Below are 125,471 nucleotides of genomic sequence, written 5' to 3' on the forward strand. Positions count from 1 at the left end.
TGTTATAATTTATTAAACTCCAATATCGCTATAAAAAACTACAACAACTATACATCTCTATAAAAATCCCTATAAAAAGCTAAAACTGGCATGAATCATAGAAATTATTGTGTGATACAACATAAAGATTAGCATAGGAATACTAACTTTCAATAAACAACTAAGCTGATTTTACAGGAAACATATATTCAATAAAGCATTTTATACTAAGCTATTCTTAATATTATGAAATGGAGACAAGGAAAAATAAAAGAATCCTAGAAGAGATGTGTTTTTTTCTATAAATTCATTTCCCACATTAGGCTTTTCCAGGGCATTTTACTGCACATCCCAGAGTTATCAGGATTGCTGGAGCCAGCAGTGCTCACCTCTCATGCCAGGGTGAAAATACAAAATACAAAATGCAAAATGTAAAATGTGAAATGCAAAATGTAAAATGTGAAATACAAAATACAAAATGTAAAATGCAAAATACAAAATCCAGTGCAGCCTGCATGAGTGCGTTGATGTTGGAGTGTCTGCCTGCCTCTTCTTGAAGTAAAATGAGGGAAACAGTTTTTAGTTCAAATTACTGAACTGAGCCTTCTGCTAATTTTTCTGTTACGTGAGAAACTCAAGGAGAATTTCACGTTGCAGATCCTTCTCGGGGCTCACAGGCTGGAGTGTACAAATATAGTCCACAGGGAGGAAAAGCTCCAGGGAAAAGCTGTCAAAGGCAGTGTCAGTGCCCTGCTCCAGCAGAGCCAGGCACAGGGAATGCCCAGGGCATTGCTGGCCTCCATGTGCTGCAAGGGGGTTTTATCTGGGGCAATTAAAGCCAGGAAGAAAAGGGATGAAGCTCAGGAAGCAGCCAGCAAATCTTGCTGCCTAACCACGTTCCTGATTGTACAGAAATATCTCCTGGCTGTGCTCGTGAAGCTCACCTTTCTCTGGTTTGAAATGGGGGCTCTGGGCAGAGCAGCACAAATCCAGGCACACCAAATGGATTCTTTCTTTGTAGGTGACAGAGCAAGAACAGGAATCATCAGTTTAGCAGAGCTGGTGACAGGACACAGGGCTGGATCTGCTCCATTAGCACTCTGACAAGCACAGCCTTACAGCCCCTGGAAGGATTCTTGTTTATTCCTTCTGAAGCAAATGCAACGAAGACTTTGAGGCTGAGGGAGATGGGATGGCTGCAGGCTGCTGTAACAAAGCTTGGGGCTGGTTTCTGACATGTTCCCTGCAACTGAACCTTCCCTCCTCCCAAGGATATCCAGAGTTCCACTCTGACTCAGTCTGGAGCAATCCCACATTCTCCTGGGATGGCTGGTGGCACTCTCATTAAAGACCCCCAGGAGCAAGCTGGCCATGGAGCTGTGCCACAGCCCCCTGGCCAAGCCAGGCCAGGCTCTCTGCAGCCCTCACTCTAAAGAGAGGGCAAAGAGAGCACCAGGTGTTCCTGCTGCTCTCCTGCAAAAGGAATGGAGTCAAAAATCACCTTTAATTCATTCTGTGCTGTTTGAGAGGGGGCTCTGTGCCCAGCCCTGCAGGGACTTGGGGTCCATGGATTGCCAGGCAGGGAATGATGCCTCAGGTTTTAGATTTTATATTTTCCACATTCTGTGCTGCTTTAGTGTGTGGGTCTGAGCTTCACATCAGGGGATGGTGAGCTCTCTGCACAGAGCAGGGAGACAAAACAATTCCTGCTCCAGCTGGGCACCAAGGACAAATGATCCAAATCTCAGCCCCAAGAGCACAAACCCCGTGGGCTGCAGAGAGAAAAACAAGCAGGATGGGACTGCAGGGGCTGCAGCTGGAACTGGACACTGAACTGCAATGTGCACATGGAGCAGAGCTGATCCCAGGGAGAGACCCCGGGAGCGCTCGTGCATTTTGGGACCATTTGGGTTCATCTTGGGTGCAGCCCTGGCTGGGCTCTTGTGCTGCCCAAGGGGCATCCATGGAGGAGATTCTTTGAATAAATCCCTGCTTCATTCAGTAACTCTGTCCAGCCTCTGTTCCAGGTCAGCCTTCTCAAGGCATCAGGAACAACAGGTTCATTATTCCACCAGGGAAAGCTCTGTCTCTGCAGAGGAAGAGATTGCAGCTCCTCTTCACTGAAGCAATGATTTCCAATCTCATTTCAAAGACCTGGAGTTAAAGGGATGAAGAAGAAAATATCTCAAGTATTCCCACGTGCTCTTTCTTGTCACCTATAACTGAAATCCTCAGTCCTGCCCGTGGGTCCCAGACCACACCACAGGTACCCAGAGGCTGGCACACAATCTTCTTCTCTGTATTGCAGCAGGGCTTTTATTACTCTTCCAAGCAAGACTTCCCAGAGCTTTCCTAACTAGCTGAGAATGACATTTTTATGGGATTAACAGTTGCAATAAAATGCACTCCTGTCTCTAAAACTCAGTTAAGAGCACAGTATAAACGAGGTGTGACAGAAGAAAAGATGAGATATTAAAAAGATGAAGAAACTTCATCTGGCTTCAACTTCAGCCTCTCCTAGCTCCATTAAACACTGAGAGCCATGTAATACTCAGTCTCCTGTCCCACAAAACACCAACAAACCTGTCTGGCAGAGGTTTTTTACCACATCACCTCTGATTTCTATCCCAGTCCTGTCCTTTGAGGGCCTCAAAGCCAACATCAAGGGTTGCCTAGCGACAGCACTGAGCCTGGTGGGATCATCCTGCTACTGATTTCTGTACTGATAGTTTGGTTCCAAAGGATGCTTTGGAACAATAAAATACACTAATAACTCTGTTTTCTTAATTAATGCTTTTGCTGGTGTGAAAGTCATTGCTTTCTAAATATCTAACTATTTGTCATCTCTCTCAGGGAACTTGGGAGCAGCACATGGCACGGGGTCCAGCAAAAGAACCACAGGTTTCAAACAAACAGCATCTGGAGATCTCTAAATCCACACAAAAGTCACCATTTGCCATGAATTATTTCTGGGTATGACTTCTGAGGCCTCAAGAAAAAAGCATTTCAGGTTGAAGAGATGACTCCAACACCACTTTAACTCACTGAAGGTCTTTTTAATGAATTCTATTTCACTCTTGCAATCAGTGTAAGGCCTGGGAGCTGTTTCTTACATACAAATGGATTACTTTAAATCCAGACCAAAGGCAGCAGTGATTTGTGTCTTTAAGAAAACACAATAATACTCTTGGGCCAAGTGGCGAATTCCTGTTCCATCCTGCCCCAGCCCTAAGGCATCACCAGCTCAAAGATACAAACAAAAAGCCTCCAATGACTGAGGACAGGACTTTATTCCCCTTTGTTTCTACTGATCTGGACAGAGAAGTCATAGCTGTTGCTACAATAAATATTTTTCTTCTATTAATATTAAAATGCAAAATTTGGGCAGGAAAATCCTGGGGCTCTTAAGTCCCATGGCTGGCACAGTAAGAATCAAGGAGACGGAGAATTTATAGACCTGCAAATAAATCATCAAGGTGTGAAGTACATCCTAGAAATGAGTCCTAATTTGTGTTTGGGGAAAGTTTTAGGATATTCCTACTCCTTCATCCTCTGGTGGCTGCTCAGGTAAGAGGCACTTTCAGTTCAGAAGCTGGAGGATTCTTCTTCCAGAAAGTTGAAATCTGCTGATGTGAAGCTCACACCAAACAGGATTTTTAAGCCCCTGGTTTGTGAAGCCTCTGTACCTGAGCAGGCACTTGGACACAAGGACAGAGGGGGGCTGGGAGCTGGGTGTGGGATCTGAGGACAGTGGCAGGGACAGGATGGCTCCGTCCAGCACAGCAGACCAGAGGTCAGTCCTGTTCACAGTATTTGTGCTCCAGCCATGTGCAGTTCCTGGTGAATACCACACTCCTGACCCCAGACTAAAGCCCAGACTAAAGGCTAAACCTCGCCCAGATGCTCTTGTACAAGCTGGTGTCAGACTGTAGCATTTCAAGGGTACTCCATACCAAAACCCCCCAAAGATCCAGCCCAGACTGGATGGAAGCATCCCAAGTGTGATGGGAAGCTGAATTCTACTAATTCCACATGGGAATGGATTAATTCCACATGGGAATGGATTAATTCCCACTGAAGATTGCCAGTTCTCAGCTTCTTTTCTGCCTCTGTCCAGGTTGGGATTGAAGCACTTGAGATGGTATTTGGTGTTTGGTCAGACTCAGGTGTTTATTAGTTTTCATTTGTGTCACAGTCTCACAAACCCTGAGTTCTCCAGCATTCTACTAACAAGCTACAAAATGGCTCACTATCTATCTCTACAAGGCCTTTTTAGGATAAACAGTCCAATTAAGAAATGGCACCTGAATTATTTCACTTTTAACCCAATAACCAACCACCCATAACCACAACGGGGACTTTTTTATCCAATGACACAAAACAACCCAAGCCCATGGAGAAAAAGAAGAAGGTGAGGAAGAAGGACCAACCTCCACCTTAAAACCTCCATCTTGCTTTAGATATATATCACGATATTCTAAACCCTTAAACTCTAAGTATTCCACCCTGGGACATCACACACTTCTATTCAAACTCCACACCCACAATCCCAGTTCTGCCATTCCATTTTGGAAGCTTCTCCACAGCCTCAGGTCAATGCAGTGTTCTCCTGGGGGTCAGTGCCTGCAGCACAGAACGTCTGGAATTCTCAGTAACCAGGGTTCCAACAGAAAATGACTGTCCATCCATGCCCTCAAACCTGAATTTCAGCCATCAAGCTCTGCAGAGCTCTCCACACACAGATTTCTGCCGCCTCTCCTCAAATTCAACTTTTCCTCTCTGCTTCTGCTCTGGCTGCCAGGAAACTGCAATGGGACCTCAACTGGCTTTGGGGAAGGTTTCAACCTTCATCCCAAAGAAATCAGCTGGCACCATTCCCTCTATTTTCATGGCAGAGGCAGCTCTCTTTAACAAGTGAATCCCAAACAGAACGAGCACTTTGACAATTATCATTTTGAACAAATATTTCCAGCTCCACGCAAAACACCGTGGCACAAAAAAAAGCAAACTTTCAATAAACAGAAAATAGATGATTGTTCTCAAATGACAGCTTTCATGCTGTTTATCCCAAAGGATCCTCAGAGCTTATGGAGTATGAAATAAATTTGCCACTGGTTAAAAATGTAAATTCTTTAAATACATAAAACCCTAATGAAAAGGCTTGTAACATTTCCCTTTTCCTGATTCCCACATTTCTCTTTTTATCTTCCTAGAAGAAGATGTTGATTATAATTACAGTGGAAACTAAAATGTAGGCTTGATTTTGTGTTTAAAAAAATTGGGGAAGTAAAAGGAGCTCTTGGTGTGATTGGGTGTGTGCGTGTGCTTCCACACATGCATGTGTGGCTGAATAGTGTCATGCCATTAAAAAATACATAAAAGACCTGATAAATTCCATATTTAAATGCACATAATTTGTGGAGAGCACACAGAAGAGAGGCTCTGCTGATGGAGATGAGAGAGAAAAGCTGCTCTGAGCTTCCAGCCCTTCTTTAGTGCTTGCAGAATGCACAGGGATGCAGAAGGCAGGGGCTGACACTGCTGTCCTTGGGCAGAGCGAGGATGGAGGGATCAGATCCCTTTATTATGGAAAAGCTCTGGAGTTTGCAACCCAGATCCTCCTCTGCTTCTTTGACTTTTAGTGAGAAGAGTACAGACACAAGAACCCCCACAACAGTGGGTTGTTTTTTATTTTTAGTGAAATGCCTCACAAACACTTTCTGCCTTTTTCCTAAAAAATACTATTTTTACAGTCAAATAAACAAACAAACAGTGGGGAAAAAATGTACCATCACCTTCCTTTAGTTGTGACAGAAGTACAAAAGGAGCTGTAATGTTCACGTGGGCTTGAGTTCAGATTCACATTGTGCTTTATATAAAATTTAGGCATTCTTCACATTTTATGAGTTCTTCACAAGGGAACTTTGACTTACTGGGTTGTCTAAATTTGCTCTGAGCATGAAGCTCACGCTGACTCTGGGACTAAATCAGGCAGCCCAAGCAAAGCCTCAGTCAGGTCTCTCCCCAGGGTCGTGCAGGGGAAACCAAAGTGCTTGAAAATGCAAACCCACAGTCACGTTTCTGTGCTAGAGGGGGCATTTTTCACAGCACCGTTCAATGATATGAAATTCATTCCATTTTCCATTGCATTAATGACAAAGGAGTTGGGAAAAGTTTAAAATACTCTGAAGCAAACTAAAATATTGATCGTCCACTTCACATTTTTATGTGTCCCTTTTTTATTAGGATTGGAGATGCTGAAAAGTTTTTTGTTTTTTTCCCTAAGTGATTTATTTATGTGAAGAATAAGAGAGAAAGGTTCTTCAGATATTCCAAATCTCCTGCTAATACTATTTCACAGATTGAAACCAGTGGGAAATTGTTATAGAAGATCTATTACAGAGATTACAGCAATTCTAGGGCTGTGATTTCCAAAGGCCTTGTTCCAGCTTTGACTACTTTGAGACCACAAAGGGATTCCAAGAGTTTCCCCTGACTGGAAGTTTCCAAGACTTTCCTTCCATGTCAATTTTCTCCTGTCAAAACACAACAGTGCAGCTTTTCCTTCTGAGAGAAAAGAATTCCTGTAAATGCGGCACCTTTCATAGGCTGGCTCTCTCTCCTTGGCCACGTGTTTCCAGAAACCTTTCAGTAATTCATTGTCTCAAGCCCTCTGTTCCCTTCTCTTACCCACTTGAGCTTTACCAAGAACAGAGATGCCTGAGGGCATGAGGAGAAAGGAGTGTCAAAACCTCCCAGGATGCGTTTCCTCAGGAACCCATGATGAAGATAAATCAGCTCTGAGATATTTTCAGATGAACCCCTGGCTGGAGAATTTGGGAGGATGCGACTTTCCAGCCTTGCCTCTGAGCTCTGCTGGGAGCAGTGCATGTGGAGTTTCTCAGGCTCCTTCTCTTCCCACATCTCATTGTTCTTGTGCCAAAAGAAAAGAACCAGAACTCTATTTTTAGAGTAGGTTGTTCCAGCTAAATGCATCCATCATCCTCTGAAGTTATTGTACGTGGGTGAACCTTCTCTTCTCATTCCAAACCCGGCTAAATTTTACAAATACAAGCTGCAATTCAGGCAGGGAGCAGCAGATCTGACTGTTCAGAGAGGGATCTGCACAGGCTGGATCCATGGGCTGAGTTCTTTGTGAGAGTCCTGCCCTTGGGTCTGCTGCAGCCTGGGGGTGAGGAGGTGGGAGAGGCCCTGGGGGTGCTGGGGACCGCTGCTGGACACGAGCCCAGGGGTGCCCAGGTGTTGCATTTGCAGGGTGCCCTCGTGGCAGGAAGGAATGATGAATCTGACTCCATGTTCTCAGAAAGTTAATTTATTATTTTATGATACTATATTATATGAAAGAATACTAAACTGAACTATACCAAATAATACAGAAAGGATACTTAGAGAATGCCCAGGACAGTGGTGGAATCACAATCCCTGGAAATGTTCAAAAGACACTGGATGTGGCACTTGTGGCCACGGTTTGGCGGTGCTGGATTCATGACTGGATTCAGCCCTGGAGCCTGCCCCACCCTTCCCCATTCCATGATTCCATCCCCCAGCACGCCCCTGGAGCTGCACACAGGATCCCTCACAGGTCCTCAATTACCTGATTTGCCCTTCCAGTTTCTGTTGTGGATTCACAGAAAAGAAGCAATGGGAATTTTGCACCCTGCTGCTGCTGCTGCTTGGAAGTCTCTGCACGATGGATTTGTCCAAGTTATTTCTGTTAAAGGCAGCTATAAATAACCTGCATAATGCCTCAAGAGTGTTACAGAATTATTGGGAGTTTTGCCTGATTAGAAGAAGTAAAAATCTCTGAAGAAGGAGCTCAGGATTTTACACAGCAATAAAGAACACAAAGTGAAGGGCCATATATCTATTTGTGGGCTTAAAAATTAAGAATACACTCAAGTGTTTTGCTCAGCTGGAGATAATTTGGGAAATAATATTGGTCCTTTTTTAGCCAATACAAAAATGGCCACAAGATGTCTTGTGTCACACCATGTGTGAGCTTCATCTGAACTTTTAATTGCCATAAAATAATTAATTCAGTGTTCTCACCAAAACCTTGTTTATTCCCTGTGTTTGGGTTTCATTTTTCATGCCTGTGATCCAGAAGCAATTTCTCAGGAGCTGTCTAGAGGGAAAAAAGGGCAGTTTTAAGGTGGAGAATAAACTGCCAAAGATTGGCCTTGGACACTGCCAGGGATCCAGGGGCAGCCTCAGCTTCTCTGGCACCTGTGCCAGGGCCTCAGCACCCTCCCAGGGAAGAGTTTTGTCCTGATATTTAATCTAAAGCCACTCTCAGTCAGATTGAAGCCATTCCCCCTCATCCTGTCCCTACAGACTCCTGTAAATATTATAAAAATGCACTAAGGAAAGCTGTCTGTTTTTCATGGAGACATCATTTTGCTTGAGTTGGTTGTCTCCATCCTTCCCAATGCTTTTTTGTAGATTCATTGAAAGATGTGTTTGTCCATGTCCTCACTCTTTATCTATAAATAAAGGATAAATAAGTATAAATAAACTATAAATAAATTATCTAATTTTTATTATACTGGGTTTTGGAAGGTGGCTACCTACTGGAATAGTTTCTAAAGAGAGTTTTGTATTCCTGTGCCAGAAACCAAGGAATTTTCCTCAGCTGAGAAGAATCCTGCAGAGACCCAGGCTTCCATTACCTGCTGTAAATGGGGATTCTGGGGAAGAGCTGACCTGGTGCCCTCTGGAGACACTGAGCTGGACCTGTGCCTTCAGTGGATATTTGATGAGATTCAACCACCCAGGTGTCCTGCAGAGACCCAGATTCCAGCTCAGGCACTGACGCAGAAAGATTCCCCATTATCATGAATAACACAGTGGTTTTAATATGGCCAAAAATGTTAAAATTTATAGTTCATCTAAGCCAACCAACAGCACCAATGGCAGAAAAGATGATGATCTCTAAATTTATTCAGTTTTCTGAGGTAACCATTGCTCAACCACAGCCTGGTGAACATTCTTCTGTCTAAATTTGAACAGTTTAATCACCTACCAACACTACAAGTAAAAATTCTCCTGTTTTGTCTGAATCAAGAGAAAAGCTCAGGAGCTGAGGGACAAGTGAGCACCAAGTTCACATTCTCAGCCTTCAGAATTGCCCAGGAAATGCCTAGAAAGTGATGCCTCAGGTTTTGGCTTTTCTATTTTCACATTCTGTGCTGCTTTAGTGTGTGGGTCTGAGCTTCACATCAGGGGATGGTGAGCTCTCTGCACAGAGCAGGGAGACAAAACAATTCCTGCTCCAGCTGGGCACCAAGGACAAATGATCCAAATCTCAGCCCAGGAGCACAAACCCCGTGGGCTGCAGAGAGAAAAACAAGCAGGATGGGACTGCAGGGGCTGCAGCTGGAACTGGACACTGAACTGCAATGTGCACATGGAGCAGAGCTGAGCCCAGGGAGAGACCCCGGCAGCGCTCGTGCATTTTGGGGCCATTTGGGTTCATCTTGGGTGCAGCCCTGGCTGGGCTCTTGTGCTGCCCGAGGGGCATCCATGGAGGAGATCCTTTGAATAAATCCCTGCTTTATTCAGTAACTGTCCAGCCTCTGTTCCAGGTCAGCCCTCCCAAGGCATCAAGAGAACAAACTCCACAAGCACCAGCATCCCCTGAACCCAAAACTTGGAATATTGAGGAATATATAAAATATCTCATTTCCAGAGAAGAGGGGTTTGGTTTCCTCGCTCTGGAAGCCTCCATAAAGGCTGCCCAAGGACACAGCCACACAATCCCAGTGCTCCCAGTCCCTTGGGAGCTCAGCATCTGTTACCAAGCAACTGGGGAGGCAATTTGGGAGCAGGCAGCACCCTCAGCACTCTCTCCTTGCAAACCTGTCCCAGCCCCAGCCACTCAGTGCAAATAATCCTCTGCACAAAGGCCCGAGGTTGATGTAAGAAGATTATACATTTCCAGAAATAAAACTGCTTCAACACTTCTCTAATCTATAGTTAGGGGATGTTCAGTGTATAATTTTCCTCACAACCACTGGATACTTAATGCAACAACTGATCAGGCCAGAGCTGTTTCTAGGTCAGAGACACAGTTTTGGGGAAAACTTTTCAGTGCATTCATCTCTTGGTCAGCAGTTGTTGTTCTTGCTGCCACAGCTCAGACTTGGCTGCAGGAGGGCTTTGTCCTACTTCTCAATAGTTATTCCTAAACATACATTATGTGCATCTCCATGCTAGATATTGATGGATTTAATTTAAGAATTGGCTTATCTTGCGTCAGTCTTTGAAGATATAATTCAACTTACTGTGGGAAATAGCTGGTTTGTGGTGGGTAGAGGCCACAGGTTTTTATGGGAAGCTACTGGAATATTTACTATGAGAAGGGAAGAAACCCGTCAAGTATTGAAAGTGAAAACTTACTCAAGTATTGCCAGTGAAAACTGCATAAAACAGCTGGAATTCAGGCACCAACACAAATAAAATGATGTTAAAGATCTGATGGCGCTCTGGTCAATACACTGGCTGAGACAAGTGAAAAACCAAAAGACTTTGGGTCATTAGACAAGTGACCTTTCACTGCTCAAACACCCTTTTACCTGAGCAAAATTTACCTCTCTTCTGAAAGGACACTGGCTAAGCATCTTTTGCTATCTCTTTACTATTAATTTATTATTTTTCACTATTTGTTGCTAATTTTCAATGGTTGGGTGTGCTCAGACATGCAGACATTTAACCAGGTCAGCACTCAGGCAGTGAGAAGAGCTTAAAGGAACAATTGCCAGCAGGAAAAATTCAAATTACAGCATGGTAGGGGCTTCAGACAGCAAGCAGAAATCAGCTGAGCATCTCAATTTTACCACCATGCACCATCAGTCAAGGATTTGGAGGCTTTCACTTAAGAAGTGCTAGAAGAGGACAAGAGGTGGCTCCAATCTGCTTCCTTCTCTCTCGAGAAGCTGCAGTAATTGGAAGTGTTCAACAGGATCCCAACACCACCAATCGCTCTCCCAAAACCAATATTTGTGCTCTGCAAGAGCTCCCTGTGCTGCCTGTCACTGCCAGCCTCTGGCTGATAAGAGCGGCAGGAAATCTTTATCTAAACCCACAGATAAAGCACACTTGTCATGCAGAAATGAAACAATCAGGCAGACAAGGCCTAATCTTGCCTGGCTCTGAGTTTAGGCTGAAAACCCCTCTCATTTACTGAGCTGTGTCTCCCATCAGTGACAGCACAATTAGATGTGAGCAAACCACAAAAGAAAAAACCAACCCAAACCTTCCACCTGTGCCAAGGCTTTGAGTGATGTTCAGGAAGATTTTAAAAGGATGATGTGTTTTCCATACAGACCTAAAAATAGGATATCTCTGCTCCTAATGCTGGTAATTTTCTACTTTTAACTGGAAATGGGACATCCAAACACAACAGGGCTGTCCTGGGGTGGGTTGGAGCTAACTCAGAAGTGTTCCAGGATTTTTCTTTTCTTGAGGGTGCTGTAACACCAGATTGCCCAGAGGCTCAAGAGGCTTTGGTTGCTGGGAACATCCCAGAGCAGGCTGGATGAGCTCTGGGGAAGCTGTCCCTGCCCATGGCAGAAATGACCTTTGGAGCCCCCAGGGCTCCTTGTGCACAACAGGCTCTGGGGCTGTGGATCTGCCCAGATTTCTGACATTATAATGCAAATTTAATGATGAAAAAAATGTCAATCCTCATGAGTTTAAATAGGCACAAGAATTCAAAAATCTTTTGACCACATCAGGTTGAGGGCAAAATTTGCGGCTCCAGGAGAGCATCCAGGAGAGCTCTTACAAACCCCCCCCAATCCACTGCAGATACAAAATTAAACTTAGCCCACAAGCACCATCTCCCCGCTTTAAGAGCTCTGCTGAATTAAGCAGGAATATTCCCATGAAATCTCTTAAGCAGATTTTCCTGAAGTCACCAGAAACTTTTCCCAGAAAGCCTTTTCCAGGCAAAATTCCTTTTTTTAAAATTTCTGCAAATTTCCTTTTTGGACGTGTTCATCTGGATTTCTGGGGGTTATGAAAGTCCCCAGGTGCAGCAGGACAGTCCTTACCTGGGAACCTCGCCTCAGTGCTGGTTTTGTTTGGAATCCCAGCTCAGGGCTGTTTAGGTGGAGCTGGGATTTAAGATTTTGGGAACCTTGCCCCAATGCTGATTTTGTTTGGAATCCCAGCTCAGGGCTGTTTAGGTGGAGCTGGGGGGGATTTAAGATTTGGTGTGACATTCACAGAGGAGACTTGAGGAGGCCAAGCTTTAGATAAAGCCTCTCATGTTCCTGCAGCAGGTCCAATGAAGAAACACCCCACACCCTGTAAGGTTTTTGCATGGCAAGAATGCCAAAATAATGCAAGGATTGATCCTAAAAGGACTTCCAGCAAGGGCTTTCATTGCTGCTTCAGGCATGTAAATGATGTTTAGGGCCACGGAGCCAGCTGTGCTTGGTAAAACTTGCAGTAAAGTGCACCAACAATCAGCCACTGTAATCAAGCTCCTAATCAACCAAAATAGCTTGAAATGCACCACAGCTACTTGCTAGGAATCAGATTTTATTTTATTTTTATTGCTGTTTTACTCAAACCTTGGGGAGGTGCAGTAAAAACAGGGAGTTGCCAAAGCAAGGCCAGGTATAAATGTGTTTATGGCTAATGCGGCCAGCATTGCCTGGTGAATAAAACAAGACACATGAATAAACAATCGGTGTTAAAACAACCAACAATCCAATGCAAAAAAAAAAAAAAAAAAAACAAAAAAAAATGGTGTTAAAACAACCAATAATCCAATGCAAAAAAACAAAACAAAACAAAACAAAACAAAAAAAAAAAAAAAAAAACAAACCAAAAAACATTCACTGTGTCACCATTGCCTCACAAGGATTTTTATTTCCCCCCCACCTCCCCAGCAGTTAAGTACTGATAAATAATTGATCAATTTAATAAATGAAAGAGTATCAGAGAACCCCAAAAAAGTATCACTGCTGTTGGGCTCCTTTCAGAGGAGTTTGCAGCAGCCTTTCATCTGTGCAGGTTCAATTTTGGGGCAGAAGGTGGAAGCACATCAAAGCCCCCAGCCCCATTTCCTCTCTGGCTCTGCAGAGTTGTGGAGCTGGCTCTGCTCTCTGCAGCCTTTTCTCCCCACAAACCTGGGTTTGAAACTGAGCTGAGCACATCCAGCCCTCCTAAAAGGGTGCAAATGGGGTTCTGGCTGTGGCCACACCAACCCACAGAGCCTCGTAAGGGGCACCTCATGGCCATGAGCTGGCACAACCTCAAAAATAAGAAATCAACTCAGTGGGAATATTTTCAGAATAACAGGCACGTCCCCTCTTTGATGACAGCCCTCATACATGAACAGAAAGAGAGAAGATTTGTTGGTTTTTTTTTTCTGGGAAGGAGGTCTGTGCATCTTGCATTTTGTATTAATGAGCCTTTGGAAACTTCCAAGGGCTGCATTTTTCTGCCCATTTAAATGAACGATAAAGAGGCACACGGGGGAAATGAAGGCCCTTTCCTGACACTTGTTTAAAGGGCTGAGCTATTTATGTGTCACTGGGGAGGCATTCATTGATTTCCCAGAGATGAGCTGGGTAATGGAATTCAGAGATTCTCACTTGGAGTCCCTGAGTCAACTGCAGGTCATTACGGCCTCAAAAGCATCAGCCCTTTGCAGCAGGAGCTGTCTGACATCTCTGATCTCACCTCATCTTGTTTCTCCACTCCCAGAAGAGCCCCAGATTACAATTCCTAGGATGGCCCCTTTGAGATTTCTACTGTCATCAAAATTCCAGAGGAACCTCCACCAGGGAACATCTTCCTGCTTGCCAAACCCATCTAGAGCAGGGCTCCAGTTAAAAGACAAACTTGTGTGACTCAGTCAACTCATTACGTAATTCAAATTTTGTACAGTGCCCTGACATTCCATTCTGTTGTAATAGATGGGGAAATTATCCAGTTTGCCACAGAACTTATATTTTGAACAGCATTTACTGGATTTTCCAGCTATCTGTATCTGGTATTAAACATGTTTTAGGAGTAATTAGTGAGTCTATTTAGACTTTAAGCACTGTCTGGAGCGTCTGTGCAAGTATTTCAGCACCTTTTCTCACACTGGGAGTAAAATGATGTGGAAAAGGGAGGGAGAAACCAGCCCAGGCTGTGTGACAGTGAATGTGACCAGTGGTTTATAAAAGTTAATCAAGGTGGGAAGGGCAGGAGAATCACAGCAACTCTGCTCAGCAAAGGTCAAAATGTCACACCTGGATAATTTAAAATGCATTGTCCAAGTTATTCCTGCAGTAGTCCATGAATGGAGAGGCTCCTCTGGTGCCCTTAATCCTTCTCCACCCTCCCAAGCACCTGAAAGGATGATTCGATATCTTTTTTAAAAGCACCCACTCTCAATCTATAATTTTTGGCTGATTTGTGGCTCAGGTTCTCTGTGCAGCAGCTCAACCCCATGACTTGTTGCTTGTCCTCAGGAAAGTCACTTCTCTACAGAGACGTTTTGTACTTGAATTTTGTAATGGCACCATTCATGGTGTCTGAGCTAAATTAACTTCTGCCTTCTTGTCACTCTTTGAAAATGGGAAGTCGAGGACAGGGTTAGATCTTATTGATTTTTGATTTGATTTGAACACCCGACTTCCACACTGTTCAGAAACTCTCAAACATTTAAGGAAATGGGAAAGAAAAACAGTCAGAGCTGACATTTTCCTTCTTTCTACACCGCAAACAACCCCTGCAGCTCTATGAGGCTCTAGAAAGAAATCCTGAAAGGTCCAAGATGATACAAAAATCCAAAATGAAACCTGGAATACTTTAGCCTGATATAATGTTTGAGTTATCCAAAGGTTCTACATGGGAACTTCTGGATTTTTTCATCCTCCTTTTGCTGAGGAGCCCGGATTTACGATGGAAATTTAAAGATTTGTCTTGCCAAAGCACTTTAAGCTTTGTTAGAGTGACATCCAGTGGCATTGAAAGTTTCCTTGCTTGTGGCAGCACAAAGCAGAGGAATCTTTATTTGAGCAGTAGCAGCTGTGCAAACAGTTCTGCTCAGGATCAGGTCAGTGACCAGGACAGGAGAAGCAAATGCATCAGCTGAACTCTCCAGATTAAAGTAGGGCATGGAAATTTATATAAATTACCTGCTGGTGCTGAGAAAAGCAGAACTCTCAGCTTGATTATGGAATTTATGGAAATTCCTGAAGAGCAGGATCTGCAAATCCCAGCTTATTGAGTTCAAAGGCACCTGTAAAACATCACCTCAGCAAACCCCACTAATGCAATAACCACTCACTCTGCTGGGACCTGCAGCTAACCTGGGAAAACCTTCTCTCTCCTGTCACAGCTTTTTAATACAGCTGTGCTGCCAGATGCCAGAAAAGGCATCAGCACCACAGAACCAGATCCTGTGCACATCTGGGCCCTAAGCCCTGCAGAAATTAATTAATTATTCATTCCTCAATTAATTCTTAAATGGTCAAAAGACCAACAGGAGGATGAAACACTTCTCCACACAGGACATGCTAAAAGCAGGAAAGGCTCCAATCTGAGGCAGAAAGGAGGTATTGGAACAACTTGGACAAGTTTTGCCATTCCAATATAAATTCTAACCTGTTATACTGCTTGCTGCTTCTGCAAGGTTCCAGATTAATTCACTGTTTCATTTATTTTATGTGATCATGCAAGTCTATACCTAGTCCAGGCAGGATGGCAGAACCAAGCTGTATCCAAAAAATATTTTTATATAAAACAAATTTTGCGTGGATGTGGAGAATCCACTCCCATCTGAGTCCAGCTCCTTGGTGCAATCTGAGGCTCCAAAGAGCAGCACAGAAGGAAAAAGGGGAGGATGTGGCTCAGTTAAAGCCTGGCAGAGGGGAGCCCACGCTCAGGTTTCAGACATTGGCTCCTTCCCTGATCTTGGTAGCTGAGCTCCCACTGAGGAGGTGCTCAGTCAGATCCCACCCTGCCCAGGCTGATGGGCTGGACTTCCTGCACAGCCTGGTCCCCAAATCCTCCAAAAGCATCTTCAGCAGCAGCCAGAGGAGCCAAAGTGAGCCCCAGCCTGGGAGGAAGGGGTTGGTTTGGAGGTGAGGGTGGGAGGTGAGGTGGAGCCAGTGCAGGGGCCCTTGGCAGCAGCTGGAGGCACAGCTGGGGCTGAGCCAGATGTGGGGCTGACAGAGCCAGCACTGAGGGGACAATTCCTGAGGCAATTCCTGCTGTGGAGGGGAGAAGAGGGGTCACACCAAGCCAGAGGAAATTCAGTGTTTTGAGCACCAGCTTTTCCAAGAAAGGAGCCACTGGAGTGGAGAACCAGAGCTGGGGTCAAAAAATGGGTGAGACAAAGCCTGGAAAGGAGCAGCAGAAGAGGCCAATGGATTTCCCTCTGCCCCCCTCCTTCCTTTCCCACACAGTTCCTGGCAAAACAGGGAGAAAAACCTAGAAAATGTATTGAGGGATGGCAGAATTATCACAGAGTCACTTAGGTTGGAAATGCCCCCTAAGACTGAGCCCAGCCACTAAGCCAGCACTGTTGGTACATCCAGGTACAAGTGACAGCAGAATTTAGGCTCAGCCTCCATCAGTCAGCTGGGATGCACAAGAACAGAAAATGTTTCTGGTTTAACAGATGCAGGACACTGTCCTCCAGCTGGTGCCTTAGACACTCTTTGTCCTGCAAGTTTAATGGTGCTGAAGAGCCAAAAGTACAACACAAACACAGCTTAACCAACGCAAAATCTGCTTCAAAAGACAAAATTGCTGAAGCAATTTCCAACATTTTTCTGAAGCAAATGTTGCTCAGACAGACAAATCTGGTTCTGACATGCTCCCCAAAAATAGCCATGTCAGACTCAGAATTTACATCTACATAAAGAAGGTTAATGAACCAGGCAAATTGTACTGCACAGGAAGCAAATGCCAAATATTGCTCTTAGCTTTTTCTTGTGAGTCAGTGGCTGCTCTGGGAATGGGGGCACTGAAATAAATAGTACCACAAAATCCTCAGTGCAGTTGGAACATTCCAAAATGCCATGGAGCTGTCAGTCTGCATGTCAGAATCGATGTGCAAGCTTGTCAGGAGGAAAGCAAGGGGGAATGTGGGGCTTGAAATAGTCACCAGCTTCTAGGGTTTAGTTTAAAAGTTATAATAGTTTAAAAGTTGAAATAGAAATATAAATAAATATATATAAATATATATATATATATATATAAACAAACAAAAAAAAGTAAAAATATCCACAATATTACAAAATTAAGTAAAGGTAATAAATACAAAAAAACCCAAAAAAACAACAAAAAACCCAATAAAGCAGCTACAGAACTATTAGTTTAGGAAGTTATATTTTACCCTTTATCAAAGAAACCTGTAACTACTCTTAACCTATAGTCAATTACTTACTCCTTTAAAATCTCACAATCTCTAAAACTAATATTTATCTAAATAATAAATCATTCTTAACATAAAAGTAATCCCATCCCTTCATTAAAACCAACATCAATAATAGGTTTATTAGTAGTAATAGAAGCAAGGCCACCTCAGGATTGTAAATCAGGCTTTTTGTTCAGAACTGTGCTGTAGGAATTAACTTTTCATGTGAAATAGTAAGAGATACATATTTATTCCTGTATGAAAAAGAAGTATTCCAGTCAGAGGTGACAAGACAATTCAGATTATTGGAGGATGTTCAGGGCTCCAATCCAAGATTGGACTTGGAAGCATTAACAAGGTTTGGGAAAAGAAGGGCTCTGAGAAAGCAGAATTTCCACTGCTATTGACAGAAACTCAGCAAGGCAGATCCTTTGCAGCATCCCAGAATTCCCAGGGCAAACCCTGAGGGTCCAACCTGGGATTTCAAAGAATTCCCAGAAATTAGAGCTGAAGGGGCTCAAGAATGAGAAACCTGCCAGTAACCATGCTGCTCTCCCAGTTGAAGCCTCAATGTGAATTATTCCTCATTTTCTCCCTTTCAGCCCTGTCCTGGCCCATCTTTGGTGGTTTTTTCCTCTCACACAGCTCTGGTCACAAAGAACACATAGAGATAGGAAAGGGTTTGTTTAAAATGCAAGCACCAACACAAATAAATACAAATTGCACTTTTTTCCCATTTTCCTTTGCCTTTTCTGGTTTTCCTCTGCCTTTTCTATGCTGGTTTTCACCTGCACCTCATTACCTCACACCTGGATACAAAACTGTCTGTGGGTGCTAATTACAGCTGCTGCTAATTAAATAGGAGGTTTGCTTTACCTGTTAATACTGTGATTGCCAGATGTTCAGTGAGGAACCTCAGAACTGTGGCTGAGGATGGGCTGACAGTGGGGACACTTTAGGTGTGCAGACTGGATGTTCTGAGATGTTCTTCAGAAATACTGAGCAGGGTTCAGACAGAGCAAGAATAAAGTGAGGAGCAAAAAAAAAAGTCAAATTTGAATTTGACTTTCCAGGTTCAGGTAACCTGACCTGAGCAACAAACCCAGATGTGACATTTATGGGAGTGGCTTTTCCCACAGGATGTCTTGTCATCATTTTCCCTCACACCACATGTTATTCCCCATAATTTAAACATCTATACTACTCTCAGTGGCAGCTCAGGGCAGCTTCAGCCTGAAGTTTGAAAGAAAAAAGTTTCCTTTTATCTTCTTGTAAAGACTAACCACATAGTTTGCATTATGATTCAGATCCAAGGAAACCTCTCCTGACCCTCTGGGGACAAACAGATTTTGTGTTGGCATGTGCTGCCACCTAATGATATGGAAACCAAGACTTTGGAAGGAAAAACCTCAGAACTGCATAAAAAAAAAAATAAAGCAGCTACAGAAGGGATTTGTAAGTTTTATCACCTGGAACAGGGAAGGGCAAGTCCATGTATGAAAAGCTGAGGGTAGAAATGGGTGTGAGGTAGGGATTGGCTCCAAACCCAGATTCAGACTGCTTCTAACCAAAAGGTGTCCCCACAGCACCACAGAAATCCTCTCCAAGGTTCTCTGTGGAGCACCTGCAGCCTGGGGTGAGGTTATCCTGCCCCCCAGAGCAGCACAGGAACCTTCCCCAGGGAGCTGCTGCCTCCTGCCCTGCACAGGGCAAGCAGCACAAGCAGCTTCCTACAATTCCTGTTCTGAAATGGGACTTTCAGCTAGGAGAAATCTGATTTCTGAGTCCAATTTCACTCACCATGTCCTTGATAAGAAGAAATAATCTGTCTCGGATAATTCCACGTAAATGCAGAGTGGTGGCTGCTGCAGGAAGCAGAATTCCAGTGTGCAGAGTTCCCTGAGTTTCAGGGTTCCTCAGACAGTTCTATCAGCCCATGAAATAACCACATTTATTTAATAACAAGCCCAGAAAAGCAGAACCACATTTCCTGCCCTCAGTGCTGCCTGTAGATTCCTCCCCAAAACAGAGCTAACAACACAGCTTCCCACAGATTGGATCATTTCAAGTAAAATCCCCAAGCTCTATAAAAATACAGGTAAATTGAACTCCTGCAGCTGAATAGATAAAAATTAATTTAACCTTGCTGCAACAACTCAAAGGACACTTAGGATGCGCAAGAGGATTATTCCAGACTATGTGTTATATTTCCCAAAAACACCACACTTGGCTTTCCAATATCTGCTGAAAAAAAACTCTTTAATTCCAACAGTTCTAAACCACTCCACTTGAATTAGCCAAATCATTAGGATTTCTAAATTAGCAGCAGCACTGTACTAGACAGAGCAGGGTAACAATTCAACCTGCAGGGGTGGGGTGGATAAAATAGGGATTTGAGGAGGCTGAGCTTACCAAGGGTAGGAATAATTGAGGAAAAACTTGCACATTCAGTGAATCTAAAACCTGAAAAAAAAGTCAATTTGAATCACAAAAAGGCCTCTGAAAACACCCAGAAACACATGAAAAAAACCCCACAAATTCCAGAAGTAACAACACTAGAAAACTAGTTGAAAAATAAAGCTGCCACCCCTCCTTGCTGTGCGCTCAAGGAAAAGGGAGACCACAGCTTCATCCCAAAAATCCAAATTCTTCCTGCTGTCTCTCCCTATTACTTCACTTTCCTTCCCCAGTCATGGTCATCATGTGCAGCCAAATTCTTTTAATTAATCCAATTAGCTAATAGCCTCTAATAGGCTCCAACAGCCCTCCCCCTTTTGCTCCAGGAGCAGAGGCTGCACTGGCAGCTGAAGGTGTAGAGAAGGGGAAGGACAAAAGTGGTACCTACAGGAGGTGGGAGAGGAGGAATTTGTCCCCAAGAACCCAAAAAGTTTCCTGCGAAGTCTCAGGAAAGAGCTTGGCAAACACACAGAGACTTTTAAGCATAACGTGTCCTGGTTTGCTGGAAATAATATCTAAGGATAAGCAGGAAAAATGAAAAGCTGATTTCAGTGTCACTTGTAGCACATCATGCACAGAGGTTCCCTGTTCCTGTTTTATCTCAATGGCCTATTCTGCTCTGATTTCTGTTTTCTGAGCTGGTTTTTCTGTTTTTCTGAGCTGAGTTTTAGGTTCCAAGGTCTTTAGCCTGTGATTTTTGCCTGCATTTCAACCCAGACAAAAAAGCTGATTTCACTGGGAAAGGAAAGCAAAACCAGGCAAGGTGCTAGAGCACAAAAAAGTTCCTGGTCAGGTTTATGTTGGAGTTTACACATTTCTTCTTCAAAGATGATGTAGGGGTAGGCTGGGGGAAGACCTGATTGTCTCCAGAGCAGGGAGAGCTCAGCTCCTGCTGCTCCAGCCAGGCTCGGCTGCCCCACAGAGGGCTGTGAGCACAAGCACAGCCCTGAACCCCCCATAACCAGTGAATAACCCGCAGAAAGACTGTTCTGGTCAGGAACATTAATGCTTAAACACCAAACGTTTGTGTCCAAAAAGGAGGCAGAGGAGTCCTGAAGCTTTATTCAAATAAAGGCAGAGGCCATGGGGCATTCCCCTGGGGTGTCTCAAATTGTTAGAGGACACAACCTCCTTTTTATCCAAATTTCCTGGCTGCATTTCCCTCTCTCTTTCCCCATTGGCTGAGATACATGAGAGGTACAGATTTCCTAAATCACCTAAGACAGACCCCTTCTAATGTATACCCCCCTCCTTTTTATTTTCCTAAGGAATTTCTGGTTCCTCCCATTGCTTCTTTCACCTCTCAGCATCCAGCTTGACCCACAGTTTGTAAAGACAGATCTCCCTCATTCCTTTAATGGATCAGTGGAATCTTTCCCATCGTTTCTTTCACCTCAGTACCTGGTTTTATTCACCAGACCCCCAGTTTGTTTGAACAGACAGATCTCTCTCATTCCCTCCATTCTGGGTGCTGGGGAAGGCACAAGGGGCCATGGCTTGGCTGTGCCCCTGTCCCCTGCCCCGCCAGGCTCCAGCCCTGCCCTCCCCCTGCGTGTGGGTGCCAGGGCTGTGACAGCAGTGCTGAGCAGTCCCACGTCACTGCTGCTGCCAAACTTAGCCCTGGCCCTGGAGGGGTCTGCCCAAATAGCTGCTGTTTGCTCCTGTGAGCATGGCATGCCTCACTGCAGACAGCTTCCAGCCCTTTGGGGAGAGGGCAGGGATGATTCATCCTGAGGAGCAGGGAAGGAAGGGGACGGTGTCAGCCCCGGCTCTCAGTGCTCCTCAGAAGATGTTTTACAGCACTGTCGAAGAAAAGCTGCTGTGCCTCTTCCAGAGTGGAACAGAAGGGGGATTGAGGGGCTGGATTAACCGGAACACTCCAATATTTTGTCATTCACCACTGCTAGCAAGGAATTGTTGACTATTCTTAGGCTTCTCTTCTTGTTTAATTGGAATACCACAAGGACTCCCTAATTCTAAAAGCCATGGATCTCATCACAGTGTGGAAGGAGCCTCTCCAACAGCTGATAGCAGCATCCTGGGAGAAACAGGAGCCTGGCTGTGCCTTCTGGCACAGAGTAAAACAGCACAGAAGCACCCAGGAGTGGCAGTCAGAGAGGAGTGGAAAGGTTTTGTCAAAATCCATAGCATGCTTTTTATTATTAGAGCCAGGCTTGGGTAGTCAAGACGAGAAAGAGTCTTTAAGAAAAGAATTTCATTTCCTGTGTTGCAGGCTGCTGTATAAGAGGGTGCCTCAGGCGCAAGAGCATGAGTGTGTTGTGTATTTAAAGCAAGAATTTCTCCCTGTATGTAGGCCAGCGATATAAGAAAGGATCATAGAAAAATTTGGGTTGGAAGGGACCTTAAAACTCACCCAGCTCCACCTCTGCCATGGGCAGGACACCTTCGACTGTCCCAGGGGCTCCAAGCCCCAGTGTCCAAGCTGGCCTTGGGCACTGCCAGGGAGCCAGGGGCAGCCACAGCTGTTCTGGGAATTCCAGCCCAGGCAGGAATTCCTAATTCCCCAAACTCCCATCTATGCCTACCCTCTGGCACTGGGAGCCATTCCCTGTGTCCTGTCCCTCCATCCTTGTCCCCAGTCCCTCTCCAGCTCTCCTGGAGCCCCTTCAGGCCCTGGCAGGGCTCTGAGCTCTCCCTGGAGCCTTCTCCTCTCAGGTGAGCACCCCCAGCTCTCCCAGCCTGGCTCCAGAGCAGAGGGGTCCATCCCTCTCATCACATTTGTGGCCTCCTTTTGACCTATTCCAACAGCTCCCCATCCTTTTGATGCTGGAGGCCCCAGGGCTGAACACTCCAGGCACCCAGCAGAGCACAAAAGATAAAATCACAGCCCTGGCTGGGAGTGAGGCTGTGGCTGGGAGGTTATTTAACTTCCCTTCCGCAATTCCTCTCCCTGTGGCATCTCCCTTCAGCCTCTGGCTGGGCAGGGAACTGGAGGCACTGGGGGCTCGGCTCAGGCCCAGGTTTTTTTTGTTTTGATCCCCAGCAGCTCCTGAAGCCATTCCCTGCATGGCTCTGACTGTGCCAGTGACACAGGGGGCACAGCAAACCAGCCAGGAGTGCAAGGGAACGGCCAGCAGCAGGGAAGTGCTGGCTGGTCAGCAATTATAGTTATAGTTATAGTTATAGTTATAGTTATAGTTATAGTTATAGTTATAGTTATAGTTATATCTATATTTAATATTTAAATTTTAGAGCCCCAGCTGCTCTGGGAATTCCAACCCAGCCAGGAATTCCTAATTCCCAATATCCCATCCAGCCCTGCCCTCTGGCACTGGGAGCCATTCCCTGTGTCCTGTCCCTCCATCCTTGTCCCCAGTCCCTCTCCAGCTCTCCTGGAGCCCCTTCAGGCCCTGGCAGGGCTCTGAGCTCTCCCTGGAGCCTTCTCCTCTCAGGTGAGCACCCCCAGCTCTCCCAGCCTGGCTCCAGAGCAGAGGGGTCCATCCCTCTCATCACATTTGTGGCCTCCTTTTGACCTATTCCAACAGCTCCCCATCCTTTTGATGCTGGAGGCCCCAGGGCTGAACACTCCAGGCACCCAGCAGAGCACAAAAACATAAAATCACAGCCCTGGCTGGGAGTGAGGCTGTGGCTGGGAGGTTATTTAACTTCCCTTCTGCAATTCCTCTCCCTGTGGCGTCTCCCTTCAGCCTCTGGCTGGGCAGGGAACTGGAGGCACTGGGGGCTCGGCTCAGGCCCAGGTTTTTTTTGTTTTGATCCCCAGCAGCTCCTGAAGCCATTCCCTGCATGGCTCTGACTGTGCCAGTGACACAGGGGGCACAGCAAACCAGCCAGGAGTGCAAGGGAACGGCCAGCAGCAGGGAAGTGCTGGCTGGTCAGCAATTATAGTTATAGTTATAGTTATAGTTATAGTTATAGTTATAGTTATAGTTATAGTTACAGTTATATCTATATTTAATATTTAAATTTATAATTGATAATTTACATTGTAATTTTTTACTATTTTAAACATTTCTAAAATATTTAAATTTTTTTTTCTATTTAAATTTATATTTCATTTTATCATTTATATGTATAATCTTTATAATTACTTTTGCTTTATATTTATATCTATATGTATTTATATCTACATTTTATATAGATATTTAGATATAAATCGCTATAGATATGTTTATATAGTAAGATTTATTAATATAATATAATATAATATAATATAATATAATATAATATAATATAATATAATATAATTAATATATTATATATGGCTGAGAAAAACCGCAGTTCCCTGGGGTCTATATCTATATTTATTTTTATCTATATTTTATATAGAAATTTAGCTATTTATATATCTCTATATAAATAGATATATCTATTTATATCTAAAGATAGATATCTAGTTATACCTAAATACATATATATCAAATATAGATATAAATAAATATGGATATAGACCCCAGGGAACTTCAGTTTTGCTCAGCCACAGATTTCCTGCATGACCTCAAACAAGTTGCTGAACCTCCTCTTGTTTCTCAGTTCCACACTTCCCATCCCAGGGGACATTTGTTTGCTCTGCCAGGGCAGCTGGGATTATTTAATTCATTAGGGGAGTGTCATGTCAAGTACATCGATATAAATTAAAATACACAGAATGGGGTTTGCCCATTTCCTTTAATTTTTGAGAACAAAGTCAGTAAATGAAATCTTGTGCCCTTCAAAACCAAACATAATCTTTCTTTGTGCAAAATGTTACATAAACCATAGTGGTTGTTCATTTTTATTGTATTATTTTTAATAATTCTGCAAATATTTCAGAAAAGGGCAGTTGGCTCCTACTGCATTAAAAAATCATCACCACAGAGCTGGGTTTTTTACATCTCCCCTCATATAATTTCAAAAAAATCCCCAACCACAATTAGGAAATTTACCCTCCCACTTCCCTCCCCACAAAAAGAAAAAAAAATATTTTTTTTAATCAATAAAGTGTTAAACAAATCAGCAATCAGCACACAGAGCAGAGCTCAGCAGTAAGACGGGGGATGCTTTAGAGCACAGGTGAAATGTTCATAGCAGCACGGGAGCAGCTCCTGGGCACAGCACAGCCTTCCTGCAGGCCTGGGGCCAGGACCACGGGACTCACACAAAGCACAGGGAGCCCTTTTTGTCCTACAGCAGCGTTTATCCCCATCCCAGTGATGCTTTAGGGTTTTAGCTTTTCTATTTTTCAATTCCTGTGCTGCATTAATGCATAATCTAAACTCCATACAGAGTGCTGGGTACTGTCTCCACATTTTGGGCAGACACAACAATTCCTCTCCAGGCCTGGAACTCAAGGACACCTCACTGCCTCAGGCCCCAAAAAGGAAAACCTAAAGTGAGCTGGGAGAGCAAACTGGGGTAAATGACTTCATTACCTGCAGCTGGAATTGGAGCATTAACCCATTAACTGATAATTGTGTGAAAACCTCGTGCCCATCGCCCACCTTGGGTGCAGCCTCTGGAGGCTGTGGCTGCCCAAGCTGTGCCTGCTGAAGGCTTTAATAAATCCCCACTTTATTCCCTTAACCTTGCCTGGCCTCTGCTCTGGGGGCCCCTCCAAAGCATCAGTTTCCTGCCCCATCTGGGGTGCCAAAACCACCAAGACATCACCTCAGCCCGTGTGGGGTCACTTTGTGCCCATGGATGGCCCCAGGAGCAGGGGCTGCACCTCTTGGCACTTCCTCAGAATCCTGACTGCCGAGGGAATGACTCTGAAATCCAGGCCAAGCACAACCTAAAGGTTCTCAGGAGTCCCAAAATCCAGACCCAGCACAACCTAAAGGTTCTCAGGAGTTCTGAAACCACGGCTAAGCACAGCCTAAAGGTTCTCAGGAGTCCCAAAATCCAGACCCAGGACAAACTAAAGATTCTCAGGAGTTCTGAAACCATGGCTAAGCACAGCCTAAAGGTTCTCAGGAGTCTGAAATCCAGGCCAAATACAACCTAAAGATTCTCAGGAGTCCCAAAATCCAGGTCCAGGACAAACTAAAGATTCTCAAGAGTCCTGAAACCAAGGCCCAGCACAACCTAAAGGTTCTCAGGAGTCCTGAAATCCAGGCCCAGCACAACCTAAGGTGCATCTCCCTTCAGTGATCAGAAAATATCTTCACATTCTCCATGCGAGGGACCATAACCCACCCCAAGGCCCACGTGCAGCTCTGGGGCCTTGGTTCTGCAGCCTGGGTGGTTGGGGAGAAAGCCAAGGAAGGGAGACTGGGGTCACAAATATTCCTGGCTTGTTGGGACTTCCAAAACTGAGAATTCCTAGATTTTGGAGTGTTGATGTCAATTCAGTTTCTTCACTGTATATAAATCAATCTGTGGTTTCAATTCTGGGAACATTCCTCTCCCAGTTTTCCCATGGGACTGAGTTTTGGCTCCCTCTGAGGGAGGCACAAAATGATGGTTTTGTGCCTTCCTAAATCCAGGTTTCTTCCAAATGTTCTGCCCCAGGCACCTCACAATGGAGACATGAAAACGGGACTTACAGGATCTGAAGTCCTCTGCTAGGCTTCCACCTTGCCACATACAAAATAAACCCCTACAAATAAGATAAAGTAAAAATTAAATGACTCTATTAGATTTAATGAAGTGACTCGAGACAAAGCAGTTCCATAAAAATGCTTTTTTAAAGAAGTAACAGCAAGAGCTCAGAGAAGTGCTGACTGCAGGTACAGTTCTAGCCAATATTAAGATATATTTAGTGATTTCTAGGAAAATATTTCCTTGGGAGAAGGTCAGGAGCCATTTCTGTTGCTTACAACTCCAGGTGCTGTTTCTGAGCTCCAGTGGGTTGGAGTTGCAGAGAAGGCAGCAGGTTTTATGACATTTCTTCTGGGCTGTCTCTTGTCTCTGCTCCTGAATCCTGTGCAGTGCAGGATGCTGTTCCTCCACAGGTTTCTCACACAACCATCAAATAAAAAAAAACAGGCCAAGAAAAAAAATGTCCAGAACAAATAACAGTGCTTGGAGTATGATCAGGTAAAAAAACCCACATCCTAAGACAGAGTGTAGGAGTTTCCATACTGGGCCATCTGCACACCTCCTGGAACAACCATCCAGCAGCTGGATCCACGTACAAAACCAGCTTTAAACCCAGGATTTTAACCCTAACCAGTCCAGAGCAAGGCCTGACTGAGAAAGCCAGCACTGCTCCCTTTGTGCCAGCGAGGGGTCACAAGAGCCCTGTGAGAATCCCCTCCCTGCACCACCCAAAAATGACCTCCTGGGGCTCCTGCACGGATAAAGGACATCACCCCAACCTTCTGCTAAAGAAATCCCTGCTCTGACTTCAGACTCCATCCCATCCAGGGCAGAGGAATCTGTGCCTGATCTGAGGGGACCTGGGAAGGGCCCTGAAGAGGAATCAGAACCCCCTGAATTGCAAGGATCATCCAGGCCAGCTCCTGGCCCTGCAAAGAACACCCCAAACCCCACCCTGTGCCAGCAGAGGAGCTGTGTAGGGATCCACACTGGCACTGTAGGATTCTGGATTCCTTTGGAAGGGAATGAGTTGTACAGACAGAGAGCCCTAAACCTGGCCCTAAACCTGCTCTTTTCCCTTCAGGACATCTCCAGCTCAGTGAAATAACTTTGATCTCCTGCTGGACAAGCACACACAAACTCAGGTCAGTCCAGGGAGCGGGAAGTGCTGGCCAAAATTCAGGAGCAGCCACCCACGGAGGAAAATGGAAAGGTTTGGGAGCACATCCTGACAGAGACCAGGAACTTACAGCAGCAAAATTCAGAGCCCTTCAGAACCAGCCTCTATCCAATCTCCAGGAAAACTGCGGCTCAGGATGGGCCCATTCCACATTTCCAGCCCTGCTGAAGCCAGTGGAGGGTGGAGGGAAGGAGGTGGGAGCAGCTGAGGTGCTGTTGGCATCACCAAACTCACCCTGAAAGGAGATTTCTTCCCAAGCAAACCACAGGACAGGCTGGTCCCCTTTATATACACACATGGACAGCTGAAATGGGCTGAAATGCTTACAGGTTAGAAGGTCTATACAACATTACACCTGCCACAAATCAAAGTAGAAAAGTTTTACAGCACATTATACAGGTCCCTCTAAAGTCTAAAAAAAAAACCAAAAAACATTGACTGGAATCACCATATTACAAGAAGTCATCACTAACAGACCATATAATACTATTTCTTTTTCTTTTACAGAATCATTACAGATAGAGTAATTTAAAAAAATCACTTTTTAAACAAGTATACAATTTTCACTTTAAAATTAACTGGTTAATAAAATTCTGTGCAAAACAAGCCAGCCTCTATAATTAAGTGAATTTATTTATTTCTTTATACAAAAAAAATAAAACAAGAAAAAAAAGTTCTTTCAGAAATGTGTCTCCTTTTCTGTGATGGTGGAAATGGCGCCATCTCCTTTCAGTTTGGCATCGCAGTCATTTATTGCTGCAATGTAGGCTCCTCCTCCGAGCTTGCCCCGCATTTTCAGGTCTGAGCTAGGTGTAATCAGCTTCCTGAATTTCTAGAAAATTGGAGAAATTGGAAATCATTACGTTTTTCTTGGCCACAGACACACCTCTCTTTAACAGATCCATTATAAAAGGCTTTACTCCTGCACGTCTGCCTCTCATTTATTTCCCTGTTTGGGCACACCCTCAGACCTGCAGGCTGCACAATTCTGGGTAAATCCTTCCAGACCAAAGAAGGCAAAGCTCAAACCAAAGCGAATTTTTATGCTGATTTAATCATCCCTTTTCATGAAGACTCTCAGCACTCTGTCTGTTCTACAGGTGCATTTTGTTTCTCATTTTATCATCAATGATGTCCGCTGGAAAAAGCAAATAAACCAGAGACAGCCAAGGTGTGTTGAGCTGTGATAAAGCAAAATCTACTTTCTCTTTTCTAGCAATGACATCCACAGCAAGGCTGCTGCTCACAGCAGGAAGTTGGCTCCTCAAGAAGCTCCCAGCTGTGATTCAAAGAATCTCTTGTCATCCTGGCAGGGAAAAGATAACAACCTGTCTGCAGTGCTGCAGCTCCAGCAAACTCTGCTCACCTGCAGGACAGCTGGGGCTGGTGCACTGAGAAAATATTTAATGTTTAGATTTGTGCAGACTTCCTTTTTTAACTCTCTGAGACAATGGACAATCCACTTTTAGTTTATATACCCAGCAAGGATTTCCTAGGCAGTCTCCAGGCTGTGTTTAATCAGCTGAACAGAGTCTTTGCAATATGGACAAATTGAGGCTTTTCTGCAATGTTGGAATCCCAAATGGCTGAAAAAGGTTTGTGTTTTTGTTTCTTCCACTATTGCTTCCTTCACTGCCTTTCTCTGGAGCTCCCACAGAAACAAGCAATCTTCCAAGCCTAAATTTGATAATATAAGCCCAGCCTAGACCTGGGCTAACCTGAAACCAAATGTCAGAAAATTCCACTGAATCTCTTTATTTGCTTGAGTTTCTCATTTAGAGAACTGAAATTAGGAAAACTGCCCAGAAAATGGGAATGTGGGCAACCCAGCTCCTGGAGAAAATCCTGGCAACACAATGAAAATTATGGAAAAAGGGAATGGCTGGTACAAACCTTGAGGGATTTGGGTGATGTTACAGACATTTTAAGCTGCAAATTGTGCTGGAACAGAGCACCTTCAATTGGTTAATTTACCACTGGCAGCAAAAAACCCCACAGGAATTCAGAACAAAGCAGGGAAAGTTCAGAATTCTCTTTCCAGCAGCGGCTGAGAACCCTAAAGCAGGGAAGAGGGATGTGGCACTGCTGTTGTGGTGAAAGGACGCTGGTGAGGAGTCCCACCCCCTTCCCAGCTCTTTTTCCAGCATCACTGCACTGCAGCTCTCTCTCACCTCCATGAAGGTGCCTTCTGTCTTCCAGAGCTTGATGCAGATCCACAGCGGGATGCAGACCATGGAGGACAGTGCCATCATCCAGCCGATGCCGTAGCCCCAGTCAGGGTAGATGTACACATTGTTGTACTTCAGGGGCTTGTATTTCACCAGGAAAAAGATGAAGATTCCCTGAAATGAGCAGAGATATTTTCAGAGGTATTTGGGCAAGCTCTGTGTGTATAACAAAGATGTGGTTGAGTGTTTAGGCCAGGCCAGGCTCCCTGAGGAGGGAGAGCAGAGGGAAGCTCTTCACTCAGAGCAAAAAACCCACCAGCAGCATCTTCTTTTCTGTACAGCTTAAATAACACATCTCAGAGGCTCCTGCAGAAACGAGCAACCTTTCAAGTTTAATCCTATTTACCTCTTGATGACAATAAACCCTGCACTTTGATGGCAAACAGCACCTGGGCAGGAAAGATTAAGTTTTGCTACAGTGAACCAGCTGTGATTAAATAATATGAGCTGAGTTCTCTCCAACTTGTCAGGATGAAAAATGAAAGCCAAAATTTTTGAAGTTGCTTTAATCCACTGAGTGTATCTGCAGTTCCAATGCTTTCATCCTGCCAAAACCCCTAAAAAATCTCTCTAAATTTCTAATCAAGCAGCTTGGACCATTTCAGTGTATGAAATAGAGAAAAGCTACCATGTAATTTTCTCCAAAGTGGTGGAACGAGTGTATAAGAGCCAATGGTATAGAGGTCATTTCAAATTTGGTGCAAATGGGTCAGAAATTTTCCTAAGTTTGCAAATGGGAGCCTGGATCTCGAGATACCCCAGCTGCTGTGGTTTGCAGTTGCCATCACTGGAGTGTTACACAGCTGGAAGGGGTTTTGGCACCTCATCCTCAATTTTAAGGGCAATCAGATCATGCTGCTTTTGGAACTTTGTCCCTGTGATGTTGCTACAGCTCTGCAGAGCTGGCACCAGCTTCCTTCCCCTCCTTCATGCCTGTGGGATGGGCTTTTGGCCTCTCCTACTACTTTTAAAAGTACAAAATGTCTTGTCTCCTTTGGAAAATGTCCACTCCCCCCAAAGAGAGAGGAGAAGGAGGAGAAAGCAGCAAAGGACCCAGCACAAGTCTGGAGGAGCTCAGGCTGTGTATTGGCACACAAAGTGCACCAACTACAAGGAAAAACATCTCTCTTGTTCTGGCAAATGTTCATTTAGGGCTCTGGCATTATTTTTGTTCCTATGATTGTACATACTAAGATTTTTCACAGAATATTTAACAATTGTACTGATCCTACAGTGTTTTTTATTTGAAATACATGCTACAAATCAATAGGCATTTCTCTCAAATATTAGCAGCAGCAAAAATAGAAAAAACAGGTACTGAACCCCCTCTTTATATCTAAAACAAGTGTTTTGGACATTCTGTACTTACTGCACAAATACCTGGAGTTAGGACCATCCAGCACCACTTAATCAACGACACAGGTTTGTACCCAATCATGTCTTCAATGTTCTCATAAAAGCGATTGCTGCCTGCCCAAAACCAAAGGAAAAGCAGATGTAGAGTACACATGGAAGGGGTTGTCCAGGTCAGGATTTAAAGCAGTAAAAGACAGACAGGGGAAGGATGAAGCTGCTCCTCTTTCCCTGGAAAATTCCTCCCTGCCATCTGCCCTGTGCTCATGGTGGGGTTGATCTACAATTCCTGCTGCTATGAAACTTCTGGTGCTATAAAACTTTTATTTCATACAGATCATTTTATCTCCTATCAGAGAGGGAGATTTCATTAGTGCAGCACAAGCTGTCACAAAAATATGAACATTTCATGTAGTCCTACTCTCCTTTTTCCTCCACACCTTGAGTTTTGCTTTCCTTCAAAGCAAGTACAAACCTAATATATTCTGCTTAGTTAGTTTATTCTCTTTGTTGTGGGATGAGGCTGTAAACAACCCAAGTCAAAGTGTATCTATTTTTTATATAAATATATTTAGATGCTATGTTTAGATGCTACAAGCTCATGTGTGAACCCAAGGATAGCTGGGCACAGGTGACCTGCAGTTCTATGGCTCTTTACAAAGTGAAATTATCCATAGTGTGCATCTTTGTGGAGAAAAAGGCATTTATGACTTTTTTGGGGCATGACTATGGGGAAGATCCCATTCCATAAAGGCAAAAGTTTCTCACTTTGCTTTTATGCAAACAGAAAGCTTTGATAAGAAAAACAGAGCAATTTTCATCACTCACCATACACCCAGCCTATGCAGACACACTCAAATATGGCCACAAAGAGCAGGCACATCCCACTGGCTGCATAGGAGTCAAAGAGCTGGAAGACATACATCCCACCCTGGAAAAGAAATTAGGAAAGGGGGAAAAAAATTGGGTTGGCACCAGTGGGAATATTTCATAGCAAACTCTTAATTACACTGTCGAGCTGTTGGCTCCCTGGCAAGCTTCCTACTGAAGTTGGTTCCTTCTTGAACAAAGAATATTAATTTCTTGGATTTTTTTTTTTAATTTTCCGCACTTTTTTAAGGGGGATAAATTTGGAGTGGAAAGAAGTAAATTTGATTTTTTTCCAAAAATACTCTCCTTCCTCCCTGCTTTTGCCTCTGTTTTTTATCACATCAAGCTGTGGATATTCCCAGGTGGTTCTGACCTCCAGATCCTGGTTCTGTGTCTGTGTTATTAATATGTAAAATAATTAATTAAAATGTGGGGAAAGAAGGTAAAATCTGTAGCTACCAAAATCCCTCTCTGATGGTGTAGGGACTAGAAAATGAGTGAAGTGACCTAAAAAGTGTGAATGCAGCTCACAGACTTGAAGCCACATAACTGAAACAAGCCTTTATTATTTGTCACAAAGAGAAAGAAATAAGAATCATCCAATCAATAACATTATGGTTAAAATAATTAAAATTATATGGATAATATTACACTGCTTTATATGTGAGATACTTAATTGTTTATCACATCTGTATTATTAATATTGAAATAATGAGGAGGAGGAGTTCACAAGAGAGCATTTCAATGAAAAGGAATTCTAAGGAAGGAAAGAAGGGCTTGAGATGAACTCCTCAGTTGGAATGTAATGGTTTTTGGGGAGCTCATGTGACCCAGTACATCTCAGACAACTTTCTGCAGATGGAAGAGAATCCTAAAAATAGGAAGAAAATGAAATTTCTGCTGCAAAGTCATCATGGTGAGGCTCAGCAAATGCCTGAGCAAAATGCAAATTTAGAAATCAACTGACTAAGACAATACAAGGTGAGGAGAACAAAACCCCTGCATGGATATTCCTGCAGTGTGGAGAACTTGCTTCCCTTTTACTCTTCAAGTTTATATTTCTGTTAGTCTATATATCTTAATATGTCTCAGTGCTCTGCTCAACACATGCCCATGGAAGGGTTATTCCAAGATTTCCCATTTTGCACAGCAAAGATGATTTATTTCACTAAGAATAAGAATGATTTACAGGTAAATATAAAGTCAATAAGTATATAAAATTTCTTTTCATTGTCTTATTCCACACAGATCATCATATCTCTTATTAGAGATGGAGATTAGATTAGTGTAATTAAATATTAATGTTCCAAATTCCAGATTATTCTAAGTTGGAAGGGACATAAAATTTCTGCTCAGAGATTGGCTGCACTGATTGACATGGCTGATGATCTGGAAACCAAAAATGGTTTAATTTTCTCTTTTCACTTAATCTTGATTCTTCTTTCCATTCAAAATGTGGTTGTTCCTGCCCAGGGTAAGCAAGCAGAGACCATGATCAGTGTGTCAATCAGCTGCACTGATTGACATGGCCGGGGGATATGGAAACCAAAGATGGTTTGATTTTCTCGTTTCACTTTATTTTCTTTTTTGTTCTTTCCATTCAAAATGTAGTTGTTCCTACCCAGGGTAAGCAAGCAGAGACCATGATCAGTGTGTCAATCAGCTGTACTGATTGATACGGCTGGGTGATCTGGAAACCAAAGATGGTTTGATTTTCTCTTTTCACTTTACTTAATTTTCTTTATTGTTCTTTCCATCCAAAATGTGGTTGTACCTACCCAGGGTAAGCAAGCAGAGACCATGATCAGTGTGTGTGGCTGGCTGGTGCAAAGCAGATGGAATTTCCTTGGCTGGGCTGTGTATTTTTGATTAAAACATCTCCTGAGCTCAGCTGATAAAACAAGGCCACTTTTCCCATTTCAGTTGTTACACAGGAACTGAGAACAGTCTCTCAAGTATTTTGTTGCCACATCCCTGACAGGGAAATGTGTCTGTGGCAAAGGTTCTTGTGCTTTATCTGTGGTGGTTATAACCACAAGTTGTTTCTCTCTGAGCAGTATGGGAAAAGCAGTGCATCCCCAATGGTGGGGAGGAAGTGATGCATCTGACTCCATTGACATCAGAAGGCTAATTAATTACTTTATTATACCATATTATTCTATATTATATTACATTACATTACACTACATCTAAACTGAATCTGCACAAGCACCCAACTCAACTCAGCTGCCCAGAATCTTGTGACTGTATGCTGACCAACAGTCTGGACACGTGCTTGGCCCTGATAGCCAAGGAAACAAAACCCCATCACTTGGGATAAACAATCTCCATACTGCATTCTGCTTTGGCACAACACGGGCACAGCAAATGGGATAAGAATTGTTTTGATCATTCTTTTCTCCGCTTCTCTCAGGTTCAGAGTGTGAATCCCACAGAGCAGGGCAGCTCTCACCTCAGTTAACATGATGAGGCCGAGGAAGTAGGACACGACGGAGAGGCCGAGGATGAGCAGCTCCCTCCTGTAGCCCCTGCGGAACACCTTGGGGTACATGTCCACCACGGCTGTCACAATGCTTTCCACACACACAAACTGCAACAAATGACAGCAAAGATCCAGTCAAATCTGTCTCCTCTGCTGCTGGCATTGGGATTTGCTACCTAACACTTTAAATATCCTCCTGTGTTTTCATCACTGAGGGCGGGTGATCCCTGGGGATGCTCCATAAGCAGAAGCTTAAACTGAGAGGAACATCTCCCAGTGAAAAGTTCCAAAGTTATGGATTTCCACCAAATACAAACAGTTGGATTCTCTAATCACAGAATCCACAAGGCTGGAAGAGACCTTAAAGACCACTGAGTCCAACCTGTTCCCTGACGACACCTCAACTAAACCCTGGCACCCAGTGCCACATCCAGGCTTTGTTAAACACACCCAGGGATGGTGACTGCACCACCTCCCCGGGCAGCCATTCCAGAACTTTATCACTCTGTAAAAAACTTTTTCCTGATGTCCAACCTACATTTCCCTTGGCACAGTTTGAGGCTGTGTCCTCTGGTTCTGTCAGTGCTGCCTGGAGAGGGAGCCCAGCCCCAGCTGAGCACAGGCACCTTTCAGGAGCTGTGGAGTGATAAGGTCACCCCTGAGCCTCCTTTTCTCCAGGGTAAACACCCCCAGCTCCCTCAGTCGTTCCTCACAGTGTTTGTGTTCCCAATCCCTCTCCAGCCTCATTGCCCCCTCTGGATGTGCTCAAGTGTCTCATCTTATCTCTAATATTATCCCAGACTGCATTTGTCCTGTAGCAGGTGGATAAATGAAAATTAAACCTTGCAAATGTGGCTTGAATGAGAATTAAATAATGTCCAAACCCTTCATGGGGTCATGTTACTCCAGGCACTTTTGTCAATTTTGCCATGCATCCTCCAACCTGCAAAAGGAGCAGCAGTGTTTGGGGGAAGTTCTCTCCATTTTCCAGAAGAGAGAAGTTCCCCAGAGCTGTGGAGTGCCCAAGCCAGGTACCTCTAACAAAGGAGGGCAGGAACACGTTCAGTATCTTTAAACAAAAAAAGCAAAAGGCCTGAGCTTTTGACTCAGGGCTCTGGAGCAAGGTTTCAAAATAGGCCCCAAATTAATGCCCCAGAATAGACACTGGAATAGTCAAGAGCAGAATCCAGGAACTGCTCACTTAAAAAAAAAAAAAAAAAAAAGACTTTTAAGAACCTGTTAGATCATTAAAAAGAGCAGTTATTAAAACATTAAATTTAAGAATTTAAGGATTGGAAATGTCATGCAGAATAAGCACTGCTGAGCTCTAGAATCATAAGCTTTCTGCACCCAGTCATGCCAAAGGCTGAGCTGAATGCTAAAAATCCCAGGCACTTCACGTTTCTCTCCAAGCAGCTTTTGTAATTTTTGCAGTTACACAGAGACTACGACTTCTGTGCTGCCCCTTTGCTGCAGGGTATGACTACACATTCCTTGCTATGGTATCTTGCAGTAAAAATACACCATAGAAAATTACATTATCCCTATCTGATATTCAGCTTCCAAATTCATTGCCAAGTGCTTTAAGAACAGGCTGGTATTTTATTGAAGCGTGAATTTTAATCAGCCCTGTTGAAGTTCAGACTGATTTCCATGTTAATAATGAAAGCTGGAGTCAGGCTGAACCAGCCTTTGCAGTGAATCATGAAGGAATAGCCAGCATCACAACTAAGATTTAAAATAGCAAAGAATCAAGTTAGGGTTCAGTCTTGATTTCCACCTGTTGGGAGACTAAAAGATCATTGCAATGGGGTTTGTTTCATACCTGACTGTCCAAGCCCAGGAAGATGAGCATCATGAAGAACAGAGCTGCCCACAGAGGAGACAGAGGCATCATGGTGACAGCTTTAGGGTAAGCAATGAATGCAAGCCCTGGTCCTGGAAAGGAGTAAAGAAATGAAAAGTTTATACTTGTGTGGGAGATTGAGATGGAGTTCAGCTCCTCCAGAGCAGCCTGAGATGTGGGAGTACAGCATTGCTGACACTAAAAGTGTGGCTCTGGCTGAGCAGGGCTCTCAGCATCACTTTTCAGACTGTTTTATCTGGACACAGCCATTTTGTCACTTCTCCTCTTCCTGCTCCCTTCCCCATCCCCTGTGCAAGCTGAGAGAGTGAACAGCAGTGAGGATGCCCAGCTGCTGCTCAGGGTCAGCCCACCACAACCTGAGCCTTCTGCAGATAAGAGGAACTAAACCCAAGACTGAACTCCTTGACAAACTCTACATCTCTCACAGTCTAAACAACTGGTGATGAGGCTTATCAGAAATGGCACAACCCTGCCTGCATCCTGGCCAAAGGATGCTCAGCTTCTCTTCAGACATCCCAGTGCTTTCTGTTCCCCTTTTTTGTGTGGATGTGCAGCTCTACAGACATCCCTGAATAAATCATAGCGTGTGCTCCTGTGATTGCCTTATGTAACTTAGGAACATATCCTGGAGTCTTTATTTAGGAATATATCTTCATTTCTCTCCTAACCTGGTGCAAGGCAAAGGTTGTTTCCCATCCTGCTTTCTGTTTTGTGGTGCTGCTGCAGTGTGACATGGGCTACATATTTAGAGAAATCTCCAAAATAGAACATTTTTGTAACAACACTAATTACTTCTCAGAGCTGCTAAGATACCTTCTCACCTTGCTCATGTTTTTCTGTTTTTCATGTTGTTTTTTTTTATTCATCAGCTGCATTTTATGAAGCCAGCCAGCTTTCAATGCAGGGGCACAAAAGCCCTCTCCCAGCCACTAAAGGAGAACTCTGCTCCTGCTGCAGTAACTTCAGTGCAGATCTGTCACACTCTGCTGCTTCTTCGTTTAAAGCAGCATTTATAAGCTCCTATAATGAAGTGCAAGCCAGTTGTATGGAATTTAGGAAAAGATAAATATTTTCCATGAGATCATCAGTGAAACCCTGCTTGTTTTGCAGTTTTTCTGGGATTAACTCCATGACAGTAATTCTTCCTCCTCAACAGCTCAGCATTACATTGTTTTGGGGTGGTTTTTTTGGGGTTTTTTTGGGGGGGTGTGCAGCTTCCTGTTCTTTTTCTTCTGCTTGTGGATGTTACAGCCACAAAGGTGTGGAGTAACTTCCACTGGCTTCCCAGCTCCAAAGGTGGTTGTGGATGGTTAATTTTTCATAAATCAGGGCCTGTGTCCCAGTCTTATTTCTCACTTTAACAGCTGCAGCTTTTCTTCTTTAATATCCTTTTAATATTTTTTTTTTCCAGAAGGAATAAATATTTGTGGATTTCAGTCAGTCTCATTGAAAGAAGGTGGAATGCAGATGAGGATTAACACTCACAACTGAGTTTAGCTCTGCTAAACAACATTCTGGATGCTCAGCTGGAGTAAGTTTGTGTAACAGGGACCCCTTGAATTCATGAATTTGATTCTGTGTACAGCAACATTCATCTTTTTCCCACACAAATGTATGGCCACAAAAATAGTTCAGAACTCTTCCTGCAGCAGTTATTCCATTGAGTCATCTCATCCTCAGGCCATGGCACAGACTGTGAACTCTGGCCTCACCCTCTGGGCATTTCTTGTTAACTCAGAAATCTGCTTTTGGAACTCACCTGATTCTGCAACTTCTGCAATGGGCACGCCTTGTTCATAAGCCATAAATCCAAGAACTGAAAAGATAGCAAAACCAGCAACAAAGCTTGTGCCACTGTTCAAGCAGCAGAGCATGATGCAGTCTCTGAAAATATAAATAAAAAACACTGCAGTTGATCTCCAGAGCTGGGGTTTCTTCCATCCGCTGAGCCAGAGGACTGACAGAACCCTGGGCTGCAGGAATGGAAAGCAAGTTGTTCATTAACAGTGAGGTCCCAACTCAGATTATTCCTGAGAGCAACCAGGAATTAGCAGGTGCAGGAGGACACCACCAGAATATCCTTGCTTGTGTTTTAACTGCTGGAGTTGACTTATTGCAAGTCACTTACTGTTTTCCAGTAAAATCTTTAAAAAACATGTAAAACTATGTCAAACATGTAATAATTGTTAAAAACAATTTCTCCATAATAATTACACTAATAGATTCCAGAGCGTGTGAACTCATTAATAAACTATAAAATGGTAATGTTTGTTTGCTGGGAAAAAAACACCCTGTGGTCAGGGATAGCTCATTCTATCCTTGTTAAAAAACATTGGCAAAATATATGCATGCAAAATACAGCTGCAGTTTGGTTTCTAGACGTATTTAAGAGGCTGTGGGAATGAAAAGCACTGCACATTAGCTGGAAGCGTGTGCATGCCTAAAAAGGTGTCTAAAAAGAGGCAAAGGCAGTGCAGGGACAGAGACGTCTCAGAAGAACACATCCCACACTTCAAACCATGACAAGGACAAGGCCAAGGTGAAGGAGGATTTCTTTGCCCAGGCTGGAAACGTCACAAGAGTAAATCACTTTAAAGAAAAGGAAGATCCTCTTGCAGAAGGGTGTGATTTCCCCCAGAGGCCAGGGAAATATTGCTGTCCCTGCTGCTCTGACAGCTCTCCAGGCGTGACAGATGATTGATGCTGACAGTCACTCCTTGGAGACTGTTTGCAGAGACAGCTGTGTGCTCAAGAAAGTAACAATCTAACCTGGATGTCTGAGGTAAATGAGGGTTCTAACCCACCAAAACACAAGGCAAGCCTGGAGCTGAGTCAAGCCCATCCTTCAATCTGCTTTATCCCCCTCCCACTGCAGCTCTGAAGCAAAGTTTTGTGCAAGTTATCAATAAGGAGAAAGGACCCTGTAAAACCCAGCAGATTCCTAATTCACAGCTTCAATAATTCAGTAAAGGATCATATCTTTGTCACAGATTTGCTGTTGAGAATCAGAGACAATTCCTACTTCAAAGTCCTGGCAATTATTCCCTCCAAATTTCTCTGCTGATGTCCCTGCTTTGCTGTTTGTCTCATTTAGTATTTTTATCCTGCAACATCTCATCAGTTTTTGGAGCTCAAAGTGAGGTGAGCAGTTCCAGCATCTTGTTCCTTCTCTGAAGAGCCCTGCAGTGTTTCCCAGATCTGCCCAAAGCTCTTCTGGGACTCACCTGGGACTCACCTGAGCACCAGGCACACACATTTCCCTGGCAGGGAGCACCTGGACATTCCTGAGCTGCAAAGCCAAGGACCAGCTCAGCCTCTGGGCCATGGGAGGCTTTGGCTCCCTCTCATCACCTCAGCTACACTTAATTTTAACTATTATTTTTGGAAGGTTTTATGTTTTCACAACAATTTCAGAGTAAAAGTAATCTCTGTGGATAACACCTACAAATTGCAAAAATGTGCCCAGCAATGAGAAAAAAATGAATATTCCCATTTGTACTGGAGACTCAGACATGGACAAGTGCGGCGATGTTCACACTTCTTTCATGTCAGGACTCTCTCTAACACTGTTCATTTGCAGTGAAATACTTGCTGAAAATACAATTCTAAACTTTATCCATTTGCTTTCCATATGAAATTCTCCCCTAGTTATGCCCAGCCAGGCCAGTTCTACACTTTGGATGTTTTAAAGCAAAACAGCAATCCAAAATAAAGGACTGAGGAGCACAGAGGCCGTTGTGCTTAGCAAAGATACAAAAAAAATGAAAAATCAGCCCCTTCATGACCTTCTCAGTGAAATTCAGTTCTGAAGAGCTCTGGAGGGACTCTCACCCCACCTCTCTCACCTCAGGAACTGGTGAGTTCAACACCGAGAAATTGAAACTGAGTGTGATGAAACCTTGTTGATAAGAGAGGCCAGAAAGATAAATTCTATAATCCTCTGGGGGAAAAAGAGAGCTCCTGCTCTGGGGGGATGCAGCCAGATGATGACCCCACCGGGCATGGGCTGTTTTCTTCAGATAAGATTTGGTTTAGATAATTCCCTGCTTCAAATGCTGTCTGAACAAGGTATTTCCTTCTGAGGAATGCTGTGGCACAGGGTATTTGAGAGCTGCTGGTTCCTGAGTGGGAGATAAAGGCTGAAGCCCCTGGCAGTGATGCCTCAGGTTTTAGCTTTTATGCAGCATCCCAGGTGAGTGGGGGGGAAACTGGAATGCCATGGGAGGACATCGTTGTTGGAGTGACACCCTGAGACTCTTCCCCACAGTCCTGTAGTTTCTTCTGATTCTGTATGTTAATGACCTCAGTGACATCATCCCTGTTCTCCTCCCCAGTTCTGGGAAGTTCGCTGCTTCTGATTTCCCCATTGCCTTACCTTTGTACACTCCTCCCCTGTACCCCTGTTGGATGTTTCCCCCCAACCTCACCTTCATTACACCTCAGGCTGTGACACCCCATCCACTCCAGACTGTTTATAACCCCTGGATCCTGCCCTGTTTGAGGCCCTTCTGTCTCTGAATCCTTTCAGTGTGTTTGTTATTAAACTGCCATTGGAAATTCATCCAAAGAGTCTCTCCTGCCTTTCTCTGTTGGCCTGTATTTATCAGCTGGCTGTGTAAGTGTCTGGTGCCTGCCTGAGCTATCCACCTTCTCCAGAGAAAGGCCCTCTTGGGAGGGTGGCTGTCTCAGCATCATCTGCTGTGTGGTTACACTTTTATATTTCCAGATTCTGTGCTGCTTTAGTGTGTGGGTCTGAGCTTCACATCAGGGGATGGTGAGCTCTGTGCACAGAGCAGGGAGACAAAACAATTCCTGCTCCAGCTGGGCACCAAGGACAAATGATCCAAATCTCAGCCCCAAGAGCACAAACCCCGTGGGCTGCAGAGAGAAAAACAAGCAGGATGGGACTGCAGGGGCTGCAGCTGGAACTGGACACTGAACTGCAATGTGCACATGGAGCAGAGCTGAGCCCAGGGAGAGACCCCGGCAGCGCTCGTGCATTTTGGGACCATTTGGGTTCATCCTGGGGGCAGCCCTGGCTGGGCTCTTGTGCTGCCCAAGGGGCATCCATGGAGGAGATCCTTCTAATAAATCCCTGCTTCATTCTGTGACTCCATCCAGCCTCTGTTCCAGGGCAGCCTTCTCAAGGCATCAACCCCTTAAAGTGGGGCAGAGCCCAGCTGGACAATCCCACAGAACAAGAGCATCCCAGGGATCTCCTGTCTCAGGAAACTCTGGCAAACCACAGCACCGTGGTACAAATTACCTGCAGGATAAGTACACATTTCTCCTAGGAAATGGGAAAAAGGGGATTTTCAACCCCCACAGCCAGTGAGGTTCCTGTTCATTTCAGATAACACCACCCCAGCTGAATGGCTTCATCCCAGGGAGGCAGTCACAGACTGAACACAGCTCCTCTGGGGAGCCTCATAAAAATATAACCTCCAGTTTTCCTTCCCTTGCCTTTGTAGGAGTTCTACCAACCCCTCAGTTCCTGGTTTTTATCCCACAGGCAGAAGTACCCTGTAGTTCAGGTATTTTTTTCTGCTATGGGAAGAAAAACCAGAAGGGGGATCTGAATCCATTGATTGTGAAACCAATGAGTTTTAAAACAAAAATGCTCAGGAGCCATGGGAAGGGCAACATGAATTTCTCATGTGCACCCTTGGCAGGAGGACATCAGAGCCTGACTGAAGCCCAGACTGATTTCAAGTGAAAGGAAAACTTCAAATTTTTATGAAATCTTCACATTCTTCCAAACTAAACTCCTGCCAATCACCTGAATAATTCAAGATGTGCATCACTTCTCCTCTTCCTGCCAGACAGGCAGGACATTTCTGCAAATTCATCCTGCCTTCCTTAAGGAGCCTCTCTGAGCCCACAGAGCCCCTGGCATCCCTCCAGTCCCTTCCTTGATTTTATGGATTCCTCAAGACCCAGTTGAGAAATTCCCATCTCTCTTTTCCTCCTGCACTAGAAACTTGACAAAGGACAAATCTTCAGGTCTTAAAAGTTTTGTCCATGTGTGTAATCACTCCTTTATCTCCTGTTCCCTGCAGTAACAGGGAAACTGACCCTGGACTTGTACCTGGGAATGGATTTGGGATTCTGAGCTGGATAAAAGTCAGAGGAAATATCAGTACACCTGTCTGTGATCCCTGTGGGGAAACACTGTCAGGGTTTCACCTTCTCACAGGAATCACTTGGGATCCAAACTCTGGGGCATCCAGGGAGGAGCAGTTTTTATGTTTTTCAATGAAAGATATGTAAGGATGGTAAAAATTTATTTCCCATTCAAAGACATGAAGTGACTTTTGCAATCCATTTACTACATTAATGAATTAAATTAGGTTTAAATCTTTAAATTCTTTAAATTAAAAGCTTTAAATTCACAAGGCCCATGTGCAGTTCTGACTTTCCCATTTCCCACTGAAATACCTCTTGCCATTATTTTCTTCTGCAATTTTCCCTTAGAAAAGGGAAGTAAATGGAGTAAAAAAGAGCAGAAAACATTGATGTTACAATCAGACTGTGGGATTTTCAGGAGCAAAAAACCTCAGCTTGATTTTATTAATTTAAAGTGCTGGTTAGAATACAAAATTGTGGTTCTCACATCAGAGTTATGTTTATGTCTTGCTCTGCCCAGCTTGGGCACGTTCTGCTCTTCCCTGCTGTCCTACCCCCTCCCTCAGACTCGTTAAAATCACATATCAGGACACATTAACATCTATTTCCCAGCTGGGAAATTTGGGAAATGTTTTGTGAGGGGAATTGTGGAGCTTGGATGGAGTAAAAGGTGTTTGGCTGCAGCATCCTGCTCTGGAGCTTCAGAGCAGAGTTTTTACCAGCTGAGCCCCAGGGTCAGGGGGAAGGAAGGAAAATTCTTAAATACAAATTCCTGCTTTTTGTAAAAAAAAGAAAAAGAAACCTCAGGAAAAGCCTTTTGAGAGGGGAATTGTGGAGCTTGGATGTTTGACTGCTGTAAAACACTGTAAAAGGTGTTTGACTGCAGCATCCTGCTCTGGAGCTTCAGAGCAGAGTTTTTACCAGCTGAGCCCCAGGGTCAGGGGGAAGGAAGGAAAATTCTTAAATACAAATTCCTGCTTTTTGTAAAAAAAAGAAAAAGAAACCTCAGGAAAAGCATTCCTGCACTCCTTGAGGCACTGACAGTTTCTAGCTGGGATACAGCTGGAAAGCATATAAATAAAACTGAGTAAGAGAGGAGAGGAGTGGTGCTTTTGCTAAAGCTTGTGCTAATTAGGGAAAAGGTTCATTAGCAGCAGCTCTAGAGGTTGTAGAGGACTCACACCACCTTCTGCAGCAAAACATTTTGTCTTGCTAAGACATGGAAAGAAGGAGCATTTCCTAAAACTGCCCCCTGAGGTCTCCAAGTAAAACTGTAATTTAGAATTTGAGTAAATTTGGGGGGTTGGGGGTGGTTTGTTTAGGATGTGTGTTATTTCCTTTACAGAAAAATGAAATACTAATTCTCAGTCTGGAGATCTTAATGGAGTCACTACAACCAAACTGTCTTTGTAGGAATTTCAGGAGAACTAATTCAATAACCATGAGTTCCAGAAGAAAAGATTAGTGCTCATATTGCTGCCCATGCCAGTAACATGGAACAGGGATTTTGTGCAAATCAGTCCTTTGGGCATTGACTCAGGAGAGATGAAAACCTCCTGAAGTCATTGACAATTCCCTCATTGGGAATACAGAGATAAGCCATGAAATGCTCCCCATTCCCTCTGGGTTAGGGACTGCAAACTTCCCAAAAAATGGGGAAAAGTGGCAGTCAGAGCATAGACCAAACTGAGGTGATTTTTAAAGACAATTTCTGGTAGTACTTTTCAAAAAAACAGCTAAAGTAATGCATACACATTCAATGATACCTGTCTGAAATCCTGCATTTTTACATGAAATTTCCATCTCTGTGTGTGCTGAGGGGTTGTGGAAGGCTCAGGTTTGACCAAAAGGAATGAAAACACCAAATTCTGGATCAGAATTCCTCTGGAGCAGTTCCAAGAAACATTACAGATCTCTGTCCTACAAAACCACGTGTGTGTGCTTATGGTTATCCATGGAAAAAGGGGATGGGAAGTGATTCCAAATGTCACCCCAAGAGCAGAATTCCAGCCTGGAGGGCGTTACCTGTAGCAGTTGTTGTTGTAGTTGTTGTAACTCCCCAGGGCTGTCAGGCACCCCAAGCAGATGGCGTAGGAGAAAAAGATCTGTGTGCCAGCATCCACCCACACCTGGAGACAGAGAGCAGGGAGAGCTTCAGAGAGCAGCCAGGAGACATCACCCTCCTGCCAAATACGGGCTGCAAACCTGCACAGATGGCTCTGCGGGTTAGGAGGGTCTGGCAAAGCTTTTACAAATCATAACCTTAAAAAAAATCATGTGCTGAGAGGGAAATTCCCCTCCCCATCCCAGCTGGTCTTTACAGGCTCAGCCTAAAGTGAGACAGAATTCCTAGAATGAAAAGGGAGACAGAATTTCTATTTCTAGAATGGAAAGAGAGACAGAATTCCTAGAGAAGAACCTCACCTATTGCATTCATTAATTGCTTTTAGACAGTTTTAGTAATTGCAGCCTAAATAGAATCACCTGCATTTATCTCACTCCCGTTGGACAGTTATTTATTCAAATTTAAAAATATGGTGTGGATAAATGCTCTAAAGACAAAATGTGCTATTCATAGATAATACATAAATTAAGCTGGGGAAAGAAGGGATAACTTATCCAGGGAAAGGATATTTTCAGCAAAATTTAATGGATCCAACAGGCACAAAGTTACAGTTCTGGTCACTGTACAATCAACAAATAAAAGTCCTGTAGAGCTTAATGAGTCAGTAGCTTTGTAATGCCATTTTGGGAACATTTGTATCCTGAAGTGATGCAAACAATTTTAAATCAGAGAAAAGGAAGCGTGAGTTGACACAGTGAGATTCTTCTCCTCAGAGCAGCCTCAGAACAATAATGAGCAGGTTCATTTTACTTTAAAAGTATTGCAACAAAGCCATTTATTTCACTTGACCACTGGAGCTGAAGGTACCCTTTGAAGTCCTGGATATGGAGATATGGAGAACCCAAACCCACAGAGCTGCCATCCAATAAAATCCTGTTCCTATTTTCCTGGGATAAATTATCTCTTTAAGTCTTTTGTTAAAGCAGAACAACCAAAACACCAAACCCTGGGTGATGATCAGAGGCAGTGGCTGTGCAGCCATTCCCTGCTGAAATTGGAGCCAGGGAAGAGGGAGCACAGCAATGATTTCAGTACTAATAACAGCCATCAAATCCTCCTAAACACACAAAGGGGATGTGTTTGTTTTACAGCTGATCAAGTGAGACCTTGCTCTCTGGAGCTGTTGAGTGTTTCTGTTTAGAAATAACATTAAGATCACATTTGATTTACATCAGAGGCTTAAAGGGTTTCGTTGCTGTCACCCTGAATAAGACACAGCTGGTTACATCCCAGAGCTTCACCAGGAAAAGCTGCACACAGAGAGGCTTTTGACAGACAGGCTCTTTAACAAGACTGGAAGCTCCCAAAAAGCTGTGAGGAGCATGGGTCAGCTGAAAATGCTCCTGAAAATGTCTGCTGGGGCCCAGACAAAAGCTGGGAAACTGGATCAGCACAGGGATCCTTCCCTTCCCTCCCTGCCCTCCCACAGCTGCAGGGCAGGGCACTGGGAGGAGCAGCAGCCCTTGTGCTGGCACAGCCCCACAGGGGTCATTGTCCCTGCTGGACCTGGGGCCAAAGCAGAGCTGTGCTGGAAGGGAGCAGCTCCAGAGCTGCTGGGGCACAGGAGCAGAGAGCACGTCCCTCTGGACCCCCTGTGCCAGACAGAACAGCAGATCAAACTCTGGCATCGCTCTCTGAGCATCACTCATCACAAGGGATGCTGTGTCCTTCTAAGGAAACAAAGAATGTCACATCCCACAGAGAGTCAGCCTAAAAAGTGGCAAACGCTCTGAGAAACCTCTTCTGCAAGGAAACAGTCACATATTCTCAAAAACTGGAATCAGACTGAAGAGAGGTTTTGTTGCACTCTATGACATCAGTCTAGAAATTACCTCAGAACTTAGGGCTGATGTTTAAATAGGAATAGAGAAGAAATTTTATTTGCTGAATGGAATAATACAATCTGTATAGCTTCTTTTGGGTGGTATGCTCAGAGAACAAGTGACATTTAATCCATTCAGGTTTCTAAAATGGCAAGAAGTGATCAGCAAAGTGGCAAAGAGGAGCATAAATTTAGAAACCACAGGTAAATTTTCTGTGGCTGAAAAACCCAAGAGCAGGAGTAACCCTGGTGTAAACTGCCAGATACACCAACACTTTCAAGCCCTGAAGGTGACATTTCAGATCAGTTCTCCACCTCCTTCCCCAGCAGCCAGGGGCCATCTGACATTTAGCCTCAGACTGCAGCGCTCAGTTCATGGCAGGAGGAGTTGGGGAGGTCTCAAATTGTTCATTAGTCTGATTGTTCATTAGTCTGTGTCACCCCAGTCTGCTCATTCCCAAAGGACACCTCAGGGGAAGTTTTTGTCATTCCAGCTTGATGGGCTCTTGTAGACACCAATCCCAAATCCAGGTGCCATCCAGGTGCCACCCACCCGGCTCATGGTCACAAAACTGTTTTGGGATATTTCTGGGAGTGCTGAGTCTGCCTTAAATCAGAAGTTGTTCCCCTTTCCATGCAGAGCAATGGCATTCTGAAGGGCAGGGACACAGAGGAGGAGCTGGGACCAGAGAGGCAGCAGCTGGGACCAAAGAGGACATTTGTCTGAAAGGTGACACAGCTCTGTACTCCTCTGCCATGAGGAAAGGACCTGAGAACACCAGAGAACACCCTGTGGGTGCTTCATGAACTTTGGGCCCTGAATACCCTTAGGTCAGTGATAATAAATTCAATTTAGCACTCACAAACTTGGGATTGGAACTGTTTTCTAGTTTCTATCAGCTCCTACCTTAAAGAATGGAAATAGACTTTTTTAGCTTTATTCATCTCATATTAAAAGTTTCCATGCTGAAACAAGACTAAAATTAAAGCTCAAAAACTTTGATAACTAACCCTAATATTTGAAAAATCTCAACTTCAAAGGACAGAACCTTACAAAACAATAAACAGGAGCATTTTCTACTAAAAATGGAAAGTGCTGCTCTGCAACATCCAGCTCTCAAGTCTGGCAACGCCTCCTTTTAAGTCTGTCGGGGTAACCTCAATTTGGCCTTCTTGTGGCAGCTCTAGGACACAATCTCCATTTCCATGGGTGTTTTCTCTGCCCAGGGAGATGAATTGAGCTGGCCAAACACAGGATGCTGCTGTCTGGAGGATGCCCTGCCTCCTTTGTAGCTCATGCAATGAAAGCAGGATAAGGAAGAAAGAAGGGGGATGTGCTGTAGTGCAGACAACAGAGCCCTGCTCTGGGGAATTAGGATCTTTTCATGTCCCTGCCATAAAGATTCTATGGGATGTTATGTCCATAAATCACTTCAAGCAACCTTTTCTCACATGCTCCTTGACTTGGCTGTCCCCCAATGGGTGTCCAAAGCAAAGGAGAAAGTTACTGCTGCAGATAAAGTGAATTAAAGTCACTTTTTGAACAACTAAAAAACCCCACAGTTCAACAAACCAACTTCAAATGAAAAATCCCCAGAAGAGTGACAGCCCCTCGTTGTAGTCCCAGTATAAATGTCTTTCTGTCAGTAAGATGGGGTCATGCCACAACACTGAAAATAAAATAAATGAGGTGTCTGAAGCACACAGCCAGTACAGAAATAAGTCACTTTGCAAGGCTGAGCCAGTTTTTTTTGTGATGATGAAGCCTTGTACAGTGAATTTAGAAGGCCAAGCAAGGGCTGAGAGGGATAAAACAAAATATTGCATAACTGTCCTGAGAAGAGTTCAGTGCCTGAGCAAAGCAGAGACTTCAGGGACAACCTGGGATGTGTTGATGCTGATTATTTCCATCAGGTATGGAATAAAAAGCAATTCATGGAATTGTTGTTTCTTTTTGGAAAAAAAACCCAAAAATCATGGAATAAAAAGCAATTCCTTTAGGTGGAATAAAAAAAACAATTAATGAAATTGTTGTTTCTTTTGGAAAAAAACAAAATCATGGAATAAAAACCAATTCCTTCAGGTGCTCACCTGAAGGAATATCTCAGATTCCAGGGGTTTCTCTAACTTTGTACTTTCCCTTTGCTTTCTGTGTTCTCTGGATATATTTTGAACAGTGAGGATGTTATAAAGTCTTTCTGTGCTTGCAGGAAGCATCTCCCAGGACACTCTGACTTTAATGGGCATTTCCTCCATGACAAACAGCTGAATAACTCAACAATTTTTTGTAGTTGTGTAAAAAAAAAATTCAGTGCCTGAGCAAAGCAGAGACTTCAGGGACAACCTGGGATGTGTTGATGCTGATTATTTCCATCAGGTATGGAATTAAAAGCAATTCATGGAATTGTTGTTTCCCAAAAATCATGGAACAAAAAGCAATTCCTTTAGGTGGAATAAAAAAAACAATTAATGAAATTGTTGTTTCTTTTGGAAAAAAACAAAATCATGGAATAAAAACCAATTCCTTCAGGTCCTCACCTGAAGGAATATCTCAGATTCCAGGGGTTTCTCTAACTTTGTACTTTCCCTTTGCTTTCTGTGTTCTCTGGATATATTTTGAACAGTGAAGATGTTATAAAGTCTTTCTGTGCTTGCAGGAAGCATCTCCCAGGACACTCTGACTTTAATGGGCATTTCCTCCATGACAAACAGCTGAATAACTCAACAATTTTTTGTAGTTGTGTAAAAAAAAAATTGTGTAAAATTGTTCCACGTCTGGGCAACATAGGAAAATCAGGCAGCTCTTTTCAGTCTGATCCTCCCAAAAGATAGGCAGGGCTTTTTTAAAAATGAAAATATATTCTGTTGTCACCTGAGAAGGTTCATTTTACAGCCCAGGGGCTGATGTGCAGCTTCTGTCGTGTGGGTAAAGCAGCAGCACACACATCCCCCCTTCTCTTCTGGCAGCATTCTGACCCTGAGAAGGTTCATTTTACAGCCCAGGGGCTGATGTGCAGCTTCTGTCATGTGGGTAAACCAGCACACACATCCCCCCTTCTCTTCTGGCAGCATTCTGAATTCCATCTCACAGGTTTGTGTGCAATTCCATTTCACAGATCCCCGTGACACTGCCCAGGTGACAGTCTGGGGTTCCAGTGTCACGCTGAGCTGAGGGAGCTGCCACATCCAAGGGTCTCCATGTGAACAGGAACAAGAGCACCAGGAGGGTTCTCACAGTAAATAAAATCAATATATTGGTTTTCTGTCAGTCCCTGGCCTTTCCTACAGCCCGCACAGCTCTGTTTGCTCCCTTGAGAATTCCTGTCAAAATCAAAGGCATTAACTTCACATTGAAGCCCAAGCACTGGCTGGGATCTGCATAAATATCCACTTTTTTCTTTTTCCCCATCATTCTTTACAGTGAGGTTCAACACCACAGCTGAAAGCATCCTTAATTCCAGAGTTAAGTGACAATCCCATCATGAAGCACTGCCTGAGAATATGGGAGAGCTCACAGAACAGTTAAAAGCTCTGCTTGCTCTTTAAAACATGATGTTCCAAATGTTGACAGTCATTTATTTCCCATTTTGTTATCAGAGAACAAGCAATCACTCCAGGTTTTCTTTTAATTTAAATTATTCATTACTTTTTGATGAACCTCAGCAGTGTTTGTATTTTAAAAAGCAGTCTGCCTTCAGTTTCAAATGAGAATTTCAAAAATAAAGCCGTGGCTGTCAGGAGATAATAAATGAAATTTCAAGGTTAGGGCAATAGAATAACTGCAGAATTTTATCACAAATGCCTGAATAAAACAACCTGTTGCCAGATAGGTTTAGAACAGGTTTAGGTTTTATGACAGGACTGCAAAAAACCATCAAAATGTGAAGTCTGGACCTTGAGGTAACATCTGCACTTAAAGAGTGACCCCAGCAGATATGGGCCAATTAGCAACGGGTTTAATTAAGAGCACTAACAGAAGCTTTTGGAGAATCAAAGCACTTCAAAAGTACCTGCCAGAGCTCTCCCTAGCAAAGGCTTCCTTCCTCTCCTGTGGAATGAGGTGGGAGAGGTTCAGCTCCAAGCACTGCTGGAAGAGCTCAGAATAATTTCTGACATAAACTATAGGAAACCCCCAAAAGAAATGCTTAAAAAAATAGGATTAAAAAATGCAGTTTCTTATAGCTTTGGGAAGAAGGCAAAGTCCCAATTCCACCCTGTGCTTCCATCTGCAGCATCCTGGGAAGCTCTTTCCCATCAGTGGGTCCCTGAAGCTGCTTTCAGTGCCCAGCTGGAGGAGCTGGGGAATTGCTGTTTGCACCCCACAGGAAACAGGGGCTGCTTGTGCTGTGAACCTCCCCAGAAATTCAGGGTTCACTCACACAGAGAAACAGTTCCACCAGGGTGTTCTGACCTGGCTGAAGTTGCCCACACAGCAAGTTTAATATTTGCTATTTACAGCACTCCTTTTTCCCGTATTACATCCAATAAAGGACAGTTTTATCCCCAAGCTGAACTTTTGGTGACACCAGCGAACTAAGAATCATTCTGCTGTAATGTGCAATGAAAAGAACCATTCCCTCATTTGCATTTTATTACACTCCTCTGCTACAAGGCCCATCTTTATGTATATATAGAAATATATTTCCAGGAATAATACTAAAATAGATAGCAGTGGAGGACTGAGAATTTTACCTCTGTTCTTATTCCAATAAAGTGATTTTTTTTTCTGGCTTTTTCATTGTAAAGAACATCCAACCACATCACAGCCTCCACTGTTGGGCCTGGTGTGGCAGCAGGGGGGAGAGAGGGAGCTGCACACTCTGGGAGGGAGGCAACAGATCTACAAGATCTACACCTGGCTGCTTCCTTTAACACTTCCCATGTTCCTCAAGGTGAAAAATGTTCTATATTCCCATGACACCCCCGGGAAGGCAGGCAAAGATGCAGTTTGGGTGTTTTCAGTGCAGGGTGCTTTGTGAAAGGGATGGAGCAGAGGCTGAGCAGGAAGGTGCAGCACCTTTGCATTCTGCACAAAGAACAAAGCACAATTCACTGCCAGCAACCCAAATCCCTGTGCAAAGGCAGGAAAATAAAACCAACCAGTTTGCATTTACTCTCCAGTCACTCTCCTGCAATCAAGAGAATTTTTTTCTTAAATAGCAGCAAACAGAAATCAGCTGAGTGTCTGGGCTGTGCAGCTGCCAAAATACAGAACACAGAGGTCAAGGTTCTGTTCTATTCACAAAACAACCCAAACACTTGGGGGATGCAGACGTTCAGAGGGAATAAATCCATTCCTTGCAGGCATCCTGCTGCTCCCTGACTAGCAGCACACTGATTATATCTCATTCCTATCAATCCTGCAGGCAAAATCAAACAGGGAAGAAAAAACTTTATTATCTTCATTTTCCCACATTGTCAACACAGTTGTTGTACCTGTATAGTTTATCATATTTGACTAAAAAGTAGTCAAATATGAAAATTTATTTGACTATGAAATAGTCTTGGTATATGTTCAATTAAAAAAAATACTACAAATCTTCTGAACAGAGTTAATTTAAGAGACATTTTGTGTTTAAAAATCAGACAAAAGAAGTTATTCCATGAAATTAAACCAGTTAATCTCTGGGGTCCCAATGAAAACCTTTTTGCTGAGTATGAAAATACAGTTTTCCAATTAGAACTAAAATCTTGAAACACCCAGTCAGTAAAACAGACTGTTATAATACAATTGCAAAGCAGAATATTACTTTAGCTACAGACACAGGTTAAAGCCCTGAGAATTTTTAGAATGCTCTTCACAGTAAACGACTCTGAATGACGCTGCCTCAACAAACACAATCTCTGATACCACTTACTTCTGATATATTTATTTTCCACTAAATATAGGCCTTTAAAAGACACCTTTCAACATCTTTTATCCTCTCTGCATTTATTGAACCTCTGCTAGGAGTGTGAATGTAGAAAAATGAGGATATAAACCAGACTATCCACTGAAGATGTGCCTCGGGCTGCTTGAAGTGGCAGCACTGTGACAGCCATCGATGTCGAAGTGTTTGGTGTGATGTTGGCCAAGTGAAGCTCAGCTCCTCCAGGCTCCTCCAGATGGCAAGAACAGCACAAAAATATCCCTCAGTTATCTCCAAGCAGCCTCAGCTCCAAGGAGTTGTGGCTGAGGGCAAAGCTGGGGTGCCTGGCTGAAGAAAGTAAGGGAAAAAAACCCCGCTGGATCCAAGCAGCCTGGCACCAACCACGTTACCTAAAATAAATTCAGCTCTTTAGCCCCTGCCAATGCCTTCTTAGAGGAAAAAAAAATTAATTTATCTCTCCCAGCTCAGTGGGAAATGCCATTAAGTGGGGAACGAAACCCAAACAAAATATGAGCTGTGCATTGTGGGGAAGCAGCAACAGAAATGGTGAGTTTTGGATGCAGGAGTGAGTTTGTGGCTGAAGTTTACTACCCAGGGCTTTCTAAACAACGCAGCTTCTGAAAGCAGAGCCTTCATTAGAGCAGGAAAACAGCACTTAAACGGCCAGGCAGAAAATGGCTGAATTAAGCCCTTTTTCCCTCTCTTTAATGGTAGTGATTCTCAAAAGATTCAAAGTAGGTTAGGGGAAGAATAAAACAGCTATGTTTCTAGTGTCTACCTGACAACAGCTTTTGTAGGGGTGAATAATTACATGAAAATCACTTCCTTTCCACCTCTCTTTGGGGTTTCTGTGGGTTGCTAGGCAGTCTCTCTGCTACCTTCTGCTAATGTCACTTCCAGAGGGCTGAATACAGTAAATTCATTGGGAGAGTGGAAACTCGGGAGAAGAAGGACCTAAATACTCGGAGTTTTGTTTATTCATTGCTGCCTTTGGAGGCCAGCACTATAGCTGGGATCACTTTACAGGTATTGAAATGCTAATTTCCCAGGGAGTTTGCCAGCCAAGTACCACCCAGTTAAAATGGGACAGGACCTTCCTCCATACTGGAGCCACACCAGTTGCATGTTCCTGTGGCAGCATCCAAGTGCTGGAGCAAAGCAGGCTTTGAGGATCCTTCAGGGACTCACAGGAGCAATTCTTTTCCTTCCTCTCATTGCTTTTCATGAGTAAAATATTCCTACACTCCTCAATCCAAAGTTTAGGGGTGTCTTGGTTGTCTTGGTGTGATTCCAGGAGGAGAAACCACAAGGTGCAGTTGTACTTCCCTGAGTAAATCATGAAGGTGTTCATCACTGAAGGGGTATCAGGGACAGCTAAATGTGATACAGGGCCTCCATCATCAGAAGGCATGAAAAGATACTTTATTATCAGAAATTTACAGGTCTTATAGAAACTTATAGAAATGGTGGACTTAAGACTTGATTGGCTTTTAGGAATTTTCTCTCCCATTGTTGGTGAACTATGAATAGTACACTTTAGAGAACCATATCTATAAACAATGATTACAGAAAAAGAGATAATAATTGTTACAGAAAGGGAGATAATAATTGTTAGAATTCTTTTGTCCCAGTTTCTTACAGCTTCCCAGGATTTTCCTCGGAGAACTAGGTCTCTCTCTGTTCAGGGGATATGTAATTACTACAGATGTTCACAGAGAGAAGGGGGAAGAAAATCCTGGAACAGATTCCCAGAGCAGCTGTGGCTGCCCCTGGATCCCTGGAAGTGCCCAAGGAGTGGCTGGATGGAGTTTTGGAGCATCCTGGGACAGTGGAAAGTGTCCTGCCCACAAACAGGGGGTGGCACTGGATGATCTGTAAGATCCTTTCCAACCCAAACCACTCTGTGATTGCCCCTAGGTTAAAATAAGAAATAAACTTTATCCAAAGATCCCTCTCCAGTGCAGAGAGCTGGCTGAGCAAAGAGGGGCTGGAATCTCCCTCCAGAGAGCAGGGATGAGTGCCTGTGGGAAGGGCAGCAGCCAAAGCCAGAGCAGGGTCCTGAGGGGTCTGAAAGTGCCTTTGATTTCCAGTTTCACTCTCCTGAGCCTGGGATTCTCTTTGATTCATTTTCATCCTCAAAGTTACCTCACTCAGCCTGGCACAACAGGAGACAGGGAAATCCAGAGGCTTTGAATTCGCTTCCCTGTCAGCATTTTCTCAGGGCAGGATTCAAATCCCTTGAAATATGTATCAGCTTTTGTTTAATTTAGTCTGGAGCATGTGGAAGGAGATACCTGGCAGTATAAAGTACACTGAATATTCCAGAGATGTTATTAATATAAAATCATTTATATCCTTATGATAACATGATTTTTTGGGGGGGAAAGCAGTATCTGGAACAATTTTGTGTCTGAATGAAAGGAAACAAAAATTGTCTTCAATGGCTTGATAGCTTGACTTTGGGAAATGGGCAAGTTGGAATCATTTGTAGTATTGATATTTAATTACAATATCTCCTTTTAAAAGAGGCCAAGTATCATTAAATCCCAATACCTCTTGGCAGCAGCACCTTTTTCTTCACTTCTTCATTTCTCTTAAGTGCAGAAGTTCAGGGCAGGAGGATGCTTTGTGTTATTGTTCTGGGGTGTTTTGGGTATGGAAAACCATCTCTCCCTCTGGGAAGGTAAAATCCCTGACTGCTGAGCATGCCCATTGCCCAGTTTTCTGGGGAGCCCTCTCACCTTAAAAGCTTCAAAAGTTCTGCCTTCTCCTACACTTTCACTATATAAAGCTTCAGGCATTTGGAAATAAAAGAATTTTTTTTCATTCTATGTATGATATGGAAAAAGCATATTGCCTTTTTTATCTTTTCATATTTCATATATTTCCATGTGTATTTCATATATTTTCAGTCCCAGAGACACCAGATTTTACCAGGTCTTTTAGGCAGCCTGTTAATGTCATTTCCTATAAATGATAAATAAAGATGCTCAATTTTTTAAAATAAATGCAGGAAGTGCAGTCAACTAATTTTTAAAATGAGGCTGTTGATTAGAGTTCCACTTTACTGAAAAAATACCAACAAGTGCTCTCAGGATGAGAGATCTGACAGCTCCCACATCCACCAGAATGCACTCACAGGGCTTTCAAAATATTTACACTTAATTCAGCTGAGGCATTGATGGGAGAGGTGACCCTGAGTAATTTCTGCTCTGAATCCAAACCAAGATGGTTTTAAGGTGTTTTTTATTCGGATATTCTATTTGTGTTACATTTACCAGAAAGCAGGGCTCTGGGGTGGGTTTGGTTTTTAGGTTTTCAGGGGGATGGAGGAGATTAGCAAAGGCAGTGGAGCTCCACCTCCTCTCACCAAGATGATCACTTCAAAATATCCAATTTTTATTACAAATCTGCTCAATTGTAATACCCCAGTGACAAAACCCCTTCTCCAGTGGCTTTTTTATTAACTCCTCTTACTCTCTTTGGTTTTTTCACCACCCTTGAAGCCTGAGGAACACTGGAGATGCCAAACACAGCATCCAGCCCTGATATTTGAAGTATTTGCAAAGGGGAAATGTTTTGGTTGTGATCATTATTCACAGACATCATTCAGTAATGAAGAGGAAGCTGAAATTGGGTTATATAACATCAGGTGAAATATTATTTAATCTAACTTATTTAAAAAAATTCTCAAGGATTCCTTTTAAGCCACCTGAAGAATACTTATCTATAAACTGAACTCCTAACAAAGGATCTAAAAAACCTGTTCAAAACAGAAGAAAATACAGTTACAAAAGCTGAGGATAGTTTGATCTTAAATTCTTCCTTTTCTTGAAAGCAGCCTAAGCCTTGTATAAATATGTGACACCAAAAGATCCTCCCAGAGTGGGTTCAGTTTCTGTTGGGAAAACAGAACTGCTGCCTGTAGAACAAAGCCTTTGCACCACCACAGAAGGTCACACATCAAAAGCATTGTTTTTTCCCCAAAACTCTGCACTTCCCTCCTTCAGAGGAGCCTGTTTTCTCTGTTTCTTATATGAGGAATAAAAGCCACTCCACTGAGGTTTTCCTGCTCTTCAGGAATCCCCAGGGATTTTCAGTGAGCCCTAAAGATCCCAGACCACTTCAAGTTCTGAAGGTTCTACTCAAGCTCCATATTTCACCTGTTTCTATAATTCATCACATGCAAATGTATCTGTGTGAGGTAAACTTATATTTAACAAGGTGCAGTTTTAAAAAAATAGAGAAAAGGGTGACAGAAAATAAAGAATCTGCTGCCTCACTACTGAATGCTTGAAAATTTTGCATTTTTTCATTTCAAATAGGTGAAGCTTCTGCCATGTTAGGGCACAAAATTCAAAGGAAATTTTCCCATCAATTTCCAGGAGCCTGGATTTTACCTTGCAATATTTTGGAGAATGAGAATTCATGAAAACAAGAAATGCAACTAAAAGTCCGATTTATCAGCTTATTTTGCTTGCAGAAATATTTTTTAAGCTAATTAAATATGTGAAGAGTTAATATATAAATATATTCTACTGCTCCAATGCAGCATTTGGCAAATGATGGGCTTAAGGACACAATATGCAGAGTAAAAATTAAAAAACCAAAACTAATCCCCTACATTATAAAGACCTTAAAATTGAGCTGGGTTGGAGTAATCAAATGTATGCTATAAATACTCATCTCAATAAAAAAAAAAAACCAGCCTGCAGGAACATATTTTAATTTTCTAAGCAGTAAATCAGAGTTTGTCTCACCTAAGTTTAACTGTGTTCATTAGAGCTTTGTTCCCTCAGAAATCCCTTAGAGGACAAAACAGCCAAAGGAATCCTGAAGGTGGCAGTGGGGTATTAGGCCAGTTGGAGAAAATAGGGAAAAATAAACTTATCCAGAGTCTGTCCCATTGGATAAACTGTCCCAAAGACAGAGAAGTTCATTGTTAAGATCCCTGCATGACTTTAGGTCGCCCGAGTTAACTGTGACTTCGGGTATGCAACAAACACCTCATAACTCCTGATCAAAACAATTTTCTTCAACTAGACAGTTTTGTCAAGGGATAGCTGAGAGTGGTTTGGTTTTGTATACCAATTGCACAGGATTTTTCCCCCCGGGTTGCATCCTGCAGTGAGCTCTAACAACTCTGCTTAATTCCTCGAATGAGGATGAGACAGGCACCAGCAATCCAGGGTGAGACCAGCCCTGGTGGAAACAGCTCTCCTGAAATGTGCCCTTGATGCCTTGAGAAGGCTGCCCTAGAACAGAGAGAAGGCACAGCTAAAGAATAAAACAGGGATTGATTAAATCTGCCAATGGATCCACCTTGGGCCACACAAGAGCCCAGCCAGGGCTGCACCCAGGATGAACCCAAATGGTCCCAAAATGCACGAGCGCTCCCGGGGTCTCTCCCTGGGCTCAGCTCTGCTCCATGTGCACATTGCAGTTCAGTGTCCAGTTCCAGCTGCAGCCCCTGCAGTCCCATCCTGCTTGTTTTTCTCTCTCCAGCCCACGGGGTTTGTGCTCTTGGGGCTGAGATTTGGATCATTTGTCCTTGGTGCCCAGCTGGAGCAGGAATTGTTTTGTCTCCCTGCTCTGTGCACAGAGCTCACCATCCCCTGATGTGAAGCTCAGACCCACACACTAAAGCAGCACAGAATGTGAAAATTATAAAAGCTAAAACCTGAGGCATCACCTTTCATGGTTTTACATTTTTTTTCTTGTTTGTTCTCGCATTTTCTACAGCAGCAGCTGCAGCACTAAAGGCTGTCTGGGGCAGTAAAACTCCATTCCCACTTTCTCAGATCAGATCAAATCCCTCCTCAGTAGTTCCTCATAGGGAGCTGGGGGTGTTTACCCTGGAGAAAAGGAGACTCAGGGGTGACCTTATCGCTCCACATCTCCTGAAAGGTGCCTGTGATCAGCTGGGGCTGGGCTCTTTCTCCAGCAGCACTGACAGAACCAGAGGACAGAGCCTCAAGTTGTGCCAAGGGAAATACAGGTTGGATATTAGGAAAAAGTTTTTCACAGAAAGACTGATAAAGTTCTGGAATGGCTGCCTGGGGAGGTGGTGGAGTCACCATCCCTGGGTGTATTTAACAAAGCCTGGATGTGGCACTGGGTGCCAGGGTTTAGTTGAGGTGTTGGGGCTGGGTTGGAGTAGATGATCTTTAAGGTCTCTTCCAGCCTGGTCATTCTGTGATTTCTCCATGTTGGGGAAGATGTCATTGATGCTGAGTTACGTTTTTCCTGCCTGCAGTTTCTGCTCACACACCTCTGCTGTCAGAGCCTGCAGCCAGCAGGTGATGGTGAGGAAATCTCTGTCTCCTGCCTCCATGGAAAGCAGAGGAGCCCTCCCCAGAGCACAGCTCCCAACTCCAGCTGCCACCAAAAGCAACCCAAGCCCAAAGGCAAACAGAGCTGGATTTGGCAGTGTGGCCCTGCCCAGAGGGCAAGAACAGACTTCCATTCTCAGCTACCTTGGCACAGTGCCCTGGGTGGGCACCTCCACGCTGGAGCCTGGCCAGCTGCTGGAATGGTGCCACTGGCAGCTGCATTCCGAAAAAGAAAAAAACCAATGGAGCTTCTATAGCACTACCAGTGCAGAATTCACCTCACTCTCTCTGCACAGCCTGCACCTTCTGTGCCTTCTATACTTGACATTGGAACCAGCACAGAAGCTGGTAAAGCTTAGAAACTGCAAACAAAAAAAGATAAACTCCCCCCAAGAGAGATTATTGTTCCTAAAGGGTTCTTTAAGTGGTCAGCAACCACATGGTTGAAGGTGAAGGAAGCCTGGGTTTATATTCAAAAACACTTCGGAAAAAAATCTGTCACTAAAAGCTCTTTAGAGACTTGAGCAATTGTGGTTTAAGAAAGTCACTGCTGGAAAAATCTCTGGGGAACAACCTCCTGGAAGGTCCCAGGGGTCTGGCTGACCATGAGCCAGCAGTGTGCCCTGGAGCAAAGGCCAGCACCTCCTGGGCTGAGGATGAGGAGGAGTTACCAGCACCCTGAGGGAGGTGGGTGATCCCTTTCCTCTGCCAAACACCACAAATTCAGTGCTGGGATCCCAGTTCATGAGAAACAGGGTCTTCCTGGAGCCCAGTGACAAATGTGGTTGAGGAACTGCTGCATCTTGAAAAACATGAAAGGTTTGAGAGGCTGAGAGACCTGGGACTGCACAGGTTAGAGGAGAGAACGCGGGATTCTTGAGTACAAATAAATGTGTATAAATAAATGCCTGGGAGGGAGTAAAGGACAGGGAATCAGTGCCTTCTCAGAGGCACAAACTGAAACAGAGCAAATCCCATTTAAATTTAAGAGAAACTTGTGAAGAGTGTAGTAAAACCCTGGAACAAGGTGCCCAGAGAGAGCTTGTGGAGAGTGACCACCCTTGGAGAGCTCAGAACCTGACTGCACTTTGGTGGGGTTTGCAGTGCTGGGTTTAGGGTTGGACTGGAGGGTTTTAAAAGTCTTTTCCAACCCAAGTGATCCTGGGGTTGTTCTGGTTGAGCCTGTTTTGGGGGGTTCTATTCAAACAGGAATTTTCTGACCTGCTGCCATTTGCTTCAGTTTAATTTACACTTCATTTTACAGCAGGGACACAGAGACTGCCCCAGCAGGGTGGACTCCCCAGGACAGCGAACCTTCCAATAAAAGCTGCACAGAAACCAGCCAGAAGCCCAAGCTGAATCTGGACTCTTGTGTTTAACAGTTCACAATTGGCCCATCTGTAATTAATTGAATTAATTGATACTTTCAGCCTCCCACATCCTCCAGCAGGGAGTTCCACCATTTAGTCATTCATTGTGTGAAAAAGCACATTCTTTTGTATTTTTCTAAACCCACTACATCTCCATTTTTATAGACTTTTGCCAAAGCCAAGGCAGGGCTCCAGGAGGACCTCCTGAGTTCCTGGCTGAGTGCCACCCAAACAGGGAATGGTGCCTTGGCTGTGGAATCAGGAGGGCTGAGCTCCATTTCCAGGTTTGACAGTGTGTAAAAGCTTTTTTTATTTTTTCTTTTTTTCTTTTTTTTTTTTGCCTTTTCACAGAAAAAAAAACCACCAGTGACTGTTTGGTGTATAGTGTCCTACACTGCTATTTAATGAGCATCATGAATAAATACAGATCTCTGCACAGCCACTTCAAATACTCAATTTTCTACAATACCACCAAAATTGTAGCCTGGCTTCCAGTTATTATCCACTAAGTAACTCTATTATAATTTGATTTATTTTAAAAACCCAATTTATTACCTAAAGACCAAAAGGAAAAAAAGGGAAACTGTTTTTAATTTAACAGAAATGTGAAAATTCCTCAACTAAACCCAGTGCTTAATAAACCCATTAAAAAGGCCAAGTGACAACTTCTGACCCACCATTGTGTCACACAAAGAAAAACTTAATTGAAGGCAGCATTGATTTCCTGCTGCCCACAGATCAGTCTAAATATTGCCCTTCATAAACAGAATAAAAACTGAGTGCTTAGGCAGAATAAATACTAAAGACACAATTAAAAGTTAATTTATCTTTTGTAAAGTAACCTCAAAACAGAGAAATGAAATCTGGGGCAACACATTGCTTCAAATACTGGTAGTGACAATATGGGTCAACAATCCAAAAGGACAGACAAGGAAGTATTTTATTTTATTCTAATTTAATGCCATTCCAGTCACTCAGCCTTCCTCAAAGCTACTGATGTGGATAATCCCATGCTAACTCAGCAAAAATTGGCCCAGAAATCTATGAAAATCCATAAAGCTAACCTAGAGCATTAACCACTTTATTAAAACATCCTTTTTCATTTGAGAGCCATCATTTTCTGTTCAATAAGATTTAATAGAATGGAAAGGATTGAAATTACTGTCAAGACACAGAAATAAAACTGTTTTTTTACTTTTGCTATCAATACCAGCAAAAGTAGCAAAACTAGCAAAGGTGAAACTAGTTTTGGCCTTTTCACAGAAAAAAACCACCAGTGACTGTTGGGTGTATACTGCTATTTAATGAGCATCACAAATAAATACAAATCTCTGAACAGCCACTTCAAATACTCAATTTTCTGAACTTTTGTGAACTGTTTTTTCACCTTTGCTAGAGATACTAGCAAAAGTAGCAAAACTAGCAAAAGTGAAACTAGTTTCACTTGCTAGTTTCACTTTTGCAAGGGATACTCATTAGCTATAAATACACAAAAAATGTGTTCAGCCAGTGCAGAGGTCACGCACTGTCCTTTTTTCATTGTTGCCAAAAGCAGATATTTGGGGAAAGATTAGAGCAACAAATCCCAATTTGAATCTGGGCAGTTAAAATGTATCCCAATTGAAATGGCTGGAGCACAGTGCTGTGGGAATGCTCCCCAAAGGGGGATTCTTCTTCCATTGTCCCCACAGGATGCCTGGCAATCCCAGCACCTCCCCTGCCCTGCCACACCCTGCCTGGGGGTCACAACGGGTCAAGGACACCTCGAGGAGCAGCCAGAGATGGAAACCAATAAATGTCTGCAAACACCACTTGTGGGTGGGTGGATGTGTCCCCTCTGAGCACAGCAAACCCAAATGAGTTCCACCACCACATCTCCCTCAGTCAGAACAATCCCAGGGAGCAAAAGCAGGAATCCGCCAGGGCCACCTCGCCACTAAACCCTCAGCAGATCAATTCTGTGGCAGCACAAGCAGGGAATTGGTTCAGAATCCATTGCAGTGACCTCCTCCAAAATGTAGGTCACAAAACCCTATAAATTTATTTACTGCAGCCTCAAAACTCCATAGTCACTAACATGTGATGTTCACATTCTCTGAACAGAGAGAGACATGATTGTCTCCCCCAGGATTTTTCCTGGAGAAGCACAGAGAGAAGAAGAGAAAACAATGCTTATCTCTATTCACTGCTCCTGTTTTTTGGCACATGTGGAATGTGTTATGGGGATTGTTTACCCAAAGTGATTTGGGTCTGGGACACCAGTGAAGGTTCTTTTGATTCCTTGGCCAGTTGGGTCAAAGCTGCGCCGTGGCTGTCTCAGACAGCAACAGGTTTTTCTTTAGGATTCTTCAGTATTCTTTAGTACAGTATCTCTTTAGAATGTAATTTAGTACAGTATTACTGTAATATAGTATAGCTTAATAAAGCATTTGTTCAGCCTTCTGAATCATGGAGTCAGAGCACATTATTGGGGTCATCCTGAATCGATACAACACACACACTCTGCTTTTTTTTTTTCTTTTTCCTGTAGCCTCACCCCCAAATTCCACCAATGAAAGTACTGAGCAAGCAACAGTCATTAATTTGTCATTATACAAAATCCTAGAATAAGTAAATTAAGCTTTAGATTCATCTCTCTCTATACTGCCAGCTCTTAAGGTGAGAATTCCACAAGCACAGCTATGGAAGGTGTGGGACCACAATCCCCAGGAAGGAATTTGGGGTGGCACCTGAGGAGAACCTCAGACTGTGTGACTGAATGAGCAGGAGCCCAGCTCTGGGACTGCCAGGGCAGAGATGATAACTCAGGGTGGCCTAGCTGCCTCTGCCTCAGAGTTAATTGCTGGTGAATGGTGGCTGGAATTTGCTTGGAACCAAACCAAGAGCTTGGCACCCACCCAGGGTTATGTGCCAAGAATCTCTAAGATTACTCCAGCAAGCTCAGAGCAACAATTTGTCCAACCAATCTCTGATTTTAAGAACTAATTTCTTTTTAAAGGGGCATTTGGGATTTGTGGTTTCTCTCAGTTACAAGGCACTGAGAGTTCCCCTGACAATTTAGGGAATTTAAGGAGCTACTGACAGCAGCCAGGCAGAAAAATCAGAATAAGCTCCCCAAGTAGGGGGAGCTTATTCTGATTTTTATAAATAAATACAGGGAGGGATCAAAAAAGACAAAGCAATAAAGCAAATTTGGTTTAGACCTTCAGGCACAAGCTTGTGTTCCCTGCCCTGTGACAGATTTGTCTGGGTGAAGTTAATTAAGAAAACAAACAAAGCACTGCTGATGTCTGGGCTTGTTTTAAAGGCTTATCTGAAGTGTTCAAAGAGTGGTTTAGGGGTGGTTCCACCCCAAAACCATCCCTGGTGTGGTGCCTGTCCCTCAGAATCACTCCTTGCATGTTCCTCCTCCATGGGAGGGACCTTTGGCTTCTCTCTGGTCCCTCCAGCCTTCAGCATTCCCTACACAGAGTGGAAAAAGACAAAAAGGAACCATGGGTTGGTTAATTCTTTCCCTATCTCGCTTGCTGCCAGCTCATTTAGTGTTGCCTTCTTCAGCTCTGTGTTTTGGAAATATGCACTCATCCCTTACTTTTCCTTGCATATACATGACCATGGAACTGAAGTAAAAATTTAAGCCAGACATAAAATTAAACAAACATACAAACAAAAACCCAAACAGACAAAAAACAAATCAACCATCCAAACAAACAAACCCCAAAAAATCCAAAGCAGAAACAAAACAAAAAAAACACAAAAAAACCAAACCAAACCAAACCAAAAAAAACCCCACAAACCAAACCAACAAACAAAAAAACAACAAAAAACCACCACCCCAAAACAAACCCAAACAAAAAAAACCACCCCAAAACAAGAAACTACCTAAACTACTTTAAACAATTTAACAATCTTCAGGTAAGTGAAGTACTAGAAATACAAAAATACATTTATCAGCAATATACCTGTACTGAAAATCACTGTCTGCTCAGTGTCAAAATGCACAAGAAAGTCAATTAAGCCCTGTGTTATTTAATTTCTGCCTGATTCACTCAAGCTGAGGCATCTCTGCTCTGGCTCTTGGGCATTCCAAGGGCTCCACAGGACCAGGGCAAAGAGGAATTTCTGGGATTGATGATTTATAGAACTAAACCACACTTTTCCCTCGCCTGTTCAATCCAAGGACCATGAGCCATCTCACCTACTTTGTTGCCAAGATCAAATTACCAAGCAGACAATTTAAATTTGGAATCCCTCCTCCTCTGGCACATTTCCTGCCTTCATAACCAGTAACTCACTGAGGGCTGCTTCTCCCCAGCAGATTTTTTGGTGCTGCCATCATCTCCCACCTCTGTTGTGCTCCCCTTCATGGCTGGATAAACAAATTCCCTGAGCCCCCCGGGCTGGGAAAGTACCAGGAGCTTTTTGTGAGCATCACCCAGAGCGCCCATGTTGCTTTATTATTTTACACAGAGGGATTTAGAGCATTTTAAAAGCCTGAGTTGTTTTTGGAGTGGCAGGAGCTGTGTACCCAAGTGGTGAATTTTAGTAAACAAGCCACTCAGCATTCACTGGAATTCTGCTGTGAGCCTGGGCTTTTTTCAAGAGAGCTGGGCAGTGGAAAACCTTGCATTTATGCCACAGAGCTGGCAGAAACATAAAGTAAAACTGAGATCAAGACAAGAATGTGCTAGGATAAAAAATACCTTTTAGAAAACATATTTAGGAACCTACTTCTTGATATTTGGCCTACTAAATGTACAGACATTGATCAAATGGTTAATTTTGCAGAAAAATGAACCTTCAATTTAATTTTATTTGCACATTTGTGTGAAACATAAAAGCATTTGGCCAAAAACTGGAAGGTGATTTGAGAAGCCAAATGTTGTTGCTCCATTTTTTAAATTAAGCATTTGCTTTTTAATTCCTAAACAAGATTTTGTTTCAAAATGTAGTAATAAGTAAAAATAGAGAATTGAAATGTTTAAAATAAAAATATTTTTTAAAGTAGTCTGATCTGTGTGAAATGTTTTCTGTTTGTTCTGCTAAAATATCAGTGTGCAAACAGAACTTGAATGCAGAATCACCAAGAACCAAATCCCATTTCCCATTTTAGGGGTTCAGCTGCAATTTTTTATTCAAGTATTCTTTGGAATTGACCACAAACAAGTGAGAAATCAGTGAACCCTGACCCCAAATTGCAGCAATATCTGCAGTTTTCCCGCCAAATTTGTAGCACATTTTCTCAATGCATTTCATTCCCTCTCTGCTTGTGGCACCCAAACATTTTCTTCTCTTTTCCTTATTTACAGACCTAAATTGCAGCAGCACTGTGGTGTTTGCCCTGGTGGGACAAAGCCCATTTTATTGTTTTGCTTATTTCTGTTTCCCAGTGGCATCAAAAGCTGTTCCTGCAGCCAGGATTCTGGGGAGAATTCTGGGAAAACTCAGTTGCTTGAGCCTCAGTTTTAAAGCAGCTGCCTATAAAAATCCATATGGGAAAATCTGTTTCCATTTGGAAATTGAGATGTGCACACAGCTAAGGAAAGTTTTCCTTAAAATATCTATGATCTTTATAGGAATTCCTGTATTACAAAGTTTTCAGATATTTAATGTTAACACATGAAAATTTATCTCTTTAAAGACTCATCTCAGAGGAGAGAACATGAAGACATGTAATGCACCACAGCAAGATGGGAAATTAGGAAGATGTTGATTCCCTGTCCTGTCATTTACCCTCACAGGCAGCTTTGGTGATTTCACATCAGTGTGAATATGTGGGTGTGTGTTTTGTCAAGCAGAAGGGAGAAACAACTCTGCAATGGGAGGTAAAGAATAAAATTGGGACAACAATCCAACAAATATTTCAGCAGCCTAAGACAACCCTACACCAACACAGTGGAGTTCCTTTATCCATAAGGAGGGAAGAGGCAGCAATGCAGTAAATCCCGTATTTAAGCAGAAATGTCCCACAAAGTGTTTGGGGGTGCACACTCTGCTTTTCAGCACATGTTTGCCCAGCCCTTTTTTGTTGGCTTATTTTGAGAGTCCAGCTGTTACTCCATTTCTAGGGTGGAAATAAAAAGAGTTTCAGAAATGCCAGGGGGATTAGAAAGCATTTTTTTGTACAGGTCTTGAAAGAATAATCTTTAGGAGCACTCAACTTTCTAAAGCGCAAATTCCAGATTTTCTGCAAGCAGCACGTCATTCCACCAGTGTAGTAATCTTATCTTTTCCTTTTTTCTAGCATTCCTCTGGAATAATGGGATTAAGAATCCTACTAGTAATTCTTAAAATAGCTCTGTATTTCCAGTGCCTCTATTTATATGGTATCATAAACCCACTTGCATCACAGAAATAACATGGAATATTCATTTCTTCACTTATTGACCCCCCTGCCCCATTGTGTACAAGCTCTCTTGTTATTATTTCCTCATTAATATCCATCTGTCACTTAGCATTTTATTTTAACAATTCTGAATTTCATCTGAAATATGAACTTTTAACAACAGCTTTTCTTTGCTAGAGGACTGGACTTCTAAAGTAGCTGAGAGAGTGAAGTAATTGACGTTATTTGTAATCCTTTAAATGTTCCAATTTATGCAAAAAAGGCTCTCTAAGTTTCTCTTGTATTTCTTTTCAGGCTCCACCATGAAAGCAGTGGGAAGTCTGGCTGTCATGCCCATACTCTGAGTTAATGTGTGGATCCTGTCTCCCTCCAGTGGCAACTGCACCAGCCATAAAATCTCATATTAAAGTGCAATTAAAGCTTCTCTGACACTCAGATGATGCCTCCCCACTGCCAAGGTTGCTAAGGGGTTGCAGGGACAGCTGGAGGAGATTCCATGTGGCCCAGAAATCCCAGAGAAATCCCAAAATGAGCTCATTCTTCCAACAAGTCTCTTCCCACTGCCCAAACCTGCTCAGCTTGCTGCTGCTTGAGCAGCAAGAACAAGAAACACAGGAAGAAGCCATGGGCAGAAGGAGGAAAATCATTTGTTCAGGGGCTGAAATAACACCCCAGAGCTATAACTGGAGTTCAGAAAGCACATTTGCCATATAAAATTAACAGTCACAACATGATGCTGGTGAATAAACCAGAGTTGTCTGGTGAGCCATGAAAAGGTGACTTATATGCACTGACACACCCCAAAAGGTTGTGTATGGAATTTAGACTGAGCCTTTCCCACAGAATATTGAAATTTACCCCAAACCTTTCCCCTTAAATGCACAAAAAACTCTTGCACTTAAACATTCCCAAAACATTTGCACAATATAAAACCCAATGTGGCGAGCAAACACTCCAGGCACCACAGAGTTATTTTCTGCCCCAGGTGAAGCCCCTGGGTGTCTCCATCCCATCCTTTTGGGATTCCTGCACAGATTCCTGCAGAAAATGGGATGCAGATGCCTTGGAGCAGGGAAAATACAATGTGCTCCCAGGTTGGCCCTTCATTTGGGGAAATTCATTCCCTTGATTTGGGGGAAATGGGGAATCCATCCCAGGAGGGATTTCTGCCCTTGCTCAACACCTCTGCCCTTTCACTGCATTTGGGATTTGTAGCTCTCACTGCTCTTTAAAGCCACATAAAGTGCAAAATCTGCAGGACATATTAAATGAAGTAGTTCCTCACTGGGGAGGTTATAAACTGCATTGTAGGAAAAATATCTCTAAGCATCACACTGGGCTGTATCCTTGAATTTCATTCTTTACAATTTCAAACCTCAGTAACTTGTAATGATGGTGCAAACAGCAGACCTGGAGAAGAATTCATTCTTTTCCCAGTTTAAATTTGAAAATTTAAGGTTTAAATTTGGGTGGGGGATTCCTACCTAAGAGCAACACAAGAACCTCACCTCCAGCAGCAAGGCTTTCTCCTTGCACTGAGAGAACACTTTGAAATTTAGATTATTGCTTGTTCAAAGGTCCAGGTAAAGGGGGAGTTGCAGTTATACAGATAATGAATTTGGCTGAGGATTTTCATCCTTGCAACCTTTGTATGGATTTCTGACTTTCACTCATTTTAATTTACTGCAACTCACACCTGGTTCAGACTGTGAATACCTGCTGAGGGAAACAATCCAGAGAATGGCAAGAAAGTGGGAGGAAAAAGAGTAAATTCCACCCCCTTAGCAGAACTGCACAAGTGGGAGAGGAGCTGGACATCTTCCTCCTCGCATTGCTACTATTTTTTTCCCAGTTAATTTACTTATTTTTTTAATTGCTGCCCAAACTCTTATAAAAGCCAAAAATGCAGTAAATCACTGAAGGGTTTACTCCCTTATTGGTGCCAAAATTCAGGATGTTTGACCTGTCTCTGAAGCATTTTCCCAAGCACTATCCTTAAAAACTCACCAACCAGGATATTGAAGATATCCTAGTGGAGCAGTTTTTCTGCAAGATTTTCCCTTTGGGAATAATGGAATTATTAAGGTTGGAAAAGACCTCTAAGGTTGTTACCTGTCGTATTTAAAAAAATATATTTAAAAGCATCCAAAAATTCTCCAGCAATCAGAGATAATTTCATTGCCAACATCTGAAAATCCCTAAAAGGTTTCCATTGTAAGGATCAGCAGGTTTAAACGTAAGATTGGTCTGAAATCACTGCTCAGCAACCTGGATTTTCTGAGCATGAAAACACCCAAAAAAATGAAATCCAAATTTCTTTTACAACCTTTTTTGTTTTGGTTTGGTTTTTTGAGAAAGCAGAGCCCTAACATTATGAATGAGCAGCATTTTGCTCCACTCTCAGAGGCAGAAAAGAGGATTTTCCTCTGCCTTGCAAAAAGGCTTCACTGGCCTCGAGGTGGCGATAGGATTGTGGATTCCAGGGCTGCAAATCCTCAGATTGAGTCCATCTGCCTCACTTCTTCTTCCTACAGCAACTCAGCCCTCAAAAATCTTGAAATAAAAAGTCAAGGGAAGAAACATTCTTAAATGCTTTTGCAGTTGGGGTTTTCAGATCAGGATTTAAGGAAATATTGCCTCCACACTGATCCAGTATTCCCAAATTTCTCTCACCTGTATGTATATTATAATTAGACTGATTAGAAAAATAATTCTTTGTAGTTTTGGTGAGCAGCACCTTTTTAAAATAATATTGTTATTTATGTGTTGAAACAGATTAATATCATGTTAAGGAGGGGAAAAACACAAATTGAGTCCATCTGCCTCACTTCTTCCTAGAGCAACTCAGCCCTCAAAAATCTTGAAATAAAAAGTCAAGGGAAGAAACATTCTTAAATGCTTTTGCAGTTGGGGTTTTCAGATCAGGATTTAAGGAAATATTGCCTCCACACTGATCCAGTATTCCCAAATTTCTCTCACCTGTATGTATATTATAATTAGACTGATTAGAAAAATAATTCTTTGTAGTTTTGGTGAGCAGCACCTTTTTAAAATAATATTGTTATTTATGTGTTGAAACAGATTAATATCATGTTAAGGAGGGGAAAAACACCACAATAAACTCATGCTAATACAAAAATTAAGGAAATGTAATGGAAAATTACAATTTCCAGAAGGAAAATAAACAATGTGCATTTATTTTAGAGTGACTTTCTATCAGAAAAAAAAAGTGTTTTCTCTGAAAGATATGTACTAAACTTCTCTTTTTCTCTACAACTAAACATGTAAACAGCCTCAATGCCACAGAGGAAAGAGCATTTTTTGTTCCAGAGGGCAATGTAAGGAAGAGAGGGATCTCAGCAGTACAAAATCTACCCAGAGTAAGTAGGTTTTCAGGTTAAACTGATGCTCATTGCTGTGCACTCATGTTTTGGTACTCATTTTCAAGAAGGAAAATCCAGAGGGCTTCAAGCCAGCCAGCCAAGTCTCAATGCCAAAGAACCTGATGGGCAAAGTCCTTCTGGAAACCATGTTTCAGTTGTCACCTGCCCATCCCAGCTGCCTAAAAAGGGAATTCTGGCTGAGCTACCAAAGAATTGCAGAAATATTTCTGCCACCACAAATTGTATTGCAATTTTTTCCCCACTGCAATTAAAGACCTGAGAAACCTAAAACCAATTTACCTGTCATGGCTCTGATTTTCCTGTACCTGATTAATTTGGCTTCATTCCTCAAGCTCAACATTCACATGAGAGTTTATCAGAGGTGAGCTACAACCTGTATTCTTCCCACAGAGAAATGGAAATTTCTCCAAGATTTTGGAAATCTGCTGTTCAGTGCAATTGTGGCTGTGTTGAGAGATGCTCTCAGGAATATGTTCATTAAAACAATTCACAACTTTAAAACTAAAACAACCCAGAAACTTGGCCAATTTTTAGTATACAAACATACAATAAAAAAGAAAGCTTTATTCTTATTTTCCTCCCCTTTTTAACAACCCACTGTTACAGCAGGGGTTAAATTGATGTGATTTTCCATACAATTATCCATACTTGTACTTCCTGACCTATCAAACTGCTATGTCTGCCCCTCCCTAAACTTCTTCCAGGCACCAATGTTTGCAAAATCCTCTTACAAAGACCCGAATATTTTGCCCAGAACGGCTCAGTGAGCAGCACACACAATCACCTTAAATCTGTCCAGGGACAAGCAGAACCCTATTCTGAGTCAGGCTTGCACACAAACCCCATAACAATCCCATTAACTTGCTGCAGCACTGCTTTTGTGTGAGTTATAACTCAGCAAAGATCCCTCATTTCAGCTATAAACAGCACCTGTATCTCCCAGATTAGGGCAGAGGGATCTATTTCAAGCCAATTTGAGCATGAAGATTATTGAGACCTTTTCGTTGATGAAGGAAAACACTTCTGAGGTTTAAACAGAGCTCCAGACTGTTGCAGCTTCCACTGGTGCAACACAAAGTGATTGGAATGAGCTGTGCACATGACAAAAAATGGCATTTTCAGAGCGAGAGGATTGGGTCTGCTGGAGAGATAGAATATAAAAATGAAATGGAGACCAAAGCCCTTGGAAGCTGAGGGGAGCTGCAAAGATGAATAGCTGCTCACAAAGCTTTAACCCACCATGGAATGCAAATGGCACAAAGACAAAAGAGTCCAGAACTTCAAACTGAAGTGAGCCTTGAAGAGAATTTTCATTTATTTAATCCCTTGTAAACATAGCTGGCTGTGGGGCTCAAATACCTCTCTTTTCATGCAGACCCAGCACCCTCCCTGAAATATTATTGAAACAGGCCTGCAGCTGAAGAGGAAAACAAATTCTGCTGGTCCACATGATCTATGCTTTGGCATTAGGGAGTAAATCCCTGAAATGAGTAAACATGGAAACTGGAAGCATGAATCTCCAGGTAGTTTCAGTTGTGCTCCTTGGCAAAAAGCTCCAGAACCAATTGGCAAGAGGTTTATGGAGTGGGGGAGGATCCCCTGATTTCTGTGGGTTTGAACATTGAATTCTGCATTTCCATAAAATGGAGAACGGCTTTAAATCCATTTTATTACAATTAAAAGTTGCACTAAAGCTGAAAAAAAGCTATTTTTAAAGTAAAACTAGTTGTGCCAAATCCTACTTTTAAGTCTGAAGAACAAAGCTTCCTCTATTTCTTGAGAAGGGACTAAAGATTGCAGCCATTAGTCTGAAAGCTTTCTTCAAGTATTGAATTTATTATTCTCAACAACCTATTTGAATTTTGGTGGAATGACAGTTTTTTCCAGCACAAAAATAATTCTCTAAGACCAATGAATACTACAGTTCAGTTACCTGCCTTGGTATTCGCCATCTCTGTTATGGCACATTTTTTTCTACTAAAAGGTGTTTAAAATCCAACTGAAGAACAAGAACTTGTCAATGAAAATCTTCCTGAGCCTGAGGAGGAACTGGCTCCTTAAAGCATTCCCAAAAGGAATTCCAGCCCCACGTGTGAGGGACAAACAGACACACCCCTCGTGTCTCCAGCCCTCAGTGCTTCTCAGGCTTTTCCCACCAACGTGGGCTTTGCAAACTGTCATGGCAACAGGAGTTTCTTTACAAGTGGCACAGGACAGTAAATAAGCATATAAACCCTCCCTGGAGTGGCAATCATGTCCCTTAATCTGGCAATAATGTCCCTTAAGCTGGCGTGCCCTCCCTCAAAGACAAACACGAGCAAGGGTGTCAGTGGCACGTGGGAAATCCACAGGCAGGGCAAAATCCTGTTAAGAGCCTCCAGAAAAGAACTGGGCAAGGGAGGGAAGCAGCTCTTGAACAGCAGCACAGACCCCTGCTCACAGAGAGAGCTCAGCTCTGCTGGGAGGAAAGGCTGGCACTGCTGGGGTTGTTCACCTGCACAGGAGAAGCTTTGGGGTGACTGAATTGTGACCTTGCAGGGCCTGGAGGGACTGCAGGGAAGATGGAGAGGGACTCGTTACAAGGAATTCCTGCCTGGGAGGGAGGAGAGGCCCTGGCACAGGGTGTCCAGAGAAGCTGTGGCTGCCCCACCCTTGGAAGTGTCTAAGGTCAGGTTGTGATGCCTCAAGTTTACCTTTTCTATTTTTCAGACCACAGCATCAGGGCACTGCTGGGGAAGGGAGGGGCACCTGCAGCTCCAGCCCCACACCCAGGGGTGAAACACCAGCTCAAACCAGGCAGAACAAAGCAGACCCACCCCTGTGCTCAATAAACACAGCACACAATTCCCTGTCTGGATAAAAGGGGCTGGGGCACCTGGGGCTCAGCTGGACCCTGGCTGGACTGCTGGATTCACTGCAGGCTGGGAGTGCTAAAAATATCTGGGAGTGTGCCAGAGAATCCTGCCCTTCCCTCTGTGCCAGGGCTCCTTTCTCTGCTGACCTGGGGCCACCTCTGCTGCAGGTGCAGCTGGAATTCTGCAGCCAGCACCGACCCCACTCCCACAGCCCTTCCACTTCCCATCCCTGCTGACACACAGAACAAACATTGTCAGCTCCAAAAGATGCCACATGATCAAATTTTCATCTGAAATTTTCAGTCTTTTAAAAGAATCTTTTTCTTTCTGTTTTTTTGTTTGTTTGTTTGTTTGTTTGTTTTGCCTCTTTAGGTTTTTTAATTGAGTTTTATTTTTCTTTTTGTTTTTTTGGGTTTGTTTTGGTTTGGTTTTGGGGTTTTTTCTGTAGAAATATTACTTGTTTAAAGCAAACATTACAGATATTTCAGATGCCCCAAGGAAATTACCTGAAGGAGCCCCTCTATTGTCTTTTATTTAGTTTCATTTTATTTTTTATTTAAATAAAATACATGTTTAAAGTAAGCAGAGATTTTAAAAAATTATGCTGACACAACTTCAGTAAGCAGATTAAAAAAATCATTTTGACAAATATTCCCAAATTCCTTTCTGTCTCTTCTCAGGATGCATTTAATAATGTAATAGCCTCAGGAGAAACACTGTGTAATGTCTTTTACAGTGCCACAGCAGATCAGTAAAATGCTGTCTGCAGCCTGTCAGGTTCTATAGGGATTGTGTCACTTTCCCCCTTCAATATTATACAAATGATGGACAGTAACTGTTCTATTGTAATCCTCTGTCACTGGAAATTTTAAAAAAACCCAAACCAAAACCCATTATTTAATCCATTATTTCCATGTTCTACTTTAAATTAGAAACAGCAAAACAGGAAGATATCCTGGTTTGAGCACCTTGTTCCTCCTTGGTTGCATATTCTGCTATAAAGACAGCAGTCATCTGAATGAATAATTTCTCTGTTAATTCTGCCTGAGATATAGATTTGGAATGAGCAAAGAACCAAAAAATGGTGAAATTCCAGTTAAATTTGTTGCCACTGAACTGGTGGCAGCACTCTTGTCCCTCAGGGGCAGAAGCACCAACTGCAACTGGCTCTGAAAATCTGCATTTATCAACCAAAATACTTTCCAATTTAAAACCTGATCTGTTCCAACACACAGCATGGCTTTACAGCCCCATCCCCAATTCCACATCTCCAGTGAGGAACTGGGTGACTTTCACTTATTGAGTTCTTTGCCAGCTATTTTTTCCTCCTCGTTTTAAATCAAAAGTTGCATTTAACAGAGGGCAGTCAGCAGACACATCCATGTGATGGCACTGAAGGCCTTGCACCTGAATATCTGCAATATTTCCTTGCATTTCCTTCCTTCTGTGCACTGCTGTGCAGCACATCCACTGCTTCCTGCACGTCCCACGTGCCTGGAACGTTCTACCTGAGCAAACCCTGGGATCTGGCAGAGGCAGATTCCTCCCCAGGTTGTGTTGGGAGCATTTCTTCCCTTACCTCCATCAAGGCATAGCCAATACCATTCATCTCTGCAGCCAAGAGAGGCCAGGCAAAGGGGGTTGGATTAAGCTCTTTTCTGACCCAGAGATGGGACAGCTGAGAGGTGTTTTAAAAGCTTTTATTCCATTTTCAGTCTCATGAGAAGGGTGAGACAATACAGATGTTATAATTCACACCATCACAATCAGAAGCTATTTCTTAATTACAATATACTGTGTTTCTTGGCTATCAGCTTTTTACTACACTGTGCTGTAAATGCCTTAAAGCAAATAATCTAAAGCTACCCCTCGTGGCTCCCACTACAATGCATCTTTCATAATTCTATTTCTCCAATGTATCCAGTCTTATTTGCAAGGCCATCCTTTGAAACTTGTTTCTAGTTCCATTTCTCTCTCCACAATATCTGTCCTGTTCCATGGCATTTCTAAGTCAGCATTTCTTATCTCAAAGTTTGCATACAGATATACAGTGTGAGCCTTCTGCCAGGCTGTGAGAATTCTTCACAAATTTATTCCCACAAAGGGATCTGTGCAATCTCCCAGCAGTCACCTGAGTTCAGACTTCCAACCCAAGGCACCTCTGCAGTTTTTCCCAGCCAGAAGGGCACAGAGCTGTGCAGCCAAGGTCCTACCTGTGGGTCGGAGAGCCGGGAGATGTCGGGGTAAAGGTAGAACTTGATGCCCTCGGAAGCGCCGGGCAACGTCACCCCCCGGATCAGGAGGATCATCAGCATGATGTAGGGGAACGTGGCTGTTACATACACAACCTGGGGGAGGAAACAAACAGCAGAAAAGCATTCTGTGAATTCTGTGTATTCTGTGAATTCTGTGAATTCTGTGAATTCTGTCAGTTTACTTCCAGCAGCAGCAAAACCACCTTCTTTTCACATCTGCTGGAGGAAAAGTGCCTTGGCTGCCTTTGTGCAGGTGGTTTTTGTCCTCCAACCATATTCCCTTCTAAACTCCTCAGGGCCAGGGGGAGAAGTCAGCAATTTTTATAGAGACTGGGGAGTCCTCTGTAAGTGTATTATTCCCAAACATATGCTAACAAGTAATTAATTACATATGTTATAACAATACAAGCAATGGATTCTCAGCCACCCCAGAATTGCTAAAGTGATTTCCCTTCAGACTGCTCTGCCTGCATGTCTGGGTTTCAGGAATAAGCATTTCATCAAGCCCAAAGGTTAAATTCTATCCATATCTCCTTGGGATTTGATAGAGAGCCCTTATCTTACAAACAGCCTTCAGGCAAAATGTCTGAGGTGCTGAACCTCAGCAATTGCTGTTTTCATAGACATGGGTACGGCTTTTTGGGTTTATTTCTTTCACAGAAATCAGGGTTGTTTTTTTTTCTCTGCATGGGCAGCAACAGGAAAGCTGCAAGAAGTCACATTTTCCAAAGGAAAAATGTAGCAGAATTGGTCCTGTTTCACAATCTCAAAACTGAGAGCAGCACATGGCTTCTCAAACTCAATATAAATTCCATGCCATTGTCAATGTTTTCTTTATGTGACAACCACCTCTCTATAAATTTAACTCTCTATAGTTTCCTGTGGCCATTTCTACCTGTCTTACTCATACACCTGCCTTGCACCAGTCAAAATTAGTTAAGCTGCTCAATGGAAAAAAATTTATTTGGTGAAAAATGCAACCTCAAAAAAATATGTGTTTTAAACAGAGTCCAGTATCTGTCTCCTATGTAAATGAAAGGGAAACATCAAAGAATGACCTGTGAAAGGACTCTCAGACACATTTTTGTAATTAATGAACTGAAATTGGATTTTCAGACTCTTTCACCCCAAACATTAAATGATCTCATGTGCCTCATTCCTCAGAAATGGAGGAACTTGACTTTCCCAGGAAATGGAGAGCACCTTTTTATTCCTATAGGTCCCAAAAGCTTGAATTGATGAATTCCTAGGTCAGTTCAATGCAAAATGGGAGGTTTTATCCCAGTGCTTACATTTGTTGGCTATTAGTGGAAATGCAAACTGCTATGACTGGCTGAGTTTGAACAGACCTTGTCTCTCCACATTTGGGTTTCAAATAAAAAAGGACCAGCAGCTAATGAGAATTAAAAAATAAACACATGGGATGGACACGGTCCTGCTCTGAGCTTTAAATTAGGTGGAAAGGATGGAGTGGCCAGCTAATGGTTTTCATTTATTTAGTTCTTTGCCAGCTATTTTTTCCTCCTCGTTTTAAATCAAAAGTTGCATTTAACAGAGGGCAGTCAGCAGACACATCCGTGTGATGGCACTGAAGGCCTTGCACCTGTAATAGTTGTAATATCAATAATATTTCCTTGTGTTTCCTTCCAATCTTTTTTTCCTTGCAATCTGCAATATTTCCTTGCATTTCCTTCCTTCTGTGCACTGCTGTGCAGCACATCCACTGCTTCCTGCACATCCCATGTGCAATCCCCCAGCAGCCAGGGCTGCAGCCACAACCTCTAACCAATTTTTGGGCCATCAGGACAGCTCTGCCTCAGCTCTAGAGGAATTAGGGCTCTCCCTGCTCTCTGGTTGCCATGCAAAAAGGGGACAAAAGTAAAGCACCACTGGCTCAGTATTTCTGGCAATAAATGCCAATACAGGCATCCAGAAGCACAATGGAAGGGACACCAAGGAAGCAGGAGTGGGAAAGGTGGAAAGATCCCCTCTTCCCGAGCCCACTGACACTGCTGGTAATCGATCACACAACCCCTGAGGGTGAAAAGCTCCAGCTTCTCTTTGACTTCAGCACGTGAGTGCACTGTGCTGGCAGAGAGCCACTAATTTTCTTTTTTTTCCCCCTCCCCAGGAGCTCCTGGGGTGAGGCAGGATGGGGAATTTAGGAATCAGTGCCACTATTAGCATCATCATCACATCTATCAAAATTAGTTCAGCTGCTGAATGGAAAAAAGTCATTTGGTGAAAAATACAACCTCAAAAAAATGTATTTTAAACTGAGGAGTCCACTATCTGTCTCCTATGCAAATGAAAGGGATACATCAAAGAATGACCTGTGGAAGGATTCTCAGACATAGTTTTGTAATTAATGAACTGAAATTGGATTTTCAGACTATTTAACCCCAAACATGAAATGATCTCATATGCCTCATCAGGTACCCTCAGAAATGGAGGAACTCCTTACTTAGCAGGTGAGTGCACTGTGCTGGGATAGAGCCATTAATTCCCATTTTCTCCCCCTTCCCAGGAGCTCCTGAGGTGAGGCAGGATGGGGAATTTAGGAATCAGTGCCACTATTAGCATCATCATCACATCTGTGGGGCATTAAAAGTTTCCTGAATTGTTTTCTTTTCTTTCAACACATCGAACCTCTCTGAATATCAATGTGAACACAACTGTTTCTAATTACACCACATCCTGTTTTAATTGACTTTAATTGCTTGGTATGTTAATTTGCATCCCAATGCTCAAAATGCTTTTTTTAAACCCTTGTCAGAGCCATGCCAATGTTTAAGCAGTTGGAAAAAAAATAAAAATTTCTGGCAGGCGAGTTTTTGCACCAAGTTCTCCTCTCACAATGTGCTTGAAAGAAAAATTTACAATGATATTTAGACATACAAGTAGGTGGAAATGCACTCAACAATTCTGAACTATCCTTGGGTGCTTAACTGAAGGTACACTGGAACCAAAGATCCTTAAAATAGATATTTTATTGATTGCCATGAGCTTTAAGTATCAAAGAATATGAAATAAGTTGAGTAGCAAGTAGTGGAAATTTAAATACCAGAATCTTAAAAAGGTTTAGATGCCACTCAAGGTTAATATGTAGATACCTGGGTACCTATGAAATGATTGCATGAGTGAGGCACCATAAAGATTTTGAGAACTGAGCTAGATTTCAGTTTTGTCTTTTCATACCTAAATATCTCAACAGCACAGATATGTGCCTGTGTTCCAGTTTGTCCCCTGGGAGTGCTGAACTTCTTGTCCTAAACGGAAAGGTGTTTTTGTGAACCCTCCAGGCAGATCATGCTGCAGGGTGAGGGGATCTGGCTTTTGAGGGTAAGTAGGAGAAATTTGGGATAACCTGAGTAAGGAGGAAGGTTTCCATGCAGTGAACTGAGCCCCAAGCCATGGAGATCTCCAAGCCCCAGATCAGATTTCTTTGGCCAGAGCTCCCACAGAGCACACCAGCCTGAGCTGCACACACTTCCTCACAGCAGCATGAAGCTGTGAACCTTCCTCCTTTGCTTGGCTCTTGCTAAGGACACACAGCCAGGATTCCTGATATAAATATCACTTGGAGGCCAGGAAGGTGATGGAATTCTCCCCTGCAAGCTGCAATCTTCAAGCTTGTTTGCACTATAAGGAACTGTAAGTGCTTTATAAATGGGATTAAATTTATCTGGGTGCTTCAGGAGATTCCTGGCTTGCTAAGTCCTGTCCCCTAAAATCCTCTATTGCTCCACTGGGCTGTAAACATCAGGAATATCAAAGCAGGAATTGCCAGAGATTGCCAGAACTCACTATTTAAATGTTTATGGAAAATCAGACCTGCCCCCTGGCCCTGCTCATCCTTATTTTTCACAGAGTGTTTTAATGCTGGTGTAATTTAACTTTATTTATTTATTTGAAACCATGAGCATGGAGAACCGGAGAGAAACACAACTGTGCCCACACTGCACTACACTCCTGTATGGAGAAACTGCTCAAGAACCAAAATTTCACCCAGTGATGCGAGAAGGAAAAGAGTAATTTTTATCCAGAGGAAAAAATTGGTACAAATATAGAAATATAATTATCATACCCCTGCCTGACAGCTCTGCTCTCTTTGTACCCACACCCAGGAATCACCAATTTGAGCAGGGTTTCCATCAAAAGTTTTCAAATTGTCCCACAAGCCACAGTCAAACCAGACTTGGCTTCACAGATATTTGCCAGTTTCACAACTTCTGACTTCCTAGATGGTACCAGCAGATGATAAACAAGATAAATAATTTTCTTTTTCAGCTGCCATGGGATACTGTGAAATATTCCATGCAGCACTGTTGGGAAAAAAGGCTTTTGTTCATCTGACTCTACACCATCTACAGAGCTGCAGGTGACAACTGAAAAGGGAGATTTTCCACATTAACTGGATTTACAAGTAAAATGGTATAAATGTATAAAGGAGTGACAGCTGATTCACAAGGTTTTAAAAGCATGTCAAAAGGGAGAAAACATTCGAGGTCCACCTACATTTTAAAGGTAAAATTTCATATGGAGAGAAAGAAACACAACCAAAATCCCAAGAGAACAGCAGGTAAGTGGATTTGTTTAAGTGGAATGAGGGGAGGGGTTAGAATCTGCACAATGGATGATTTTTCTGTTTTCTCTGTGTGTTTCATGGATTTATTCAGCATCATCTTCTGTTTGTCATCTTTGTTTATCCACAGAGGAAATCTTGCACCAGATTAATTCTGGAAAACCAACCTTAACCAGATTGCCTATGAACTGCAGGATTCCTTCTAAATTACCACTGAATCATGTGTGAGTGAAGGAATAAATTCAAACCCCAACAGCTAACAAAATTTAGTGAGATTTGGAGACTGAGAAATAAGTATCCAAAAGGAATGAAAATTCAATGAGATGAGCCAGAAAAGAGGGGCCAGGAGAGGACACTGGCTGAAGGGATGGGAGAGGCTGTGATCACAGGAAGCAAAAGGTTCCACATGAAATAAGAACTGCAGAAAGGAATAATTCCAGCACCACCTCACACTGAGGTCATTGCCTGGGACACAGAAAAATCCCTACCTGGCAGAGCTGTGCAAGTCCCAGGTTTTTTTCCACACAGTGGTGAAGGCAATAAATAAATTAATGAAAGTCTGAGCCCCACTGGAATGGTTTCCTTCACAAGTCAATGAAAACTTCACTCCAAAATTCATTGAGTCAATAAAAAAACCAACCCCAAAACCAAACCAAAATGTTCTGTTTAATTTTGGTTTGTAATTCTTTTAACTGAATGGGCAGAAGGGAGTTCTCTCTTCAATGAAAAATGCTTTAACAAGCCCAAGTTTTTATTTAAAAGCCTTAATCCCAAGTTAAAAATGGGTGTAAAAACCTATTTTCCATATATTTTGCAGCATGAATTTTTCTTTACATTGAGTCTGACTTTATACACCTTTCAGCACTTCCCAAATTCCATTTCAAATATTCTGTGTTCACCAAACTGCCTGCCTGTGGTCCAAAGCTCCAAAAGAAAGAGAAGCCATGGTGGAAGGCTGAATCCAAAGTGCTCTATTAGAATCCCAGGCATGCAGCTAAAATTGGAAAACAATGAGACAGCACCAAGGGCAGACAATATCCATGCACAGCAGCAGCTCATTTTCCCAGCTGAATGGAGTGAACAATTCACTCCCATGATGAGCTCCCTTCTCCCCATTAATATTCCTCAAGCAGCAGCAAGTTTTCTAAATATGTGTCATTTCCCAGCTCCTTCCAACAGCTGGGTTTGCTTCCAGCTTGCCCAGGAGAATTAAAATCAAGATCTGTCTTCTTTCTGGTAAAATTGCTCTTCAGGCTTGGTAGTTCTTTTGATGAGGTCTACAGACCTCCTACTTAATAAGAAAAAATATCAGTGTACTGTCTAGAGCTAATGTAAAGATAGAGTTCCTTGTATTTGGGTAAAAATTCTCTTATTACCAGATCCTGCCCCAAAATATTCATTTGTAAGACTACCAAGAACAGAATTTGCAGACATATCCAAAAATCCCAGTCATGGATACCAGGACACAAAAAAGTACCCATAGAAAATGTAGAAACAGTGAATTTTATCCCATTATTGGAATAATTTATGTGAGTGCCTTCATTTAAATACCATAATAAATTGAATTTTAAATAAATAAATAGTAATGGCAAATAAGTTTATTCATAATAAATTATTAAGAATAAATAAATAAAGGCAAATTAAGAAAACCAGATTAATTCTTGATATATGCACAGCTTAATAATGACCCAATCAGTGACAAATGATGCGCCAACAGCTTCAAAAAAAGGGGAAATGATCATAAATAATGGGCTGGATCCTAAAAAAATGACTTTAAGTCACAGTTCCTTTTATTTCAAGGATTAATTCCAGCCAGAATAGGCCTTGGTCAAGTTCTTAGTACCAAATTCCCAGTAAAATTTACACATTGTACAAATCAGTTCAGATTGTGGCGACTGCTCTAAAGTGTTTTTAAATGTTCACAAGTGAATCCACACTAAAAAGGACCAACCTGAACTAAAAACTGAGCAACTGTTGAAAATGTTTCATTCACGTTATTACATTTTTGCTGTCATTAAATGCCAGAAAGAAAAGCATTTATCTATTACATAGATCAATAGCTATAGTAAATACAACCCAGGAGCTCAGTGCCTCCTCCCAATGCTTCCTCAGCCTCCACATTTATATTTTCCACACTCAACATTAATCCTCCCCTCCCCAATGTTCTCAGAGGAGTCAGGGTGGTGAAAAAGTGAAGGCTGCAACAACCCTCAACACCAACAGTCCCAAAAATGTGCTCTCCATTTGTTGGGAAGTGTGTTCCTCACGGTGTGAACGTGCTGTTACCACACTGCTCTCACAAAAATCCCAACAGTTGTAAACACTGCGTGCCCAAAATAGCTCTGGGAAGCAGGGGAAGGGCCGGGCTGGAATTCTCAAGGCAGAAAACCTTGAGCAAAACCAGCACCACCATTTGGCAAGCAGACACAGCTCTCCCAGTGGAAATACAAAAGCAGAATCCCAATGCTAAAATCATGGTGTTATTGTCCCTGGAATATCTTTCTCTAAAAGCAGTGGATGTTTTGGGTTTTGTGGGTTTTTTACCAAGAAAAGACAATTGAATGAAGTTTATTATTTTATCTCCACCATTATTGGTGCTGATAACCCAGTGAAATAACAGCATCTTATAACTATAATTTGATTTTTTTTTTTAACATGCAGGGGCACAAAGAGGAAGAGCTGCCCTCTGGTTGTGAGGAAGGTCTGTGGTGGAATTCTCAAGCAAAACCAGCACTACAAATTGGCAAGGAGACACAACTCTCAGTGGAAATACAAAAGCAGAATCCTGATGCTAAAATTCTGGTGTTATTTTCCCTGGCACCTGAAATGTCTTTGTTGGAGGTTATTTCTTTAAAAGCAGTGCATGTTTTGGGGTTGGAGGGGTTTTTACCCAGAAAAAAAATCTTGATTGAACTTTATTATTTTATCTCCACCATTAATGGTACTGATAAACCAGTGAAATATCAGCATCCTATAACTGTAGTTTGATTTTTTTATTTAACATTCTGGGGCACAAAGAGAAAGAGCTTCCCTCTGGTTGTGGAGAAGGTCTGTGCTGGAATTTCTCAAAGGCAGAAAGTTGCAGAAAACCTTGAGCAAAATGAGCACCACAATTTGGCAAGCAGCCACAGCTCTCCCAGTGGAAATACAAAAGCAGAATCCCAATGCTAAAATCATGGTGTTATTGTCCCTGGCACCTGGAATATCTTTGCTGGAGGCTTTTCTTTAAAAGCAGCAGATGTTTTGGCTTTTGTGGGGTTTTTACCCAGAAAAAAATGTTTGATTGAAATTTATTATTTTAGCTCTTGACTGAAGTTTATTATTTTATCTCCACCACCAATGGTGCTGATAAACCAGTGAAATAACAGCATCCTGTAACTATGACATGATTTTTTTGGTGTAACATTCAAGGGTACAAAGAGGAAGAGCTGCCCGCTGGTTGTGGGCAGGGAGAGGAAGAGTGATGGGGAGGAAGCAAATTTCAGCATCTTGGCTGAGCTCATCACTGCAAGCAGAGTGTTTATGTAGAGCTCCCATCAAGGAGGGAATTTGCAGAGCCACAAATATCTCAGAATTAAAGACTTCTATTTAATCAAGTAAAAGTCAACTTTAAAAATCAATCAGGAAGAATTTTAAATATAAATTAGGACTAATTAATCAACTGAGGGTTGGGGTTTTTTTCCATTTTGTAAAGGTGTTTAAAATCTACAAGCTTTTATAAAACAAAGCTGTTCCTTACCAGAACTTTCTAGGATTTTCAGAGCTCTCAATGCCACCTAGTTTACCTTCACAGACAAACCTGAGACTATGAGTTACTCATACACCCAGAGGTTTGCATTTTACTTTATAAAATATGTGATGACTATTCCTCATAGTACCCCCAATTCTGTGAAAATAATTCAGAATTATCCCACAGCAGCACCTGAATTTCCAGTTGTGTAATTGATCTCAAACTGGCAGAAAAAGGGGTTCAACAAGGCATTACAAGAATTGGAATTTTTACTTATTCTAGACAGACCTTCCATTTCTCACTCCTCACCCATCCTAAAAATGTTTAACCTTCAAGCAGACAGAGATGCAAAGGTCAGGGCTGGGCAGGAGGTGATTTTTCCTGTCACTCCAAAATGCGTAAGATCTTAAATGTGTGTTGGAATAGACTCAAAATTTTTGGCCAACTCCTTCTCCTGGTTCAGGGTTTGTTCACCCTCTGACTTTTCCTGCAGAATATGAAACTGGGTTACCTGGAGGAGTATTGTCCTCATGGAATTATTATGGATTATATATATATATATATATATATATATATAAAATATATTATATATTTTTATATTATATCATGGATTCTCTTTTAGTGTCAGTGAATCAATGTTTTCTAGTAAAATCAGGATTTACCAGAGCATTCCTTATCATCTCCACCTTAGATTCCTGCTTGATTTTCCTCACTTGTCATTAAAAAAACCCCTCAAACAAACAAAAACAACAACACCAAAACACACTCCTAAATGAACAACAGCACTGAGGTTAAAAAAAAAAGCTGGATGAAGTTTGAGAAATGCAATGACTAAAGGATTATAGGGGAGGTTTTCCAGCCAGAAAAAGGTAAAAAAGCTGCCCTCAAAATGTAAAAAGTGCCAGCTGGAAAAGATGAATGTGTCAGCCAGACTCTGCTGTCACCCAATCAATTCATAACATTTCAAATAATTGCAAATATTAAAAATGCAGAACATTAATTCAGTGGTAGTAAGAATTTTCCCTAGAATTTTGCACCAAAACTAATCGTATGTGAGACTTTTTTGCAAATTATCCTCTCAATCCTCCAAGCACTGCAGCAGGTTTGGTGGTGGCCATCTCTAAATCTAGCAGTCACTGCTGCAGTTTTCTGGGCACCACAGCACTATTTAATCTTGTGCAGTAAATGCTGGGGAAAAAGAAAAGATTTGTAAACTGGCAGGCAAAGATATTCTATAGCACAGGCACACCTTTTTGTCTTTTGATGGATTTTGCAATCATGAAGCTGAAGGAAGAGGGTCAGACTCCCCAGGAGGGGCAGTGGAGAGGCAGCTGTGATTTGTGCTCTGGGATGGGGTCAGGAGCCAGGGAAAGGCTGGAGCTGGGCTAGAGAGGGTCAGGGTGGAGATCAGGGAAAGGTTCTGCCCCAGAGGGTGCTGGCACTGCCCAGGTAATGGGCACATCCCGAGGTTGCCAGAGCTCCAGGAGAGTTTGGACACCACTTCTAGAGATGCCCAGGGTGGGATTGCTGGGGTGTCTGTAGGGCCAAGAGCGGGACTGGATGATCCCTGTGGGTCTCTCATAACTCAGGATATTCCCTGAATCCATGAACTGTCCTGTCCTTTCCAACCAAAGCATAAAACCCATATCTGGCAGACCTTCATCTTTCCCTAGATGACACATCTGTTAAACAGACAGGCCCTGCCTTGGAATGGTTTATTTCTTTGTAATGATTATAGGGCCATAGAAATTTAGTATAATTCAGGTTGTGAATTATAGGTAGGGCATGTGAATGGCTTAGAGAGCATTTCACAGCACAAATCAGGAGGAAAAGATCAGGTGGCTCAAGGACTGGCTGAATTTTGAGTATCTAAAAATAAGAAAACTCCATAACCTCTCTGGGAAACCTGTCCAGCATCTGAGCATCCCAAGAGTGAAAAAGTGATTCTGTGATTCTATTGGGAGACCAGGACTTTTTTAGGAGAATAAAGAGCTCCCATTTCTTTGGCAAAAGGTGTGTTTGTGTGCCCCCAGCATGACAGCCCATTCCTGTCAGCTACTGAGCAACACGAGCTCTTATCTCCATGGTGACAGCTGAGAGATGGATGCACCATGGAGCATTTGCAACACTACTTGTGCATTAAGTATAATAACAAAAGTACAATAAATAGTCTCACCACTCAGACTAACAAGCATCCTTATCATCCTGACCCTGATTCTCCACATTTCCCTTCCCTGTGGCTACTCCACCCCCCTAATGCAGTTAGTCACACCTTGACTGAGGTTTATTGCTCTCTAACTTCCCCTCTGAGCAGCCTCTCAGTGTAGCTGCTAAATCACCTCAAGGCTGGCTTGTAGGACACCAATCTGACACTGCTGCAATTAATTTGTGGGTTTGGGAAGAAAAGGTGACGTGATGCATAGAAAAATGAGAGGGATCACACGATAAAACCCTTGGGCTGAAGACAGGGGGCTGAGGAGTACGTGACTGCCACAGACTGATTTTCTCTCTCAGGGAAATGCTTTGATCTCTCAGCTCTCCCTCCAAGCCCTCAGCTCAGCAGAGATCCCGAGGGGCTGCCTGGGGATGTAAAGGGGCTCTCTCCCTGGGGAGCACAGACCTCTCCCTGTGCTCATCCCACACTGAGATTCCACCCTTAGCAAGGCACTTCAGGGACAAGGGACACACAAACCCAAGGCACAAAAATCCTCACTGACCTCGAGCACTGCAGTTTTTCCAAACACATTTCACACCCACAGGAAAGAACCCAGAATTTTTTTACTGCCCTTAATTAAGAGCAATGCCTTACACTTTCTACAACACCGCTAATTGTCCAAAGTGTCTACTTTCCACGACACAATCCATCTTACACAGGATGTTTTGAGTTTCTTCCTTTCTTTTTTGGAGCACACAGGTTTTTTCCAGCAGCAGGAGTGAATAGCAGGTGCACAGCAGCCAGCTCCCTCCTGGAGATGTGTTTTAGTTACCAGCCCAGCACCAGCAGCTGCTTGAAGCTGCCTTTGTTGCTCATGAGGCAATTTATTTCATTTCATTAAGCTTTGCCATTCGTGGGAGTGAGTTTGGATGCGAGCCACAGGAGCTGACACTGGGGTGGGATACAGGGCTCGAGTTTGTAAATCTCACAAGAACAGCCTTGTAAACAAAACTTGTACTACAAAGACATCTTCACACTGGAGATAAAGGCAGAAATGTGGACTTTGCTGGCTGCAGAGAGCAGAGCCTGCCTTCCCACTGGCAGGAATTTGGTTTAATATAGCCTTGGCATAGAGGGTATGGGAATGGATACCTAAAATTGCAGTTAGGGAGCCAGTCTTAAAGCTGGACAGATTAGCAGGAGCTGAAGACAAACGACCTGTGTGAGAATAGGGAGTTGTGGCTATTCTGTTTCATGGGAAGAAATATGAAATTGGAGCAGCATTAGGAAAGTCAGAGCTATAAATGTTTGTGTAACCCATCTTAGGGACCCTGTGTGCTCCTGCAGAAGAAAAGGTACAAATACTATTCCAAATACACAAAGCAAGACTGAAGAAAAGCAATATTTATTGCAATTTCTGTGCAGAAATTCTGTGCACACATAGAGACCAGGACATGGCAACCACAGAGTTTTGGGAAAGGCAGCTTTGGAAACCCCCCAGTTGTAAATCCCAGCCTGCAGCAGTGCCCTGCACCTGAAGGAATAATATTTTAACCCTGACACGTGCATCAACAATGATAATAACCTAGAAATATTCTATTTTGGCTCCTGTTGGATGCTCTGCTGCAGGGAATTGTTTGGTTTTTTATTGTTCAATCAATTGTTAATTGATTACAGGGAAGGGGGGGAAGAGGATGGGTCAGGAAGGGCAGGTTCTGAACCGTTTATTCATGGTTCACTCTGAATAAATGACTGCAACTGTCACATTCCTAAAGCCTCTTTGATGGGTCAGTGTAATTTTGATAATGAGCTAAAAGTTCCTGGTAGCCTCAATGGCAAAAGGAACCTGAATTTGTCATCTTGAGCCAATCAGTGCATTTTCCCCACAGGGATTGCTGTGCTCATCTGTGCCATGGGGCTTTCCCTTTCATTTTGCAGCACCTTGCCCTGCATTGCCACAGCAAATATCCCACCCTCTGCTCCTCCCTGCCCCTTCTGCTTTCCAATACTTTAAATTCACAGACCAGGTTATTTCTCTGCCCAAAACCTCTCCCACCTGCATGTCCCTTGAAACACTTTTTACTCTTTTCAGCTGTGCACCAGGGCTTAGATCCGCCCTAAATATTCATATAAAAGTGGATTTCCCCACTAAGGTGCAGCTGGGAAGGACTGAAATCATAAAACCACGATTTTGATTGAAGTTTCCTATATATGAAACCATTCCCAGCTATCAAACAGGTCAGGAAAAGCACCAAGAAGCACAAAAATCAATTTTTTTCTAACAAACCCAAGGTGTCCTTAAATGCTCAGAGCAGGGGAGAGTGGAGAAAAACTCAGTTTAGAAACCTCAGAGAGAGGAGGCGGAGAGCAGGAACTCTGCATGCATCTCATGAATGTTCTACTTTCCCCCTTTGAATACAGACATCAGCCTTGGCCACGGTCAAAGCCTCACCATGAAGGGCCATTCTTTGCAGTTACTTCAGCCTGGAACAAAAGACACTTCAGGAGATACAATCCTTGCTGCCCAGTTCCTTTTCCTGAGCTCTTACAATGGGCCCTAGTTCTTTCTCTTTTTTTCTTTTTTTTTTTCCCTCCACACATCTTTCTCTTATTTTTTTTTTCTGTCCTTTTGCTCCTTCTTTCTGCCTCATTGAATCCATTAAGGCCTTTAGATGTCCTGCTATTGAGAAATAAATTTTCTTTGGGACTAGTGACTGAGTCTTAACTGCTGGCAAGCAAGGCTTAACTCCTGAGGGGAGGGAAAAAGATGGGTGAAATATAGAAAAACCATCTCTGAGTTTGGGCTCTTCAAGCACACTGCATACCTAGCAGTGTCTTGCTCCTCAAGGAAAAGGAATAACCTAATCCCAGGAATTTTCCCACTTCTCTCATGCATTAATCGTGACACACTGAGCTCTCTTTCTGCTTGAATTTCCCAGCAGATGAATATATTCTCTTATTTTAGGGCCACATGCCAGTGATTTTTGCACAAGTGGAAATGACAAGGCCCCAGAAGAGGCTCTGCAATGAGAAAGGTCCTCAATAAACACAGAATTACCCCATGTCAGAAATACAAGCACTGTTCAGACCTATTTTTTTATTTAAATCATTTTTCAATGTTTTCCATCACAGAATTGTTAGCCCAGCTCCGTAAGTGTAGATCTAGTGCCTGTGCATGCAGAAACAGAAATCCAGACCTCACTTGATCTTCTTCCTCAGCTTATATCCCAGAAGTAGCAAAAGACATATCAGCTCCCCTTATTAGGGTTTTTTCTGCTTTGTGACTCAGGGACTGGGACAACTATAGAAATTCTGTGACTTTTTCTGGCTGCTGTTACAGCCTTGCTGCAAATCTTTGTGCAGAATAGATAGGCTCAAGCCTTACAGAGAGGTAACCAACTAAATCCAACCAGCTTTAAGCTTTAAAAAATGCTGTTCTTTGGAGAAACCATTGAAACTTACTGCTTTGTATTTCAAATTCTTTGTTTTAGGCAGGGAATAGATCACATTTGGAAAGAACAGATATAGGGCTGAGTTATTTGGTTCTGCTCATTGCATTGTATAATTTTATTATCAAATTATTATTAATAACAATAAGATTGAACATAATTATGGGGCACATGGAGTGGTAGATTATTTCAAAGCCACCAAAGTCCAGTTCAAACCGACAGAGCTGAAATTCACTTCAGAACCAGGACAAAAAAACCTTGGGGGGAAAAAAAACAACCCTTCAGAGTTCTGAGGGTGACAAACAATTCACAAAATATAAAGAAATATGAGCTGGAAGTGTGCGAAGGGATGAAAAAATAACTTATTATGTCTGGATAATGAAGTTTTCTGGGGAGTGCATCCATGAACAATCCCCTGCTCCCCTCCAGGTGGAGGAGGGAGCAGAACTGTAAAAACAGAGCTAAAGGGGAATATTCGGAGCTCACTCAGCCAGCAGGGCCTGGAAGCTCCTGTTTTGCATTTTAAATTGTTCACAAAAATTCTGGGCATTTTCCTCAACAGCAAAATGAAAAATAAATTATAACCAAAAGTTAACTACAGCTGCAGCTTTATTTTATATATTTAATTTAGTAGTGCACAGTGTAGAGCTTAATTTGTTGGAATAAACTCCCAACAGGTCAGGTGTCTATTTTATATTGAATTATTCAGAACTGCAGTCTGGGACAGGTGATCCTCAAAAGCACCATAAAATGAAAAAAAAAACAACCAAAAAATAGGGCTCTCTACCTTTAGTTACACCTTCTTAAAATGTGAGTGTGAATTAAGGATTTTTTAGTAAATTTCCTTGGCCACCTCAATTATTGCTTACAAATGGTCCAGCTTGCAGTGACTGTTTCCTGCCCATCACAGATTAACAATAATGTCAAAACCCCTTTAGGACATTTTTCTGTTGTTGTTAATAGGATTCTGTGTCAAGGTGTCCCAGCAAACAGGCTGTACCTGTTCTCTTTCATCTCTGTTTTTTTGACAGCTATAATTAGCACAGACTTCCAAAATTTCCCTGACACTTCCCTGGCCCTCAGTGCCCCCAGCTCAGCAGATCAAAGTGCTCCATGGCATTAATTATCAAGTGAGGAGCATTGCAAAGGACAGCAGCTGTGCAGCCAGAAAATGAATTTTGGGGAATCACAGAATAATTAAGGCTGGAAAAGACCAACCCTTAACCCAGCTCTGCAAAGCCACCACTGTCCCCAAGTGCCACATCCATGTGTCCTTTGAATGCTGCCAAGGATGGTGATTAAACCACTGCCCTGGGAGCTTCTTCCTGTGTCTCATCACCATTTTAGGGAATAAATTTTTCCCAATATCCAACCCAAACCTGCTGCCACCCGAGGCCATTTCCTCTCACCCTGTCCCTTGTTCCCTGGGGGCAGAGCCCGACTGCACCTGGCTGTATCCTCCTGCCAGATCACTTTAGAGAGCACTAAGGTCCTCCTTGAGCCTCCTTTTCTCCAGGCTGGACATCCCCAGATCCCTCAGGAATTCAACTTAAACCCCTCAGACTGATCAGAGTTTGAAATGCACTCAGCAGCCTCTGCAGGACTCTGGTCTAAGTTTTGTATGTAAAGGTTAAATTAAATGCTCAAAGCAGGAGATATCTGGGGCTATGGAATCTAACTAATTTTCCTAAATGGAACTTTTAAAGAATATTACAGGTGAAGGCAATGAGCACAACCACAGGGAAAAGAGAAAAAAATCAATAGCAAAAGAGTAAAAGAAGAAATGATGCCTTCATTTGCACATACTCAACCCCAAATCCTGCTTCTTGTGGTACCTGCGGCAGCAGAGTTGTTCCTTTGAGAAAATAAAAAAAGTTCTCTGCTTTGCTCTGGTGTTTGTTTTCCAGTGTAGTTGTGGTAGAAAGTGGAACACTTTAATGAATAGTGAAGGTGACAAGGACAGTATCAAAGCCCCTTGTCCTTTTATGTTTATACTCAACAGCTGCACCACCCAGAAATCTGCCAGGTCATTTCTCAGGTTTCACAATGATGAGCTGCAAACTGAGCAGCGTCCTTCTAGAGCTGCAGTGGACACCCAGTGATAAATCAGGTGAGAAGTCATAAAGGAGATCATGTGCAACCATGAATCTGCTATTTTTTTGACTCACAGGAGTATTTAATCCAGCATCTTAGCTCGTGCACCACCCAGAAATCTGCCAGGTCATTCCTCAGGGTTTACACCACCCAGAAATCTGCCAGGTCATTCCTCAGGGTTTACACCACCCAGAAATCTGCCAGGTCATTTCTCAGGTTTCACAATGATGAGCTGCAAACTGAGCAGCGTCCTTCTAGAGCTGCAGTGGACACCCAGTGATAAATCAGGTGAGAAGTCATAAAGGAGATCATGTGCAACCATGAATCTGCTATTTTTTTGACTCACAGGAGTATTTAATCCAGCATCTTAGCTCGTGTTTGTGTAGAGAGAGGAGCCACATCAGAGCTTTTGCTCATGGGGCACAGCAAAACCTCCCAGCAGAGCTCTCTGGTCTGTGGGTAACAGAGCATCTGCAGGGTGGAAAGGGGTAAAAAGTGTCTGACAGAGCCCAAATATTATCTAAGGCTTGATGAGATAATGCAAGACATTTGCAAATTTGACTATGACCTGAAAAGTCAAGCAGATTTATTTCTGAGCAATATCCAAGGCCTTTGGCTCTGGGTTTACAACATCCCTGCTCCCAGCTCTCACTACCACCCTCTGCATTTACCAGCCTCTGCTCCTGGGGCAGCTCTAAAATATAAAATATTGAGAGGCAGCTTAAATCCAACACCTTCTAACATCAGCAGGAAGTGGAAATTCAGGGAACTGAGCACAATGAGAAGGGAAAGATGAAAATATTCAGAAGTCAGAATCAGACAGAATAATATTCCCTGATTATGGTATGTAGAGGAGTTCCAGAAAATGTTGAAGAATGGATTCCTGTGAGATTTTTCTCTGTTGCAGCTGGTTCTGCACAATGAGAAGGATTTCTCATCACTTATTAACCAGTAACTAGTGCAGAAGTAAAAAATCACTGAGCAAGAATTATTTGAGTTCAGCTCTGGCAAAAGAATATTTGCATGATGTCAACAAGAACCTGTTCAAAAAGGCCCAGAATATATGAGAATTGGCTCAGTGTTCATACAATCAGTGTGATATTCTAATATTCTGTAAAGTCCTGGAGGGAGAATATTCTTTTAACACTTCACATCAGGAAATGTTGCCTTGGTGTTGAGTCATAGCATGACAAAACCTCATCCCCAGTTTAATTAATGTGCTGTGGGTGGGGTAAAATGTTCTGATATCAATAAATTAAAATGTGTGCAAAGGCTGTGGGGGTTTTAATACTTTTGATTCAACTTCTGCTCATCTACAACATAAAATCCTGAAGCACCTCAGCGCTGATTAGCTCTCATTCCACCTCAAGTGGTCCAGGCAGGAAAGCTAGATTATTTTTTAACTTGAGTCTATTAATTTAGATTATTAATACAGAAGTCTTTTCAAATCAGTAATTGGAGACTTTCAAACCCATACTCCATAGTGGCACAGATGATACAAAAAACAAGCTTTGATTTGAGCTGGATAACAGAAAGGTAACAAGGCAATAAAAAAGAAATATTTTTTTACAAAATTAAATATTGTAATGAAGCAGCATGCAGGGAATAATTGATTAATGGAGGGAAATCAAGCTTTGGAAGAGGTTTTCCCAAGACAAGAGCAATCCCTGCCCTTGGAGGTTTTTAAGATGCAGCCAAACACCAAGACAACAGTTCCAAGGTCAGTGCTGGACCTTCTTTGACCACAAAATTTCACCAGAGACGTTCCAAGATCCCTCCCAACTTTTACATTTTTATAACTCCAAGTCCCTGATGGGGTTTCAGACCAGGGATATCAGCACAGGACAGGGATGTGTTGATGCACCCAAAAATTAACCAAGGGGAGGAAAGAAAACTTAAATTGTTTTCCTGTAACTTTGAGTGCAGCAGGCTCCTCCCTTCAAAAGGAATGGGGCAGAGAGACCTGAGCTCAGTGCAATGCTTTGTTTGCAAAAATTCTCATGAAAATAAAAAATAAAAAGGAAAATATTAGGGTTACTGCCTTCAGCAAGTAATTTAGGAAAAATACATTGGCAGCTGCTGGTGTTGCTCTTTCAAAGTTTAAAGCATGAGGACATTTAGTTAAATTAATAAATGGATAATCAAGATCCATAAAATAACAGGTTCTCTTCTACTTGAAGATTTCATTAATGAACCAGGAAGATCAAAAAATTAGGGGGACTCAGCAGCTCTGTGTACAATATAGAAAAACTCAGAATTGTCATAACCAGAAATCAAAAGTATTTTGTAAAAATCAGATACTGAACCAAACCTAATGATCAGAGACTGGAATGATAATTTAAATGTTAAAAAAATAACCTTCTTCAGTCTTCTAGATAGTTCTTACCTCATCTTAGGAAATATTTGACCTCAGCTACTGAAAACTCTTCTCCATGAAATGAAGATCAGATATTATCCAGCAAGTTTCAAAATACACATCAAATTATAATAACTGCATTGGTGTATTTTTCTCCTTCTGATTTTGAGTTTCTCATTGAAGGGTCCTGCATTTTCTATATGTGCAACACTTAAAATGTGAAAGCTGGCACACAAATACCTTCAGATTTAAGACTGGATAATTCAGGGCAAGAAAAGCTTGAATAATTAAGGACAAGAACTCTGAAAGGGCACAAATCTATTTCACCTGAAAGCTGCCAGAATCACCTGGATTTATTCTGCTATTTCACATCTGTTGGAAGGGGAAATGGAAATGCTTTGTGAGAAAGTGATGAATTTCAAGAACAGTAATGAAAAACTTTGGAACATCCTGTTAACAGTGTAATAGGCACTTCCTCTGGAGTTAAACTTTATGTTAGTCTTAATATATTTAATATCCTGAAATATTAAATATTCATGATCTGTGGTAGTGCTGGTTGGAGAATGATGGGGTTATTTTATAACAGCTTTTAAGGCTCAGATTCTTTTTCCACCATGCATTAGGAATGCAGAGTAAAAAAGAGGAAAAGGGTGAACCAACCTCCTGAATATTTCACAAAGCACAAGTGTGTGGGGAGGACACACCTTCTCCATCTCACCTCTGTCTCCCCTGGCCTCTTTCTCTCCACTATCCTGTCCCACAGACACCTCCCCTTGAAAAAGTTTCAAAGGTGATAAAACTTTAAGAAGTTTTCGCTTTGAATAAATGTATTTTGTCATTGAGATTGTTCAATCCAATTAAAGTATGTCATAAATTTAACAGACTGTTATACTGTTATAATAAAAACCCCAGAAGTCAATTTTAAATGTTTCCGGGAAATGAGCATATAATAAATTTAATTTAGTGGAAAGGCTTATGAATGAGCTTAAATATGAATTTTAGAAATGGCATTAGATTTGAAATGGAAACTTCAGCTGAGAAATCTGCTACATCATTTATATTTCAGCACATTTAATCCATTTACAGCATCCCCAGCACCTGAGTGCTGCCCTTGTTTTTAAGCTGGGAAGTTTGCTGCTCTGGGAAGGCAATGCCATGGCCCAGATTTCCAGAGATTAGGCTGGAAAAAGTGGCAAGTGGAAGAATATTGAATAAACAATGCATTAAAAAATTAAAAACAGTAAATATATTCCCAGGGGAAAAACCTTTACTGCAGAAACAGAGGTGGAAAATGGAATTTTCTCAGTATTGGCTAGGACACATCCTGCGAGCCATGGACCCCTGGAAAGGCAGGTTCATGGGTACCACAGGGTCTCCTGAGAAATGTGGGAATTTACCAGCCTTGAGGAATTCCTCAGCATTCTGGAAAAAAAAAAACAGCTGCTCGTGGCAAACTGATTTAAATGGTGCAAGTATTCCATGAGTCTGCCTCTTACACAGCCCTGGTCTAAATGTTTTCAGCTTGAGACCTATGAAGCTGAATATTGGGTATGAATTCCCTTCTCCGTGCACTTTTGTTGCAAGACTAGAAGTTATTTGTGCCTGTTGAAAAGTTTATTATCCCATTTCTCATGCTCAAGACAGGCTGTTATTTTCCAGGCTGACCTCATCAGAGAGGTGTTTATCAAAATCACAATGAAATAAAATCAATTTATTCCACCTACCTAAAGCTGAGGGTTTAGCCAAGCCATCAGAAAAAGAAACAAAAAAAAAGGGTCAGACAGGTTATCCACTTTCAAAGCACAAGATCTGGTTCTGGGGAAATGGCATAAACTGAAAGAATGGAAGAACAATAAAATCCTGGATGTAAACTCCAGAAATGTAAAATAAATCCTTTCCAAAGTCTCTTCAGCCCCTTCTGAGCCCAGGCTTGCTCCCACTGCTCTGTCTGTGGGTGCATCAGGCCCAGCCTCGCATGCGTGCGCACACGTGCAGCCACAGAGCTTTTCCCTGCACCCCTGGGGCAGGTTAAACCATGCTAGAATACATTTTCATCCTCAGACATTCCCTCTGATGGAGAGAAAAACCCAGTTTTGCTCAGTTTCATTTCTTCCCCTCCAGCTGCAGCCCCTCAGAAACTCCAAAGTGCTTGTGCACCTCCCTGAGCCCACGTCAAAGGCGTGAGGACATTTATCTTGTCATTCCCTTGGATCACTTTGGCTTCTCCAGATTCCTCTCTTTAGGATTTTTCCCCTCCCTCTAAACTATTCATTCTCATCCTGATGCCTCAAGTTTAGCTTTTACCTGCTTTATTCTTTAGCTCTCTCTGGTCTCTAGAGCAGCCTCCCCAAGGCATCAATCCCCACCCCTGACAGTTTCTCAGCAGTGATGTCCCTGCAGTGATGAAGGTGGGGCTGCAGCAATCTCTGTGTGTGTGTGGAAATTCCTGCATGGGAAATGCAGCAGCAGGTGGAGCAGCACAGTTGGCAAACACACCCAGAATCAGCAACTGGGAACAGCCAAAATGTTCATAGCATCAAGGATGTATGTAGTTGACAGAGCTGAAAAATTCCACTCTGGCACTTTCTAAATTTCAAAAATCCATTAAATTTGAAATATTTCATTTATAACAGAGGTCACTAAAACAGAAACAACAAAAAAAACCACAAACCAAAAACCCCAACCACAACCCAAACTACGTAAGAAACAATTGAAAATTAAATGTTTCAATGCATCAATTTTATTCCTGGTTTCCTTTATTTCCAGCATGAGAAACCAGCACTTTTTTTAGATCTTCCTTCCAGATCTCTGGCTCTTTTCCTCTCTCAGTACAGTTGATTATTCATAAATTCTACTTAGAGCTGTGGCTTACACCACTCCAGGGACAGCTTCTCCCTCACCCCATGGCTCCCTCTTCCTGCTCCGAGGATTAAGTGGAATTCACTCAAAAAGTGCTAAATATTTTTATTTTTCCCCATAATATGCCCATCTTGGTCCCTCTCTGAGTGCTTTCATTATTTCTGCTCTTGGAGTTCAATCTGTATTTTTAAATTCTCTTTTTATGTGCATCAAAACTCTCAGTGACTCTCTTGTGGGACTGAGAGCTTTGACTCCTGACAGTTTGGAGCCAAATCCAAATTTTGTAGAATTTGTGCACAGAAATCAACCCAACCTGGTTTCTTTCCAGTAAAGCCATTGCTAAATTAACAAAAATAAAACAAAACCACCCAGCCTCACCTACAGAATTTGTGCACAGAAATCAACACAACCTGGTTGCTTTCCAGTAAAACTCATTGCTAAATTAACAAAAATAAAACAAAACCACCCAGCCTCACCTAAGAGAATTAGAGAAAAAGTAAATAATGAAGCCAAAAGGACCAAAAAACACAAACAACTCTTACTTACAATCAATTACAGTTCCTTACACATGTGAAATTCTCCTGTTTTGATGGAAATAAATATTTCAGGCTCACCTTTCCAGTGGATTTGGTCCCTTTCCAGATGCAGAAATAGCAAATAGTCCAAGCAGCCAGGAGGCACAGGGCGAGCTCCCAGCGCAGGTTCCCAATGTGCTCAATCCCATCGGAAATTGCCAGCACCCTTCGTCTTCCATGGGGAAAAAGAGGGGGAAAAATTACAATATTGAGCTAAAAAAATTTTAATATTGAGCTAAAACAGCACTACATGGGAAATACTGGGATAAAAGTGAATTCATTGCAAAAAAAAAAGATGATAACAGCAAAGAAAACAACATTGCATATGGAATACTGGGATAAAAGTGACTTAATTACAAAAAAAAATTGTAATATTGTGCTAAAACAGTGCAACATGTTAAATACTGGGATAAAACTGAATTAATTACAAAAAAATTACAATATTGAGCTAAAACAGCACTACATATGAAATACTGGGATAAAACTGAATTAATTACAAAAATTAAAAGATTATAATATTGAAGAAAATGAACTTACATACAAAAAACCAGGATAAATTTGAATTAATTACGAAAAAATTACAATATTGAGCTAAAACAGCACTACATATGAAATACTGGGATAAAACTGAAGTAATTACAAAAAAAAAAAAAAGATGATGATATTGAAGAAAGGCAGCATTACTTGTGAAACAATGAGTAAAACCAGAATTAATTGGATTCAAGGACTCCTCTTTACTCACTACTGAGAATATCCCATGCTACAGTAGAAAGGAAGAAAAAAGATAAAAGCAGAATATTCCCAGTATTTTGTATCTGGGTATAAATGAACAAATGTTTCACTTTTTCAGGTCAGTGACAAAATTTTAATTTTAGAACAACTTTTCCCTAAAGTCAAAGAAAAAGAAATTATTTCAATTAGTTACCAACACATATGAGCTAAAAATAAAACACTTCCTAAATAAATGTATTTTTTTCAATTTGATTCATTTTCCTGAAAACAATTTCTAACCTGTATTTTTATGCGTTAACCTTAAATTTCATTAATTTCCTTTTGTAATAGGAACAGTGACATTAAAATATTTCTTTTCAAAACCTCAACATTTTGAAGCAGCTTAAAGCAACAAATGCACACAAAGACATTCACATAAAGGTTTTCTAACACTCAACCTGAAATAAACTATCCTGAGAAGAGATTTCTTTTAAATCTGTATTTCAAGTTAATAAATAAATTAAAACATAAATTATAAATGAATAAATTTAAAGTTATAAGTTACTAAATAAGTAAATACAAATGACAAAATCATAAAGTTAAAGTCATAAGTTAATAAATATAAATTACAAATTATTACAACCTCAGACTTGCACTCCTCTCCCTCCACAATGTGAGTGAAAACAAATTAATTGATTTTCACTGCTTTCAATTGATTATATAATTAATGTCTACAGAGGTATACACAGTTTACAATTACAATTTAGTAGGAACGTTAAGCATTAAATTCAAACCAAGCAAACCACAGTTAAATATATAAAAGAATTCTTCCTTTTGTATTGGGTTCAGTTATTGTCTGAGTCAATAAATGTAGGGATATAAAGTCTGATCCTGTAACTGCAGCCAAGAAAATATAACAGTTAGATGATATAGAATATTTATATAATGTTCTATATATGAAATATATGAAAATATAATATTTATTTATATGATACATAAATATTTAAATGAAATAAAATGAAATTTAAAAATGGAAAAAAGGAGGAATCTGCTCTGTCTCTGCCGTCACCCTCAGCAGGTGAGCATGAAGGGAAATTCCTGGAGTGCTGGAATGGGAGGCTGGAGATGCCCCGAGGGAAAATGGAAATATTGAAGCAGCACCTGGGCAGGTTCCACACCTCCAGAGCTGCAGCTGCTGCTCCTGATGGAGGCAGCCACTCCTAAAATGTGGGGTTAAAATTTCCTCTTTAACTGGGGAGTGACAGAATTAGCAGGGTAAACAAAAATCACAATTAAACCCCAAAATCACAGAATTTGTCTCCATATTTCCCAATAAATAATGACAGATCTTCCCAGTCAAAAATAAAGGGGCAGGAAGTCAACACAAACTTTTGGAGTATTATTTACTTAAGTGTAAAATTGCTGCCACCTCATCCACATCTCCTCCCCATCCAGGAATTGGTTTTATTCTTCAAATCTTTATTCTTTAAATATTTATTCTTCAAATATTTATTCTTCAAATCTTTATTCTTTAAATATTTATTCTTCAAATATTTAATCTTCGAATCTTTATTTTTCAAATCTACACCAGCTAATGTAGGAGAGAAGTGATCCAGCTCTGATCCAGCTGAGAGAACCCTCAGTTAGCCAAGACCTGCAAAGTGCCTGAAGTTCTGTCTTCAAAATGCACCCAAATGAAGAGAAGTGGCTTTTAATGAAGGGTTATTTTAATCAAGAAGAGGAAGGACATAATTGATACCTGCACACAACATTACTGAGACATAATTACACAGAGAAGTGATGAAATACATCGTTAAAATTCAAGTTCTTCTGAGCTGTTTGACAGATGAACGTGGAATTTTATCTAGGATGAGGTCCACCCTCCTTACAAATTCTCATCTACACCCAAATGAAGTCCTTGCATTCTTAGATCACTTTGAAGAGGAATTAATTGCAAAGAACCAGGATGAAAATTGGCATAATATGATAAGAAAAGGAATAAATAATATAGGGCAATAAATAATGAAAGGCCTTTTAAAGCAGTACATTTTTAAGATTAAATCTGAGACAAAATATTTATGGTTGGGCCACAATAATAGTGAAATGGAAACCTTTTTCATTTAGCTATATTTTCACTGTGAACTGATAATAAAAAATCCTTATGTTTTAATCAACCCAGATTTTTTATGGCTATTTGGATTTATTTTTGCACATGTGAACTTAAACATGAGTAAGGCTCCTTTTCCACAATGGATGTGCAAGTCACTTCAATGCCTACACTGTTGTTTCCTATCCACAAAACAACTTCATAAATAAGTGTTCTCTCTCTCTCATGACTGAAATATTTCACCCATCAAAAGATGCCTTTGCCTTAAAAACATCATTTTTAATGAAGGCTTGAGGTGAAGATTTTTAAAAGCAACCAATTCCTAGGAGCAGAAAGAGCTCAGAGTTTTCTGGATGCTCTGAAGTCCCAGAGAACAGAGACACCTCCTGCACCCACGCAGGACTCTTGGCCTGGTACTTTTATAAAGTGTCACAATAGCAAATTAATGGGCTCACCACAATTAATTATCCCTGCGGGTCCTATTGAAAACCGACGCGTGGTGCCAATCAAGGGGAACTATCAGCACCATAATGAGGATTTAATTACCCTGAAATGCTGTCAATCGCTTTGGATTTCCTTTGTTCCAGCAGAACAAAGGGTTGGTGTTTCCCTTAGAAAGGGAGCAGCAACAAGTCCAGAAGTGATAATTAATCTGTAACATAAAATGTATGCAAAGAATGGATGCAAGGAGGGGAAAGTCCTGCCCAGAGGCCAGCAGGGAAATCCCTGACAGCTCTCCCTGAGCCAAACCTAAATTCTGCTGCTGGAATCATCTGAGCAGCAGTAGTGGATAAAGTTTTGATAGGAGGGAGCAATCAGAATATGAAATTCTTCTCTCAAAGCCTCAGTTCAGTCATATCTACCCCTATTCTTTTATTATTCGACTGAAATAATAGGAAAAGGGGAAGCATTTGAAAATATATTATTTCCCCCTGTGTCTGAAATGTGAGGTTGATATTCAGGGGTCAAATCAGAGCTCTGCTCCACAGCAGTGCAGCTTCTACATAAAACCTGCTATAAATCACTGAAAACAGCAACAAAAAAAAGTTCTGTAGCTTCTTCCAGTCCTTTCTCCTCTTCTGTTACCTGCAAGAGACCTGCACTGCTCAGTTCTCCTCAACTCTTCATGCACAGAACACAGAAACAAGTAGTAAAATCAGCCCTCCATGTGCTTCCCTCTGATTTGAAGGAGCAAACATTTGAAAAGTTCTGTAGTGAAATCTATAGCTCAGCTGCTTTGAATCATACTTGGGTGAAAAGAAAGAAATAATCTTGTTCTCAACTCTTCATGCACAGAACATAGAAACAAGCAGTAAAATCAGCCCTCCATGTGCTCCCCTCTGATTTGAAGAAGCAAACATTTGAAAAGTTCTGTAGTGAATCTATAGCTCAGCTGCTTTGAATCATACTTGGGTGAAAAGAAAGAAATAATTTTAGCCTAATAGACTATTTTTTTTAATTTAAGACTTGTTAAAGCTGAGCATCTTTAAGACCATCTTAAATCAAATGAGAAATAACAGATATTTCATTGCAATGTCTTGACTCTTTCTCACTAGAATTCACTGCTGCCACTTCTTTATTTGAAGAGATGATTATCAACAACATTCCTTAACAGATAAAACCCCAAGAACCTGGGAGACCACAGCAGTACAACTGCAGGTAACCATCTGACTTACTCCAGAACATCAAATCCCTGCTTGGTACAAGCCAGTTTAAGCAGAATTTGCTGGCAACAACTTCAGGCTGTGTGAAACATTGCTGTGAGAAAGATTTCTCCTGCACTGAAGACACAAATCATTAATTACTATGTGAAATGAAACTTTGCTGTGAGAAAGATTTCTCCTGCACTGAAGACACAAATCATTAATTACTGTTGGATCTCATAGAAAACAGAAATTGATGAGAGTTTGAAAGTATTTATTGTAGGTATTGAGCTTGTTTTGCTGTTGTAGCAGTTTGAGGGGGGTGTTGTTTTGTTGTGTAAAAATACTCAGCACTTCAGCTCCTTGAACCCACCCAGAGCCTGGGAGACAAGCCAGGGATTGGTGGCACTTGAGCTTGGGCAGAATATTGAGGGAAACACACTGGGGGGAGTTGGGAATCAAAGGTTAATTCAAACCAGGGCAAGGTTTTAATTCTGTAGTAGCAAAGTATTAATTCTCCACAGCATATCTTGTTGAGTAGAATATTAAACCCCAGCCAGAGTGGATTTGGGGTGTCTTACACTGTGCTTGAAGGCTTCATTGCCTCTGATCACACACATTTAAATTGGCTAAATGTTAGTGAAGATTCTTACATTTCTTCCTGTAAATAACACAGAATAAGAGTGGCAAAAGTTCCAGGAATCTAATGAATAAAAGATAAATTGGGCACATCTCCAAAGGGGGGCTGTCAGAAATGCTGAGGTCTGGTCACAAGGGTCTGTGCAGTTGGGCTGAACAAAATCATGACAAAATTACTACAGTGCAGATTCATTCTACTTAGAGTAACAAATATTGTAAGCCTGCCTTAAATCTCACTTGAATCTAAATATAAATGTGGATTAAAAAGGAAATAAAAATGGATAGTCAGGAACTATCTAAATAGTTAGAATTATAGAACTAGTAGAACTACATAAAGAAATATTTCAGCACATTTTCAGCACACATAAAATAATAAACCCAGGAATAAATTAGACCTCATACAAGGACCTGGTGCTCTCCACATCCAGGGACACCCCATTGCCAAGGGTTACCTCGGTTCCCTCAATCTAAATCACTGCACGTGCAAAATTTACACAAAATTTACACAGATAAAATCCCACTGGGAGATGATTTCAACATTAGATACCTGCTGAAAATGGGACGAATTTGTTTGAGAAAGTACTCAAACCCATTTAAATTTGGTGCCTCAGTGCATGGGAGAGGAAGAAGGGCTCCTCTCTTGTTGGAATTGCTGGAGAGGGGAAGGTTATAACTGAACAGCAACCTTTCCACCCAATTTGAAAACAAACCTTCTAAAACCTTACACACTATTTCTTGGCTATGGGAACACTGGATTTTCCTGGGAATGAGTGTCTTCAATAAAACTGGAGGAGCTGGAATAGGATCTTGAATAGGAAGAGGATTAACAGCTGCCAATAGTGTTGAAAGGAATGTTCTGGGGTACTTCTTGAGTTATTTCATGATTTGGAAAGCTGAAGAACAGCTCCAATCTATTTGAGGAAGGTTCATGTTCCCACTTTCATTTGGAGCAGCTTCCAGGCCACTTGGCTTTAAAAAACCCAGCAGCAAACAGCACCCAAACAGAGGAGCCCCTGGAGGTGCCTTGTCCATGGGGATGTGCCCAGCCAGGAGCTCAGGGGCAAAGCTCCCTCCTACCCTGGGCTGGGCTCTGCCCCCAGAGCATCCTGAGGGCATAAAAACAACAAAATCATGCAGTGCCCCTGTACAGAGCCCTTTTTATTTTATATTTTGGTGCACTTTTATCCCTGCAGTTGTCAAACCCAGCCCATATTTACCTCATGAACCTCTCCACTGAGCTCCTTGTTCCAAAATCATAACACACCTGAGGGCCAGTGCTGTACAGATTTCTCACCAGTTTAGGGGAAAAGGATTAAAATCTTTTAGACACCCTTTATTCCTGTGTGAAAGTAAATTTAAGTTTCTACCTAAATATATTTCCTTAACTCACATCTTTCTTTCTCTCATTGCGCTTTATGCAATTAATATTCATTTATTTCTGTGAAAATGTATTGCTTTGAATAGTTCATACCCAAATACATTCAGGTATCCTGCAAATACATTTACAAATATGTGCAAATACAGAGTTTCTGACTCAGAAACTTGAGCAGATATTTGTGAATTCTGAAAATTCAGTATTCCAATTCCAAGCACCAGAATCTTCTGTGGATCTTGAAGTGCCAGGAGTTTTCCCATGCCCAAATACCTGTCAGGAAGGTGGAACATTTCCCTGTAGCTGTCTAATCTGAGCTAATTGCTGTCTAATTTGGGAGAGGCAGATCCGTGCATCCAGACTGCAGAACTCCAAGGTGGAAAAGAAATAGCTGAGAAGGAACAAGTTGTTTTGAAAGAACCAGAGAACACAAGGTATTCAAGATTTGAGATATTCTCCACTGCCTTATCTATTTAGATGACAAGTTTGGAAAATGATACTGATAAATTTAAAAAATCTATGCTGAATGCTAAATATAAAACTGTGAAACCAAAAGGCTGGCAGCTTACTTTGTGAAATTCTTGGATTTTTTTAACTTAAGATAAACATGTTTTATATAGATCAAGGTAAAAAAATTATCCTTCCATAAAGGAATCTAAGAAGAGCATTTTTTTATTCTTCAGTGAATTCATTACTGGATTTCATATACTGGTTTGCAAGATTTCTCTTCTCTGGTGTGGTTTGTTATCTTTTGACACTGAAAATGTAAAGAATGGTGCAATCTTGTCTTAGAGAGCAGGTATAGAATATGTCCTGGAAATATCAAAGCTGGGAAACATTTTTCAGATTTAACACCTAAATCCTCTTCTGTGCATTACAGGACTGTAAAAGATAACTGTCAAATTAGAGAAGTTTTGAGTTTCATTGCATAAACAAAAAGCAATAGTTAGAAGGTCACATATCTCTGGTGAGGGGCTTGAGCAAAAATGTGTGGGAGAGCTCTCCCTTTTCCAGGAGGAGAACAGATATTTGAGCAGTGATTACCTTTATGAGTTTTAGTCCCAGAGTAGCAAGGAATTACAAAATGGTTTGGGTTGGAAGGGACCTCAAAAATCACCAAGTTCCACCCCCTGCCATGGCAGGGACACCTTCCACTGTCCCAGGCTGCTCCAAGCCCTGTCCAGCCTGGCCTTGGGCACTGCCAGGGATCCAGGGGCAGCCACAGCTGCTCTGGGCACCCTGTGCCAGGGCCTGCCCACCCTCACAGGGAACAATTCCGAAGGAACCTTAAACCTCATCCAGTTACCAAGTTCCACCCCCTGCCATGGCTCCCACTGTTCCAGGCTGCTCCAAGCCCTATCCAGCCTGGCCTTGGGCACTGCCAGGGATCCAGGGGCAGCCACAGCTGCTCTGGGCACCCTGTGCCAGGGCCTGCCCACCCTCACAGGGAAAAATTCCTTCCCAATATCCCATCTAGTCCTAATCTCTGTCAGTCTGAAGCTATTCCCACTTTTCCTTGTCCTTTTCCCACGTGCTCTTGTCCACAGTCTTGTTGGATGTCTTGTTTCTAGTTTCATTTCTCTCTCAACAATATCTATCCTATTCTATAACATTTCTAAATCAACATTTATTTTCTCAAAGTTTACATACAAATACACACTATATAAACCTTCTATCAAATTTTTAAAAATGTCTACAGATCCATTTCCCACATCTCTCCATCTTTCCTGCAGCCCCTCCAGGGCCTGCAAGGCCACAATTGTCACCCCAAAGCTTCTCCTGTGCAGGTGAGCAATCCCAGCTGTGCCAGCCTTTCCTCCCAGCAGAGCTGCTCCATCCTCTGCTCATCCTGGAGCCTCCTCTGGTGCCTCCAGCAGCTCCAGGTCCCTCCTGTGCTGGCCCAGGGCTGGACACTGCTCCTGCACTACACAGAGCACACGCTGAATTCAGCAGGACACCACTCAGGCTGCAGGAAATTAGTTCTGACCTTATTTCCACACAAATCCAACAATCTGGATTAGCAGGGGAGCAGGAGGAGCAGACACACTGGGCACTGCTTGGCCCTGCTCTGTCTCACTGCCCTGAGGAGCTCGGTGATGTGATGATGACATGGGCAAGAGTGGCACGGTGACAGCATTAACACCCTACAGAGAGCAAATATCTGACAGAGATCATGCCTTAAAAAGAAATTATTCCTCTCAGACTTTGTATTCCCCTCCTCTAGAGTCTAATATTTGGGAAACTAAACACAGGCTGGTTGTGCCAGGTGTTTTCCCTGGGCAGTGTTGTGGTAACCACTGAAACACCTCCAGAACAAACACAGCTACAACTGCAAAGTTAAATCCCAGTGGATTTTTGGCACATTTAGTCACTCAAAGTGTTTAAAATAGAGAGAGAATCTGGATACCAAATTGTCCCTGCAAGTCAACATGAGGTGACACTTTGGCTTTTCTGGAATATCCAGAATAAGAGTTACAGGTTCTGTGTAGTGTCCAAACCTCTCTTTTGAGGGTTTCATGGAAACTCTAAAACAGGAAATATACCCACAGGTTTCTAAAAGACCTAAAAATGGTCCTTGACAGATATTGTTGGATACCCACGTACTCCCCAGCCATCAGTGCTCAAGGATTAGAAAGAAGGAGTTCAGCTTTTAGAAGACAATCCATGGGTTACAGATTGAGAGAAATTTACTGGAAATTCTTTAAAGTGTAAGACTTCATTTCTGGAAATCCACTGAATTCCATACTTGGCTTGTTTCTCAAGGCAGCAGACAGACAATTCCCTATGGTCACGTTAGCAAAAATCCCTCAGCTACATCATTACTCTGAAATATTTACTTCTTCCAGCAGATCCAGTGTGAATGACACACAAGAGAATGAATCCTTCCTGGCTGAGCCACATTTGCTGCTATCCAGCCTAGCTCCTTCTCCTTAAATTCCTGCCAGGGTTGAACGTTGTTCCATTCATTACCCATTTGTACACACCTCCAATTAAAAAGTGAAATTAGGCTTTCCTCTGCAGAATTTTCTCTGAAATTTCTACTACATCTTGCAAAACATGAAAAGAATGACACATTTCTTGTGGCAACCCCTGGATCATTAAGGTCAGTACAGGCTGACTGCATAAATAACAATATCATGTATAATAGTGTGTATATATATATATTACAATAATGTATCATTATATTATTTTTTTCAATTTACATGTGTGTAACTCTCTGTGTAATGCTCACACTGAGACAGTGAGGGATAAACACAGAACATCCCATTCCTGACCTATTTTCCTTACCCCTCTTTCACTGAAGTCATGGCAACTTCTCCTTAACCAGCCCCAAGGGTTTAATCCTGTTAAATCACTTTTTGTGCTGTTCCACTCACCTCTGCTGTACAGTCTCTTTTCTCAATATATCCAATGACTCCTTCAGGCTTTTTTTTTTGGTAATTTTCCCTCTTCTCCACTCTGAAGAAGTCATCCAGCAACAAAAATCTCCCTTTTCATTCACCTTGAGTGGTGTAAATTAGCTCAGCACACAGCACCAGCTGTGAACTGAAAGCACCCCGAAGAAATCAAGTCAAGCTGATGCCTCTCAGAATTTGTGTGGAGCCTTTTAGAAAACCTGTACAGTTGTACTCAGCTTTTCACTATTAATTAAATGTTCATCAAATGAGAACTACTGAGCACAAAATATTGAGAACTACTGCATGATCTTTTAAAACAGACATTCACAGTGAGTTTTTGGCTACAAATTCATGTAACAAATGATAAGCTCTTATCTCTTCCTCACAGAACAGGCCAAAAGAAAACCATTACCTGACTGGCAAAAAAATTTTAAAAATTGAAAAAATTCCTCTGTTAACATATTTCATATCTCTCTGGCCTTAAACCCCAGTCACAAAAAAAAAAAAAAAAAAAAAAAAAAAAAACCCTAGGATGTGAAAAGGAGTGGGGGCACAATAAATAAAAAATAACTTACAGCCCAAAAAGGAAAAAAAGAAAGCTGCAAATGGACAGGAGTTATTTTGAGAGGTCTCAATGCTTTGTCCACATTTGCAGCTCCTGGGTCTTCATAAAATATCACTCTGCTGTAGCTCTCACAAATGACAGATTATGAATTAAATCCAGATTCATTCCACTGGATCAATTTTTCACATATGAACTCAAACCCATGGACATCAGCTATGGAATAATGAAAGAAGAGCTGCTGAAGGGATTTGGGAGATTTCAGTGATTCCTTTGCACCAGAGGACAGCAGTGCCCATAGTGCTGTTTCAAGGCCTGCACTGATTGGTGTCCTGGAGCCTTTCCAGGAATTCCAGGGCAATATTTAATGAGCTTCCTCAGGAAGTCCTCCTGACACAACAAAGAAATTTTGCTGACATATAAGAATATAGTGAAAAACAATTAAATAATTTTTTTAAAAAGTTATTTTGTTTCTTCCAACCTGGGCTCATTATAATTTTTGCACAGTAAAAATACATCTCCTTTGAGCATTTAATTTGATTTAAAATCCCAAGCAACCACCCTTTCTGTTAACATCCTGAATCCACAAAGCCATAATTGGGAAATATGCTTAAAAAGTGTCTAAACATTTAATTTTTCTTATGATGATATTTTTTCAAGAGCGAAAAGTAGACAAAGTCTTGATGAATTGCATGGAAATCTGTCCTTTACATAGTATCCATGCTGAGATAGCCAAAAACCAGAGGAATGTGATTCCTGTTAAATTATGTTTTCAGTCACTTGTGCATCTCCAAAATCCCTCTCAGCAAAGCCCTTCCCATTCCCAATTCCAAGACAGGGAATAAATGTACTGGAAACATTTCTGTACAGTTGAAAATAAAAGTCTCTTCTTTACTTGGGTATTTGAGGGATTGCAGGGGTATGAAAAATGTGCCTTGGAAGAGTTCCATGTGATTTGTTGGCACTTCCAGTCTTGCACATCTCCTTCCTGTGGTCAACCAGTAAAAAAAATAATTCCTGCAGTGGGCAACTTTGTCAAACATAGATGGGACTTTCCAGCTTGTCCTGTGGGTGCTGCTGGAGGGGACTAACTGGTTTCAGCCAGCAAATGGCACCAGAAGTATCCTACTTGCAGTTTTTCAAATTTAAAAGTTTATCTAGACAGTTCCTAATTTCAGTTTTCCAGATATAAGTTTGTGTAGACACTTCCTACTTTCACTTTTCTGGAATTAAAAGTTTGTGTAGATACTTCCTACTTCCAGTTTTGCAAATGTCAAAGTTTGTATAGATACTTCCTAATTGCAGTCTTCCAGATTTCTAAGTATGTGTAGACACTTCCTATTGTCAGTTTTCTGGAAGATTTTAAAGTTTGTGTAGATATTTGTAGGATGTTGTACATAACAACTTAGAAAAAAGGGAATGAGCTGGTTTTGTAATTACGTAAAACTAGGTATAGCTAAAGGGAGACCTTTCAATGAAAGAGTTTTAATAAAAATAATTTTTAAAAATAAATTAAAATTAAATTTAATTATTTTTAATAGTTAATTAAAAAAAAAAACACATTAAAAATCCCCCATAAAAAACCCAGGAAACCAACAAGTTATGAGACCAATGAACCCCTGGCAAAGGCAGAAGAAACACTCCTGGTTATTTTGGCTCGTGCTGCTCCTGGCTGGTTTGGCCAAGCCCATCATGGCACCCCTGAGGTTTTGCTGGTTTAGACCTTTCACTTTATATTAATTTCACCCCTTCAAGCAAAATGTGCTTCTTTCATGTCATTCTTTCCCTACACCACATTAAAAATCCCCCACAAAAAACCCAGCAAACCAACAAGTTATGAGACCAATGAACCCCTGGCAAAGGCAGAAGAAACACTCCTGGTTATTTTGGCTCGTGCTGCTCCTGGCTGGTTTGGCCAAGCCCATCATGGCACCCCTGAGGTTTTGCTGGTTTAGACCTTTCACTTTATATTAATTTCACCCCTTCAAGCAAAATGTGCTTCTTTCATGTCATTCTTTCCCTACAACAGCAAAAATTGCATATATAGATGTGTAAGTCTGGACACACATTCCTATCTTAACCCCAATAATGAAAATGCCCTTATTGGTTAAAAATAAAACAGACTGACCATTTTTCAGCAAAATTGGATATCTAAGCCAGCAGCTTCTAAAGATCACAATTTTAAGCTCCTCATTCAGGTTCTGTGCATGTTTACCTACCATTAGTAGCAATAATAGCATTTTTAGAACTTTAACAGTTGCGCAGTTAAGGGATATTTTAAGTAGCTCACGTATTACCTTTGCTACAAAAATTTAATTTCTGGTTTTGACACCACTGCAAGCCAAAACTTGGCTGTACTTTAACACAGAAAATGCTACAAATTCCCAGAGCAGTACAAAGTCAGGAGAATTTGCAAACTTGAAGGTCATTTTTTTATCATCCATAGTGAAAGTGTTATGTACAACAGGAAATATAAAAATCAAAAACCATGGAAGCTCATCCCCCTGGCTTAGGGTCCAGCTCTCAATATAGGAAAAACTGGCAGCATTTTGCTACCCATCCCATTTGCTTTTTTCAGCTGAAGTCAGGCAAAGTCAGTGATCTCGAGGCAAACCCAGATGGAGAGCTCACGAAGAAAAGCTCCAAAGAAAAAGCAATTTTCACACGGCCCCTTATGAGCTGGGCAGCAAGAGGAGGGTCTGGCACTGTTGAGTGTCCTACAAGACACCCACAAAGGGGCTGGTTCGGGGTGGTGCTGGGTCCCCTGGGCACTGAGCAGGCTCAGCTCACCCCTGACTTTTCAGTGTGCTGGGGATTAACCACAATGTGACTCCTGCACTCGTTTGTAGCCTGAATGAAACAGGAAAAAACCTCTTTTTTGACTTTGCAGGAAAGGGTTTGTGCCTTTTCCTTTTTGCTGAGAACAGTCCCTTTTCTTTTAGCCCAGACAAAACCAATGTTTTTTCTCACTAGGCTTTACTTGGAAAGGCTGGGGATGTGTCACCCCCTCCAGAGAGTGACAGGCCAACAACCAGAGCTCCTTGAACAGAGCACCAAGTTGTTGCTACACAGCCAATAAAAAACCATTGAGGTGGAATCAGCCACAAAGCTGTGGCTCCTCTTTCTGTCCAGCTCCCTTCCCAGGCACTGGAAAGCTCCAATTCCTGCCCGTGGGGACAGACTGGAGCAGCAGCCAAAAGGGCACAGGGGCATGGCTGCAGCCCCCACACCTGCCAGGCAATTTCCTCTCCTAGGAAAGCAGAAAAATGATGGAGCAGAGCATCTTCCCCTCTGTTTGCCAGGCTGCAAATGCACCCTCACCCACAGCCACAGTGCTTTTTCATATCCTGCTTTAATTTAGCAGTAATTAGCAGCTACCAGTATTAACTATTCAAATTTTGGACACCAAAAATTCTATGTGCCACACCTTGGAAGTGTGATTATTACTTCTTCTTAGAAAATCCTCAACCAAACTACACAATTGGGGTGAGGCCATAGATGGGAGAAAACAGGTCAAGTCTCTGAATGCTGGCATGAGAATGAAGGGAAAAGTAGAAATTCTTGTCTGTCCCTTGGAACACAGCAATAGTGAGTTTGAAGAATAAAAAATGAATTTTTATCAGTTCAGCTGCTTCCCTGTACACACAGAATTTGGAACTTCTCAAGGCTGCAGCTTGCAAGGCCTTCTTGAGTAAGAAATCCTTTAATCCCCTCATTTTGATCAGTTGTCAGTGGTGTCTGCTCTCTCAGATGAAGCCTTAAAACACTGACAGAAATAGATATTTCTAAGCAGGAAAAAAAGAAAAGAGTTTCCAAACTCTGGTTTTGCTGCACCTTCAGCAGGATCAGCCCATTTCCACTGTGTAGCTGCAGGGAAGTGGTCATCTATTACAGTCTCACAAAAATGTTTAAAGTTTGGAAGTTTAATGAGGTTCTTTAGAGTGTACCAGGAGGAAAACAGCACCTAGGACCTGCTGCAGGATTTCTCTCTGAATCCTTTCTTGGTTTGTTTTAACAAAGAAACAGTCTGTGCAAGACAAAAATTAAACTTTCACCCTCTGTGTGAGGCAGTTACCAAAGCAGGGAGAGAAGATGAATTCTCAGAGGTCAGACTATTGCTGCTGAGGGAGCAGCATCCTCTGGGCACACCTGAGGAAGGAGAGCTGGAAAAGCTTCATGGCACTGCCAGGTATCCTCTGCCACCTCTCCTCATGGCTCAGTCCCTGCCTGACTTCAGCCACAGCTTTAGGACTTGCCAAGGCTGCAGAAGCAGCAAAAACTACAAATATTCCAGCAGTGAGGCTGGAGTTTGGGAATGCAATCCTCAAGCCAACCGAGGGTTTGGATTTACGTCCAGTCATGAGTAAATAAGGGCTGAGCCTTACAGCCTAGCTGGTGGAAAAGACTTAGCAGCACCAGGTAAAAGGAAAAAAAAATCCTTTCCAAAGCCAGAAATAAAGATGGTTTGGGCCTGGTGTATTAATTTACACACTTAAATCCAAATCCAACTTATCCCCCTACTCCCAACCTCTGCTGGCACTTTGAGAATGTAAATCCTGTGTGAAACAACAACCTGAACCTGCCCAGCATGAGGAGCTCTCAGACTGGGAGCACTGGGCTGGAGAGCAGCACAGAGCACTGCAAAGCCACTGAGGAATGACTGAGTCTCTTCTTGTTAGGCTGGGTTTAGTTAAAACCCTCTGAAGATGGTGTAATTACTGTAAAAGGCTGTGGCAGTGGGACATGGTTGTGAAAGGAGAGCTGCAGCATCAGCCTGACACTTGACAAATGCAGGGCTGATTTTCACATGTAAACAAGCTCACTCACAAAAAGCAAACAGGATCACTGCACAACAATTACCACTCTAATCCACAGATTAAATCAACAGACAAAAAGAAAAAAACACCACCAAAAAATCCCTACAAAACCGCATTTTTATCCCCCACAGCCAACCCTTCACACAATAAATTGGCTTTATGTGGCCACAACTCAGAGGAGTTTCAGTGGCAGCCTTGGCATTGCAGGGAGCAAAGTGTGAAGGTTCTGAATGGTTCATCTGAAGAAACCTGGAGCCTCCCCCTTTCCCTGCTCCAGCAACTCTCCTTTTTACTGTTTGTTTCAGTACAATAAGTTTACAATGAGTTTATGGCTCCTGGCAGCAGAATTTACAAAATCATAAAGCAGCATCATGAGAACACCATCTCTAGCTGAGGGAAATAACATTGCTGATAACACTTATCTCCACACAGAGTAACTCTTCTAGTAATATTCACTTTGTATGAACTGCTCTGTGATCTGCTCTTTACACAGAAAGACCCTGCTGTGCTTTTATGTCTGATATTTAAGACATAATTTAATTATAATCTTAATTCAAATTAGTTATTTCAAGGGAAAAATCAATCCTGATTTTTAATAAAGCTCATTCTTCCACTATGAAACTAGATTTTCATGGGGTTTTTTTTTCAATTTTGAAGCCATGCAACATCATAACTACTTAAATTTCAAACAGGGCAAACACTTTCCTTAGCAGGAAGAGAGTACATTTATTTCCTGTGTGCAAAACTATGCAACTCCAGTTTTACTTGGACAGAGAAAGTAGAAAAGTTTAATATCTTAACTTATTTTGGCCAGCAAACTGTTAGTGTTACAAAAAGTTTGTCTGTGACACAATAAAGACAGACATTCCAAATAAATAACAGATTATTTAATTTAACTTTTTTTTTAGTGTTTGTGATTTTAAAAGATTTGGAATGTGTATTTTCAACTTTTTATTGACAAACTGTAAAACTAGCTGGAGAAAAGGGTAAAGCTGATTGATTCTCCTTTCTAGTTTCATCATTTATTCCTGATTTAGCCAAAATTGGGCAGGGAAATATGCCCCGAAAAGGAAGAAATTAAAACTCACTAAAACTTGATTGCAAACAGAGCTAGAGAATCTTGTTTAGCTTCATTTTCAGAGATCTCTGAGAAGGGACATCCTTAAAATGGATTTGTTTGTGCTTCAAAATAACACTGACCCAGGAATTCAGGCACTCCAGAGATGAGCACTAACACAAAACCCACAAAACCACAGAAATCTGAGAGTGTAAAACCATAGGAATATGAGAGTATAAAACTTGCTCTGTGCCCTCCATAGAACTGAACTCAACCTTTCCTACTTCTCTGGATAACTGGAGTTACCATCAGTGGCAGAGATGGGAATATTGTTGAAAAATCATATAAATGCAGAGGGTAAATTGGCTAATACTTGAGAAAATGTATTGTTCATTTATTCCACTGATGTTAAGACTTAATTCTCGTTATCCCAAAGAACCATAATTTATTTTAGCAAAAATCTGGTAAAGTTGCATGGATTAAGTGATACGACCTGAGAAACTCTTGTTTATTCTGAAATATTATCTGTGGTAGATATATTTTGATTTAAGATGTTATGTGTTCAGATTATTGAAAATTTTAACAGAAAATAAAATTTCAGTTTTACCCAGAGAGTGCATATGTCTCTCATATTAATCAGGTTTAATTTAGTTGGGGGAGGTATTTTATTTTTAAATAAAACAGCATTATTTGCTGAAATAACTCATGAAATGTAAGCTTACTGATGTAGCAAGAAAAAAAGATTCAGGCAGACAATAGCATGTCCTAAGATTGAAGGAAATTAAGTCACTGTAGAGTTCTCCCTTCAAGGAGTTTTAATTCCTGGTTCTTTAAAGTGTAGCTGTTGCTGTCCTAAACACAAAACCGCCTCAGAATAAGGCTTTGTATTAAAAATAAAATTAATAGTTCCTCAAGAAATTGTAGTAACCCAGAATTGTGTAATAAGCTTTGAATTGTGAAATCACTCAGAATTCAAAGTAACATTTCATTTCTCTGATTGGCTTAACACACACTACACCCTACAAGGAACAAATGGGAGGCTACACTGCACTGATTAAATATTTATAGTCAGAAAAAAATATGTCACCACAAAAGCAGATCATCCTCTGCAAACATCTGATTTTCTTCCCTTAGTCTAACAAGAAATCAGACTCAGGGGGACAGGAGAGAGTTAAACTCTGCTGTTATTCTAGCTGAATAACTAACACTTACACAGTTCTTTAAAAAATAATGAGATCCAGAAGCCAGAGTATTAGTTAGCTGAACAAGGATGAGGATGTAGCTCTCAAACTCCTAAGGGAAGAAACATTTGGGAAAAAAAAAAAAAAAGAAGAAAAAAAAGGAATATTATAAATCATCTTCTTTCTTTCACCTTTTCCTCCTCATTAGTATGGGTTGGAGGCTCTTTCCTCCAGCAGCAGGAGCCAAGCTCCCGAGCAAGTGGCACATTTTGTTCTATGTCCTTTCAGGATATGGAATTCCTTTCCTTGTATCCTCTTAAAAAAGAGTTAAAAACTCTCATTCTGACCATGGCTGGATAAGAAAATTTCCAGCTGAACTCACACCCCTAAGTGCTCTAGGGTTACAAGGTCTAAATGGTCAAATCATTGCAAGGTAATGAATAGTCCAGTCTGATCAAATAGAAAGTTTTTGTGCACTTACTCCCAAAATTCCATCACTGGAGAAGTGGCATTTTGTAAAGAGACTTGACTGCAGTTGCTCATGTTGAGTTTTTGAAATTCCACACAGTTTTCTAGAAAAGAACAAAAAAAAAAAGGAGTTTGCTATGTTGACATGCAAGTACAGTTCTTGTTCATGTCCTACTTTGTGCACCTGGGAAAGCCCCCACTCCACACCACATTTTCTGCCAGGGATTAAAGGGTTTTTAGGGGCACTAAGGGGGCACAGCTGCTACTTCTGCAACACCAGGTTATGATAACCCAGAGAAACATCCATGAGAACTCTGCTACAACACTTCCCAGAGGCACAGGGCCAAAAAATCACCTCAGGCAGACAAAAGAAACATTGAGGCAATGGATTGGGAATTACAATTACAACGTGCTCCTATCCAGCTGCTGCTTCAGTGGTTTATGGCTACAAAGGGAACACGGCCAGTCATAAACTCCCACTTTTTCCTGGTAAAGAAAGTGGGTATTTCCTCTGGCTTATCACTGCTATTATTATTATTATCACTATTATTATTCTCTCTAACACAAAGGCCAAAGCAGCTCAGCACTGTGGAGCATTTGAGCAGTGATAACACTGGCCAAGCTCCTTGGCAGGGCTGCCAAAATTGATACCAATGTCTTCCACATATACTGGGCCCAAAATGACCTCCCTAAGATTTCAGAAGCTAAGATTTCAGGCAGCTTTAGGTGTGCTCAAAGAACACCAAAAATGGCCAGTTAGTGAAAACTGTGAAAGACAACATGGTGGGTACTTGGTTTGAAATTGGACTGCACATAAGGGATAAATGCAAAATTTCAGGAACAAGGACAGAGGGATGATCCTCCCCATGGATGTTTGGGATCTAGAGACTCAGTAGGCAGAGAATGACAGCTATAAATATCAATGAGAGGACAGATGCAGAGCCCTACCCTGCAAACCCTCCTGAATACATACCTCATCCTTCGTGCAGGAGGCTACTTTACATGCAGCAAGGATTATTTATGAGACTACATTTCCAGAAGTAGCTTGATGAACATTATCCCTCAACATCTGGCATTTAAAAGAGCAATTCCAAAGATCCACATTTTATACTTTTCTCTCTCCATTCAAACTCCTCCTGACTTCATTAGAGTGAAAGAGCAAGATTGCAACCTGTCATCAGGTCATTCTCTGCTGCAGAATTCACTCACTGTGTTCAGGGAGAATAGATATGATTGCAAATGAGAGTCTTGGGATTTAGCCAGGAGATCTTACAGAATTAACAAATCCATAGTCTTTTTCTGCTGACATTATATTCTAGAGGAGTAAATGCTTTACAATGACCTAACCCAAAAAGGTCCAAGGCAGTTTCACTCCAGGTTTCCTTTTTTTTTTTTGCTGTAGTGGGATGAGATTGGCCCACTTGCACAGATTTTGCTACACCAACAGCTTTGTTCAGGACATTCCAATGCAATAATCAATCACCTGGGAGGATTTTTATAGTGGTAATCTCTGCTGGGGTCATACCTGTATTCCATTCATGGCCACAGGAAGCCCAGGGAAGCTCTGTAGTAAAGCAGTTGAACAAATAGAAGATAGCCCATGCTAAAATGATGATGTAATATACATTTAGGTGTGCCTCTATAACTTGGGTAGCATAGCCAATGCCTGGAGGAGCAAAGCAAAACGTGAGAAACTAAAGAAAACTTCTGCTTTTTAGGCTGTATTTAATTTAAAAACAAAAGCTTACTTTTAAGTATATCTTAACTTTAATTTTGATACAATTTATTTAATTTTACTTCAAATGTAATGCTTTATTTTGCCGTAGAACACAGAACTGTTACCTTCAAAGAGAGGGCAAACTTTCCTCCAGCATGTGATGCCTCCTTCGCTTGTAAACTGTCCCAAGGCCGTCTCCAAGAAAAAGACTGGTATTCCACAGCAAATAAAAAAGACCACGTAGGGGATGAGGAAAGCACCTGGGGGTGGATATTGAGGGGGTGTTGGTTAGAATGAACAGGGCTCCTCAGTAGCACAGTGAGGATTTTTCCATTAAAGGAAGGATCAGCTGGGAGCCATCAGTACAGTGCAGGAAGGGTTTACTCCTGCCCCAAATATCCAACATTAACCTGTAAAGCAGGGCCATGGACTAAAACTGATCAGATCAAAATTCCTCAGCCTAAAGTCGGCTCAGGAGTCTCTCAAACACAGAGAAGATCACAGCCTTGCTCAGCTCAAAGTTCTGCTCTGCCCAGCACCACCCTCCTTGCTTTTCTCAGGGGTGACAAAGTGTTACAGATACTAAAGTTGAGAAATCCTTTTCATATTATTTATACAATAAGGATTGTGAAAAGGGGATGAGGAAACAAACTTCAATACTACTCACAAGGTCAGAAAAGCAGGGCCTGGCCTTATCAGCCAGAAATATTGATGCGAAATTTTAGGAAGATAACAAAGCATCAGCGTTTTGGTTGGATGCTGACAGTAAACTCCAGCACAGGTAGTGAACCACAGCAAACCCAAACATGAAATTTTAGGAAGATAACAAAACATCAGCATTTGGTTGGATGCTGACAGTAAACTCCAGCACAGGTAGTGAACCACAGCAAACCCAAACACAGCACAGCCACACCCTGCAATAGCTACTGTGCTTCAGTCACCCTGATTAGAAAGCTGAGACAACTACATCCACCTTCTCTGAGTTTCTCTCATCTCATCATCAGGAGTCTCTTCCTTCAGCCAGGGAATTTCCTTAGAGATGAATCCCAGGTGCCTCTCAAGAAATCCATAGGGATTCCATAAAGAATGAAATACTTGCATGGCTCCTCTGGATAATTTACTGGCCAGCATCTTCATACACACTATCACAGTGAGTTTAGCAATGCAGCTTGTGGAAATCCAAAGGACCAGCTTGGACTGTTTTTCCAAGAGGCATACATCAGGAACATTAGAAAACATCAGGATTCCCACCAAAACATCATATTCCAAGAAACACCTCATTCTAAACACACAAAGAAATTAATTCTCTTCAAAACCTGAACATCCTCAGCCTAAACTTACACATGATTATTCCTACACTCCCTGTTATGACTTGGAGTAAGTGCCAGAGAGGTCACACCTCACAAGTTCCAAACTACAGCTTCTAGATTTGTTCTGTAAAAAGCAATTTATTTCACAACTAGCTCAGATATTTACCACTATCTTTCCCTAGCACACGCCAAGGAGTTGGATACATCAAATTTAAGCACTAAAAACAAACTCTGGTCTAATTCCAGCAGGGGGTTACACAAGCTCACAGACTGAGCCTTCATTGACTAAAACTGGTCAATGGCAAATGTCCCATGGTGCCAGGACACGAGCAATTAAATCACACCCACTTATTCCGTTCTTAAAGAGTGCAGTGGTGATCAAATATGATATTTAAGTAATTACTTTTTCTTCAAATCACCCAAAACAATGATTAAAATTCTGTCTACCTCATGTTACAGTCTTTAAAATGATAACATCAGCTTTTGACAAGCTGGCACACACCTACAAATGGGCACCTAAAGCTGCAGGAACCAAAAAATTACACACCAAAAATATATTCCTGTCATTTCCTCTGCCAAAAGTTCTCTGGGAACACTCTGACCATCAACAAGAAAGGGTTGTGTATATGATGTGCAGCATGTTAGTATTCAGGATCTGGTAGCAGCATTCTCTAAAGAGCTGAATTCTTTGTTAACTACGTTTGGCCAAAATACAGAGACATAAAGAAAGGAACTTCCAACAATAAACACAACTGCACAGCAGGATTTGTCTTGTAGAAACAGCACACAAAACAGGCTAAAAACCATCCCTGAGTTCAGATAAGGAGGGACAAGGAATAGAAATTTGGCACAGCAAACAAACCCATCAAGAAGCAGATCAGTGCTTATCAGCCCTGAACATCCTATTTTTCTTCCAGCCTCTGTGTTTACACTGCCACTGACTCAGGCCTTAAGTGGGAAGAACGTTGAACCCAGTCCACCACAGAATTCTAAACTGAGTTTGTAATTTACTTTCTTGCTGCCCAAGTCCCAGCTGATGTGCTTATTCTCAACTGTCATTTATCTTATACAGTTTATACTTGGCTATAACCAATACATGCCACATGTTATACTCTGTAGAAGTTGAGGCTGCTCTTTTCTCTCTCAAATAACATTCATATGTTATGTTTATTAGGGCTTGTTGCTCTCTTTGAGTAAGCTGTAGTTTTGCATCTTCCCCTACCTTGCTCTAGGAATTGGGGAAGTACTGAGGGGGAAAAAAAAGAACATTGAGGTAAAAAAATTTCATGCAACAAAGAAAATAAATTTAGTCTTTGTGGCATTATTAGAAAAAAAAAATTCATCCTCTCCAAAGTAAACTGCTGTGACAAATGAAGTGCTGCCTTCTTTTCTGTGTCAGGCAAACTTAGTTAAGTATGCCTGGGTGTGTATTCACATGCAGAAGACAGAGTGTACTACTATAACTGAATGCTGGCTTCTCCTGCATGAAAAATGCTCCTGAAAAAAATATGTCAATTTACTAACGCAGCAGCAACTTGTAAAAATAAACCACACAGTGTTTGGAGAGAAGGAAAGAGAAACACAACGATTTTTCTGAGTTGTCAGATGTTAATGCTTCTCTGTCTGCACATGCACTGAAATCCTGAACACGTCTCTCTTACTAGTGCAATAAATCACAGCAAAGCACTCTTAACTGTTTAATTCCCGTGTTAATTCTCTTGTAAAGCCACACATGATTCCATCTTACCTCCTCCATTCTTGTAGCAAAGATATGGGAATCTCCAGACGTTTCCCAGCCCAATAATCTCCCCTGCCACAGAAAGCACAAATTCAACCTTATTGTTCCAGTGACCTCTTTCATGAACTTTCTTATCATTGCTGTGGACGAGGTTGGTACTTGAGGCTTCTGGGTCCAAAGCATCTTCTGGCTTGCCATTAATTATAGGAATAGTCTTTTCAGCTGTCATGACTTTTCAGCCTGGTGGAGAACAAAAGAAAAACACACAGGTGCGTTAAGACACTTGCTGGCACTGTTCTTCAACGACTGAAATCTCCCAGGGTGGCACTGCCTTCTTGTTACCTATGGAAATCTGCGGGTGAAAATGAGGGAGGCAACTCCACAAGGCTGGGAAAGTTGTAAGGCAGAGAAAGAGGAAAAGAAAGGGGTGGGGGGAAGAGAGAAGGTTCTGTGCAAGGCAAGGAGTAATTCCAAGCCGTGACAGGCAACTTGCTAGCGGAGAGGGAAGCCTTTCAAAAATCCCTCCCCAGGCAAGGATGGCAGCCTGCCTGCCCTACCAGCGGCCAGGGATGTGCCGCACCTCCCGGGCGCGCACCTGAGCGCCGGGGCTGTGCAGCAGGGCCGGGATGGCTGTGGCCTGCCCGCAGCAGCGGGGCTCCGGCGTTACTCACCCAGGGCTCTGCCCGTGCTGCGCCGGGGACAGGGGCCGGGCTGCGCTCAGCGCTGCCTGCGGGCGATGCTGCGGCTCCGGCAGCGCGGGCAGGGCACGGCGGCCCGGGGAGGAGGCGTTCGGGATCCCCGGCAGCCGGGAAGCCTCGTCCTGCCCTGCCGCTGCTGGCGGCCCGGCGTGGGTTGTAGGATGCTCCCCGCGCTCTGGAGCCGGGATTTGCAAATGCTCAGCCCTCCCCGGAGCGATGGTTTAACACCCGCCTCCCCCCTCCGCCCACCTCAGGCTGTCCCGCCAGCTCCCCCTCCTTCTCTTCCTCCTCCTCCTCCTTCTCCTTCAGCATCACCAGCGAGCATCACAAGGCGAGCGGAGCATCCCCGGCTGCGCTCCCCGCCCGCGGGCAGGGCCAGCCCGGCGGGTTGGCAGCCGCGTTCCCATCCCCATCCCCAGGCAGTCCCATCCCTGCTCCGCAGCCCTCAGGCGGGGATGGAGCTGCGGGCAGGGCCAGCCCGGCAGGTTGGCAGCCACATTCCCATCCCCGGCAGTCCCAGCCCTTCTTCTCAGCCCTCAGACGGGGATGGAGCTGCGGGCAGGGCCAGCCCCTCAGGCTGGCAGCCGTGTTCCCATCCCGGCAGTCCCAGCCCTGCTCCGCAGCCCTCAGGCGGGGATGGAGCCGCGGGCCCAGCCCCACACCTGCCGCGCTCGGGGGCTGGCGCGGGCCCCGCAAGTTAAAAAAAGGAACCCGCCGGGAACAGATGACACAAACTTCAGCTGGAAAGGGCGGCGGGGAGAGCCGGGGGACAGACGGGATGAAAAAATAAACGGAGGGGGAACATTTGGGAAGCGAGGAAACAATGTGGGCGCTTTCGAGTTCCACCAGGGAAATGCAGAAGCAAGCAGCCCATGTGGGCATTGCTAGCTGGGCTTGGCTTAAAATTCAAGCTGTAAGAGGCAAGAAGAGTGAAAAAATTATTACAAATGCTTTTGTTTCAGATTGAATCAAATATTTCTAATAGATTTTTTTTTAATCTAACCCTCTCATTTTAAATTTTTTTTTGTAGGTCAGTCATTTTCACCCTGTTTCCAAAGCCAAATGAAATACCTCTTCTTTCTTCATCTCTGCAGCTTCTCCTGGCAAATGGCAGCACCCAAGTCAGGTTCTTGCTTCAAATCTCCCTCAGCTCCACACTCTGCTGCAGTTATGATCAGCAAGGCTTTGCTCTGCAACTCCAGGGGATGCACCTTGGAACTCAGAGCTCCTAAATCCAGGATTCTGCTGGAAATGTCCCAAGGACAGTCAGATCTTGTTCCGTGTGAATCCTGTCCCTCTCACCCCCCAGCTCCAGGGGCTTTTCCCACTGCCTGGCCACCTGTTAGCAGTGCTCATGGAAGTCAATGGAAAGCTGCCCATGGATAGATTTTAACTTAACTTGAGCTGACTTTGTACCCTGCTTGTACATTACACACTGGAGCTTCTGCTGTGGTTAAAGATTTCAGGATTTTGCATTTCAGTGATGCCTGTCACAAGAGTGGGTGCTGGGGCCTCACCCTGTCAGCTCTCTGTCACATCAACCCTTGCACCTAACAGGTGCAGGATGAGCCTCTCCCTTTTCTTCTTGATGCCAGCATTTAGAGTTCCAGTCAAACCTATCTTGGGAAAGGAGATCTGCCAGTGGGAAAGCTGAAAAAATGCAAAATTCTTATTTTATTTTTTTAAGCATCCTTACCACAGATATTACCAGAGCTAGTTTTCATTTTGGGTGCTGTATTTGTGGCTTTGTTTTCAATGCAGCTGTTATTCATTAATTGAGGATGGAATAGATCAATTTTTCCCAAGCTGACTTTGCGCAAACTAAACTCAACTTGGAGGGCGTATTTGTTGGTTTATTTTTACCTCCTTCTTAATCTTGTTTTCAGCAGGGATCAAAACAGACCCTGTTTTTCTGTCTCCCAGCCAGGCCTAGCAGGCTCAACAGGATACACTTAAACATCAAAGCTGACAGTGAATTCTCATTTTATTCCTGAGAGTAATTCTAAAAACAGAGGGAAGCTGAGGGACAGTAAACATTTGATGATTCAATACAGAAGAGAAACCAACCTTCATCAAATTGATGATCCCAAACTGAAGAGCCTACTGCAAGGGACAGTCTGCAGACAGATGCTGAAGGTGTTTACTTGCTGATTTGTTCAGTATTTGAAATGATTAATTCCTATTGTCAAATGTTTTATCCACTGCTGTATTCCTGCACCAATTCCCATTCAGTCTCCTCCCAACTGAAGTGTTTACGGAAGCAATTGCTGGTTGCTAATCCTTGTGAGCACTTCCCAGTGTCTGCAACAAAAAATGACACATTTTAGAGCAGGTTGAGAACCTTTTTTTTAAATTCTGATGGAGCCTTTGCTGTTGCAATGAGGGAAATTCCCTGGATTACAGGCCAGGTATCAGTTCATGCTCTCACTGTGTCTCTGGTGCTCCTCATCAGGAATTCCTGCCTGTTCCTCTCAGCCTGTTGGGAGACCCTGCACAAGTTCCTGGCCATGCCTTTCAGACCCCACATTAAAATGATGTGCCCTAAAAAGCAATTCAAATTCTGCATTATTCAGGTTTATGTCCACACTCCCAAGGAGTCCTTTACAACTCTGTGCAGAAAGTACGGGGGTGGGGGTGGAAATCAGATGTTTCTGCTCACCAGAGAATGATGCTGTGAAGTACCAAATGTTCCAAGGCTACATTTATTTAGATTTATAAACTAAAATTAATCAAGAGAAGTCATTCATACCTAGAGTAACTTGGGAAAACAACCTCCAAGAAAAATCCACATGTCCACAGGAGTCTGCCAGGCTGCCAAAATTAATGTCAGCTAAAGTCATGTGATATAGCTTTGGAAATTTAAAACTGGGGCTTGGCTCATTTCTTCCCCTTATTGTAACTCTGAATTTCTGTGTTGTTTCTGCAATAGAAAATCCTGTGACAATATAACTGGGGGGAACAGCAATCCTCTCCAGATTTAAAACCTTCAATTTAGATTTGCTGTAAGCAAAATCTGCACAAGCCTTCTATAAAGATTTCATAAAGCTGGACTCTTTGTGGGAAATAGCTACACAAAAGCAAAGAAATACAATCAGAATTTCAGCAGTGATAATAATCTGACAATATTTTGGATCAAAAGCCTAAAATCACAAAGCCATTTGTGAACAAGACCAACACATTTAGCTGTTTTATTAGAGGTTGACTTCAATCAAAAATAGGCTGATTTGTGCCTAATCAGTTTTCTGTAATGGGAAAAAAATATTTCTTTGTTGTAGATAATTTTAAGTAAAGCAAAACCTGATTGTTTGGCTTGTGTTTAGAAAGGCTGAACCTCTATCATTGTAGATATCTCTCCATCCAATTTATTGCCTCACAATGGGTGAGATGCTGAGTTTTGGGTTAAGGAGAGCTGCAAAAATCTCTTTTCCATCTATTGATGTTGCCCTTCCCTTGTCAGTCTGAGACTTGTATTTTGTTACCTGCATTTTATCTTCTACCCCCTCCTCTAGACAGGAGTGGGTGAGAATATTCTAAACAGGGAATTTCTGCTGCCGACTAATGCTGATCCCCTGGAAAAGGTGGCACAAATTGGGGTTTCCTTGAGTTAATTCATCCATTCCCACTGTGCTTTAGGGACACACCTTTCTGCTAATGGGTAATGGTATCCTGAGTTTTTTAAAATTCATTTTATACACAGACAACCCTTGAGAGAACCTCCAGTCCTGGCTTATCCACAGCTTCCAAGAGTTAGCAAACACCCATCCTAGTGAACTGAAATCTAGAAAATAGGAAATAAATGACAGCACTAAATGAGAATACACTTTTGAAAGGTTTTAATTTGATTTACAAGTGAGACTAAATAAAAGAAATACCAAAGAGACCTGAGAAGAACTCAATACATAACACCACAACTGCCTGTGGTCAATCATTGCTCCAGATCAGAAGCTGAATTTGCACTCTTCAGGCAGATACAGATGTTATCAGCATGCCCAGCTCATAGGAACTGGGAGCTGCTCCAGCCTGGAAAAGGAATGAACTCTGAGGAGAGTTTGTGCTCAGCTCCTCTGGATATATTTTCAACTCTATTAAAATATTTTGTGTTATTAAAGGCACTCAGTGAACAATGTCAGAATTTAATTCAGGTTACAGAAGCTCTCTGCAGGTTCATGAAATCTTTTATTTTATCCCAGCCACTCTTTGTAAAGCAGGGTAAGGGGTTGCTTTGTGCACTGGATGCTCCAGGTCAGTATGGGAAGATTGTCAGGAATTAAATTTCAAGGAATTGAATAACTGTCACTACTCTGGTAGGAAGAAGCATCTCCCCACACCCTTAGGTAGAGGTCCAGTGTCCTTTGTTTCTGCAGGCAGCCCACTGAGCCAGGCTTTGGGTTAATCCTGGAATTTCACAAAACAAACTTGCCTTTGGGTTGGGTCTGTAGCACAGTAATTAAAAAATTAAATTCCAGCCTGTAGATGAAGATGATAATTCCATGTTATGAAGTGTCATGCTCAGCAGTAAAAAATGGGACCAAGAGGGAGAGAGGACCGTAATTGAGTGATGGCATTTTTCTTCCCAAATATCCCATGGATGAAGTGCTGCCCTCCTGGAAATGGCTGAACATCCACCTGCTGATGGGAAATAGGGAATCCATTCTTTGGATTTGCTTGCACGTACTGCTTTGCTTTACATGTTAAACTCTGCCATCTCAGCCCCTGGGCTTTCGCATCCCATGAGTTTTCCCACTTTTCCCTCTCTGATTCTCTACCCTGCCAATATGGGAACCTGTGCAATATTCAGGTTCAGTGAGGGGTGGCAGCAACACTGCACACTCTGCCAAGTGCTGCTTTAAAACACTTAACATCAAAAGCAAGTTAGCATTAGAAACACAATGATGGGTGTGAATGAGGGAGTGGTTTGGTTCTGTGTCAGACCTGAAATAGGAAAAAAGCTCCAAAAGACAGGTCAACCCAGAATGAAGATAATTCATTTTTCTTCCTAGTGCAAAAATCATAAGAATTATATATAACCCCCTAAAATTTCAATTTAATCACGTTTTACTTTTGAACTAGACTGCAACAGCAATATATTGCTTCAAAAATTAAAAAGAGGTCCCATATTTTCAGAACATTTCCTTTATTGAAGTCTTTTTGGCTGAAGTTGCATGTCAGTGAAGCAAAGTAATTGCCTGGAAAATATTGATTAGCTCTTGTCAAACACCCCTCTGCTATTCAGTATTTCCATTTCAGCACTGTCAGCATTCCTGCACTGGCACAGGAGTTTAACTGTGTGTGTTAAGTTCTCTAAAGCAGCCCCAGTGCAGTCCCACAGACACTGAGCCCCTGCAAGGGCTCTGCCACATAAATTACATGTGACAACTTGGACTAACTCAGCAAACAATCCTGTCCTGAGCTGTCTGCTGGCACATTGCTAATTAACAA

At 42.2% G+C, this 125,471-nt stretch overlaps 1 protein-coding gene and 2 long non-coding RNA genes across 5 annotated transcripts; 2 read left to right on the forward strand and 1 right to left on the reverse strand.

The window, feature by feature from the left end:
• The first annotated feature begins 24,462 nt into the window (after positions 1–24,462).
• On the forward strand, positions 24,463–27,958 carry LOC120498375. Its single transcript, XR_005626669.1, has 2 exons — positions 24,463–25,625; positions 25,668–27,958. It is a non-coding gene; the product is annotated as an uncharacterized LOC120498375 (long non-coding RNA).
• On the reverse strand, positions 26,454–121,316 carry LOC120498374 (sodium- and chloride-dependent GABA transporter 3). Of its 3 annotated transcripts, none has more exons than XM_039701023.1 (15): positions 121,104–121,316; positions 119,344–119,574; positions 116,412–116,546; positions 116,095–116,235; positions 114,583–114,673; positions 96,654–96,786; positions 74,770–74,904; positions 44,458–44,561; positions 38,066–38,190; positions 36,265–36,377; positions 34,410–34,547; positions 31,916–32,018; positions 31,104–31,204; positions 29,678–29,848; positions 26,454–28,338 (listed from the first exon to the last, which is right to left on the reverse strand). In XM_039701023.1, the coding sequence occupies exons 2-15, from the start codon at positions 119,561–119,563 to the stop codon at positions 28,186–28,188; spliced, it is 1,863 nt and encodes a 620-aa protein (XP_039556957.1). In that variant the 5' UTR covers positions 119,564–119,574; positions 121,104–121,316; the 3' UTR covers positions 26,454–28,185. The 3 variants fall into 3 exon arrangements, with proteins under 3 accessions (XP_039556957.1, XP_039556956.1, XP_039556958.1); XM_039701022.1 differs by lacking the exon at positions 121,104–121,316 and adding an exon at positions 120,006–120,252; XM_039701024.1 differs by lacking the exon at positions 121,104–121,316 and adding an exon at positions 119,677–119,802.
• LOC120498376 lies at positions 78,415–82,199 on the forward strand. The gene is made up of 4 exons (XR_005626670.1): positions 78,415–78,465; positions 79,102–79,393; positions 79,527–79,620; positions 82,058–82,199. It is a non-coding gene; the product is annotated as an uncharacterized LOC120498376 (long non-coding RNA).
• Positions 121,317–125,471: the final 4,155 nt, after the last annotated feature.

Source organism: Passer montanus, unplaced genomic scaffold, assembly GCF_014805655.1.
Source record: "Passer montanus isolate IOZ18808 unplaced genomic scaffold, ASM1480565v1 scaffold147, whole genome shotgun sequence".
Classification (NCBI taxonomy): Eukaryota; Metazoa; Chordata; class Aves; order Passeriformes; family Passeridae; genus Passer; species Passer montanus.

Bases quoted from the DNA above. Each gene is read 5' to 3' on its own strand.
- LOC120498374 (XM_039701023.1), bottom strand. From the start codon at position 119,563: ATGACAGCTGAAAAGACTATTCCTATAATTAATGGCAAGCCAGAAGAT. The intron at 44,562-74,769 runs GTAGGACCTTGG...CTCTGTCTCCAG, and splicing joins CCCGGCTCTCCGACCCACAG to GTGTGGGTGGATGCTGGCAC. The intron at 36,378-38,065 runs GTGAGTTCCAAA...ACTCCTTTCCAG, and splicing joins TGCAGAAGTTGCAGAATCAG to GACCAGGGCTTGCATTCATT.